Here is a 137,815-nt window from a genome sequence, read left to right on the forward strand (position 1 = left end):
ACCACTGGAAAACACAGAAAACTCCAAGAACCACCCCCCCACACACACACACACACTTATCACATCGCCATTCCCATTTCCAGGGAGACCGCTAGTGTGCCAGCCCTTCTCGTGGTCACCACCTCTCTGCCAGGGTCGAGTGGCAGACTCCTCCACCCCTGGGACCACTCGCTGCGATTCCTCGGGGGACCCTGTTACTGCAAAAGTCCTTGTTACACACTCCTGGGGTTTAATCGGCCCCTGAAACCGTCCCTCACTGATTCTTCAGCAGGCCTGGTCCCCGTCAACCCCCTTTGTTTTACTGCTCCCCAGTCACTTACTGCAAGTGCCATTCACGGGGTGCAGTAGATCCAGCCGCTACCACCAGTTGTCGCAGTGTGGGGAGAGACTAGACCCAGCACCCCCGGATTCCTGCCATTCACCATGACTCTCACCCAGCCAGTAAAACAGGTTTATTTAGACGACAGGAACACAGTCCAAGACAGGTCTTGCCAGTACAGACAACAAGACCCCGTTTAGTTAGGCCCATTTGGGGCCCCAGGGAGGCCACAGCCCCGTTGGGAAGCCCAAACCCCATCGGGGCTCCTCTCTCCATTTCCCAGCCAGCTCCAAACTGAAACTCCCTCCAGCCTCTCACTCAGCTTCCCCCCGGCTCCTCCCCCAGCCTTTGTGTCCTTTGTCCAGCTTCCCAAGCAGAGGTGTTACCTGGCCTCCAACCCCCCTCCTGGGTTCTCAGGTTACATGCTCAGGTACGCTCCCTTCCCAATGCCTGCCGTCCCAACTCCCCTGCATCTTTCCCAGGTCAGTACTCCCCACTCGGCATTCAAATAACACATCAAGAACATTCCCACTTCGTCAGTGCCCTAGGGAAGTTCCTGCGGGTCCACAGCAGGCAGAGCCCGCAGCTTCCTCCACCTTGAAATCATTTGTGGGGGGCCGGTTTGAGCCCATCTTTAAGGAGATTGTGATCAGGTGCCAGGCAGCAACTGGTGCTGAGCTGGGGGAGGGGAGGCTGTGGCAGCTCCCTGGGGGCTCACACACTGTGAGTCACCTAGGACCACTAGTGCAATGTTCACAACCATCTCAACTGCAGCTGCTCTGGAGCCCACGGTGGAAGGTGCAGGACCCAGCCTGGGGCACCTGCCCCCTCTGTCCCTACAGCAGCTGGTGGGGGATGTATTTCTTTTACTGAGGGCCCCACTGCCAGGCCCTGGCAGCTGGGTGCTCCATGCAGCTTCCTGCAGCGAGCTGATGCCTGTTCCCTGGGACAAGGCCGGGCAGGAATACACAGCTGCAATCACGGGGTATCTTCTAGGCACCCGACTTTTCTCGAGGCAAGCGCAGCGTCAGCGACTTTTCCACCTTCAGCATCAGACAGCTGCATGGCTACAGCCCACTCAGTTTCCTGCCATTGCAGGGGCCTCAGGCACTGATGCCACCTCAGTCCCACTGGTGCCACACGAGTTTCACCTGCTGAGGACAGAGTTTGGGCTGATTCCAGGTGCTGGCTGGCTGCACCTTTGGGACCTGTGCGAGACAGCAGGTGAGACTAGCTGAGGAGACAAACTTGACCGCTTAACAATCTGCAGCTGGAGTGACAGACGGGCGGGGCTCATGGAGCTGGGGTAGGGGACACATGGGAGCAGTGATCAAGGTGGTGCACAGAACTATGCCAAACAGGGTGTGAGCAAAACCACTGCAGGCAACCGTGGGGGATGGCCCAAGGAGCCAATCAGCATCTGTCTAAAGCGGCTGATCCTTTGCACGGCTGCCTCCCATCCTCAACACAGGCACAGCCCAGAACATCAGCTACCAGACTGCTGGGCCCGTGCTCAGCCTCTCTAGGCCACCAGCAGCACAGCAGGAGCCATGGACTCCTTCAGCCCAGGCTCTGCTCGTGGCCTGAGAGACTTCGCAAACCAGAGGCCAGGCTGGTGCCAGGAGCCTGACAGATCCCAGTCTAAGGCTCTAGATGCAGTTGGTTGAAACTGGGTTCCAGCCGTGTCTGCCAGTCATTTTATTTATGAGCTGGTGTCACGTAACATAGCTCTGCTAGTTTGGAAAAAAACAGCCATTTGCCCTGGTTAAACACTCCTGCCAGTGTTTTGTTGAGCTCTGGCATTGGAGCAGGGATGTTGAAGCCCATGTCAAAATTTGGCCGAGTTATGAGTCTCTAAAAACAACTCAGTTGGCACATGCTCCACAGAGACTTGTCAGTGTTTTACAGCTAAAGTTCTCCCAAGACTGCCCCTGCCCTGAGCATGCTCTCTGCTCTCCCGACTTAGCACCAGCCTGACTGTGTGCCCCAACCCACAGAATGACTGAGCACGTGCCAGTCGTGGAGCCAGAGGCCACAGTGGTGGCTGGGCACCCAAAAGACAGAGCAGGAAACGTGTCTGCTGTGATCTCCACACTCCTGCTGCTGGAGCCCAGGCAGCGTGGAAGAGAAGGAACTGGGACCAGGACACAACCAGGTGAGGAAGATGTGGGGACAGGCGGTGGCAGAAGTCAGAGGGGACAGAGCTAGAACCACCAAAGAACGCTCCCCCCAGCACCTGGAATGGAACCCTGACCGCCCTCGCTCTCCATTTCCCACTGCTGTGAAGCCCCCCTGGTGAAGGGCGAAGTCTCCTTTCTCCCCTCTAGCGAGTGGTCTACATGGAGGACAACAGCCTTTTACTGCTATCAGCTGCTCCGCTGTCTGAAGTGACAGGTCTGTGCAGTTGGTCTAAAGGCTCCAGCCCTGCTGCTGACCTGTGTAGAGGGGCAGTAGGGTTCCAATTAGGGGCTTTTTAAAACAAAAACAAAAATCCAGAAGCTCCACGCACAAAGCCATGTTAAAGCCTTTAGTTGCAGTCAGGTACTTGGGAAACGCCCGATCTAAGGGTGGCTGCGCCACAGTGCTCTCACCCCCAGCTAAGATCCTGCGGCAGCCTCACAAGAGCTCACAGTGCAGGGACACTGTGCTGGTGTCCCCGTCTGGACCTGCCACGAGGCTCGGGGAGAGAACGAAGCCAAGTCGTTTCAGTGAAGAGACACCAAAACAGAGCCCAAGAACATCCCTCCCGCCCTGCCCTCAACTCCACACTGATGCCTCTGCCCAGAGCAGGAGAAACAGATCTCTGCGCTTCCCCCCACACTTGGCAACAGAGCCTGGGTTCTGGTCTGTCCCAGGCCTACTGACCTCCCCCATCCCAGTAGCTACCACCCCACTGGCCCCCAGAAGCCACAATTCAGGCCTTTCTCTCAAGTCCCCTATTGAGATGGGCAGGGCTGGGACAAAGCCTCAAGGGGAGAGGCCACAGCTTGTCTGGGGAGCTGCCCCATCTGATGCTGGCAGCTGCACCTGCCCCCGTGTCCTGCTGGTACTGCAGCCAGGAGGCCGAAAGAGACACCCAGCCCCAGAGCTAACAAACAGGCTGGGAAAGCCATGGGAAACAGCAAACAGGCCCAGAGAACAGGGTTTAATTTCAGAGCAAGCCAGGAGAGCGGCTGCCCCCAGGGAGCCCAGACAGGGGAGCTGAGAAAGCCCCAGGGACAGGGATGCCTCCCCCTGCCCAGCTTTGGCTCCTGCTTTCCCAGTGAACCCCTGCTCCGCCGACAAGAGCAGGCCCCTGCTCTGGGCCAGGCTCCGGACTGCACAGGGGTTGGCCCAGCATGGGACGCCTGGCTGAAAGCAAGAGTCACCTCCTGGCCCTGCTCTCGCGGGGACTGGGACCCGCACGCAGTGAGGGTGCGGCTGGAAGGTGGATGTACGGAGTGCGGCTGTCTCCCTGGGAAATCTCATCACATCTGTCAATTCTGGACAGGCAACACATGACCAGGGCTAGCCAATTATCTGCCACACAGCAACCCTTGGAAGGGCAGTGGCCCCATGAAGCTGAGGCTGGCAGAGGCGGTTCCCGCAAGGCTGCAGACAGGAAGTGGCTCCATTGCCAACAGGAAGTGACCTCATGATCCAGAGCGTGACTCTCTTCCTCCTCTGGCTGAGGAGCCGGGGGCTTGGAACAGGGTCAGGGTGTCCAGAGTCACTCGGAGCCGGGCCCAGGCCTGGCACGTGGGCTGTCCAGCCACCCCAGCCTGGCACAGGGTGCCAGGTGCCGGCCGTGCCCAGCCCTCGGGGCAGAGTCCTCACTTGCGGCGCCGTCTCGTCTTCTCTTTGCCTTTCTGAGCCCTCACGTCCTTCTTCATGCGACTGTCCACCACCTTGAAGTGCCCCTTGACCCCTGCGGGGCGCCGCACATGCCGGCCGACCCCCTTCTTGGCTACCAGGTAGGTGACCTGCCGCTTCTCCTTCCCCAGGCCGGCCTTCTTGTAGATGCTGCCAGAGGAGAGGGGAGAGAGGTTAGAGCAGAGACCCGCCCTCCCGGCCAGCCCAGGGGGTGTCAATGCGACAGCTGCTGGGAGCAACTCCCAGCCCTGGACTCCACACGCTTCCTGGGGCACAAACAGCACTGGGTTGAGCCCCCGGCTCCACAGCCCTGGAAGCAGCCCTGCGCTACAGGGCCGCAGCCTCAGAAAAACATGGGGACCCCCTTCCTGTCTGACCCCCGCCTTTGTTCTCAGCTGCCGCCTCAGCCCCCGTCCAGCCAGCCCCCCGCCCTCCCAGGTCACTGGCTGCACGACCCTCTTCTCAGAACCCCCCGGCTCGATGCCACTACCCAGCACTAGGGCCCCAAGCAGCAGTGGCCTGGCCAAGGCAGCGGTGGGGAGCAGAAACGACCCCTCAGGAACCTCCTGATGCGGCTCTGGCAGCCTGCCTAGCCTCTTGGTCGTATGTCGGCCTGGCCCGGCTTGTTCTGAGAGATCCGACCACCCTCTGCCCATGCCGTACATCCCGACCTCGTAACTCACCTGCGTAGCTGGGCCACCTTCTCACGCTCCGAAATATCCACCGTGCTCACCACAGCCTCCGCCTTCTTCTTCATCTGCTCCATCTTCTTCAGCAGCTGGGGGCGATGGGAGAGGTCAGGGGGTGGCTGGAGGCCCCGCCAGGTGGCGAGAGGAGAGGGTGGGGGAAGGGAAACCCCGCCCAGGGACGCCAGCCGTGCGGCTCACTTACCCGCCGCTTCTTCCGGGCCTTGGCCTCTGCCACCTTCTTGATGGGGCGGGCGTTGATCTGGCGCCAGCGCTGCCGGTATTCCTCCACTGTCTGCCGATCCAGAGGCAGCTGCTTCCGGCGGTGCTGCTGCTCCTCCTGCTGGAACCACTCGGGCAGCTCCCCCTCCTCCTCGTTAAAGGCATACCTGGGGGGAGGGGGGGGCCCCAACAGGTGAGGGCAGGCCCCACGGACCGGCAGAGGCCTGGCCCCTCCCCCCGGGGCTAACGGACAGAGAGACCACCCCCACGGGAAGTGACTGCCGGACACAGCTCACACCCACACGGCAGGAGAGAAGGGGTCAAATGAGGGATCCCGCAACACACCCCTCCCGCAACACACCCCGTTCTCTCCCCAAGAGAGAGAAACCAAGGGGGATGGGCCCCTCAAAATCACAGCTGACCCCCCAAGGGCCCGCCCGGGCCAACTGGCCGCCAGCACCCCGCACTGCCTGCTGGCCCCGGTACCTGTTGAAGGAGTCGTCAATCAGGTCTCGCTTGGCTTTCCTGGAGGTGGCAATGACAGACCCCAGCGCAAGCCCCTCCGCATCCAGGACACGGGCCCTCTTCACTGGGGGCAGAAGACGGGCATGTCAGGGCTCAGGCTGCTACAAACCCTCCCAGCCACCCCTGGCGGCTTCATATATGAAACCGGTCGCTCCTGAGCGCGTTGTGCACCAAACCATTGCGGAGGCTCCAGCCTGGCCTTCGGGAGCAGAGGCCCCTGGCTGCAGAGGTGGCAGACCACCCTGCAGCTCCCCCCGGGACATGGACTCAGCAGTGAGGCTGCACCCAACCCTGATGCAGCACGAGGACCAGCCCTGCCCCAGAAACACCCCAGGGCCCTGCCCCTCCATGCCAGGGTGGGCTGGCAGGCTCAGCCCAGCAGAATCCAAGTGTGGAGGGGCTCAGTGTGGGGGTTCCAGGTGTGAGGTGAGAGGGTTCTGTGTGGGGCAATCTGGGTGTGGGCGGCTCAGCGAGGGATCTGGAGGCACAGGGGTTTGTTGGGGGTTCTAGGTGCAATAGGACCCTGCAGGGGGATCTAGGTGAAGGTGGTTGGGGCTCAGCAGAGGGGGGTCTGGGTGGCTCGGTGGGGTGGAGATCCTGGTGCAGAGGGAGTGGTGCTCATCCGGAGGGGGTTCTGGGTGGGGGGTGAGAGACACTCAGTGGGAGGGTCTGGGTATGGAGGGATCTGGTTGCACAGGGGTTGGGCAGATGGGGGAGCAGCTCCCGGTACAGGGATCCATCCCCAGCAGCTGAGGAGCGGCGGGTGCAGGACACGCAGGTGGGGGGGGAGGGGGAGTTTGCAGAGCTTCCTGCAGCCGGGGGAGAAATTTGGGGTGGCTCTGATAGCCCCAGATGCCGTGCACGGGAAGAGGAAATCCCGTCCTACCCAGCCCAGCCGGGACTAGCAGCCAAGCCGAGCGCAGGGTAGGAGCCACAAGATGGGTCTTCCGTAGTCCCACCCCCATCCCACAGTGATTTACCTCTGCCAGCTGCCCTGGGTACCCAAAACATATCGCTGGGGCCACTCTTGGGGCTTCCCTTTGCTTCCCCGTCAGAAAGTCATTTTTCTGCAGGGAAGCAAAGAAATCTGTGGGGCACATAAATTTTGCGCAGAATTTCCCCAGGAGTAGAAACCTCCATGGCCTTATGCCCTCCGCCGCCAGCTGGGCCTGTGCCCCCCACCTAGCCCTGAGCTCCATGCTGGTGCCAGGGGTGCAGACGCCCCAGCAGGGCTGCCTTTCCCTGAACACAGCCCCCACTCAACTCACCTGGGTTCTCAATGGGCACCACCTCAAAGCCACCTGGCTCGGCCAGTGCCCGCTTCCTTCCCTTCTGCGACGTCTCCCTGGGGGGAAGAGAGGAGATGTCACTGCCGCTCAGGCAGTGCCCCCCCAAGGCGACGGGGAAGCCCCCTCCCAGCTCATCCCTCCCACTGCATAGAATCTGGTGACCCGGGCCCCCGGCTACACCCACCCCTCCCCCACACTGGGCAGGCCAGCGCCCCCTGTTGGCTCCTCACCTCTCCTCGTCGCTGCTGCTGTCAGAGTCGTCCTCGCTGCTGCTCCCCCCACCCTGGGCTTTGCTGGGACCAGTCCCCACGGCTGCCCTGGGCCCCTCTTCTACTGCACCTTCCTCCTGGGATGGGAGCAGCTTCTTCTGCCCCTTCCCCTTCACGTTCCCTGGGTGTGACAAGCAAGGCCAGTGGGTGAGGTGGACTGGGGGGCCCCAAGGGTGCTCATGGCCGAGAGGAGCATTGCAGCTGATAAGGGAGAATCCTGCTTCCCGGGGCCCGAGCCACACGGGCTGGACGGACAGCCTGGGGCCGGCCTGCTACCTTCAAGGGAGCCCTGCGCTCTGCCCCCTTTGGCTGGGCCCCTTTCCCTGGGGAGGGTGAGGCAGAGTAGAGCACGTTTCACCAGCCGCTCCCGAGAGCAGGTCAGGGATCCAGGGCTCCAATTGCTTCTGTGACCCCATGGCCAGTTCCTTGCCTGGACAATGGGGGCCCAACTCCCTCTCGGGTTTGGCTGCCAGGGGCACTGTCATAAACATACAGCTACGGGTAGCATAAAATCCCACCTTACTCTGGAAGAGGTTAAGAAGCTCAGATAACCTGGTTAGCACCTGACCAAAGGGGTCAGTAAGGGGAGAAGATACTTTCAAATCTGTGGGGGAAGGTTTTTGTTCCTTTGTTCTCTCCGGGGCAGCGAGGAGCCAGAGCAGGGAAAACCCATCTCCCCGAGCCATATTTGAACTAAGCATCTAATATCACAGAAACAGTAAGTAACAGCGAGGAAATCCTCTTGTGTTTTGAATCTTTTTGTTATCCTGTAAAGTTATCTTCCATCCTGATCTTACAGAGGTGATTCTTTTATCTGTTTTCTAAAATAAACGTCTTTTAAGAACCTGTTTTTCAGTGTCCCAAAGACCCAAAGGGGGGGGGTAGTTGTGCTCACTTTACAACCAATTGGTGAGAATATTATTCTCAAGCCTCCCCAGGAAAGGGGGGTAGGGGCTTGGGGAGATATTTTGGGGGAGGCAGGGCTCCAAGTGGCCCTCCCCGAACGTTTGTTTAAATCACTTGGTGGTGGCAGCGATACCACGGGCAAGGAAGAAATTTGTGCCTTGGGGAAGTTTTAAACCTAAACTGGTAAAAATAAGTTTAGGAGCTTTTTAAGCGGGTCCCCACATCCATACCCCAGAGTTCAGAATGGGGAGGCAACCCTGCCAGGCGCCATCCCCAGCGAAAGCCGGCCCCGCGCACCACGCCACGGCCCCCTTCTCACCTGCCGGTGGCTCCTTCCTCTCGGACAGGACCTGCGCCTGGCTGATCTCCAGGGCCTCGTCCGCGTCGTCCTCAATGCCAGCAAAGACCTCCTAGGGAGGGGGAGGAGTTGGTCACAGAGGGCAGGGCTGAGCAGCGGGAGGTGGGGGGGGGGGCAGCAGGAGATACATGAATGGCAGGAGCTTGGCAGGGATGTGGGGTAGGGGGAGACACGTGGGGAGCTGGGAGTGAGGGGATGTTCGAGGCAAGGACGCAGGCCCTTGTGCGTGGGCTTTCACTGCGCTCCCTCTTCTCCCCCCATCCTTGGGGTCCCTGCAGCCCATGTGGGGAAACTCTGGCCCCTGTAACTCCCCAGCCTCAGCCAGGCCTCCCTGGGGGAGCTCAAGAGTCTCCTGCCAGCCATTAGCACCACGGCTCACACGCGCTGTGCTCCCACCAGAGGGCGACAGGCCAGAGCCAGCGCAGACCTTGCTCCAGCCAGCAGAGGGCAGGTGGGCCCAGGTGAGGCTGGAGCGGCTGCACAGGGGCTGGGACACCCCCCACCTCCGGGCCTGGCACTTCCCGGCCAGTGAGGGCTCTCACCTTCCCGAACCACAGGTTGGTCTGCCTCTCCTCCAGCACCGACTTCTCCTCCAGGGGCACCAGCAGGGGATTCTCTTCCCCCTCCTCCTCCGCCGGCTGCTGGAAGGTCCCTCTGCAACACAGCCAGCCGGGCACCCTCAGCCCTCGGGGCCACGGACCGGGACCCAGTGGGGGCGGCCGGGCACCCTCAGCCCTCGGGGCCACGGACCGGGACCCGGCAGGGGCAGCCGGGCACCCTCAGCCCTCGGGGCCACGGACCGGAACCCGGTGGGGGCGGTCGGCTGCTTCACACAGTGCTCCCTGGGGCAGGGCACTTAGCTGCCCACCTGGCTCCAACCCCTAGGAAAGGGCAGAGCTTCCCACCACAGTGGTGCTGCGAGGGTTAAGGGCCAGGCAGGCCAACTCCGTCCGCCTGGTCATCATCCCAGCCAGTCACAGCACCCCCTAGTGGGAGCCCAGAGTAGAGAGGCTGTCCCCTGCCCAGCACCCCACCAAATTCATGGTTTTTGTAAATTTCACTCATAGCATTTTTAAAAGTTCGACTGTCCCGGTTAGATACATAACTTTCACGGTGTTGTAACAAAGCACGAACGTGTGTTTAAAAATGGCAAAAGATGTAAAGCCCATGCTGCCCCGCCCCCCAAAAGTGACGACCCCCCAATACCGTGCCACCCTCACTTCGGTGCTGCCTTCAGAGCCGGGCAGCCAGCCAGCAGCCGCCGCAGGCAGCACAGAAGTAGGAGTGGCAATGCCACGATCCCCTTCCGCGTCGGGAGGCTGTTTGCAAAGCGCTGCTTAGGGTAAAAGTTCACAATGTTATTACAGGGGAGACCAGATTTCATCTTATGTGACACGTTTTTCACGGCCGTGAATCTGGCAGTGCCCTACTCATGGCCAAGCTGCTCCAAGCGGGAGGAGTTTACTGCAGCTCCCAGGATCCCTCACCCTCCCCCCGCTCCCCCACAGTGGCTCTGACCTCTTTGGGCCCAGCCCCCGCTTGGCTTCCTGCAGCCGCTCCTCGACATCGGCCAGTTCGTCTGAGCCCAGGTCGCTGGCCAGAGACACCTCGTCCGCGTCGTCCTGCTCCGAGAGGGCCACGTCGTCGTCCTCGTGCAGCACCTCCAGGAAGGCGTCCGCAGATGCCATGTCGCCCCTGGCCACCTCGTTCAGCAGCTGAGGACCAGGGAGCGAGGGTCAGGAGCCAGGCTCCACAGAAATCAAATCATCCTGCCTCCTCTTCCGCCCCTGCCGCTCTCCCAGCCCAGTCTCCACCTGACTTCGCCAACACCCCTGGAGTGCCCCCACTCACCACTCTCCTAGCCCCGCTCACCCCCTTGTGGCCTGCCCAATGCCCGAGCCGCACCAATCCCTCGGCTCTGCCTCGAGCAGACATGGGCCGTCACGCCGGTGGGGAGCCAGCTGCCGCCCCCACAGCCTCACCCGGGCCTTGCCGATGGTTCGGAGGGAGAACATGCCAGTCTCGCCCTCGTCCGCGATGGAGACGCCCGGCAGGTCCATCTTCAGCTCGATGCGCTCACGTTGCTTCCGCTGCTCCTTCAGGATCTTCTTCTTCTTCCTGGGGGGAGCCCACCGGGGGAGGGGTGTCACGCTGCAGCCAGCGCCCCACAGCTGCCGTCGCGGGGATGGGAGCCCGGCTGCCCCAGCCTGCCTCGCAGCAGGCCTGTCCGACTGCGTCCCCAGATGGAGACCCTGTGCTGCGGGGTTCGGCCCGTAGCGTTCTCAGCTGCACAGTCGTGGGGGAAGGGGCACCATCCCCCCACCCGGAAGGTGCCTCCCTGGCTGCTGGAGCAGAGCACTGGGCAGCCCGAGGGGCGGCATGGCTGCCACCAGGCAGTGAGCTCCAGCTGCTGCCAGGGACACATGGAGCCGGGTCTCTACGTAAGCGGGGGGTGTCAGAGAAGGCCTGGCTGGCAGGACTCCTGGGTTCTATTCCCAGCTCTGGAGTGACTGGCCCAAGCACTCAGGGTCTCTGCTTCCCTCACAGGCTGGGGTGGGCGAGTGTCTGAGCTGGGCTTGGGTCCCTGGGAAGGGCAGAGGTCCTGAGCCCAAAGGAAATTGCTCCCAGAAACAGGTCTGAGACGAGGGGCTCAGGGAGAGGCGCCATGGGGGTACGCAGGGCAAATGGGTACCGGGGGGGATGCCCGTGTGGGGCAAGGGAGAGCCCCCTGCAGCATTTCTGCTGGCTGGACACCCCAGCCCAGCTGAGGACGGGCCCATCACATGCCTGCAGCATAGCAGGAGCTCCTGGCACTGAGCTTCCCCCACCCCTGGGTGCCCAGATCCCCTGGGGAGGGCAGCACTCACCTCTTCAGCTCAGCCACTTCCTCTGCCTTCAGCTCCGCCAGCCTCAGCGCCATCTCCTGCTCCTCTGTGGCTCCAGCCCCAGCTGCTCCCGACGTCTTCCCAGCCTCCTCCTCGCCGCCCTCCTCCTCCTCGCCGGAGCTCAAGCTGCCAGAAGATGGAGTCACTCAGCCAGGCCCTGCCCCATCCAGCCAACCCTGGGCCAAGCTCCCCAGCGCCAGCAGCTGGCGGGCACCAGCTATGGCGTGCCCAGTGTCACAGCGCCCCCTGGTGTGCGTGGAGGGGGCAGTTGCAGATTTTGGAAGCCACTTTTCTCCTCCTACCTGATGTCCAGCTCCTTGGCCTGCTCCTTCAGCTTCCTGGCCATAAAGCGACGGAGCTTTGTCCTCCAGTTCAGCAGGGCCCTGAGCAGAGAGACCGAGTTAGAACCAGCCCCCAGGCCGTGTCGGACTCCCCAAGCCCAGGCCGCGTGCCCTCACTCCCCGGTACCTGAGTTCCTTGCGACCCAGCACGCGGATGTCCCGGCAGCACTGGCGCAGCTCCTCGGTGGTGGCGCTGTGCCGCTCCAGCTCGCTGTCCCCCAGCATGATCTGCACAGGAGCCAAAGAGGAAAGGCTGCAGCTATCTCCTTCCCAAGGCCCAGCAGCCCCCGCAACCCTTCCCCTGCCCTAAGCCCAAGGTCAGGGCCGTGGGTCCCACCAGCAAGCCCCTGGGTGCTGCTAAGCACACTGCAGGCGTCCAGCAGAGGGGCTGAGCCAAGCCCAGGCTGGGGGCTCTCCCTGCTCCGCTCCAACAGGGGCCGGCCAGGCCCTGGGCACTCACCTCATTGGCCTTGGAGAGGAAATCCACAGGGTTGGGGGCCTTGAGGAAATCCATCAGCGTGAAGCGGTGATAGAGCGTCGTGTCACCTTCTGCGTATCCCTCTGCCTGCAAGACAGGAGGACGGGGTCAGAGCCATAGATTCCCAGTGGGGCCATTAGGTCAGCTTAGCCCAGCCGTTTCACTTCCTCCCTCACGGAGCCCAACGGCTTGTGGTGCCTCCAGCCTGGAGCTGACGACAGCGAGATGGGGCCCTCTCCTTTCCCTGGGCAGTTTGTTCCAATGGCCAATTGCCCGCTCGGGGAACACGTCCTGCCTCATTTCTAACTTGAACATATCTAACGTCAGCTTCCAGCCAGGGGTTCTCGTTCTGCCTGTTGCCCTTAACGAGCCCATTAGTCGCCAGTATTTTCTCCCCATCAAGATCAAATCACTGTCATCAAGTCAGGTCAACTCTCAGTCTGCTCTGTGATCAGCGAAACATACTGAGCTCTGTGTGCCTCACTCTCCGGCCTTTTTGCCAGCCCCCAAATCGCTTTTGTGGCTCTTTTCTGCACCCTAATACGTCAACATCCTTTTTGAATGCAGACCCCAGACCCGGGTGCAGTCTCCAGCATCGGTCCCAGCAGCGCCGTACAGAAATCTGCTCTGACTCCCCTCTTGACACAGCCATGGGTCACATCAGCATCACCCCGGGAGCTCATGGGCATCTGCTCGTCCACAATGACTCCTAGGTCCTGTCCAGGATCCCGGCTTTCCAGGACGCAGGCCCCCATTCTGCAGGGACGGCCCTAGACACATGACCTTGCTTTTGGCTGTATTAAAACACCTGGGGTTTGAACAGATCCAGTTCAGCCAGCGATCCTGATCGCTCCATAGACCACCCTGTCCCAATCGCTATGCCTCACTCCACAAATCTTTGGCTCAGCTGCATGTTTGCTATTTGCTTCCAGGCTGATGAAATATTGAATTAGGTCAGGCCTAGTACCAGGCCCTGCGGAAGCCCACTGGACACTCGCCCATTAGAGAATGATGCCTTTTGAGATCTGTCAGTTAGCCAGGCCTTAATCCACTCACTGCGTGCTTTGCAGGTACCGCACAGTGCTATGTTTTCAGTTAGAACGTTGGGCAGTACTAAGACAAGTACTTTTCAAAGAATGAAATCACGTTTGTTTGACAGTCCCCCGCACCCCCCCCAACACATTAATTGACATTAATTAACACCAGTAGGTTAGAGATCTTCCCAGCCAGCTCTTTTAGGACTTTTTGGTTGCTAATGACTTGCTGATTTAAAAATGTTTGTTCCTAGTAGATGCTTTTTAACATCCACCTTGGTTGCTAACGGACTAGAAAGTACTTCACCACTCATGTAATATGAGACCATAATCCTGCTTCTTGGCAAACACACAAATGTTTAATAAACACTTTTCTGCTTTTTCTATATTAACTTTACCATCTTCACTTAGTGTAATAGGCCTATATCGTTGCTAGCATTTATTTCGTTCCTAATATCCTTAAACTCTTTATTGTCCTTAGCTCTGCAAGCCAGGAAGTTTACCCTGATCTCTTTAGCTTCCCTTATCAACTTTCTACACTCCATAACTTCTAATTTATACCCATTGCTGTGCATTTCCCCTTTTCCATGCGTTATCTATTGCTTTTTTATGTCTAATTGTCACTTCCTCTTCACCACTGAACCAGGATGGGATTTTAGGCCAAGTTCTTTCTTGACTGTAGAATCATAGCTTTTTGGCCTGTAACGCACCTTTTTAAAAGGGTTCCCAATTTTCATTAATTTTCCTGCCAACATTTTTCCTCCCAGGCAATTTCACTCATAGTTTTCCTCGGCTTTGGGAAATTAGCTCATTTGAAGCGTCAAGCATATACATTACTAGCCAGACGGGACGAGTAAGCAGCAGGCTACACTCGACAGGGTCCAAGCGCCACAGCCTCCCCCAGCCCCACTCTAAACTGTGGACCCCTCTCCTCATCCATGGGGGCTGCTCTCCCTGCCCCAAAGGTCCTCCCCTCACAGCCAACTCTCCCCCAGACTGCTCATTTGTACCTTTGGTTTCTTTTTGGTCACCAGCTCGCTCACAGATTTGGCCTGAATCTCAACTTCCTTGAAGGCAAATTTGGGATCAAAGAATTTGCTGTCAATTTTATCTGGGGACAGATACCCTGGGAGAGGGAAAAGAAAAGGATCAGAGGTGTCAGCCAGCAACCCCCCCTCCCTTCCCACTCAGCAACCCCTGGCCCCAGCTCACCCTGGCAGACAACGAAGATCTCGGCCGACTCGTTGCGGGAGGCCTGCGGCTTGGTGGCCTGCACCTTGCGAAACAACTGCTGGAAGATCCACAGGAGGGGCTGGTAGTCACGGGAGCGGAAGACTTTTGTGATGAACCAGCCGCCCTTGGAAAGGAATTCGCAGGCCAGCTTCAGGGCCATGAGCGTCAGGTTGGCTGGAGTGGAGAATGGAGGTGGATCAGTGCCAAAGCCAACCTCGTTGAGCCTTCACTCCCAGTGGCTCCAAGTACAGCAGCCTGGGGCACGGCTAGGGAGCGGGATCCAGCTTGATTCTGGTTCCCATGGTGCCTGTCGTGATACCTATGGGGAAGGATGAGGCAGGGAGCGGGGCTGGGCCGGACACAGGCCTGGGCCTGCTGAGGAGACACTCGCCTGGTGCAATGTGTTCCTTTCCCTCCCCTGGGGCATCTGTCTCACACTTCCACGGAGTCCAGGCCTCCTGCCGCTCTCTGCTCAGGAGCACACGACCGACAGTGCCAGGCTACAGCCGGAGGGTCCCGCTCCCTCGTAGCTGGGCCGGCCCCAGAGGGCCCTTTGCTCCTGCACTGGGGGTGATGGGACACAGGGTTGCTGAGCTGGACCCGGGGGCTACGCTGCAGCTCCAAGGCACTAGGGATGGAGCTGAACCCTCAGCTGTCACAGGGACCCGGGCCGCCAGGCGAGTGGGGAGGTACCTTGGGAGTACGCATCATGCACCCAGCTGGCCCCCACATTGGGGGCCCCGTCGTTCAGCACCACGTCCACCTTCCATGTCTGCAGCTCCTTGCGCACAGCCTGGGGGGCGAGGGCAGGGGGTGAGCCTGGGACACCCTCCCTGCCAGGACAGCCCCCTTCACATTCCCCACAGCAGACTGGGGGTGGCAAGGGCAGAGTGAGCCTGCTGCCCCTCCTCCCACGCCAGGCCTCTCCTCCGACACCCCAAGACCAACGCTCCCACCTGCATACAGAACCTGCATCCCAGGGCTAAGCCAAACCCAAGGGTCCTACCCACTCCCCCAAGGGAAACCGGAGTGGGTGGCTCGGGGATCCCACCGCAGAGAGGGTTCTGGAGGGTGGGTGGACATGATGCCCTCCATCCCCCCAAAAACAGGGCCGGGGGAGATGTGCTAAAGTGTCCGACTGGCGGCGTTCAAGAGGCGTTGTGGGGTGGGAATTACCTGGCGACACTTCTCCGTGGTGATGTCCTCCTGCAGCGTCACCACGTTGGGGATTGGCTTAATGGGGACCAAATCCACCCCTAGGAGAGAGACACTCAGCATCTGCCGGACCCCTGCCCCGAACAGGGGGGCTGCCCCGTTCTCAACAGCCTCCAACTCCCATGAGGAGTGACGCCCGCCCCAGCCATCAGGAGGGACAGGGTCTCCCTCCCAACCAGCCCCTCGGCAACTGCCCCTTCTCTCCTGGGCCCAGCCCCCCGGGCATCCTGTCCTGCCTCTCTCGCCGGCTCCCCTCACTCACCAATGATGAGGCTGGAAACCGGCATGAACTTGGAGGCCACCTGCAGCCTGTGGAGAGGAGAGAAGGCCAGACATGGCGTAAGGCCTCGCCCCCCCATAATGACCCACAGGGGCCCCCCCGCTTCGCCCCAGCACCATCACAGGAAAGGAGACGAGCCCCACAGGACTGACTCTGACAGAGGAGAAACCCAGGAAGGGCGGGGCTCCGCGCCCACCCCCTGGGGCCTGGCACGCCAAGTCTCTACGCAGCCCATGGATACGGCTGTTTGGAGTCACCCCTGTACCGGGCTGGTCTGAAACTGGCAGAGTGTGGGGGGGGTCCAGCTTGAAGGGCCTGGTAGCGTTGGGAGCTGCTCCCCGGACTCGCTGCAGCCTCTGCTCAGTCCACGCTGCCTCGGCTGTATTATCCTGAAGGGCTCTGCCCTCATCTTCCATGGGGAGACACCTGTAATACCTCACCTGGCAGAGGCAGAGTGGGGAGCCTTCCTGGGGCTTCAGCCCACACAGGGCCAGGGGGGCAGATGGGTCCCCTGCTTCCCGAGGGGCCAGCAAAGCACCAGCAGCAGCTCCAGGCCTGGGTGCTGAGCTCTCACCAGCCACTGCCTGCTTGGGGTAGTCCCCCGGGGCTTGGGGCAGGGTAGTGATGGTGCCCCCTGGAGTCCGACAGGCGCAGGGTTCCTCTCCCAGCTGCAGCCTGCGATGGCCACAAGGCTGCTTGCCAGCCCGGGGGGTGGCGATGTTGGACAGTGTCTGGTCCTGCCCCTAAGCCGTGGGACCGCCACACAATTCCACTTCTGCCCCAAGACTCAGTTCGCTGGCCACCGACAGAGCCCAGGAAGCAGGCAGGGCAGCACATGGGCTCTGGGTCTCCCCAAGGTGTAAGCGAGCAGGATGGAGCTCTGCCAAGCCAGCCAGGACATTCCTGCCTCCTGTCACCCAGGGCCCCGCCAGCCCCCGCGTCCCCTGGGTTCTGACGGGGCAGCCGTGGCCCCGGTCACTCACCAGCCGCCAGGGGCCGCGCACAGATCCAGCAGCGCGCGGGATTTCGGCAGGAACTGGAACTTTCGGTTGAGCTGAATCAGCTTGAAGGAGGATCGCGAGCGAAAGCCTAAAGGGAGGGAGAGTCAGAGCTTTCCGGGGGTCTGGGTGAGTCCCAGCTCGGCACTCTACAGGCGCCAGGGGGGCCGTCGCCAGTGCCCCAGCAGCTGCTGCAGGGCAGGAGGTGGGGAAACCAACAGAACGAGGTGTGGCGGAGATCACAGCCCAGGCCAGGCCACGTGTGGGAGGTTGCAGCCAGGCAGAGTAAGATGTGGGTGCTGAGGGGCAGAGACACCCCCAGAACTCAGCAGACACTGCTCCTCGCCCCCGCTCACCCGTCTCCTTGGCCAGGCGGTAGAACTTGTCCCGGCGACTCTTCCCCACTTTGCCCTTCTTGCCCATGCTGGGGGGTGAAGGAGCCCGCAGGCTCGCTCAGGCCCACGGGCTCGGCTCGCTCTCCGGCAGGAGGGGCAGCCCCACGATCAGTCGCAGGCAGCAGCACACGTCTTCTGCAGAGAAACGGGAAGCGGCAGCAGGTTGAACTCATTCGCCCCTCATCAGCTCTGAGCACCCCGGGGAGCACGTCACTCACCCCAACACTGGGCTGGGGGAAGGGAGGCCCCCCTCCCATCCCATTCTCTACAGCAGCCCTCCAAGGCAGACTGCTACGGATCAAGGAGCGAGTGACCACACGACTCCGTCCGAGGCCCCCACAGGGACCCCAGTACCAGCCCCACTCCTGTCTACAGCAGGACAAGACTCTAAACTCATTTAGTTCCGCCCATCCATAGGATAGCAGAATGCCACCTATTACATGGCTAGCTACGGCCCCCTCGCATCGTGACCCCAAGCCCCAGTGCAACCCGCACCCACGGCCTCCCCGAGCAGCAGCTGAGCTGGGCTAGGATCTGTCAGACTCCCAGCCAGTGGGGAGACCAGATCCGCACCCGCTGGCTCCAGCCCAGCACTCCCGACACCGAGTCAAAGGAGCGCAGCTCCTGGCACCGCAGGGGTCCCCGGGGGCAGCACCAGGGAGGCGAACAGTGAGGGGAGGGGCACCTGGCGAGGCCCCCAGGGACCCAGCTGGAAAAGCGCTGGGCTGGGTTGGCGGCTTCCAGCTGGGAGCAGCTATGGAAAAAATAAATTTCCCCAATTCCCCCCGGTCTCCCAGCAATCCACACGCAAATTCCTCCGAACCCTCCCCCACTCGTCGCACTCCCTCCCACCAATCCCCACGTAAGTCCCTCCCTAACCCCCACGCGAGTCCCCCCACTCCCACCAATCACCAAGCGAGTTCCCCCAACCCTCCCCCACTCCTGCACCCCCTCCCACCAATCCCCATGAGTCCCTACCCACCCCCACGCGAGTCCCTCCACTCCCACCAATCCCCCACGCGAGTTCCCCTCATCCCTCCCCCACTCCTGCACCCCCTCCCACCAATCCCCATGAGTCCCTACCCACCCCCACGCGAGTCCCTCCACTCCCACCAATCCCCGTGAGTCCCTACCCACCCCCAACGCGAGTCCCCCCACTCCCACCAATCCCCAAGCGAGTTCCCCCAACCCTCCCCCACCCCCTCCCACCAATCCCCGTGAGTCCCTACCCACCCCCCACGCGAGTCCCCCCACTCCCACCAATCCCCCACGCGAGTTCCCCTCATCCCTCCCCCACTCTCCGCACCCCCTCCCATCAATCCCCACGCGAGTTATCCCCACTCCCCACGCGAGTCCCCCCTCAAATCGCCCCACTCCCCCCGAGTCCCCGACTCACCCCGGCCCCGGCCCGGCTACTGGTGCGTGCACCTTGCCCACCACATGCACGCGCCAAGCTACTTCCCACACTGCCCCGCGCGCGCCTCCACTTCCGTTTCCGTCACGACGCTGCCCTGCCGCCATCTTGGGAGTGGCGTCCAGGCGCTGAGGCGGAGCGGGGCCGGCGGGGAACGCGGCGCCTGGGCGGACTTAGGGGAACATTCTCATCAGGGTGTTTCTCCCTTTCTCCCTGCGAGCCCGAAGGTTACTGGAAAGACCCTACCAAGATGGCGGCTAAGGACCGGCGCCGGCGGCCATCTTAGGTGTGGTCATTGGAGCCCGGAAGCGTGATGGGTGTTTTGAGCGTTCACAGTCAGAGAAAGGAAATGACGGTTACGCGCTGCTTGCGCTTGCGCACGGGGGAAAGGGTCGAGGCGGCGGCCATCTTGGATGTGGGCAGATAGCTCCGCCCGTCTATCTACGCCTGCGCAGTGCGCGTCAGTTCCCTGACTGCTCCCAGTGCCCAGATGCCGGCGGAGAAGATGGCGGTGGACGGGCCGGAGCAGGTGAGAGACCCGGGGGGGGGGCGCGGCCGGGCCGAGGGGACCGCGCGGGTCGCGGGGGCTCGTGCTGCCCGCGGGGCGGCTCCGCGGAGCCGGGGCCCCTTCTGCTGAGTCAGGCCGGGGGGGGGAGGGATCGGGGGCGGGGCATGGGGGGGAGGGGAGGGAGAGGGATGGGGGGTCCCGGGCAGGGAGGGGGTGACGGGGGGAGGGGGAAGGGAATCGGGGGCAGGGGATGGGGGGAGGGGGGAGGGAGAGGAGGGATGGGGGCGGGGGGAGGTGGGATGGGGGGCGGGGGAGGGTATCCTGGGCGAGGGAGGGAGGGAGAGGAGGGATGGGGGCGGGGGGATGGGGGGTGGGGGAGGGTATCCTGGGTGAGGGAGGAAGAGGAGGGATCGGGGGTGGGGGGCTGGGGGATGGGTGGTGGGGGAGGGTATCCTGGGCGAGGGAGGAAGAGGAGGGATCGGGGGTGGGTTTGTTGCAGACGCTTGTGCAGAACCAAGGGGGAAATGGCTCCTCCCTCGCCAGTGGGGCCCAGCCCCCTTGGGTGGGCTGCCCTGGGACAGTGCCTGCTCCCTGGGTGAGCGGTGGGGCTGGGTCCCCTCCCCAGGGCTGGCCACAGGGGGCCGCCTCCTACCCTTTCTGTGCCAGGGGCCTGTGGCCCAGGCTGACCCTGCCTGTGCGGAAGCTGGCTCTGCAGGCCGTTGGGATGTGAGTGGCCCTGCGCCCCACTCAGTCAGGGGTCTCTGGGGCGCCCTGGGGCTGCCGTCACCCCCGATCAAGCCTTTGTGGGGCCCTGAGCTGCAGCCGGGCTGTGGCTCTGAGTGGAGAGGGCAGAGGCTCTCGATTCGCTTGGCAGCTGGCAGCCAGCACAGGGGCTGTTCTGCCAAACCCATGGACAGTGCCCAGCCTCTGCTCCTCTGGAGAACGAGCAGCACCTCCCCTCCCGCGTGTAGGAGCCCCCCGGTCTCGCGCCGAGGGGCTCCCCTGGGCCAGTGGACGGGACGGGTCCTGACGTGTGCTCTCTGCAGATGGAGATGGATGAAGGCAAAGGCGGGACAGGGCTCCGCCAGTACTACCTGTCCAAGATCGAGGAGCTGCAGGTGAGCTGGTTGTGGGGGCTCGCTGGCCACAGGGAGTGGGGTCGGGGTGGGGCACCGTTTCTAGCAGGTGGGTGGCCGGAGCGGCTGGTCTGACGGTGCTGAGGATGCGCAGTTTGGTTTGCGGCAGGGGAGCTGCCATCTCTGCTGGGCAGCTCTTCTCATGGGGCTTCCGAGGGAACCAGCCGCCTCTTCCAAGCCATTGCAGCCTGTGCTCAGTGCCAGCATCTCTGTCAGCGGGGCTGGGGCCCCAGAGAGCTCCCAGCGGGAGGTGCAGGTTGGGAGCCAGGAACTAGCAGGCAGGTGCGGGGGCCTTCCTAGGGCAGCGTTTCTTGCCGTCAGTGGCAGGCGTCCCCAAGCCAGCAGGCCTGACTCTGCGGAAGGCAGGGCTGGCAGGGGCCGTTTTGACTGTTGTTCCACAGAGCGGTGCACGCCCAATAACAGATTGGGGGAGGGGGGTATCACAGAAGCAGTTTGCCTAGGCAGAGGCCCCTTGCCCAGGTTTCAGGGTGTCAGGGTGGGTGGTGGTACCCCTACTCCTGTGGCAGGGACAAAGTGACCAGGAGGCTGTTAGCCTGGGTTTGGGTGCAGACTATGTGGTAAGAGACACTCATAGCTGGGTCCCCTCCCCTCCCAGTGCAGGCTGCTTTCCCGAGCGGTTCACGCTGGAGGCGCTGGGGAGGACCCGGTGCAAGGGCTGCTGTAGTGACGGGCGTGAGGTGGGGATGGTGGCCTAGCGCTCCCCAGGGAGGAGCCTGCACATTGCCCACCGGAAATGCACGGGCACTTCCTAGCTGCTAGACTGGCGGGTAGGCCGTGTTCAGGAGCCGACCCTGAGCTGAGGGGCCGTGCTGGGGCTGGTTGTGCAAGGGGGACCCCTGGGCTCCTGTGGGCTTATCCCTTCCCCCTCTCCCCAAAGCTCATTGTGAACGAGAAGAGCCAGAATCTCCGCCGCCTGCAAGCGCAGAGGAATGAGCTGAACGCCAAAGGTAGGGCTCCCACTGGCCTCAGGGCTCCCGCTGGCCTCCCCTGCCTACCCTGCACTCAGCTCCTGCTGGCCTCCCCTGCGTACCCTGCACTCGGCTCCCGCTGGCCTCAGGGCTCCCGCTGGCCTCCCCCGCGTACCCCGCACTCGGCTCCCGCTGGCCTCCCCTTCCGCATCCCTGTGCTCAGCTCCTCCTGGCCTCCCCCTCCTCGTCTGCGTTCCCCACGCTCAGCTCCCGCTGGCTCCTTCTCCTCCTCTGTGTTCCCTGCTCTCGGCTCCCGCTGACCTCAGGGCTCCCGCTGGCCTCCCCCTGCTCCTCCCTGCGCTCGGCTCCCGCTGGCCTCCCTTGCCTCATTCCCATTCCACGTGCTCATTTCCCCCTGAATTGGTGCTTTGAAAACAAGAAAGTGTCGCCCCCTGCCTGGGGGAGCGGCCTGATGGGTGGGATGCGAAGGGTGTCCAGAGCATACCATGAGAGTAGCCTCCCGCGGTTAGGGTTGGATTGTTCCCCGTTCTGTCTGCCTCCCCCACGTTCCCTGCGATCAGCTCCCGCCGGCCTCCCCCGCCTCGTCCCCACACTCGGCTCCCGCCGGCCTCCCCCGCCTCGTCCCCACACTCGGCTCCCGCCGGCCTCCCCCGGCTCGTCCCCACGCTCGGCTCCCGCCGGCCTCCCCTGCCTCGTCTGCGTTCCCTGGCTGGATGGTCTCTTGGGTTCTCGGTGGTCGCAGTGGGACAGCCGGGCGCCCTGCTCCCCAGGCGTGCTCTCCCGGGGATACAAAGGCTCTGACCCCTGGCTGAGAAGGAAGCCGGCGCTGACTCCAGAGCGTGGCTGCTGAGTCCCCAGGGGCTGGGCTGGCACATGTAGGGAGTGAGCAGAGCCTGCCCTCTCTGGGTTAATGGCAGTGGCTGGCTAATCCTGCCTTGGAAATGCCCTCTCTGCTTGGGCCCGGAGTGGGGGCTGGCTGGGCTCGGTCCCCGCTGGCCTCCCCCGCGGTTCCCGCTGGCCGTCCCCGCTGGCCTCCCCCGCCTCGTCCCCGCGCTCGGTCCCCGCTGGCCTCCCCCGCCTCGTCCCCGCGCTCGGTCCCCGCTGGCCTCCCCCGCCTCGTCACCGCGCTCGGTCCCCGCTGGCCTCCCCCGCCTCGTCCCTGCTGGCCTCCCCCGGCCTGGTCCCCGCGCTCGGTCCCCGTGCTCGGTCCCCGCCGGCCTCCCCCGTGCTCGGTCCCTGCTGGCCTCCCCCGCGGTGGGGCCAGGCTGGGGCTCACGGCTCCCTGTTGCACTGCAGTGCGCCTGTTGCGGGAGGAGCTGCAGCTGCTGCAGGAGCAGGGCTCCTACGTGGGCGAGGTGGTGCGGGCCATGGATAAGAAGAAGGTGCTTGTCAAGGTATGGAGCAGGGCCTGGGGCCCGGGGTTCGTGGGGGGGTGGCCAGCCAGGCTCATGAGCTCAGGGCTCTGCGGATCTGCTCCCTGACCAGGGACCGTCGCTCTCCTGGCTGCTGTTGGGCTCGCTCCCCAAATGAGCCCGGGGACAGAAACCCTGGGAGCCCCAGCCAGGCGCCCCAGGGGCCTGCCCAGGAGCAGGGGGAGGGTGTCTCAGGGCCTTGGCTCTCCTGTGCTGCCTGGGGGGTTTGTGGGGGCTGTGCCCACCGGCTGGGGATGAGGGGGGGCTGTGCCCACCAGCTGGGGATCAGTTGGGGGGGGGGCTGTGCCCACCGGCTGGGGATGAGTTGAGGGGGGGCTGTGCCCACCGGCTGGGGATGAGTTGGGGGGGTTCACACTGGCTGGGGATGAGTGGGGGGGGGTTGTGTGGACGTACTGGAGCGGGGCAGGGGGAGAGCTGCGTATGCACCCCCACCCCAGAGGTCTCTGCTCTGTGTTCCAGGTTCACCCAGAAGGGAAGTTTGTGGTGGATGTTGATAAAAACATTGACATCAATGATGTGAGTACCAGGCCCCTCGGTGAACCCACCCCTCGGAGCAGCACGCCCCAGCTGGGGGCAGAGGGGGGCAGCTTGGCCACAGCTGCCTTCCCTTGTGCCCGTCACCAGCCTGCCAGGGGCAGCAGAGGGTGTTGCTCCCTTCCCACCAGCTGCTGCTGCCCAGCCCGGGGGGTTCCGTGGGCCACGCTCCTGCCCAGCTCTTGCTGGGGAGGTGCCCAGGCTGGGTGCCTAGGCTGGGGTGCTGCGAGTGCGGCAGATGCCCGGCAGGCAGCTCCCGCCAGCTGGCGTTGAAGGGGGGGTAGCGCGGTGGTGAGTTCCTGCCCGTCTGTCTCCAGGTGACCCCGAACTGCCGCGTGGCGCTGAGGAACGACAGCTACACGCTCCACAAAATCCTGCCCAACAAAGTGGACCCGCTGGTGTCCCTGATGATGGTGGAGAAGGTCCCGGACTCCACCTACGAGATGATTGGCGGCTTGGACAAGCAGATCAAGGAGATCAAGGAAGTGATCGAGCTGCCCGTCAAACACCCGGAGCTCTTTGAGGCCCTGGGGATCGCCCAGCCCAAGGCAAGCACTCTCCGGGGCAGGATTCCTAGCTGTGCCCTGCCGCGGGGAGGGGCTCTGCCAGCCCTGGGCAGCTCAGATCTGCACTGCTGGGGGCTGGTGCCCCAAACACGTCCCCTGCCGAGTTTCTGGGCGAGGCTGGCAGGGAGACAGGAGCCCTCTCCTGTCCATGGATGGTTCCCGCCACCCCATGCGGGAGGGGGAGGAGCTTCGTTACTAGCTCCCAGTAATGGGGATGATGGAGCAGCTCCCGCTCTCCCCTGCGACTTGCTCCGGTTCTCTGGCCGTGCTGGGAGAGGGAGCAGGGAACCAGTCACTGAGTGGGTGGGACCCCAGTGCCTGCCAGAGGAGGGGCCTGGCCCTTGTGCACCCACAAGCTGGCGCTGCCAGCACCCCACTGCAGTGCTAGCTGGGGGGAGGGACGGCTGCTCGAAGGGCCTAGATGCTCCCCACGGGAAGCAGCTGTAACAACCCTTTTCCTTGCCAGAGCCCAGCACGGCTCCCTGCTGGCAGCTGCAGCAGGGCCAGGGCCAAAGGTGGGTGCGAGTCTCCTGCCTCAGCCCTTCCCAGGGGATGGCAGCTCCTCGCCCATGTGGAGGGGGGGGTGAGCCTCGTACCACCCAGGGGTTAGCACAGTGCCCCCTGCTGCCCTTGCTGGAGGAGGCAGTGCTTGAGCAGTCCCCCAGTGAACTGCGTCCCCATGGTGCCAATCCGCTGCAGACCTGGTCCGTCCCCTCCTGTCCAAAGCCAGGCACCTGCCCGCCCGCGGCACTGGGCATGGCTCTGGCAGCTCGCCCATTAGGTGGCACCAGTGCCCGTCTGTGCCAGGCCGTGCAGTGCCGCTCCTGCACCCAGCGCCCTCAGCTGATGCCGCTGGCCTGGCCGTTTCAGGGTGTGCTGCTGTATGGCCCTCCTGGCACCGGGAAGACCCTCCTCGCCAGGGCTGTGGCTCATCACACGGACTGCACCTTCATCCGCGTCTCGGGCTCAGAGCTGGTGCAGAAGTTCATTGGCGAGGGTAAGTGTGGATGTGGGAAATGGGGCGGGGAGGGGCGGATATGTGAGTTTAACCCTCCCATGCCCTGGTGGCTGGTCACAGGGGCAGGGGGTGGTGTGATCCCCTCACAGCTGCGGCCGTGGGGCCCGTGTTCCTGTTCTGAAGAGCTGGGGCCAGAGGGATGAAATACAATGGTTACAAAACCTCCTACAAATGGGATTAGGTGCTGTAATGAAAGACATTTTTCTCTTTAAAAATAACATGAAATTATGAAATTTGAGTTGAAATTATTCCGGCCGGTGTTCAGGCCTGAGAGTGTCATTATCAATGTTGAAAGAACCAGTATGGTGCGTCCCAGGAGCTTTCAGAAGGTCCCAGTGTCACGTTGTCCATGTTACAATAGTCAGTCCTCACAGTGGAGCGAAGGCTGGTTAGTTGCGTCTTTCCAAGTGTCGATATTTCCAGTGTCTGGGGGAGCAGAGACGCTTTGGGGGTCAGATTAACCAGCAGGTGCAGAGAATCCTTCGTCTGGACTAGCTCATTCCAGGCTGAGAAAGCAGCTGGGAGTTGGAAGCTTGTTTCCCTCTTCCCATCTGTGAACAGCAGGCAGGTGAGGGAGGATGAGCTCTGCTAACTAAAAACTTGAAGGATGTGGGGCCAGATTTCCAAAGGGGTTCGGGCACCTAAGGATGCAGGGAGATGCCGACTGGGATTTCACAAAGGAAGCATTACCCATTCAGTGGATGCTTCCTTTGTGTAGTAAATCGAGCTGCTTTAAATGCAAAACACATGTGACAACCTGAATGTTTTTCCAGCGCATCTGAGTTATTTATTGAACTGAAGCCGTTTTAAAATGCTGGTTTTGTGCACTTAATCGAAATCCAGTTTCCAGCCAAAGGCAGCTTGACTCCAATCCCAAGTCAAGGAATTAACAAGTAAATAACTGAATCCTTTGCTGTTTTCGAACATCATGAAGTGACAGTCAAGAATCTGAAAACGGAATGGGCAGTGAGCTCGTGTCTTGGCCTGGCAGCCCTGCGCGCTGAGGAAAGGCGGGATTGTTGGCCAGGCGACACGTGTAATGATCATACCAGCCCATGAGCATGAACCTGGGTGCAGGAAAATAGCTACAGGACAAACGCAAAACAAGATAGCAATCGGGGATTTAAATCAGTCCCTCCTGTGTGCGTGGCCCTGTGCTGAACGCCTCTTGCCCATGCCCGCAGGAACCAAGTCCCGAGGGCCAGGGCCTGGTGTCCCTGTTCCCAGTGCTGCAGAGGAGCACTCCTCAGGCCAGGCCCGGGCCCTTGGGGATGCCGTGGTCCCAGCCCCAGGGCTGCGCAGCTGGGGGGCGGGCGGTGCACTATCCTACAGCAGGGCATTCAGGGCCCCTCTGCTTTGCCCTCAGGCGCACGCATGGTACGGGAGCTCTTTGTCATGGCCAGGGAACACGCGCCCTCCATTATCTTCATGGACGAGATCGACTCCATCGGCTCCTCGCGCCTGGAGGGCGGCTCCGGGGGGGACAGCGAGGTGCAGCGCACCATGCTGGAGCTCCTCAACCAGCTCGATGGCTTCGAGGCCACTAAGAACATTAAGGTGCGTAGAGCCTGGCGTGACCCAGGCCTCCGGGGCAGGAGGGGAGTCAGCTGCCTCTTTTCCCAGATGGGAGCTGAAGCCAGGTGGCTTGGTACGCCCCCCCCCCCCAATCTTGAGCCTCGGGGGTGGGGAAGGGGGCACTTGCTCCTCCCTGCAGGATAAAGCCCCAGCTCCTTTGTAGTGACAACCTCCTCCCTTGCAGGTGATCATGGCCACTAACCGGATAGACATCCTGGACTCGGCTCTGCTGCGCCCGGGCCGCATTGACAGGAAGATCGAGTTCCCGCCCCCAAATGAAGAGGTAATGGGGGCACTCCCCTGTGGCAGGCCCCTTGCAGGCTTCCAGGGCTACTGGTCAGCCAGGCATCCCCCTATCCTCTGTGGGCCTGGCCCAAGGGCTGAACTCTGCGTCTGTAGTGTCATGGCACTGAAAGGGTCTGGTTCCTAGCCTGGCCCCACAGCCGTTCTCCCTCCCTGTGCTGGCTGACCTCTCGGGTGCTGGCCCCCTCACCCCCCTTGCTGGGGCTCTCCCCACAGGCTCGCCTGGACATTCTCAAGATCCACTCTCGGAAAATGAACCTGACGCGGGGGATAAATCTGCGTAAAATTGCGGAGCTGATGCCAGGAGCGTCGGGGGCTGAGGTGAAGGTGAGTAGCTGGGTCGGGAGCAGCTGCTCCTGATGAGCTGGGGAGGGGGCTTTGAGCCAGGACTAGCTGCCAGGGGCCTGCTCCTTGCATGTTCCTGGGGCAGGCGGGGCCCTTTCGGGCCATGCTGAGCGCACTGCGTTCCCCTGGAGGGATGGAGTGGGTGCAGTGGGCAGGTCCCCAGGAGCCGTACAGGACTCCAGGCACACGCTGCCCCTCTACCGGGGAACTGCTACCTCAGCGTGTTGAGGGGGCTGTGCAGGAAGGGGGGTGTGACTGTTCTTCCTTGCTCTTGTGCCCTTGCAGGGGGTGTGCACGGAAGCGGGCATGTACGCCCTGCGGGAGAGGAGGGTGCATGTTACACAGGAAGATTTTGAAATGGCCGTAGCCAAGGTAAAATCCGCTGCGCGCTGCCCCCGCAGTGGGTGGGGGCAGTGGCGGTGGCTTCAGTGCACCAGGCGCCTCCGTTCCTTGGGGGCTGCTGGCCATGCCCCCAGTCCAGCTGCCCTGCCACCCCGCAGCCCCCTGCTGGATAAGTAGGACAGCCCCTCCCAGGGACTGATGGCTGGGGCTATTCAGAGCTGGAGGGGCTGCCAGAGATCAGCCCTGGTCTCCCCAAAAGGGGGGTGGGGGGAGAGACAGGCTGAAGGAATGCAAAGAAATGAGGGGCCCCCAGAAGGTAGATGGGGGAGGCTGCTCGTGCGCCCGTCCCCATGCTGCCTAAACACGGGCCCCCAATAAAACCCCCTTTGGCTGGGAGTTCCACATGTCCCAGCACCACTCAAGTGGTAAAATCAGAAATTCCCCTGCCCTGGCTCTGCCTCGCCCACCTTCCCCTGCAGCTGCTCCCTCGGGCAGATCCTGGGCTTCCAGTCCCTTGCTGGCCACTCAGGAAGGGAGGAGCCTGTGGCTGAGTCGCAGTGGGAAGTCAGAGCAGCGGAGAGGGGAGTTAAACTGGCTTTAGAGGCAACTCCTGGGGCCTCCCATCTGCACAGAGATGCTGCTGCTCTAGGGGGCCGGCCTGCCCTGGCCTTTGCAACTGTGCTGGGAAATCTGCTCCCCAGCAGCTGTTTTCTTCCCCGAGTCTCAGCTTCTGCCCATTGCCCTGCCTGTGGTCAATGCCAAGGGGACTGCGGCCATCAACAGGACAGTGCCCTGAGCTCGAGTGCGAGGTCCTGCCCGGAGAGGGCTCCAGGGGCCCAGCCTGGTTCCTGCCTCGGGCCGGGGATCAGGAAAATGCAGGTGACCTCACTCTGGGGCTGAGTGCCATAAGCAGGGCCTAACTCTTCCCTTCTCCCCCCATGCAGGTGATGCAGAAGGACAGCGAGAAGAACATGTCCATCAAGAAACTCTGGAAGTAACTAGGGGGGGTCCTGGCCCCTCACTTTTCATTAATAAAGCTCTGTGCTGGCCAGTTACTCCCCAGACTCTGGCTGTGGGGGGGAGGGATATTAAACAGGGGAAAGCTGCCTCTGCTCCTGCCACCCCCCTTAGGTCACAGCTCAAGGAGCTAGGCTGGGTGACGGGGACTGAGCAGCCAGCGGCTGAACACGAAGGGAACACAGTGCCAAGCCCTGGCTTGGGGCAGGCTGGTCTCACCCTGCCTTTAGCAGCTGAAGCCCAGGCAGTGAGATGCAGCTCCTGCCCCTTGGGGCTGGGGGATATATTGACATGGTTACTCCCTGGGCCTTTGAGCTCCTGTTTCCTGGCTGCAGGGGGGGCTCTGCTCAGCTGGTGGTGAGGAAGGAGACACTGGTGTAAGCTGCTGCTAAATGTTTTTATTAGAAAATATCCAACCCGGTTACAAGAAGAGGTGGCCCAAGCCTCACTCCCAGCCCCACCGGCTCCTACCTGCCTAATTCTACCATGCAGGGCTGCCCTGCCCCCTCCTGCCAGGGCAGCATTGGGGAGCCTGGGGCTGGGTTAAGGCACGTGGGAGAGCCCAGCTCACAGTGTCACCTTTGCTGTAACAGACACTGGTTTCTCCACTTGGCTCTAGTCCTGGGTGCACTGCCCTGAGTAACGGTGGCTGCAGCCAGGCAGCACAGCATCCCCCCACCTGCTGCATGTGAAGAGAGAGGCTGGAACATTCAGCTGATTGTCAGACGACGCTTGGTTGCCCAGGAGCACAGTGAATCCCTTGCATAGGTTTAGGGGTGAAGGCAGGACTAGAGGGAAACCTTGTCTATTCATCAAATACAAACCCACTGTACAAAAGGCTTTTTATAAAACCTGCTCCCAAAACCATAGTGCAAAACACACCGCCAGCTCGGCCGGCCTTTGGAATGGACAAAGCTTTGGTTTCAAAAGCGCCAGCAGCTGCCTGCCCTCCACACGCAGGGGAGAGGCTTCAGCAGGCGAAGGCCTTGGCCTCCCAGTGCTGAAGCCCAGGAGGCTGCTGTGACGCTCTGGCCACATCGCTCAGTATGAAGAAGTGCCTAGGTGGCCCCTTGGCTTCGGTTCAGGGAGAGCTCTTACCCTCTGGGCAGCGACTCCAGCAAGGCTCCGGTTCCCAGACAGGCAGGGAGGGAGAGGGAAGCTCTGGTTCGCAGGGGAGGAGCTCCGAGCCTGCACTGAATGCTATGGGAGAAGGGCGAAGGCAGCAAGCGAGGCCAGTAATGCACTAAAGGGGCTGGGATGAAGAGTGGCAGGGAAAGGGCAGAGGCTGCACAGGTGACCCTGTGACCCCCACGTGCCCCATGCCTTTGGCTAGAGCTCTGACCCCGAGAAGCCCCAGAGCTGGGAGCCCCCGGGGACACCTGTGGCTCAGAGCTTTGCAAGTGCTGTTTCGTTCCAGTAAGATGTACCGTAAGGCTCAGGCACTCAAGAGGGCAGAGCCCCTGAGCCGTGCCCAGCCCACTAGGTGAGGCGAATCCCAAGCACCTGTTCCAGTTCCTGTCTGCGCTGCTGAACCTGAAAGGCACAAGAGGTGTGAGGTCGGAGGGGGCCTGGGAGAAAGGCAGGGCTGGCTGGGGGGCGCGTACCAAAGGGCACAGGCTCTCTTGCCCCTCTGGGGCATTCTCCACTGCTGAGGGTCTCACTGGCCTGGAAGCAGGAACCTCAGCACCAATCTGAGGCCGCAGTGCAGGGAAGGGGGAGGTACGTTCCCTGACACTGCTCAGGATTCAGACAGCAGGCCTGATGCCCGAAGCGCCCCCCTCGCTGCTCCGGCCCCAGCTTCGGGCCATGCCCACAGCATGCTGTGGGGCAGATCTGACCTAATCCAGGCCTCGCAGGGCTCTCCGCCCTCAGGGGAGGACTCCAGTACCTGCTGCCTCCCTAGGCAGCTGAGAGTGAAACCCACAGGGCTGGGTCAGTTTCATGCTCGCCCTGTGAAACTGACCAGGGTCTTGTCAGGTTCCCTGCTGGAGAGAAGCAGCCTGCTCCTGGCTGGCCTGCAGAAGGGCACAGACAGAGCTCTGAAGCAGGCGTGGGAAGGACCAAATCTGGTCAGGAAAGGGGAGGGGCTGAGCACTGATCCTTCAGAAACCGCCCAGTTCGCAGCTGGAGGTCCCAGACCTGGCTCAGCTCCAGGGTGGGCAGGTTCAAACCCTGGGCTCACAGGAAAAGGTGCAGAGTGACCGGGCCACGAACCATGGGCTCTGCCCACCCTCTGGGGCAGAGATGCTGGGAAGGGCTAAGGGGCCGAGCCCAGGGAGCCTGGCCTACACGCCAGGAATTCCCACCTTGGCAAAGATGTGCCTCCCCGCAGCCTCCTGTGCCCAGGGCTGATGGTAGAAGTCAGCTCGTCTCTCCTCCTCGGGGTTCCCAGTCACGTCTGTTATGATCTGCAGCACCGCATGGGGAGGAGGAAATCGTCAGTGGGACACAGACTGCTGGGCTCATGGCAGCTGCTCCCATCCCAGGACCCTCAGCAGACTTCCCGGACACCCCGCCCCTACCAGCACAATCACAGTCCCGCAGGGCAGGCACGCGCCCAGGCAGAGCCTGCTCCGGAGGGGAGACGCCCCATGCTGCAGGGGGCTGTTACTGCATTACCCTGCAAGGTAATGCCAGACCCCAGGCCCTGCTCAGCAGCAGCTCGGCTCTCCAGTGGGGCCCCAGCTGTACCTTGAGGTCCCTCCCTCTGGGATTTGATCCATTCCTGAATAAGTCCTGCGGGTTGTTGCTGAAGCTCAGCATGAAATCTCGCTGCGTCTTCAGCTGGTTGATGGACTCAATGGTCTCGTGGATCTAGCAGGAGAAAGCGGGTGAGACGGACCCAGCCGGGGCATGCCTGGCTTGGCCATTTTGCTTGCGATTGTCTGTCAAATGCTCCAAGCATGGGGGAGAGGCTAGGCGGGGCCCAAGGGAAGGCTCAGTGAGAAATGAGCGGATCCCTCTCCCTCCGGGTGCCAAAGCTCAGGAACACACGGGCTAGCAGCGCAGCGTAAAGCCAGGCCCAGTCCCTGGAGCTGAGGTGCAGGGGGGTAACCCATCCCCCAGCCCAGCGCCGGACACAGAGGGAGCCCCCTCCCCCATCTTCTAGGTGTTAGGCTCTTCCCTGGCACGCTAGCACCAGGGATTCCAGTTCCAGCCCCAAACTGCTTCCTTAACCCTGCCCTGCATGGCCAGGCCCTGGGCAGGCAGTTCTGGACTCCCAGGGCAGGCATGGCCAGGCAGCGTGCCAACGGGGCAAGAGAGCACTCTGCAGGAGGGGAGCCCGCACCAGGACTGAATCTCGCTCGCTCGGCGGGAGGCTGCTGGCCTGCGGCCCAGGTGCCCTGCTCCCTGTCTGCTGGCCTGGCACGCAGCTCAGATGGGGCAGTAAATCCAACCAGGGGCCCGTTTCCCGCTCCCCTCGGTGGCCAGCTGCAGCCCAATGGCTTGGTGCACCAAGGGGCCCAGTGCAGTGCACAGCTCCAAGCTAGAAGCGGCAGATTCCCACCCCAGGCTTGGGTGCTGTGCAGGCCTCACCCAGAGCCGGGATCTCAGCTGTTACTTAAACATGGGGGAGGGGGAAGCTTGAAAACATGAAACAGGGTGACTGGTGCAGCAACGTCTGCCTGAAGTCTGCTGACAGCCTGATACCAGTTCTCCCCTGCGCAGCCTGCCTGCCCTCCAGGAGGGTAGCCCCAGATCTGCCCCAGGGACTCTAACTGCTGCAGACACCCCCAGCTGATGGGCTCACCCCACGATGCAGACATGACCCAGCTGCCCCAGCCCCCACTGGCAACAGACAGCTCAGGCCTGTCGAACTGGAAGCATGGGGAGAGCAGACAAGAAAATTTCTAATGGCTCCCTCTGGCTGCCTGGTCTCTGCTTCCAAGAAGCCCCCCAGCCCCAATCCATTGGGTACCCCATTATCTCCCTGCCCAGACTGGGGGCGAGCTGCCAGGGAAGTCTCTGGATCGCGTAGGCTGCATGCTGCGTTGCGCTCTGGGACATGGAGCCTTCTGCATTGACTGGCGACCCTGCAGTAAGCCAGGACCCCAGCCGTTCACAGCCTCAGGCTCCTGCTCTCTACAGACAGGGCGAGGACTGGGCCCAAGGGTGGCGCACACAGGCCCCAAACCTTGGTATCCAGGGAGGCAATTTCCTGCTGGTTGGTGGTGGAGGCCAGGAAGTTGCTCATCTGAGCTTTCAAGGGGTCATCCACCTCGACATCGATGTCGTAGCAGGCCGTCTTCTTCTGGTCGTTGGGATCCACGCTGGGGGGTGAGGGGAGGCTGGCAGTTAGGGCCCACACCTGGCACTTTGCAAGCAGCAACCAGCCCCGCAGCTGGAGACATGGTCACATGCAGCCCCGCCCCCCAAGGAGACCAGCCTCCACCCCGCACAAAACCAGCCTGGCAGGAAACAGAATGAGCTGCACACAGCTCAGCACATCTTGAGGCCAGGCTGGAACCAGTGCTGGCCCCATCCCCTGACCTCCTCCAGCCAGATGCCATCCGTTCCCATTTCCTGCTCCAGAGCCAGCTGCTCCTGCCCATCCAGCCTGAGCACGCTGAAGAAAAGAATCCCAAAAGCAACCCAAACCCAGTCCGGCCCAGGTAAGTCCCAGCCCCAGAGCAGACGGCAGGGGCCATGCCGTGCCCTACCTGATCATGTGGTTGATGATGATGGGATCTGGATGCTGCAGCAGGCCTGCCAGCTTCATGGGAATCTCGGAGAATCGCATGCGAATGCAGCTAAAGATCTGGGGGGGAGGAGTCAGAGGATTAGCAGCCCCCATGAGGAGGCTCCTTCAGCCAGTGGGGAGCACAGGGGAATGGGACCCAGATTCCAATATGGGCAGGGACCAGATCACCATCTGCTGGTGTAAGGTGAGTAAACGCTTCAGTGACACTCACAGGGAGTGGGGCACGCTACAGAGCAACGGGCCTGAGGGCAGCCAGATCCTCAGCACTCCTCCCCCAGAGACCCCCTGCATGGGCACGGCCCAGAGAGCCCTTCCCCTCGCCCACCCTGGGCCCTGCGGCAAGATGCTGAGCCCGTTTCTGCACGGCAGGGAAAGGGTTGAGCTGAGGCTGGCGAAGGGTGGGGACAAGGGGCGGGTCTCTGCGGAGGGAGGGCAGGGCAGGGCCAGGCCGGGCTGGCTGCAGCCCAGGGGGCGGGGAGGGAGTGGGGAGCCCCAGCCCCACCTGGCGGAAGTAGCGGTTGCAGTTGATGTACTCTTTCTCGTGACTGTCCTGCAGCTTGTTGTGTTTGATGTAGAGCCACAGGGCCTGCATGATGCTGGCCCGGGTCTGGGTGTGGACACCCAGCAGGCGAGCCAGGCGAGGGTCCAGTTTGTACTGTGGAGGCTGCAACGAGACACAGATATGGAGACAGTGCCCCCAGGAGGAGCCCAGGCGTCTTGGCTCCACCGAGGTACCCGGGCGCTCCCTCCCAGCACCACCCGCCAACACCAAGTCTGCAGCCACCCCTCCTCCCTGGGTGGGCACACTGGGTCCGGGGGGGGGGGTGGCCTGCTATTGCCATTTGAAATTCAAGCTACGGCACAGCCCAGCTGGGAGCTGTCTGCCCTTCTCCCAGAGCTGGTGCAGCTCCAACAACACTATCCCAGCATGCAGTGCGGCTGGGCTGATAGGATCGGGGTGCAGCACAGCCTGCTGGGATCTGTAGTCTTCTTGGGCCGCCAGGGTGCTCTGATCTGATCTTCTCCCTACAAGGACAGAGCCTCTCATGGACCCACCTGGGCACTGCCTTCCCCACTGTCCCTGGTGACCTGGGTACCACTGGCCAAGGGCTCCACAGTGGCCCCCCATCCCTCTTGCATGGCGGCCAGCTAACCCCCAGGCAGAGGCCAAAACTGTCCAGTGCACAGGCTGATTATCTGCTGGGGGTGTGGGCGGGGGGGAGAACAGGCCACTGGGAGGAGCGGGGGGGGAGGGGGGGGAAGAGAAGTCGGTCCCATGGGGGCCAGACCCTGTCTGGGGAAAGGACCCTCACGGGGGGGTGGAGAGAGAGGCCTGGCTCCTTCACTGTTCAGGGCCATACATGCTTATGAAACCTGGGGCTGGGCCACACCAGCCTCTCCAGCTGTGGGACCCAGCACGTGCCCTCCCCATCCAGGTACAGTCAGCAGGTGGCCTCAGAGACCCACCAGGGACGAGAGAGGGAAAGAGCAGGCTCTGGCAGGGTGCAGCCACCCTCAGCTGACAGGGCAGCCCCAGGACCCTCAGGGGGTGGTGCACATGGGCAGGAGGTAGTGGGGCAGGATGGCGAGAATGAATCCCCCCACCCAGCAGACGCTGCCGAACCTGCCCTCCCTGGGGGGAGCTTTATGCCCGCTCAAGACGAGTAAATGTTTTGCCTTTGGGATGCCCCAGCATGCACCACATGGCAGGCATTTTTACATACATTTGCTGGGGGCCTCCCCTCCCTGGCTCCTTAAGGTCACTTGATGGGCTGCTCAGGAGATCTGTCCCAGGGACAGTCCCTGCCAGTCAGCCCCTCCCTGTGCTCCCGGCACAGCCACGCCATTACCTGCTGCTAAGGGGAGGGAGGCTGGGCAGTGGAGGAGACGGGGGGCGCCAGGCTGCACTGCTGACCCCAAAGGGGCTCACCTGGTGATCCAGCATGAGCAGCAGGGTGCATTTCACATTGACGTCGCCAGGGCGCTTGACCTGGAAGCCGTCGGTCTCCTGGGTCGTGGGCATCCTGTGCCACTAGGGAAAAGGCCACCGAGATTTAGTTCCAAGACCACGAGGGGGCACTCTACACACGTTATTCGCTAGTTACACCAACGTCAGCAGTTTGGAGCCTGACCCAGCGCCAGGGAGCTTGGGGCTGGCACCCTGGCCGATTACTGACCGCATTGCTGTGCAGGGTCTGTGAAAACCCAGCTGCTCCGAGTGGACTTGAAACATCCCAGGGCAGCTGAGTTTGAGCCCGTCCTCGGTTGAAACCCCCCCTGCAAGCTTGTGCAGCTCAATGTGTCCCACTTCCCTGCCGCCCTCTACCCTGGGGGGTTTGCGGATGGTTTCTGAAGAGCTCCCGGCTTTGGCGGGCCGAGGGAGGATACAGAAACTCCGGATATCACTGTTAGGGGTTCACACAAACCGCTCGTTAGCAGAGCTGTAGTCGGACACACAAGTCAAGAGCCCTGGAGCCATGCAGCTATCACACTAGAGCGGGCAGGAGAGTCAAAGTCCTATAAGCACCTCCGAGTACACCGCTGGGTATTCCAGGTAGGGTGACCAGAGGTCCCAATTTTATAGGCACAGTCCTGATTCCGGGGGCTTTTTCTTATATAGGTTCCTGTTACTGCCCACCCCTTGTCCTGATGTTTTTACACTTGCTGTCTGGTCACCCTAATTCCAGGGCCCCAGGACTGGTCACAGAACCGTGGCCCAGAACCTGAACTTTCCTAACAAAAGCCAGTACGGTGCAGACAGGCTCAGAAACACAAACCAGGCATAACTGGAGCCTGCAGCCAGCCTGGAACAACAGCTCTGAGACTGGGCCCTGCCATCCTTCTCTCAGGAGCTGAGCCCCCCGGCGAGCACAGTGGAGATCCCTGTCGAACACGCTCTCAGCGAGGACTCACCGGGGGGGCGCGGGGGAGAGTGTGTGTGCTGAGGGGTACTGCAGAGCTTGAATACATTAGTGTCACTACAGAATTGGGTCCCACTGTGCCATGGAGCACATGGCACCTCTGACCCATTATTCCCAGGGCCCAATCCCCCCCTCAAAAATCGTCGATGGGCAGATCTTGGCAATCAGAGACCTGTTATAGCAGCTTCAAAAACAGTTCAAATCAACGATAATAGGGGTGGGGAACATTTTCTCTTTCAGGGGCCACTCACCCACAGGAAAAAAAAAAATCAGTGTGGGCCACACAGAGCTTCACAGGGGTGTGAGGAGGCTCAGGGTTCCCCTAGGCTTTGGGGTGAGACCAAAAATGAGGGGTTCAGGGTGTGGGAGAGGGCTCTGCGCCAGGGTGAAGGAGGGGGTCAGGGCTCTGGCTGGGGGTGCGGGCTCTGGGGTGGGGCTGCAGGTTTGGGCTGCAGAAGGGGGCTCCAGGCTGGGGCCAAGGGGGTTGGCGTGTGGGAGGAGATTCAGGGTGCAGACTCCGAGGCGGAGTTTGGGTCTAGGAGGGGGCTCGGGGTGCAGGTGGGGGGTCTGGGAGGGAGTTAAGGTGTGTGAGGTGGTTCTGACCAGGGGGTGGGGGTGCAGAGTCTGGGAGGGAGTTTGGATGCAGGATGGGGCTCAGGGCTAGGGAAGGGGGTTGGGGTGTGGGGTCTGGGAAGGAGTCAGGATGCAGGAGGGGGGTCTGACATGGGGTTCCAACATGGGGTTCCGGGTGCGGGCTCTGGCCGGACAGCGCTTACCTCTGGCAGCTCCCAGTCGGCAGCGCAGCAAGGCTGAGGTAGGCTCTCTGCCTGCCCTGGCTCCATGCTGCTCCCAGAAGTGGCGCCATGTCCAGCCCCTAGGCAGAGGGGCCAGGAGGCTCTGTGCGGTGCCTGCACCTGCGGTCCCTGTAGCTCCCATTTGCAGTTCTCAGCCAATGGGAGCTGCAGAGCCAGCGCTGGGGCAGCACGCGGAGCTTCCCTGCACCCCTGCGCCTAGGAGTCACAGGGACATGCCGGTCACTTCTGGTCACTTCGCAGAGCCAACCAGACTTTTAACAGCCTGGCAACCTGCCCCCTGCATGGAGCAAGCCAGCGCTCCTGGCTCCAGTCCAGCGGGGGGGAGGAGGGGGCGCTAAGGCTCGGGGCTTCTGGCCTGCAGTGTGGAGACTTGCTGCAGGCCGGATGAAATGAAGCAGACGCTGGATCCAGCCTGCAAGTTCCCCACGCTGAACTATAAGTTAACACAGAAACTGCCTGGCTGGATCAGGGCCGAGGTCCATCTAGCCCAGTAGCCCACACTACATGCTGGAGGCCATTCTGGAACGATCTGCTTTGAGGGGGGGTGGGTCTCTGACCCCGTGAGAGGCTGGCTGACGCCTGGGACTGGGACGGTTTCCACAGTGTTCACTGTCCAGCTCAGGATCTGCCACCTGCCCAGTGACAGCTCTGGCAGTAAGTTTCACCGGCCAGTTGCACATCACGTTCCCAGAGGTTTCCTGCTTCCCCCAGGGCTGCCTGGGTAAAAAGCAGATTTATGACGACCTTCGTTTGTGGGCTGGGACAGGCAACATTAGCCCCGGACCAGCAACCATGCGAAGTTTGGGATTCTCACGCCTCACCAAGGCTGGAAGTGTCTAGTGCGCACCCCACTGCAGCCAGGAATCCTCCCCTCACATGGTGGGGCCAGAGAGCACCCCTGTACAGCCCCTTACAGCGCCCCATAGAGCCCTAGGAAGCTCACCAGACCCAGCTCTCCTGCCTGCTCTATCCCAGAAGCGGGGACGCTGTGGGCCCACTCTGACCCCTAGACTCCCATCTTGCCTCACAGAGCTCCACTTAGTGGATTTCAGGGCAGGGATCTCTCAGGAGAAGGCACTGGGCAGGGTAGTGCCTGCACCCGTCCAGGCCTGCCCAGCGCTGCCCTGCCCAGACGCCGAGGGCCATTTATACAGTACTGGGACAGCCCAACTCCGGCACCAGGCCCCTCCGACTGGTCCTGCTGGGTCTGCAGCTCGGGCTGGGGCTGCTTCCTTCACCCTGCACCTCACCTGTCCTCGGGCTCCTCTCTCACCTCCTGCTCCCCACAGCTCAGGCTGTCAAGTTCCCCAAGCCCCTGGTCTGACTGCCCCCTGCCCCACCTGAACCTCACCCAGCCTCCAGTGACAACTGCACCCAGCCCACCTCAAGGGCCCCCCAGGCTCCTCCTCCTCACCAACACCACTTCTCAAAACCGCCCCACACCCCACTCCCAGTTCTCCTCTCCCCAAACAGCTCCCTCTGCCAACCTGCACTGGGCCCCAAGAGGTTAACGGAAGAGGGCTGCTGGGCGGGGGCAGCAAGCGGCAGGCAGTTGCTGCTGGGAGTCGTCCAGGTGGGGGCGGGGGGAGAGGCAGGCCAGGCCAGGCAGTTGCCACTTCATTCTGGGCCACGCGCCAACACCGCCACAAACAAAACAAAGCCACAAGCTGGAAGCCAGAGGAAGCACCAGCCACTCCCTGCAGGGAGGGCCCAGTGCAGCCACGCAGATGCCAGCCCCAGCACTACTGCCATTCTGCCAGCTCCCCCCCAGAGCGGCTCTCTGCTCCAGGCACTAGCCCTGGGGTACCAAGTGCTCAAGGGGTGACTAGCTGCCTAATGGTCTCCCTTGGGCCATTTGGGTCTTGGCCAAAAGGATCCTTCCACCGAGCGTGCAACAGAGCCAGCCCCAGGCCTCCAAGGAACCGCAGAGCTGGCAGGCCAGAGACCTGCTGTGGGTGCTGCTAGGAGACAGCTGCTCCACCCCGCGCTGCGCCTCACCTCCACCAGATGGTTGTCTGGTCCATAGAGCTCCTTGTCCAGTTCAATGACGAGACTCTTGAAAAAGGAGGAGAACTTCCTCTTCTGCTTACTCGGCTGAAAGAGAGGAAACCAGTGCAGTGCTCGGCATGCCCTTCCCCAGCCCGGGGCCCTGCAGCTTGCAGTGCCGGGGGGCAGGAGTGCAGCAGGCCATTGCCAGAGCCCAGTCCCCAGACAGACAGGGCGAGGGGATTACAGAGGTACAGGCAGCTCCTCAACTGGCTGCTCGGAGACGGTTGTGGGCACATCAGAGTGGCCACTGGTGCTGCGGGGCCCAGGGAGCACAAAGCTGTGCCCGATCCTGATCAGGCTCCAGTGACACATGGGGCACAGGGAAGAGGGACGGGGAGTTTGCAATGCCAGGCTATGGAAGGGGTGCGATGGAGAGGCCCTACACAGCTAGAAGTGAAGGGCCACTCTGGGGCAGGGCCTGGAAACCTGTTGGCACATGGGGCGAGGGGGGGAAGGGGGTACTGCCAGTGCTGTGGGGCTCTGCACAGAGTACCAGGTGCAGTGTGGACATTCACAGCCTCCCTCACAGCCAGGTCAGACAGCAAAGTCCAGAACCCATGCTATTCCCTGTCCCACAGCTATCAAAGGGAAGATCTGGGCTGAGAGAGGCCCCGAACATGGGGAGGGATAGATGGGGGCTGAACAGCTGCATGGAGCTCCCCCAGCAAGAACAGTTCTCAGCTCCCCTCTGCAGCACCAGGCGGCGTGGAGGCTGCCAGGACGGCAGCAGTGTCCTTACGTCCTCCAGGAGCTTGCCTTCCACGCGCAGCTCCCACGAGGCCACGCGCTCGCTGCCATCCCCCTCCTCCTTGCCCGGGGTGAAGGTGTTGGAGATATAAATCCGCAGCTTTCGCTTTTGCTGCAGTGTGGAGAGAAACAGAGGAACACTCTGGATTCAGCGAGCACCCACCCCAGAGCCCCTCCCCACAGATACCCGCTGCTGGGAGGGGGAGTGCCATCTCCCACAGCGGTCGGGGAGGGGGCAGGAGAGAAGCATGCACACAGGAACCGACAAGGCCAGATTGTGGCTGCAGTCTGCCCGTGCTCCCCCAAGCCACACAAAGGGCTATGAAACTGCTGCTCGGCTGCACGCTCCTCTTGGTCCCAGCTGGCTGGAGAGCCACCTCTTCCATGCGTATCTCAGGAAGGCCCGGGAGTGAGGTGGGCCCCACTCAGACGGGGCAGCTCCAGCCCCTATTTTGGCATGTGGCTCTGGCTATATGCCCTTCCAACAAGAGCTGGATCACAAGCAGGGACTGCCCAAGCAGGATCTGACTTTCCAGGGCTGTCACGTACCGTGAGGGGTTTCTTGATGGCCTCCTGGATTTCCATTCTCTTCCGGGCAATGGTCTGATCCAGCTTGCGCTCAAAGGCAAGAAGGTCCATGTAGGCCTGAGACTCTGGGACCAGCTCCCGGATCTACCAAACAGAGAGCCCATCACAGAACCGCCGTGGGCCCGCACTGCACGCCTGCCCCTTCCCTGCAGGGACGGCTTGCTGGTCTCCGCCCTCACTGGGCCATGCACACATTACGGCTCGCTCCCCCCATGCCCTACAGCAGCAGCTCCCAAGTCACAGTGCCGAGCCTCTGAGCCAGGAGTCACTAGAACCACAGAGCCCAGCAAGATGGGAGCCCAGCTCGGCCTTGATGCCATTTGGAAAAGCTGCCCAGTAGCCCAGACAACCCCCGGGACACCCTGAAATCCCCACCCCAGCTGAATGGGCCGGACCACCGTGACCTGACCACCCCAGCTCACATCCCCACCCACAATGCCTGGACAACCCAACTCTCACGCCTGGGGCGTCTGAAGCTAGGTATCCCAGCTGTTCAGGCCCCAACTAACACTCTACAGCTGTGCGGCTCACCCCGGCAGGCAGGCGGGTGCAAAGCCAAACCTTCCCCACAGTCCATCTCGGAGGATGTAGCTTCGTTCCAGACCAGTGTCACTGCAAGCGTGCCCAGCATGGGCCCGCAAGGCACCTGCCAAGCACTCCAAGCAGGGCGCTCACCAACCAGGGCTGGCCGCACGTTCCTGCCCCCGTGGGCACTGCCACCCAGCTCAGAGCCCGCCTCTCCACTCTGCAGCCAGCCTAGGGTTCCAGCCCAGCAGGTGATCTCGCACCAGCAAGGGCAGGGCAGACCAAACCCCCAGTGGCAATGGCCTTTGTCAACAAGCCCAGAGGCTCAGAAAGGGAACAACTAACTGCTCAGGAGCTCCACCAGGGTTCTCAAAATCAAGGCACTGTTGGTCTCCCACAGTCCCACCCGGGGTAGCCCCTAACCCATGGGCATCATCTTCCCCTGCTGCTACAGAGGGTGCATCACCTCCCCTCATCTCCACCCCACTGAGGGTGCCACAAGACCTTGGGCACCTTCTTACCCTCCAAGGGCAGGAAGGTAACAAAGAAACCATTCCCCCGGCAGGAGTACGCCCCACTCCAGGGCTGGAGCCCAGCACCCTCGCTCAGCAGCACTTACCCTCTGTGGTAGGACCTTGTCCGCCATCTTCCTTCTTTTCAGCCTGCAAGCAACACACAGAACGGCAGCATTAGGTGAGTGCAGGCTGAACTCCTGAGCAGCTTCTAATACCCACGTCAGACCAGAGCCCCATGCACTGGGGCTCTGCAGACAAACACACCACCCTGCCCCCCAGCACCGCCTCATTTGTACCACAGCTTGTTATTGGTTAGTGGTCTACAGCTCCAGTAACTCCAGCCTAGAACTCAGAGGATCACAGCAACTCTCAGATCATGGAGAGTCAGCCACCAAGCCAGCCCTGAACCCCCTGGAGACTCCGCTCCTTGCTGAGGGCCTGAGAATCAGCCAAACAGGTCTGGAGTTTCTAGGCCGCACCGTCTCCCCTGGCTCAGGCGTGCACAAGACACATCACAGATTGGTCAGTCAAGGGGTGGATGGGGGCTGTCCCGAGTCACCCCAAGCTTGGGTCTAGCAGCAGCGCTCTGGCTAACAGCAAGGGGCAGGATGGGGAGAGCGGGGAGTATCCCAGCACCTCCCAACACCCTCCAAGAGCGGGACGTTTCTGCTGAGGCAAGCAGCAAAGCAGTTGTTGTGGACACTTGAACGGTCCTCATTAGGTTTCAGAGTTTGGATCATACTGCCCTGAAGCATCTCGGACCCTATGCTGATGCCCTCTCTGCTGACCGTCAGCTGGTTGCTGAGAGGGGAGTTCAGCACAGGAAGCCAGAAGGTCCAGTGCTTGGAGCTGTAGCTCCTACAAATGTACCTGCTACCAGGAAGGAGGCAGAGCGAGGGCGAGGGGAGGGCCACACCCCGGAGCGTCTGGAACATTTGCTCCTCCCATTACCTCAGGCTGCTGGGGAGCCCTGGCCCATTAGATCTGCAGCTCATAAGGGAGCCGAGCGATGCACTGTACGCCATGGGTCAGAGCGCAATGTCACGCTGGCGAGGGCAAAGCTGCACATCCTTCAGAGGCCGAGCTCACGCCACGGGAAGGGGTCCCTCACTCTACCTTTCCTCCCCCAGCCAGGTGTGGCTCATGCTGTGGAGATCACAGGAGGCAAACAAAAGACTCTCAGGGGGGTTTCCCCCAGAAACAGGGGACACTGCAGTAATCGGCTGCTTTCACGTCCCTTATTCAGCCAGCTGCATTTCCCCATTTATCTAAATTCCACCTCTGCTCAGGAACATCACCCAGACGCACAGAGCCAGCGATTCCCTGAGTGAGTCTCTTTCCCCCAGATGCCTGCAGCCAGCTCCGTGACAGCTTGGAAATCTGCATCGATTCCCAGAGCACGGGAGCTCGGACCTCATACAATACAGCTGGGCTCTGCTAAGGGATACGACCCAGCGATCTGCAAAGCTGGAGTAATGCATCTTCCTTCAGGTTTTGAAATAACCGGGGCCTAGGGTGCAGCAGCACATTAGACCCATGAGAACCTGCCCTGGGGCCCCTGAGAAACAATCAACAAACCCTCATGAAAACAAACAGAGCAAAGCCATTAACAGCACTGTAAACCAACTCAGGATGTGCTGGCAGGGCTGCTCAGCTCGAAAGGGGGAAGAGGCCAAGAGAACGAGCGTGCCAGAAAGCTGGCTGCCACCGGCCATTGACTTCGGCTGCAGTGATGCTCCAAGCAGCCTCCAGCCCCACAGCAGTTCCCACGGGGCTTCCCTCTGTTCAGCCAGCAGCGTGGCAGGAGCGTGGGGGAGCCATTCCCGGCATGAAGCACACCATGCAGCCCCTTTCGGGAGAGGTCCAGAGCTCCCATTGTGTCTGGGCGCCTGCCAGAGCAGTGTGAGAGCCCCATGACACCAACACTGCTTCTGTTGTGTTTGTTTGTGTGGGTGGGTGGGTGGGGCACAGTTCTCAGAGCCCTGTGCCGCTCAGGGAGCGATTAGCAAGTGACAGGCCCTGGATCCCCACAGCTCCCGTGCAAGGACACTAGTCGGGGAAATGGAGGCAGAGGTAGATCAGGGACATGCTCCCAGCCTGGAGCCCTGGGCAGAACTGGGGTTGGTTGGGATGCAGCGGTGAAGGCTGGAGCCAGCGCACTAACCCCCCCCGGCAATGGGGACTTGGGCTGGCCCCATCCCGAGGTTAGATACATTGTCAGCAGCACATACACCCTTACCCTCGCCTTTGGCTTGCCAGAGGGGGCTGCGCCTGCGGAGTAAGCAGGCGCTTTCTAAAGGGATCCATGATCGACTGTGGCATTCCTGGTCGCATCGGAGAGGCTGCTCCATAGGGGGGTCCTGAAGGGGATCCCACCTGCAATCCTGCCATGGGCATCCGGCTCCCTGGCGGCATCCCAGGACGCTAGCAGGAGAGAAGGAGACAGTTACTCTGGAAAGCCGCCTCCTGGGCTCTAACAGGCTCCCTAGAAGGGCTTTTGACCCACACGACCCAGGAGTCTGTGCACCTAGCTGTTTGCGGCACAGACTGGAACGTGCAGACACTGGGAGCAGGTCCTGAAGAGCCCACAACACCCCACCCCGTGCACTCATGGGAGAGGGCAGCGGCGCAGAGCAGCGGCACAGCCAGAAAGTGATGGTGGAGGGGCAGCTGCACAAGGTGAGGGCCCACGGACACTCGGGTTTGACATGGAGATACTTGGCTGCCAATCCACGCCTAAGGCTAGACTGGAACCACTGTGAACATCTGGGGTTTCCCCTAGGCTGAGCACAGAGCACTGTCCCCTGCCGAGTGTGGCAGGGCAGAGGTGTGGGGGACAGGGCTGGGAGTACACAGCACAGGCAATCCCGGAGCTGCAGCATGGGAGGGCGGCACAGAGCAGAGTCAGGCAGGGAGTGGCAGTGTGGGGGGCACGGCTTGGGGGCACAGAGCCCTCACCGAGTTGCAGCATGGGGGGCCCAGAGAGATGCCGCTGTGCTCCCTCATCTCAGCACCTGACATCACCTGCTGAGCTGCAGTGTGGAGGGAGGGGCCACGCTGGCTGAGCTGGGGGGGAAGGTGCCACAAAGTGCCATCATGGGTTGAGCTGCAGCTTTTGCTACTCCAGAAAATACAGGCAGGGAAGTGGAACAGAAAATGCAGAAGTGCAAGCCGCAGGGAGCACCCCCCTCGCTAACGGACTCATTGGTACACGGGAAACCCCCCCTTGGGGGTCTAGGCAGGTCCATCACAGGCCTGGCCGCTTTCACTTCCCTCTGGCTCAGCCCAGAACGAGGCTCCTGCTCTGGGGCAGGCCCTCCCTGCAGTAACTATGGCACCACGCTGATTCCCTACCACCAGGGGATGTGCACCCCGAGACCCACATCGCACTCGGCAGCTACTGGTGGGAGGTTCTGGCTCCGGACTGGCCTGGTGCCTGCCCGAGTGCTGCAGTGCCTTGACCCAGGGCACACATTGGCCTCAAAGCATGACAGTGGCCTTCACACAGCTCTGTTTATTAGCATCACGTGCCCAGAGGTGGTGTGCGTGGCTCAGGGTGGGTCCTCTCTCCTGACAGCCCCAGTACCATCATGATGGGGTTGTGCCAGGGAAAATCCAGCTCCCTAATGGCCCATTGGCACACTTACATGTACCTTTAGACAGACGGTATCTCATTGGGTGACAAAGGCTGCATGGGGGCCAGGGGGGTTGTGTGACACTAAATGAGCCCTGACGACACCTCAGGAGGTACGAGCTTGACCCTGTGACCTCTGGCCTCATCTCGCGATCCCCCCGGGGATCCAGCAGTGCATTCCTTGGAAGCTGTAAGCCCCACAACTTCACGCCTCAACCCTCCTCTCCAAGATCCACTTCCACACAGAGCCAGGCCCAGACAGGTACGATCCAGGGCACCCAGAGCAAAACGGAGCAATGCATGCTGGGACCCGCAGTCTCTGCCACAGCACTGCTGTGCTGAACACAAGGCTGCAATTGACCTCATGTTACCTACATTAAGTGCAGCCCTTGGGTGCTTGACAAACTGCCAGCGTAGCTGCTGGCTCGCCAACCGCCTCAGGGCTTCCTAGTCTGCTTGGTCTGCTTTCTGAGATATCAAGAATGGGCTCCCTAATGCCAAGGAGGTTGTGTGGTTGGGAAAGTCACCAAGCCAGCAGGACAACATTTCATTGCTACTGGTAGCTCCAGTACATGCCGAGACAGCCCCCGCTGTTCCCCAGCTGCTTTCGCTTGGGCCCTGCATGTGACGGAGGGCGTTGGAGAGCACTGAAGAAAAATAGACTAAGCCATTGTGTGGCGAGCGCTCCCTCTGAGAGAGAAGAGCTCGGGGAACTGACTCAACGTACGAGCCGCGTAAGGGCGAAGCAGCAGTGCTGCCCAGGGGCTCAACAGGAGCAGCTGCCAGCCCTGATGCGCAAGGCACCTGGCACACTCTGCCCACAACACAAAACCTTCTGAATAGGGATTTCTGCTCAACCTGCTGCAAACACAATGAAACGCTGCAATAAAACAGAGAGGGACCCGTTTGGCTGGGCTGCGTGTACTCTGGAGTGACCATGGGGGTGCACATCACGGCCAGGTTTTGCACAGCTCTACGTGACATTTTAGGTGAAGTTAATGAGCATGTCTGCATATAGCCATAACTTCAGCTTGAAGTTGGGTGGTGTAGCGAGCATTGGAGAGCCCTAGTTACTAACGCCCTCTCCAGAACAAGCCTCCTACACACACTGCCCGAGGGGGCGAGATACTAATTCTAGGCATACCAGGAGCAGTTCAGTCTCCAGGGCTCACACAGGTGTTGACCACTCGGCTGAGTTCACCAATTAGCATAAAGCCTGGGTTTGGACTAGGGGAACTGGAAATGATTCCCACCAAACTCATCTTCTAGAAAAGCCAAAGAGCCATTAAACAGGTACAATTTCTATTGCCTGCTCAGCTGGGCTGGATGCAAACTGGTGAGCTGCAAGTGAAAGGTTCTGACAGCTGCTGGATATGCTCTGAGGCCTCCAATTTCTCAACAAGTGCCAACTTCACAGGATGTCCTATAAAAGTATTTTAAAAGTCCACATTTAAACACATTAAGGTTGCAAAGTCAGGCACCCAAAGTTAACAAGTGCTACGTTTCAGGCTGCCCAGGCAATCTTAATTCAACCCACATGTAATTACAGACTTGTCACAATGCACAGTGCCCTACATGGGCTGTCAGCACATTAGAACCCAGGACCTTCAGATCCACAGTACAGGCCTGCTCCACTAGAGCTACAGGAGCAACTAGTAGCAGAAGTAGGCTGTTACCCAACACGCCATTACTGTTTCACAAATAGTTGTATAATCTACCGGCAAACTGTCATGTTGCCCTCTTGGGGCTGGTCCACAGAAGAGTATCAGAATTCCTAGGTTATATTAATGGCTCTAGAGTAGAGCAGGGCACACGGTTACAGACAGGCTAGACAAGCACATAAATGTGGCACATTCGTTCTGAAAAGCACTGTGGGAAATGGATAAGCTTTAGTTCTATCTTACTAGAGATCTGGGCTCTATTCCTAGCTCTTCTTGAAGTCACCTTGGGCAATCTTTCCGTTACCCCCACTGTGAAGTATGAGGAATGCCAGCTGCCTAGATTCTAACATTTAATCTCAACAATTCCACCTGTCACTGAAAACACAGAACAGAATGAATTCTAAGGGGCAATGCTCGTGTAGAACTCGTGCAAAACTAATTCATTTTGCTTCCAATTTCCTTTGTGGGCACCACCCAGCAAGCTGAACAATATTCTCAAATGGAGAGCAATCACTGCTAGACACCAGCTAGTTCCCTCCACCCACAGCTGCCCATGTGGCTGCCCCTACACAGGAGACAGCGTCATATGGCACCTACTCAACAAGACATGGGGATGGAGTAGACCAATTGGCTAATGAGAATTTCAAACAGCAACTAGATTGTTAAATGAACTGCTTATCATTTAACCTGGTAAATAAAATGAAGCTGTTCTGGGGACATTTATGGGCCTTGTTTGGTGGGCCCACTCCTCGCACATTCCCTCCCAGTATTGTTGCCACTTTCTCTCTCTGCTCCCGCCCCATATTTCTTATTTTCTCTTCCCCCATTTTTCCTCTCTTGCCCTGCTAGCTTCCTCTCTTTCCTCCAACTTGCTTAAAGGATAGATGCTGCACAGGATGAAGAGCAGCTAGCCGTTGATGGCTCTGCAGAGCTGGCCACATGTACGCTTGTGACTGAGGTGGTGCTGTGGGAGGGGGGTGGGAAAGGCAAGAGAAGCTTGAGTCAGTGGCCCCATCTTAAAGCACACCTCTGCTCTGATAAGCAACACCGTAAAGATGGCATCGTCAACAGAGCCACACACAAGCCCCCCACCGCGTGTGCTGAAATCAGATCTGCTGGCTTTAGTGACACAAATCAGTTTTACTGCTTTTTACTCCGGATGGCCCTACACAGTCAGCACAGGCAGGAATCTATTCCTTCGTGGACCTCACCACCACAAAATGTTTCCCTCGTTCCCATCAGTTCCACTTGCACAAGCCTAGCCACCCCCAAGCTCTCTCAGTTCCTTCTTGCCGGCCAGCAAGGATGCAGAGGGGTAGGAAGGCGGGCCATGGAATGGACATGTGCAACACATCTTGAAGAACAACAGTTACAAAAGGTTAGTAACTGTTTTTTCTTTCCGAGTGATTGCACATGTGCATTCCTCTTTCGGTGACTCACAAGCCGTAAAGTGGGAGAAGGGATCGGAGTTCATGTACGCACAGACTGGAGTACAACTCGTCCAAATTTAGCATTGTCTCTGGAATACTGAGTAATGGCATAAGGGGATGCGAAGGTGTGAACTGAAGACCAGCCGCTGCTCTACGAATGTCCTGGTTAGGGACTTGCACAAGGAATGTCGTCGTGCCTGTGATCTTGTGGGACGTGCTATCGGTCTCCCTGGCAGTGAAAAGCCTGCCAGGTCATAAACATGAGTGCAGGAAGTTCCAAGATGAAATTCTTTGCAAAGGGAGCAGGACACTCTTCATTCTGTTTGCTGTGGCCACAAGTAGTTGGGCTGACAAACAAAAGTGTTTAGTCTTGTCTACGTAGAAAGACAACACTCTTCTGATGCCAGAGCTGGGCCAACATTGCTCCTCTCTGTTGGCCTGTGGTTCTGGGTAAAACGTAGGTAAGTAAACTGACAGGTTAATATGAAAATTAGATACCATTTTAGAGCGACATCTCGGAAGAGGGTGCAGGTACACCTTATCCTTCAAAAAGATCATATAAGGCAGTTCAGCCCCCTCCTGGCTGCAGAGGTAGCTACCCAGAAAGCCTTCTGGCGAGGGCTGCAGGGTACAATCCCAAAGACTTCAGTGTGGTCCTAGAGCCCCTCAAACCATGGAGCTTAGTCTCAGTTTGCTGCAAAAACGGCAATGCCCCTTCCAAGGGCAGGTGCCGTAAAGTCTGTTGAACCTCTTGAGGAAGCCCCGTGGCCAAGAGCTCCCACATGAGGCCACCGCAGATGCCATGGACCTAGCCACCAAGTCTGCTGCATCCAGCACAGCCTGCAGAAAAGATCTCACTACAGATTTCCCCTCATCAACTGAGGAGAACTCCCACCTAGCGGCCTCCGCATGCGTCTCTGAACTTTAAAAAGAAATCCCACCCGTTAAAATCATACTGGCCCAAAAGCATTTGCTGGTTGGCAATCCTGAGCTGCAAACCCCCCCACACTAAAATAAACTTTTCTGCAGAATAGATCTAGTTTGTGTGTGTTTTTTGATTTATGGGTCTCCCCTTGCTGCTCCCTTTAATTAGCTGCTGACACCACTAGACAGCCCAGGGGGTGGATGAGGTATTCAAATCCCTGCGAAGGCATGTAGTATTTACATCTGACCCTTCTTGAGGTAGGGGGAAGGGACAAAGGGGTCTGTCAGAGAGCCTTAACAGGGTCCCTAATTGCCTCGTTAATAGGTAAAGCCACACAACGGCCCAGCTGGGACCAAAATGTCAACAAGGTGATGAGGATACTGGCACTGGGCTCAAGAACAGGTGGTGCCTGTTGAGCAGGTGTCCCCCACCTCACTGAGGACACAGAACAGGAAGTCTCACGTACGACCTACAAACTGGTGGGAAACTGCAGAGGTTCCAAAAAGGCCATTGGTCTGGTGGTGGGCGCCAGAGACCTCCTGGCCACGCCCTCAGTGGTCCTCCTGCTGAAGGTAATGCCTCAATGGAGAGTAACGAGAACAGCTCTGAGGCTGGGAGACACAGGAGCCAACCTCTGATTCAGAGGACAATGACTCTCCCTCTGCTGACCAAGCAGGGGTTGCTCCCAAAAGGTGCCAAAGACCAACACCCAGTACAGCCAATATTGCAGGATTCCCCTTGGATGGTACTGACGGACGTGCAAGGCTGACAGTACTAAGTAATGGCACCGATGTCGCTGGTACCAAGAGCATGGTCTCCTGCACCACTGGAAATAGCAGCACCGAAAGATTCAGCAGATCTCTTGCTGCTGCAGATGCACCCGGCATGGTCAATACTGAGATGGTCTTGGGACAGCACGGTGACGCAGATGTAGCAGGCACTCCCTCAGCTCTAGACTCAACAGCACCTGCATTGGTGCCAGAGTCAATGCTTGCCAGCTTTGGCAGTGCCAGAGAAGAGGACTGCTTAGCTTTAGGCTGCACTCTACTCTTATCCCCACGCCTAGATGACACTGGTGCCAACAACCTTCCCCTCTCCGCGGCCTGCTTAGAGGTTTTATGCCTCTTCCTAGGCACTGGGGAGCATGAGCAGTGCTGGGACTCAGGCAACTGGGAGGCATCTGACTGAGGCCAAGGCACTCGGTGCACAGTCTGACTTACTGGGCTCTGACAGAGGTCTTAGCATGAGCAAAAACTTTAGCCTGGCTTGTCTGTCTTTCCTTGTCTGAGGCTTAAAGTCTTCGCATATCTGGCAATGATCCTGAATATGAGCTTCTCCTAAACACTTCAGGCAGCCTGAGCATGGGTCACTTACGGGCACCGGCCTATCCCGAGAGACGCAGGGCCTGAAGCCGGTGACCAAGGCATCCCTGGTGCAGGTGTAATGGAAAAAACCTAAGTCCGGCCAATAACGAAAACGTACACTATTAACTAAGTACTAACATCTAAATCTAGAAAACTCTCTACAATTAATTTACAACGAACATGTAGAGCACTCGCTAAGGCAAGCCAAGCAATTCCAAGAATCGGCACCGGCGGTAAGAAGGAACTGAGGGAGCTCGGGGGCGGCTGAGCCCATTATGCAGACATGCAGCAGCTGAGGGAAGTAAACCCGAGAAAAAGTTTCCAGCGACTGTGCGCAAGGCCCATGCTCACCAAGAATGGAATGGACGGACATGTGCAATCACTTGAAAGAACCTTCACTGTGGTGAAACAAAAGGGGAAAACCCAGTCTGACTTTCAGGCTTATCAACAGCAAGGAAATTCACACAGGGCAACTATTTCGACGCAGCCCTAAAGCTGACTGGTGTAGTTTAGGCTGATAATTTTTCTGGAACAAGCCTATGACAAGCTTGCCCAAGTGAGAGCATGTCACCAACGGCCACAGACTGGCCAAGTCTGCCAGCCAGGGTGCAGTGGCTCTTCAGTCGGGGGGGGCTCCAGGAACCAGTGCTCCAAGTGCGTGCCTGGGGTGGCAAGCAGTGGGGGGCGCTCTGCCGGTCGCCACTAGGGCAGCAGGCAGGGTGCCTTCGGCAGCTTGCCTGCGGAGGGTCCACTGGTCCCACAGCTTCAGCGCATCCTCTGTGCTTGGGGCAGCAAAATGTCTCGAGCCGCCCGTGTCTTCAGTATCCCCAGCTCCTAATCTCATCACTTGCTATGCCTCTCACATACACACACTACAGCAGTGGTTCTCAAACAGGGATCTGGGGCCACCTGGGGGTCTGGAAAGCATGGCTGGTATTATACTTGCTAGGGCCCAGAGCAGAAAGCCAAAGACCCATCACACAGGACTGCAGCCCAGGGCCCCGACCCTGCCACATGGGTCTGAAGCCTGAACAACTTAGCTTTGCAATTGCCCTGCTTGCTACCCCCTAACAATGGTCCTGGCTTTTGGATACAGAAAAAACATCGTTGTGGCACAGCTGGGCCTGGAGTTTTTAAATAGCATTTTGGCAGGGGCCTCAGAAAGAAAAAACTTGAGAACTCTGCTCTAAAGTAACCAACCCCTGACTGTCATTCTTGGGACGTGTCCACCTCATTCACTGTGCTATTTTATTTGGTCAGATTTCTGAAGCTTGGGCAGGAAAAGGAGCTCTCTTCGGGGAGTCAGCTCAGAGGGTGTGTCCGAAAGCTTGCCATGAGTGATAACATGCTATATGAAGATTTCTTGAAGCTGACCTGGCACGAGGAAGCCTGCAGAGACCAGGCGGCTCCAGTGGGGAGAAGAGAGGCCTCATGTTTGTAAGTGAAGTGTCAGCACCATGACAAATGGATCTTTGATGCTTGACTTCGGCATCACCTCCACTAATGCTTGAGCAGTCTTCACCCACAGCTCAGATTTAGCCCTCTGGCCAGGCAGCACATCACAAACCTGGGTTCAATCCCTTGCATGAGAGGAACTGGAAAGGTGGAATCACACAAGTAGAGTCCCCATCTCCTGGTTTATCCCAGCTGTTTAGAGAGTCCTCTCAAGGACAGAGCAAAGCCCCTACTGGTTTGAGTTCTACCAGCAGTATCCATGGTGGTGGCTTGCATGTGTTACAGCCAGTGAGTCCCAGCTCTTAGCACATAATTCCCATCCTGACTGGGGTCTGCAAGGGTCTCTAGTCTCTACAGGCCTCAGTGACCCTGCCACCTAGAACTCCTCACATTACTCCAGCTGAAGGGCTAAGCTAAGCACAAAGCTCGGATGTTACATTTCAAGGAAGATGTTGGACAATGTCCAGAATTCCCAACAGAGAATGAGTGGAGCCATTTGGAAGTGGGATAGAAAATTTTTGCTTCTATTCCCTCCCAAAGCTGAAAGCATGGACGGAGCAGTCTACAGTGGAGTCGTTCATTCCAGATCAATGCATAGGCCTCTTGCACTTTGGGAGCCCGGCTTGGCGTCAGCTTTCCTCAGAAGTAACATGAGTTTGGAATGCTTCCTGAAGAAGATTTGCCTGCATGACAGAAACCTACATGCCTGCCAAGGGCTCCTCACGAGAAGGGGGCAGGCCAGGAATTGGAGATGCTGCACGTAGGGAACCGAAGGCGAGAACTAACTTCAGTGCTCGGTCAGCAGAGAGACGCCAAGCCAGACAGTCTGAGGCCCTGTCTACACTACACTGTTTTGTCGACACACTGCAATGCTCTCCCGCCAATGTAACTCCCCTGCTATGCGGAGGCTCAGGGTTTATGTCGATGCTGTTGGCTAACATTCCTGTCAATTTCACAGCTCTGCTGTGAAAGCCGGGCAGCTAGACCCCAGCTGGGAACAGGGAGGTGAGGGCGGGCAGCCTGCCAGGAGCCTGTGGTGCAGCCAGGCTCCTGGCAGGGAGCTGCCAGTGGAGCTGAGAGACCAGGTTCTCTGCTGCCCATGCTGGCCTTCTCAGCTCAGTCAAAGTGCTCCTGGTGAGGACGTGCACCACTGACCCAAGGTGGGTAGTGTGGACATGCACCACTGCAGTAATTCATGCGATGGCTGTAAGTTGACCTAACACAGGTGGACTTATCTTTGTGGTGCAGATATAGCCTGAGTCACACGCTGTTTAAAGAAAGAAACAGAGTGATTCAGAAAGTAACCGGAAGAGACAGTCTCTAATTCTCTGTTCCTCTTTGTCCCAATGTAATGGCTCTTCTCTACAACTTAACACCAAGGAGCAACACCCCTCTCAGTGCCCAGGACTAAGGAAAGGATGATCCAAAAGACTTCATCTGTCTAATGAAAACCAGGAGTGGTCCCACTAGGATGCAGTATCAAGTTCCCCGCAAAGAGCACGTGCACAGGCAGGCAGTGGGCAGGGGATATGCTTGAAAGCTGTAGGAAATCAACTGTGACTGAAATAGACCGGTTGCTGCCACAGGGGCAGGTCCATGGTATGCCTGGTGCAGACCAGAATATGGTCCTTGCTTTGATTTGTATTTCAGGGTCCTACAGGCCGTAGTTACTGTCACTGTCCGTCTGTTCCCAAACCTGAATCCAGTGTAGCCTTTAAGAACAAAGAGCAAAGGGGGCTTTCCTGACATGCCAGAAGTGTGTGATCCAACTTAGTACACACTGACATTTATGGAGAGAGCCACATGTATTCTTGCTCAGGGCTTTGGAAGCAAGGCCTGGATGGATGCCAAGCGAAGGCAATTCCTGCATGTTCCTCTAGAATCCCCATAAGCCAAACAGCAATGTTTACCATTCTGACATGCAAAACAAACCCTGTTCAAACAGGATTTCAGCTCAGCTTTCAGGCTGATGCGAGAGATCTCTTGGATTTTGAAGCTACATTATCCATTCTGCAGAAGGGCTCAACTCCCACGTGGCATTTTGAGTCTATGGCTGTTTCACTTCCCCTCGACTGAGTTTGCCAGTCTGTAGAACAGGGATAATACCTGCCCCACAGGGACATCAGGAAGCTCAGTTTGTTCAAGGGCATTGAAATTTTCAAACAGAAGGGATCAGAGGAAGGCAATATTAAGATGTTGCCTGGTTTCCTGGAAATCCCAGTACAGACTTCTTACACAGCTGTAGTCCTGCTAGGGGAGGATACTGCTGGGGGGTCAGCACTTGCATGACTGGAGATTAGTCGTATTTTATTACAACAGGTACTCCAGAAGTCAGGCTATTCCTATGCTAAAATCTGAAGACAGGAGGGTAGTGAATAAAGAGGACTGGGAACAAAGCAATGGCCAGAAACATGCAGCAGAAAATTTAGTCACATGCTGGCAATGCTGCAAGCACCAGCAGATATATTTGGGTTCAGATAGATTTGCTTGCGAAGCCACAGATGTTACAGGTCGGAGGATTCTGCCTTCAACTCAACTCGGGCATGAAGCAACATTTGTGCCAGAACCCACAACAGCAGTTTACTGCTTGCTGCTACTGCAAGGTCTCAGGGCTTGTCTACATCACAAAGTTGCAGCGCTGGTGAGGGGGTTACAGCGCTGCAACTTAGGAGGTGTACACATCTGCAGGGCATCACCAGCACTGCAACTCCCTGTTTGCAGCGCTGGCCGTACTCCCGTTTTGTCTCGGGTGTAGAGGATCCAGCGCTGGTGATCCAGCGCTGGTAATCAAGTGTAGACACTTACCAGCACTTTTCTTGACCTCCGTGGAATAAGCAGGTATCCCAGCATACCTGAGGAAGCCTCTCTGGTAATCAAGCAGGTCTCCTTCCCCGCGGTTTGCTCCAGTGTTCTCCGAATCCCCCCCGAAGCGGGTCTCCTTCCCCGCGGTTTGCAGGGGGGTTCAGGGAACGTGAGAGCAAACCGCGGGGAAGCAGGTCTCCTTCCCCGGTTTGCTCTCGCGTTCCCCGAACCCCCATGCAAGCAGGTCTCCTTCCCCGGTTTGCTCTTGCGTTCCCCGAACAAGCAGGTCTCCTTCCCCGGTTTGCTCTCGCGTTCCCCGAACCCCCCTGCAAACCGCGGGGAAGGAGATCTGCTTGCTCGGGGGTTCGGGGAACACGAGAGCAAACCGGGGAAGGAGACCTGCTTCCCCGCGGTTTGCTCTCGCGTTCCCCGAACCCCCGTGCAAGCAGGTCTCCTTCCCCGGTTTGCTCTTGCGTTCCCCGAACCCCCGAGCAAGCAAGTCTCCTTCCCCGCGGTTTGCAGGGGGGTTCGGGGAACGCGAGAGCAAACCGCGGGGAAGGAGACCTGCTTGCTCGGGGGTTCGGGGAACGCGAGAGCAAACCGCGGGGAAGCAGGTCTCCTTCCCCGGTTTGCTCTCGCGTTCCCCGAACCCCCCTTGAAGCCGCCCAACAGCGCTGCAGTGTGGCCACATCTAACACCACTTGCAGCGCTGGTTGCTGTAAGTGTGGCCACTCTGCAGCGCTGGCCCTATACAGCTGTACTAATACAGCTGTAACAACCAGCGCTGCAAAATTGTAGATGTAGACATGGCCTCAGGTTGAGAATGCGAGAGATCGAGGGAAGGGAGAGAAACAAGTCAGTTTATGCTGCACATCAGAGTCCATTTAATATGAGTAAAAAAATCATTTCTGACATTCCGTCTCCCCAGCGCACTGTACAAACGGTGCGCAAGTTATAACCTGAGACTTCTGCAGCTGCCATTGAAACACAGCAGGCTAGAACCATGCCATCCTTCATGCAAAACATCACAGAAGACGACAGACTCGCATACTTTATGGTCTCAGACAGGCAGAGGGAAGAGACAAACAGACGGCACAGCAAAAAGTAAATGCAAGAGTGAAAATATCACAAGCAAATCTGAGAAAGGGGACAGGAAGGAGACAGCAAAGGGGCAGAGAAAAAAGTTACTGGAATTTAATCTACCAGAGAGGTCGCTGCGTTAGTCTGTATCCACAAAAACAAGGCAGAATCTGGTGGCACCTTAAAGACTAACAGATTTATTTGAGCATAAGCTTTCTTGGGTAAAACACCCACTTCTTCAGATTTTTGTGGAATTTAATCTGTAGCCCAAGCATTACGGCAAAATGAAATAAGGAGAAAGGAGTACAATTCTCATCAAAAAGAGTGCTGAGAAGACTAGCTTTCTACTCTACAGGCCACAGTTAGCAGCAGCCTGAGAAGCAGCATTACGTTCCCACCGGAAGCTCAGAAGGGAAACAGATCGCTGAACTGGCCCCCCAAAAGGCTGCCCTGGTAAGGACTGCCCTCTACAGACCCTGGCTAAGGAAAAGAAGGCTACAGAAAAGAGAGGAGTTGAGGGAGTATCTGCAGAAAGGGTGGGGGCACTTCTCAAGAGAGGCAGCAGAAAAAGAACTGATGATGGGTGGAGTGGAAGCCTCAGACAGTAGGTTTCACAGAGATTTTACATCTAGATTAACTCCAGTCTCACCACCTCCGGTGCTTTCCTCTTGGGGGCAAAGGGTGGGTATGACTCAACTGTTGCCTCTCCCTCCCCAAAAGAGAAAGCAGATGATTTAAGCGACGATACAGAATTTAACTCAGATGTATAATCTCTCGGATGAAACCTGTCCTCTAAAACCACCGCCGTTCGAGCAAGGAAGGGTTACACGCCAGCGTAACAGCACACCCATGTAGCTGTTTTTAAAGGACAGATAGTCCCTTGCTCGGCTAGAACCCTAGTCCAGGTCATTCGCTCTCATCTTGACTCCTAGCAACCCTGATCCCTTCTCAGATTCATTCAAAATGCTGCTGTTGCTGAAATCTTCTTGGCCTGGCACTTTGTCCATGACACCCCACTTCGAGTCCCTCCACTGGATCCGACTTCTACACCACAGACAAGTGGCCTGGTGCAGATTCATATAAAAAACTCCTGTGAAATATATAGATAGCTGGCTTAGATAACTATGTATTCCTATAACCTATACTCCCTTCACTGTGTGTTACACCCATTAAATCGCATACCAGCGAGACTGCAAGTGTTCTGGGGCAGGGACCGCCACACTGAGTGTATAGCAAAATGGGGCCTCTGTGTGCTACTGCAATACAAACAAACTCCTCTTATTTCAAACAGCCTCTAAACATCTTGCAAGGAAGATCTTTCTCATTCAGCAAATACTGATCAAACCATTTCTAATGGAACATGTAGTTTTCTGGTCTATTATTTCTATTCTGGCATAACATCAGTACCCCAGATAGTTAATTTATAGGGCAGAGCCACTAGGGGCAGCAAAGAGCACAACAGTTTTGTAGAGGTCCTACATAAACGAACTGAATGCAGCTCTTTCTTCACCAGAATGTAACCATTTCAGCATGGTCAGACAGCTTAGGCCCAACATTAGATCTGTGCCCTTGCACATAAAGGATAATTTTGACTGAATTAAACCATCACCTAATTTGCATTAAAGAGTACAAATGGCACTTAGGTCCCTATGTGATCAAGATGGAGCATTTCAGCCTGGGACTCAGCCTCTAATGGCGGCACTTCCACCGTCGAGGTGAAAAGCACAGCAGAAATACTGCAATTAAATTCCTCCCTGGTTCCTCAGACCACACCACTCCCTTATTCAAATCCCTTTGAGAGCTTCCCTTGCCAGCTGCAACAAGCTCAGGCCTCACCTCCTCACTATCAAGACCGCCCATCTCCAGGCTTGGCTTTTTTTCTGCTCACCAGTTGTCTTCACTCTAGCCAAGTGTCCCCTTTTGTAGCCAGTTTCCTGTCTGACTCCTTCCAGGCTTCGGACAGAGTTCTCATGATCAAACTGTCCCCAGCACCACTGCTCAAACCCTTCCCTCAAAACCCCTTCTGCTAAGCCCTTCAGCAGTGACCTCTGCCAGGGCCCTGCCCTACCTCAAACTCCTCTGCACACCCATGTGTCAGAATTAGCTGGCAGGCTCGTGGGAGGCATCGACCGGGTCTCCTCATTCTGCACTGTGCCAAACACCTTGGCAAAGCTTGAATAATCGGCCATTTTCTGATCCTCTTACTCAACCCCCCTTTGTTGTCTAAACTCGACTGCTGGGCGCCACGCAGAGGACCAGCGTCTGGCTATTCTGGGAATACCAGTAACTAACCACCAGGTTAGAAGACTCTGGTGCTACTAATGCATGGGGGATTAACAGCGACAAAACCCCTTGACACCAAGACAAGCCACTTGCTTAAACTCCCTACTCGAGCTGTTAACGAAACAGCCAAATGATATACAAGGATGTAGAAGGATTAACCTATCATGTTAATAATCCACCAATTAAAGAGCCCTTGAATATTCCCTGGCATAGACCCGTTACTATGTCCCTCAGAGCCTGAACTGTGGAGTAAGTCCCCAACTAAATCAAAGCACCCCAGGTCTGACTCTGTCTCCATAGGGCTACACCAGCATTCTCCAGATGCACAGGACAGACAGCAGCAGCTCTGCAAGGCACGCACCCCCCTCTGATCCAGTGCTGTGAGGCTCCAGTGAGGAGCAGTCATGAAAGCCAAGGGCTGAGAGTATTGGCTACAGTCAGACAGCGTGCAGATAAGTATGTAGTCACTATTAATGCATCCCAACCATGACCCACAGTACCCCTTATTACCCCAGCCCTAAATCTCAACAAACCCTTGTCAACATACCTCTGTCTTGCCCTATGGCACCTTCCACAAATTTAAGATGTGGGTCTTCATTGACTAGTTTAATGACACAATCTTAGCATCTCCACATACTCTACACCAGACAGACAGAACACAGAAGTTGTACAGTATGCGAAGATGCTAGGATTGGAGTACTGTGGATGATACTGTTGAATGGAAAGCGCATGATCCAGCATATTAGTGTGGTCAAGAGTTGGGACCCTAGTGGGTTAATGCTCAGAGTTTTGTATATTATCTTGATTTGAGATTTCCTCGCTTTTTGGTGTTTGAGGGAATAACGTGAATAGCCTTAACTCTATGTTAATGATGTTTTGAACAGGGAAATTTCCTAGGCTGGGGGATAAGTTGTTTTTTAATTCGTGGATATAAATGGGGGTGGGCTGGTGACCTGGAGGTGGAGACTAGCAGAGGAGTGGAAGATGAGCTAGTTGGAGACTGTAGAACCAATCAGGTCTCCTCCATTTAAACACTGGCAGAGAGCTTTACCCAACCTTTCAGCCTGCTCAGAGCGAATCACACCAGCATGCAAGAGCCTAGCAGCATGACCAGCTTTGCACGCTGAGGGCAGAGAGTCTGAGTGTCAGTTATAATATTACACTCCTCACAAAGAACACTAGACAGCACACAGAATTGTTTCACTGACTCTCAAACTTCCCTAGCTCTGCTCGCTGGCCAGCTCCACTCCAGAGACCAGTGTCCATTCCCTGCTTCAGATACTAAGCAGGAAACTTCTTCTTCCCCTTCCATTATTTTCCACTATCTGTCCAACTTCCTTCAGGTAAACTATATGCAGGAAATCTAAAATTTGGGCATAGCTGTTATACCTGCAAAGCATGCGCAAAAATATTGACTTACATGAGACCTCTGCAAAAGGGGAAACGGAAAACAGGGGAACTGGAGAAGCTTCAGTAGAAAACACCATCGTCGCCTGAGGTTGTTCACACTTAGCTGTCTTCAGAATGGTTTGGCTTTCACACAAACAGAATGACCGTCGCACAAATCCCAAGTGAATCTCAGGGCTGCTCCTGACAATCACGTGCAGCAGTTCCTGTTGGCTGTTTACAGCCGACCCAGACCATCATCCTATGCTGCTGACACAGACAGCGTTTGCACAGCAACCCCACAAGTGAGTCAGCGTTCGTCTGCTAACACCATTTTTCATGGACTTCAAAAGCCACGGAGAACCAGGGAAAAGAAGGCATAAACAGAGGCTGCATAGGGGGCAAATCTGAAACAGCACCTGGACAAAGTTTCTTTAACACACTGATCACACGCTAGAAAATTTCAATGGAATAAAATCCTCAGTTGACAATACAGAGCCTGTGATATCACCCTGCACTGTGATCGCTGCCGTCCTAAGCAGGAGATGTTAATCCGAGAGCCAAGTCTGGTATGTGTTAGAGATCCCATAGCACTTTTTGGAAACTGTATGGGGAAGAAGAGTCTTGTACTAAAACATAGGGAAGGGAGTCCGGATCCTGTTCCCAGCTCTCCCACTGACTCGCCATCCAACTTTAGCCAAGCAATTCAGGCCAACATTTTCTAAAGCAGGTTCTAACATCCAAAGCTGCGCGCAGAGGGGCTGCTTGCTGGCCTACTGCACGTCCATGATCCAACTCACCACCTCAGAAGAAGTGAAGCAGCAAGTGGGCTGCCAAGTAGCCAAATCAAGCCCACAAGTGTTACCTCCTCAGCACCTGGGAAAGCAGGAAGGGCTGTTTGATGCAATTGGGTTTATTTTTGGGGGGGGGGGGGAGGGTTGGGGGAGAGAAGAGGAGAGATGGCTGAATTCTAGCACATTCCTATTGAGTACTACAGCTACCCACAGATATTATGCATACATTCCCCTACAAGACCCAGGAAAAGCAACCCCATTCTCCACCCCAACCCTCCGCCAAGAGACTTTATCACCTCCACAGAACAGCCTCAGTGCACACATCTACACTGCAGCTGGAAGTGTGCCTCCCAGCCCAGGTACATAGATATGGGCTAGAAGTATCAGTGTGGATGCTGCACTAGAGGCTAGCCACCCGAGTACAAGCTTGTCCAACTCCCTGGGGCAGTACTGGAGTGGCTAGCTCACCTCTATTTCATCCTCTCCAAAACAAAACAACCCCCCAAGTGACAGCTTCTACCAGGAGACACCCCACCCCGAGCCATCTGAAAATGGTCTCGGCTGAATTCAGAAACAGGAAGTGAAGAATGAGCTCAATACCATGAGTGGCGGGGGTGGGGGGAAGCCACATACCTCTCCCAAGTTCCCCACTGCTTCAGAGAACAGGGTGTCCATAAGTTGGACAGCTACAGCCATTTCTTTTTAAACTAGTAAATGGAATGATCACATCCAGCCCCATGGTAAATCCATCCATAGGGCAAGATCCAAGCCTCAGGACCCAATTAGCAAAGTTACAGATTCTTCATCAGTTGACATCTTGGACTCTTTCCCTATTTCTTCCAAATTACGTTGTGGAATAAGAACCAGAGCGGAGGAGCTGGAATTAACGTAGTGTAACCATTGCCCACTTGATCCCGGGTTACTGCTGCACACTGTCTTTTAATTAGACCCTGGCTGCTGCTGGATGCACAGGCAGAAGCTGAGCCCATGAGCAGGTTTTTCCATCTGTGCCTGGCATGACAAGCGGGACACATTTTTTTGAATGCAGACTTTGCTGCCATGACCCAGTGTAACCTAGCTCACCCATGGCAAGGGAAAATGGGGGCTTTCTGGGGCTGCCACCTTCCTCCTCCTCCTCCTGTCCAGCACCACATGGCACCTTCCAGCGGTCCCTCCCCAGGACTCTCCCCAACACAAAAGTCCCCCCTCGCAGTACTCTTCCCACAACCTCTAGTTCCCCCAGTGCCCTCCCCCCAACACACACAGTCACTCCCCTCCCCCACAGCCACCCAGTGCCCTCCTACCCACACACAGTCCCGGGCTACACACAGCTCCTCCCCCCACACCCGGGCTCCCACAGTGCCCTCCACCAGCCCCCCTCCAACACACGGGTCCTTCAGTGCCCTCTCCCAGCCCCCCGCCCACCTCCAGCCCAACTTCCCCCAGTGCCCTCTCTCAGCCCCCCACATGCCCCCCACACTGCCCTCTCTCAAACCCCAGCCCCCTAAACCACACATCCCAGTGCCCTCCATCAGCCCCCCACGCCCCGAGTGCTTCCCCACAGTTCCCCCACAGTGCCCTCTCTCAAACCCCAGCCCTTCAAACCACACATCCCAGTGCCCTCCCTCAGCCCCCCAGTGCCCCACATACACAGTCCCCCCACACTGCCCTCCCCAAACACACCCCAGTGCCCTCCCTCAGCCCCCCGCCCCCTCACAGTCCCCCCACACTGCCCTCCCCAAACCACACACCCCAGTGCCCAGCCCCCTAGTGCCCCCCCCACACTGCCCTCCCCAAACCCCAGCCCAGCGCGCTCCTCCGGCCGCCCCTCACCTGGTACTGGACGACGGCGGGCCCCATGGGCCGGTACCCGACGGCCCCCGCTCCGGCCGGGCTGGCGCCCCGCATGAGGCCGGGTCCCGGGGCGGCGGGGGGCGGCGCGGCCCCGGGGGCGGGGGTCAGGGGGCTGAGCGGGAACGCGCCGCGGCCGGACATCAGCTCCCGCGGCCCCGCGGCCCGGCTGTTTACTACGAAGCGGCGGCGGCTCCCAGGGCGAGTCACCGCGCGGCACCCAGCAGCGCCAGCCCCGCCCCCTGCCCTAGCCCCGCCTCCAGACCCTGGCCCCGCCCCCACACCGAGCCCTGCCTCCGCCCGGCCCTGAGCCCCGCCCCCGGCCCGACTCCCGCCTCCCGACCCCGAGCCCCGCCTCCCGGGCCCCGCTACTCTGTCCTAGCCCCGCCCCCACACCTAGCCCTGCCTCCTCCTGGGCCCGGAGCCCCGCCCCCAGCCTGAGCCCCGCCTCCTGGCCCCCGCCCCCTGCCCGAGCCCCGCCTTCCGGGCCCCACTACCCAGTCCTAGCCCCGTCTCCACACCGAGCCCTTCCTCCTCTCGGGCCCTGAGCCCCGCCCCCGGCCTGAGCCCCGCCTCCCTAGCCCTGGGCCCCGCCCCCTGCCCTAGCCCCGCCTCCAGGCCCTGGCCCCGCCCCCACACCTAGCCCTGCCTCCTCCCGGGCCCTGAGCCCCGCCCCCGGCCCGAGTCCCGCCTCCCGACCCCGAGCCCCGCCTCCCGGGCCCCGCTACTCTGTCCTAGCCCCGCCCCCACACCGAACCCTGCCTCCTCTCGGGCCATAAGCCCCGCCCCCTGCCCTAGCCCCGCCTCCACACCGAGCCCTGCCTCCTCCCGGGCCCTGAGCCCCGCCCCCGACCCGAGTCCCGCCTCCCGACCCCGAGCCCCGCCTCCCGGGCCCCGCTACTCTGTCCTAGCCCCGCCCCCACACCGAACCCTGCCTCCTCTCGGGCCATAAGCCCCGCCCCCTGCCCGAGCCCCGCCTTCCGGGCCCCACTACCCAGTCCTAGCCCCGTCTCCACACCGAGCTCTTCCGCCTCTCGGGCCCTGAGCCCCGCCCCCGGCCTGAGCCCCGCCTCCTGTCCCCGCCCCAGGCCCGAGCCCCGCCTCTCGACCCCGAGCTCCGCCTCCTGGCCCCGCCCCCGGCCTGAGCCCCGCCTCCCTATCCCTGGGCCCCGCCCCCTGCCCTAGCCCCGCCTCCAGGCCCTGGCCCCGCCCCCACACCGAGCTCTGCCTCCTCTGGGGCCCTGGGTTCCGCCCCAGCCCTTGAGCCCTGGGAGCGGGAGTCGCCTGCCCCCCCGGGGGGAGTGCTGGGCGCTGTAGCAGCCACTGAGAGGGCAGGGGCCGGCCTGGGCTGGGTGCAGGACCTGGCCTGGAGCAGGCGGGCGGGGCTCAGACTGTGGGACCCAGGGCCAGGCTTCGCTGGGATGAACGGCTGCTTTACCTGGAATTAAAGCAAGGGGTGTGGGTGTCTGTACCTACGCACAGCCCGACACCCGTGTGTTCGCCTGTACCCCACCCACCTCAGTGTGCACTCGTCTATGTACCCCCACATCCACGTGTGTACGCCTGTACCCCACCCACCTCAGTGTGCACTCGTCTATGTACCTCCACATCCACGTGTGTACGCCTGTACCCCACCCACCTCAGTGTGCACTCGTCTATGTACCCCCACATCCACGTGTGTACGCCTGTACCCCACCCACCTCAGTGTGCACTCGTCTATGTACCTCCACATCCACGTGTGTACGCCTGTACCCCACCCACCTCAGTGTGCACTCGTCTATGTACCCCCACATCCACGTGTGTACGCCTGTACCCCACCCACCTCAGTGTGCACTCGTCTATGTACCCCCACATCCACGTGTGTACGCCTGCACCTAGGTACAGCCGACAGGCGTGCATGTGCGCCTGTACCTACGCACACCCCGACACCTGTGTGTTCGCCTGTACCCCACCCACCTCAGTGTGCACTCGTCTATGTACCTCCACATCCACGTGTGTACGCCTGTATCCCACCCACCTCAGTGTGCACTCGTCTATGTACCCCCACATCCACGTGTGTACGCCTGTACCCCACCCACCTCAGTGTGCACTCGTCTATGTACCTCCACAGCCACGTGTGTACGCCTGTACCCCACCCACCTCAGTGTGCACTCTTCTATGTACCCCCACATCCACGTGTGTACGCCTGCACCTAGGTACAGCCGACAGGCGTGCATGTGCGCCTGTACCTACGCACAGCCCGACACCCGTGTGTTCACCTATACCCCACCCACCTCAGTGTGCACTCGTCTATGTCTGTACCCCTACAGCCACGTGTGTGCGCCTGCACTTAGGTACAGCTGACAGGCAGGCATGTGCGCCTGTACCTAGGCGCACATCCTGACATCTGCATGTCTATGCCTGTACCTACACACACGTGTGCACCTGTACTTACACACCCTCTGATATCTGTGCATGTACACCCATACTTACGCACCCCTCAACATGTAGGCATGTGTGCCTGTACCTACACACCCTGACATGCACACACATATGCCTATAACCCCATACCCTCCAACACCCAAACATGTATGCCTGTACCTACGCATACCGCAACAACCCTATGTGCACACCAATACCTACGCACACCTGACACCTGTGCATCTGCACCTGCACCCATACACACACCATGACACGCACATATCTACATCTGTACCTCCATACATAGTAAGGCTTTTGATACTGTCTCACATGACTTTCTCATCAACAAATTAGGGAAATACAACCTAGAGGGAACTACTATAAGGTGGATGAACAACTGGTTGGAAAACCGCTCCCGGAGAGTAGTTATCAGTGGTTCATAGTCATGCTGGGAGGTCATAACCAGTGAGGTCCCACAGGGATCTGTTCTGGGTTCTGTTCTGTTCAACATCTTCATCAATTATTTAGATAATGGCATAGAGAGTACACTTATAAAGTTTCCGGACCATACCAAGATGAGAGGGGTTGCAAGTGCTTTGGAGGATAGAATTATAATTCAAAATGATCTGGACAAACTGGAGAAATGGTCTGAAGTAAATGGGATGCAATTCACTAAGGACAAATGCAAAGTACTCCACTTAGGAAGGAACAATCAGCTGCACACGCACAAAATTGGAAATGCCTGCCTAGGAAGGAGTAGTGCAGAAAGAGATCTGGGGGTCATAGTGGACCACAAGCTACATATGAGTCAATAGTGTAACACTGTTCCAAAAAAAGTGAACAGCATTCTGGGATGCACCAGCAGGAGAGTTGTAAGTAAGACACAAGGAGTAATTCTTCCACTCTATGCTGCGCTGATTAGGCCTCAGCTGGAGTATTGTGTCCAGTTCTGGGCGCCACATTTCAGGAAAGATGTGGACAAATTGGAGAAAGTCCAAAGAAGAGACGCAAAAATGATTAAAGGTCTAGAAAACATGAGCTATGAGGGAAGGTTGAAAAAATTGGGTTTGTTTAGTCTGGAGAAGAGAAGACTGAGAGGGGACATGATAACAGTTTTCAAGTACATAAAAGGTTGTTACAAGGAGGAGGGAGAAAAATTGTTCTTAACCTCTGAGGACAGAACAAGAAGCAATGGGCTTAAATTGCAGCAAGGGCAGTTTAGGTTGGACATTAGGAAAACCTTCCTAACTGTCAGGGTGGTTAAGCACTGGAATAAATTGCCTACGGAGGTTGTGGAATCTCCATCACTGGGGATTTTTAAGAGCAGGCTGGACAAACACCTGTCAGGGATGGTCTAGATAATCCTTAGTCCTGCCATGAGTGCAGGGGACTGGACTAGAGACCTTTCAAGGTCCCTTCCAGTTCTGTGATTCTATGTATGCATGTACATGTACCTACGCCCATCCTGAAATCCATGGGTGTATGCCTGTACCGACAAGCGTCCCAACACCGAGCTGCATCCCACTGCACCCCCACATGCCCCAACATCAGCACGTGTGCCTGTACCAACACACATGCCCCAACATGCAGACATGTACACCTGTACGCCCCACATATCCTGTCATGCATCTATGCTTGTACCCCCCACACGTGGACACCCACCCATGTACACCTCTACACTGGCACCAACAAACATACATGTTCACCTGTATCCCCCACACCACAACGCATACCCACACCCACGTGTAACCCCTCACACCCCAACATCCCCACATGCATACACTCGACACCCGAGCTTGCACACCAGTACTCTCCCACATATCCTGACACCCATGTGCACACACCTGTACATACACACCCCGACACTCACGTACACACACACCCATATCCATGCACACACTCCTACCCATCCATACACACCCTGACACCCACACGCACACACTTGTAGCCATGTGCACACCCCAACACTGACACATGCACCCGGCCACATACTCCCACCCCGACATCCCCACATGCGCAACTGTCCCCATGCACACACCCCATGCACACCTGCACCCATACACACCCCAACACCCACATGCATGCACGTATACACAGTAACAGTCCTTATAGCAGTGCCGTTTATTCTGCTTCAGGAAGCTAAATAAGTTACATCAATATAAGTCGCCTTTCTGCGGGCACAACTGCATCCAACTAAGGCTTGGATACGTATAACTATACCGGTTAAAAAAGTCACACTTCTCCCTGCCTTAGTTACACCAGAGTAACTGTTCTGGTGCAGGCCTCAGGGACTCCTGGTGCTACGCCATTAACTTCAGAGACATTACGCCGGCGATGAAGATTGGGGTCTTGTATCCTGTTTCTCTTGTGAGCTAGGTGAATGGGTAAAGCTGCAACCTCAGGGAAGTGTAACTATTATGGAGTGATAGATGCTGGTCTCTACAATGCAGCAACCATCAGCTCTCCTCTACCCTGTTCTGCCACCATGCGGCCATTCTACTTCCTTTCATTCATTTTAAGCTCACTGTCCCCTACCCCACCTCCGTTATTACACTCTGCTTCCCTCAGTCCGATCAGACTCTGTTGCTCTTTGGGTGCTGGGCTTGTTTGACTAAATCCAGGGAGCCGGACAAACTTTGGAGTGAAGGTTGAGGCAGGTCACACAGAGCTTCACCCTAGTGACAGAGGAAAGCAGGAAGTGGCATATCAGATCAAACCAACCGTCCCACTAGTTCAGTTTCTGGCCAGTGCCACATACTTCAGAGCAAGGTGTAATGTTCAGGAAAACCTTGATTGTTTGCTTGTTTGTTTGAACAGTGTGAATTGGGAGAGCTTTGTTCCAGGTTGCCTTGAGTGGGCCTGACTGCTATAAAAAGGCAGTCAGCAGCGAACCAGCTGAGCGGCGAACAGCAGAGACTAACAGAGGGACTTTGCCTGGGATCTGTCCGTGAGGAGGTACGCTAAGTGCTGCATTAGGGGGGCTGTGTTGGTGAGTATCTGAGTGTCTGTTGCAGGGGACAGTTTGTCAGTTTGACTGTGTGCTTGATTGTTTGCTTGTTTGTTTTAAAAGTGTGAATTGGGAGAGCTTTGTTCCAGGTGGGCCCTGAGTGGGCCTGACTGCTATAGAAAGGCAGTGAGCAGCGAACAGCAGAGGCTAACAGAGGGCTTTTGCCTGGGAGTTCGCCTGGGGAGAGCTCACTGAGGCTTTCATCTCGCAGGCTTCTGTGATTTGCTGCAACAGCTGAGGAAGCTCTTAGAAGCAAGAAATTATGGAAGGTGAGCATTCAGCTGTTGTAACCTGCACAGGTTGTGCCATGTTTGTCTTTCTTCCACAGGACAGAAGCGACTCTGTACAAATTGCAAGCTGGTCTCCATATTGGAAGATAAAGTTCAAGGTCTGGAGCAACAAGTATCGACCCTGCGTTGCATACGAGAAAATGAAGATTTCCTGGACAGACGTCAGGATATGCTTCTATGGGCACAACGTCCTAAAGAATCGGAGCAGGCTGTGCAGAGAGGAGAGAGGGACGGTGAAGAAATTTGGCAGCATGTGACCTCCAGAAGAAGAAAGAGGAGCGTCCATGTACCAGCAATGGAGATACAGATGAGCAACCGTTTTCATGTTCTTTCCACAGATACTAATGCGGAGAGTGAAGTAGATGGTACATCTGAGAGAAAGGAGCCGAAGGAGACTCCACCAATTGGAAGGCACGAGATGCACTGTCCAGGGGATGGAGGTTCCACGACCACCGCTCCCAAGAGAAGGAGGAGGGGGGTGGTGGTTGGGGACTCCCTCTCAGGGGGACTGAGTCATCTATCTGCCGCCCTGACTGAGAAAACCGAGAGGTCTGCTGCTTGCCAGGAGCTAGGATTCACAATGTGACAGAGAGACTGAGAGACTCATCAAGCCCTCGGATCGCTACCCCTTCCTGCTTCTCCATGTGGGCACCAATGATACTGCCAAGAATGACCTTGAGTGGGTCATTGCAGACTACGTGGCTCTGGGAAGAAGGATAAAGGAGTTTGAGGCACAAGTGGTGTTCTCGTCCATCCTCCCTGTGCAGGGAAAAGGCCTAGGTAGGGATCCTCAAATTGTGGAAGTCAATGAATGGCTACGCAGGTGGTGTCGGAGAGAAGGCTTTGGATTCTTCGACCATGGGATGATGTTCCAAGAAGGAGGCGTGCTAGGCAGAGACGGGCTCCACCTAACGAAGAGAGGGAAGACCATCTTCGCAAGCAGGCTGGCTAATCTAGTGAGGAGGGCTTTAAATTAGGTTCACCGGGGGAAGGAGACCAAAGCCCTGAGGTAAATGAGGAAATGGAATACCGGGAGGAAGCACGAGAAGGAGAGTGCAAGAGGGGAGGACTCCTGTCTCAGACCGAGAAAGCGGGACAATCTTAAAGTGGGACTTATCTTAAGTGCCTATACACAAATGCAGGAAGCATGGGAAACAAGCAGGGAGAACTGGAAGTCCTGGCACAGTCAAGGATGTATGATGTGATTGGAATAACAGAGACTTGGTGGGATAACTCACATGACTGGAGTACTGTAAAGGATGGATATAAACTGTTCAGGAAGGACAGGCAGGGTAGAAAAGGTGGGGGAGTTGCACTGTATGTAAGAGAGCAGTATGACTGCTCAGAGTGCTGGTATGAAACTGCAGAAAAACCTGAGTCTCTGGATTAAGTTTAAGTGTGAGCAACAAGGGTGATGTCGTGGTGGGAGTCTGCTATAGACCACCAGACCAGGGGGATAAGGTGGATGAGGCTTTCTTCAGGCAACTAACAGAAGTTACTAGATCGCAGGCCCTGGTTCTCATGGGAGACTTTAGTCACCCTGATATCAGCTGGGAGAGCAATACAGCGGTGCACAGACAATCCAGGAAGTTTTTGGAAAGTGTAGGGGACAATTACCTGGTGCAAGTGCTGGAGGAACCAACTAGGAGAAGAGCTCTTCTTGACCTGCTGCTCACAAACTGAGAAGAAATAGCAGAGGAAGCAAAAGTGGATGGGAACCTGGGAGGCAGTGACCATGACATGGTCGAGTTCAGGATCCTGACACAAGGAAGAAAGGAGAGCAGCAGAATATGCCCCTGGACTTCAGAAAAGCAGACTCTGACTCCCTCAGGAAGTTGATGGGCAGGATCCCCTGGGAAAATAACATGGGGAAAGGAGTCCAGGAGAGCTGCCTGTATTTTAAAGAATCCTTATTGAGGTTGCAGGGAAAAACCATCCTGATGTGTAGGAAGAATAGTAAATATGGCAGGCGACCAGCTTGGCTTAACAGTGAAATCCTTGCTGATCTTAAACGCAAAAAAGAAGCTTACAAGAAGTGGAAGATTGGACAAATGACCAGGGAGGCGTATAAAAATATTGCTCAGGCATGCAGGAGTGAAATCAGGAAGGCCAAATCCCACTTGGAGTTGCAGCTAGCAAGAGATGTTAAGAGTAACAAGAAGGGTTTCTTCAGGTATGTTAGCAACAAGAAGAAAGTCAAGGAAAGCGTGGGCCCCTTACTGAATGAGGGAGGCAACCCAGTGACAGAGGATGTGGAAAAAGCTAATGTAATCAATGATTTTTTTGCCTCTGTCTTCATAAACAAGGTCATCTCCCAGACTGCTGCACTGGGCAGCACAGCACGGGGAGGAGGTGACCAGCCCTCTGTAGAGAAAGAAGTGGTTTGGGACTAGTTAGAAAAACAGGACAAGCACAAGTCCATGGGGCCATATGCGCTGCATCCGAGGGTGCTAAAGGAGTTGGTAGATGTGATTGCAGAGCCATTGGCCATTATCTTTGAAAACTTATGGTCATCAGGGGAGGTCCCGGATGCCTGGAAAAAGGCTAATGTAGCACCCATCTTTAAACAAGGGAAGAAGGAGGATCCAGAGAACTACAAGCCAGTCAGCCTCACCTCAGTCCCTGGAAAAATCATGGAGCAGGTCCTCAAGAAATCAATTCTGAAGCACTTAGAGGAGAGGAAAGTGATCAGGAACAGTCAGCATGGATTCACCAAGGGCAAGTCATGCCTGACTAACCTAACTGCCTTCTATGAGGAGATAACTGGGTCTTTGGATGAGGGGAAAGCAGTGGATGTGTTATTCCTTGACTTTAGCAAAGCTTTTGATACGATCTCCCACAGTATTCTTGCCAGCAAGTTAAAGAAGTATGGGCTGGATGATTGGACTATAAGGTGGATAGAAAGCTGGCTAGATCGTTGGGCTTGTGATCAACGGCTCCATGTCTAGTTGGCAGCCAGTATCAAGCGGAGTGCCCCAAGCGTCAGTCCTGGGGCCGGTTTTATTCAATATCTTCATTAATGATCTGGAGGATGGCGTGGACGGTACCCTCAGCAAGTTTGCAGATGACACTAAACTGGGAGGAGTGGTAGATATGCTGGAGGGTAGGGACAGGATACAGAGGGACCTAGACAAATTAGAGGACTGGACCAAAAGAAACCTGATGAGGTTCAACAAGGACAAGTGCAGAGTCCTGCACATAGAATGGAAGAATCCCATGCACTGCTACAGACTAGGAAGCAGTTCTGCAGAAAAGGACCCAGGGGTTACAGTGGACGAGAAGCTGGATATGAGTCAACAGTGTGCCCTTGTTGCCAAGAAGGCTAATGGCATTTTGGGCTGTATAAGTAGGGGCATTGCCAGCAGATCGAGGGATGTGATCATTCCCCTCTATTCGACATTGGTGAGGCCTCATCTGGAGTACTGTGTCCAGTTTTGGGCCCCACACTACAAGAAGGATGTGGAAAAATTGGAAAGAGTCCAGTGGAGGGCAACAAAAATGATTAGGAGGCTGGAGCACATGATGGGGACTTATGAGGAGAGGCTGAGGGAACTGGGATTGTTTAGTCTTCGGAAAAGAAGAATGAGGAGGGATTTGATAGCTGCTTTCAACTACCTGAAAGCGGGTTCCAAAGAGGATGGATCTAGACTGTTCTCAGTGGTAGCAGATGGTAGAACAAGGAGTAATGGTCTCAAGTTGCAGTGGGAGAGGTTTAGGTTGGATATTAGGAAAAACTTCTGCACTCAGAGAGTGGTGAAGCACTGGAATGGATTACCAAGGGAGGTGGTGGAATCTCCTTCTTTAGAGGTTTTTAAGGTCAGGCTTGACAAAGCCCTGACTGGGATGATTTAGTTGGGAATTGGTCCTGCTTTGAGAAGGGGGTTGGACTAGATGACCTCCTGAGGTCCCTTCCAGCCCTGATATTCTATGATATTCTATGATTCTATGATTTCCCCTCAGTGGTCCAGCAAGGGATCCCCCACCCCCTCACAGGCTTCTGGCTTCCCTGGCTGTCACCTCCCTCGGGTGAAGACACGTGTCTCTCTCCCTTCTGACCAGTGTATCTCCAGGCTGAACAAGTCCCTGCCTTCACTGTGTTATTCCCAGCAAAAGACAGACTGTCCTGTGGCCTCTCTCTCCCAAAGGCAGCCAATTAACTCCCAGGAAATGGAAGCAACCTTCCCTCGCTCAAGTACAATAGCTCGGCATTTAACCCTTCCATTTTATTCTGACTGCTGAGCTGCAAACACAGGGAATCTTCTGCACATGGATGGTGGCGCAGCCCCGGCCACTGGTTGCAGGTTGGGTGGGGGACGTTTTTGCTTATTATGCCTCATGCAGGTTCCAGGGTGGCCAAGGGAGGTGCTATCTGCTATTCAGCTTCCTGGGTTCACCAGTAATCACCCTGATTCTATGATATCAAACACTCAGATTCTTCTTTTGTAAGAGAGAGACGAAACAAGAGCTTTTCCCACAGGGCAGCTTGGGGTCTGGGCAGGTGCAACTGTGGGGGAAGGGGCTCCAGCTGGCCCAAGGCTCCTCCAGGCAGAGGGGCTCATGGCTCTGGCCACCACGGAGGGGCAGGGGGTCTCAGGGCTTTGGCTGCGTGAGTGGTAGGGGGCTTGGGGCTCTAGACACAGCAGGGGAGGTGGGAGGAAGGGGCGGATCTGGGGACTAGCCTCCCCGAACAGGGGCCCCACACACCACCAATGGTTCTGCATTTGCAATGGCCACTGACCAAGTGCCCTGCTTCCTGGGTGCAGGGGGGACACAGCCAGATTTTGGTGAATCTCTGGGGCGAGGCGCAGCAAACTGTTCAACTTGAACAAGAATTCCAGGAATGACCCGGCATACCAGCTAACCGCGAAGGAGCTGGCAGCGTTGGGGATGCACCAGACAGGTGACCAGTGCAGAGAGAGGATTAGGTGGCTCAGGCATGACTCCCGGAAAGCCAAGGATGACAACTGCACCTCTGGGAACTCACCGTCATCCTGCTCTGAGGAGTTTGACTGGGGGCGGCAACAGTGCTGAAAACAGGGGAGGCTGAGTGGAGCCATGTGGGAGGAGAACGCAGGCAAGCCCCTGGTGCTAAGGGGCAATGAGTGAACTCTTGAGAATGTTTGCAAACTGACAACAAACCAGCGAGCAAGCAAAGTCTGGCAGGGCGCAGTGTGTTGTGAGAGACGCACACCTGAACCTTGACTGGACGCAGGCCTATAAAGGCAGCCAACATAGGCGGCACGTAAACCGCCCATTTGGGGAGGCTAGTTCCTGGCTCTGCTCCTTCCTCCTGAGTCCACGACCCTCCCCTGCCAGAGCCCTAAGCCCCCCACTGTGGTCAGAGGAGCCCTGTCTCAGCTGCCCTGAGTCTCAGTCTGCCGAGCTGCCCAGGCCACCAGCCACCCCGCCCCAGCCCCAGGCCGCCCCGCCTGAGTGCTCCCAATATCAGGCCAGCCCACCTGATTGCAGCCAGTCCCAAAGCACCAGGTGGCCTGAGCACTGGAGGCCAAGCAGATCTAGCCCCAGAGCACGAGGTAGCCCCAGCCCTGGCTGGCCCAAGCACCAGCCGCAGCCACTCTGAGTCCTGGGCCACCAGCAGGCCTGCCCTAGCCCCAGCCCCCGCATGCTTCTGGGAAGAGGAGCAGCCTGGGCTGGGGCCATGGGGGAAGAGCTGGAGGCAGAGAATGGGTGGGACCATGGCTGGCTGTTTGGGGAGGCTTAGCCTTCCCTGGCCTAACATGGGCGAGCCAGCCAGCCAGCGGCACAGGGCTGAAATGGCCTGAAAACTGGGTGGGAATTTGTAAGGGGAGGGTGTGTTTGGTGGTTTGTTTGTTTGCTTGTTTGCTTCTTGACGGGAAGGCTATGACGTTGTGAGAGTGACCCAGAGAATGGACTAGACAAGATGAATGGATGTGCATGCTGTGGGGTGTACATTAGCCTGGAGCAGGTATGAGGTGCCGCCTGTTAGAGCTGATGGAAGAAAAGAGACACAGCTAGACACTATGGTTGAGTTTTGAAGGGGATTTGAGCAGACGGTGGAGGAAAGGAGAGAGCAGGCTGAAGGGAAACCTCAAGACTGGCAGATGCAAGCTGGACCAGAGACCTGTGAGGGGAGACTGCTGGGTGAAGAAAGTGGCCAGGGGAAGCACGTGACTATGAGAACAAGGCAGAGGAAAGACCGGCTGGAGAAGGAGAAATAGACTGAGGAACAGGTTGACTGTGCTGGAAGATGAGGGCACATGGTGTCACAGAGTGTGGGGGAGTCCGGCCCTGCACCCCTCTTCCTGGGACCCACAGTGACCCTCGGCCAGCCAGTAAAACAGAAGGTTTATTGGACAACAGGAACACAGGTTACAGGCAGTCAGGACCCCTCCATCGAGTCCTTCTGGGCTTTCAGGGTGCTTGGATCCTAGCTAGGATACCCTGAATTCCACCCACACAGCCCCAAGCCCAAACTCCAACTGCTTCCCTCCTGCCACTCCCTTCCTTTGTCCCCTTCCCGGGTAAAGGTGTTGACCTTTTCCCTCCCTTACCTAGCTCAGGTTACAGGCTCTAGCATCGTCCATCCCCTAAAGTCTTCCCCTGCTCTCCCACTCCCCACACAGACAGTCCCTACTGCATCACATCTCTCCCCGCTTCGAGACTGAACTGAGCAGGGTCACTCTGCCCAGTGACCTGGGGAAGTTCAGGGTCCCCTCTCCGGGACAACGCATCCGCTGTCAGGTTAGCACTTCTCTTCACATGGACCATGTCCATGTCATAGTCCTGCAGGAGCAGGCTCCACCTCAGGAGCTTGGCGTTGGCTCCTTTCATCTGGTGCAGCCAGGTCAGAGGAGAGTGGTCGGTGTACACGGTGAAGTGTCGCCCAAAGAGATATGGCTCTAGCTTCTTAAGGGCCCACACCATGGCCAGGCATTCCTTCTCGATGGCCGCGTAGCTTTGTTCCCGGGGTAGCAGCTTCTTACTCAGGTACACGATGGGGTGTCTCTCCCCCTTTTCATCCTCTTGCATTAACACTGCCCCCAGTCCCGTGTCTGAGGCATCGGTGAACACCATAAAGGGTTTGTCAAAATCTGGGTTTGCCAGAACTGGGCCACTAACCAGAGCCTCCTTCAGCGCCCGGAAAGCCTCCTGGCACTGCTCAGTCCAGATCACCTTGTCTGGCTTCCCCTTTTTGCACAGTTCAGTGATGGGGCCGGCTCTGGCACTAAAGTGGGGCACGAACCTTCGATAGTACCCCACCATCCCAATAAAGGCCTGGACCTGCTTTTTGGTTTGGGGGGCAGGCCAGTCTCTGATTACCTCCACCTTGGCTGGTTCCGGCTTCAGGCAGCCGCTCCCCACTCAATGGCCCAGGTAAGATACTTCAACCATCCCCACCTTGCACTTCTCAGCCTTTACTGTTAACCCAGCCTTTCGGAGTCGGTCCAGGACTTGTTTAACCTGGGACATGTGGTCCTCCCAGGTCTGGCTGAAGACGCAGATATCGTCAATATACGCCACGGCAAAACTCTCCATCCCCCTCAGTAGCTGATCCACCAGGCGCTGGAAGGTGGCCGGTGCTCCCTTGAGGCCGAAGGGCAGGGTCAGAAACTCATAGAGCCAAAGAGGGGTGATAAAGGCCGATTTCAGCCTGGCATCTGCGTCCAGCGGCACTTGCCAGTAGCCTTTGGTAAGATCCATAGTGGTGAGGTACCGAGCACCTCCTAGCTTGTCCAGGAGCTCGTCAGGCCTGGGCATAGGGTAGGCATCAGATACGGTGATGGCATTGAGCTTTCGATAGTCCACACCGAACCGGATTGACCCATCCTTCTTGGGAACCAGCACCACTGGCGAGGCCCAAGGGCTGGAAGACTGCTGGATCACCCCCAAAGCCAGCATGTCCCTGACCTCTCTTTCTAGGTCCTGGACAGTTTTACCAGTGACCCGAAAAGGGGAGCATCTTATAGGGGGATGTGACCCAGTCTCCACCCTGTGGACAGTCAAATTAGTGCATCCAGGCTGGTTGGAAAACAGCTGTCGGTATAGATGCAGCATCCCTCTGATCTCAGCGTGCTGGGAAAGGGTCAGCTAATCAGAGAGGGGAATCGCCTCCAGGGTGGAACCAGCTTTTATCCCAGGGAATAGATCCGCTAAGGGGTCATCTCCCTGCCCCTCCCAATGTCCACACACGGCCAACACCACATTCTCCCTGTCATAGTATGGTTTCATCATGTTCACATGGTACACCCAACGGTGATGTGCCCGGTTTGACAGCTCCATCACACAGTTTACCTCATTCAGTTGCTTGATAACCTTGAAGGGCCCTTCCCAGGTGGCCTGGAGTTTGTTTCTCCTCACGGGGATGAGAACCATCACCTGATCCCCAGTGGTGAAGGCACAGGCCCGTGCTGTGCGGTAATACCAGACCTTCTGCTTCCTCTGGGCTCAGGCCAGATTCTCCCTGGCCAGGCCCATGAGCTCGGCCAGTCTTTCCCGGAAGGTCAGGACATACTCCACCACTGACTCTCCCTTGGGAGTGGCTTTTCCCTCCCATTCGTCCCTCATCAGGTCTAGGGGCCCCTTACCTGCCTTCCATACAACAGTTCGAAAGGTGAAAACCTGGTAGATTCCTGGGGTACCTCCCTGTACGCAAACAGCAAGTGAGGTAAGTACTTGTCCCAATCCTGCAGGTGCTGATTCATAAATGTTTTCAGCATCATCTTCAGCGTCCCGTTGAACCTTTCCACCAGCCCGTTGGACTGGGGGTGATACGCTGAGGCCCAGTTGTGCTGGACCCCACATTTCTGCCATAAGGACCGGAGCAGGGCCGACACGAAGTTGGACCCCTGATCCATTAAGACCTCCTTGGGGAACCCCACTCTGCTGAAAATTGTCAGCAGTGCATCTGCCACTGTGTCTGCTTCGATAGAGGACAAGGCCACCACCTCGGGGTAGCGAGTGGCAAAATCCACCACCACCAGGATGTATTTCTTCCCTGACTGGGTCGTCTTGCTGAGGGGTCCCACTATGTCCATGGCCACCTTCTGGAAAGGTTCTTCTATGATGGGTAAAGGCCTCAAAGCCGCTTTCCCCTTGTCCCGGGCCTTCCCCGCCCTCTGGCAGGGGTCACAGGATTGGCAGTACTGTCGGACATGGGTAAAGACCCCAGGCCAGTAAAAGTTCTGTAGCAGTCTCTTCCTGGTGCGCCGGATTCCCTGGTGCCCTGCGAGAGGGATGTCATGGGCCAGGTACAGCAGCTTGTGATGAAACTTCTGGGGAACCACCAGCTGCCTCCTGATCCCCCATGACTCTACTTCCTCTGGGGGAGCCCATTCTCGGTACATGAACCCCTTCTCCCACAGGAACCTCTCCTTGCAACCTCTCCTCATGGTCTGTACCGCACTAAGGTCAGCCCGGTCCCTGTGCTTCCGCAAGGAGGGATCTTTCTGCAACTCAGCCTGGAACTCAGCAGCTGGGACAGGGATGGGGACCGGCTCTCTCTTGCTGGCTGGGTCTGAGGCCGCAGCCTCTTTGAACCGTGCCCCTGGGCGTTCCCCGCTCCCTGGGTTAGGGTCCTGCACCTCGGGTCGAGTACCTTCCCCGTTGTCGGAGTGCAGTGCCCTTTGCCGACTCTGACTATGAGTCACAACCAGGGCACTCTGGGTGTTACTAGGCCAGTCCTCGAGGTCCCCTCCCATTAACACATCCGTGGGCAAATGTGGGTGTACCTCCACATCCTTAGGGCCCTCCTTGGCCCCCCATTTCAGGTGTACCCTTGTCACGGGTACCTTGAATGGGGTCCCGCCCACGGCCATCAGGGTCAGGTAGGTGTCGGGCACCATCCGATCTGAGGCCACCACCTCGGGCCGGGCCAGCGTCACCTCTGCGCCCATGTCCCAGTACCCAATGACCTCCCTCCCATCTACCTCCAGGGAAACAATGCACTCTTTCCGGAGGGGCAGCCCCGTGCCCACCTGGTAAACCAAAAACCCGGAGCCTGGAGCATCCAGCCCCCCAGAGGAGCTGACCTGGGGACCTCCTCCCTCCTTCACAGGTGGTATGTTGCCAGCCCCCCTTTTCTGGGAATGTAGCCCCTCCTCCAATTGGGTTTTTACCCAGTCCACCTTCTGCGGGTTGGGTCTGCTTGGTCTGTCCCTGAGCTTGGGGCACTGGGCCCGTATGTGGCCTCATTGGCCACAGTGATAGCAGCCCATGTCTCGTGGGTACCCTTGAGTGGGTCGAAGGGACCTGACGCTGGATGTTCCCCTTTTGGGGGCGTTCTCCATAGGCTCCCTTTGGGAGGTCCCATGATGACTCTCTCTCTGCGTTGAGGCAGGCCTGCTCCTTCGAGACTCCTCCCTGCCATCCCCTGCCTGACTGTCCACAAATTGGTCGGCCAGCTGGCCTGCGTGCTGTGGGTTCTCCGGCTTCTGGTCCATCAACCACAGCCTCAAGTCGGACGGGCACTGCTCGTACAGGTGCTCTAGTATGAATAGGTCAAGCAGGTCCTCTTTAGTTTGGGCCCCAGCTGTCCACTTGCGGGCATACCCCTGCACCCAGTTGACCAGTTGTAGATATGTGACCTCATAGGTTTTATGCTGGCTCCGGAACTTTTTCCGGTACATCTCAGGAGTCAGCCCAAACTCGCGGAGCAGGGCCTGTTTGAACAGTTCGTAGTCCCCTGCCTCTGCCCCTTTCAGTCAGCTGTACACCTCCACGGCGGTGGAGTCCAGTAAGGGGGTGAGAACTGCGATCCTGTCTGCAGGGTCAACCCTTTGCAGCTCGCAGGCATTCTCAAAGGCCGTCAGGAAGGTATCTATGTCCTCCCCCTCCTTACGCCGGGGCAGCAAGTGCTTATCAAAGCTCTTTGTAGGCTTGGGTCCCCCCTCACTCACCGCAGCCGGGGCCTCACTGCTCCTCAGCCGGGCCAGGTCCAGCTCATGTTTACGCTGTTTCTCCTTCTCCTCCCGCTCATGTTTATGCTGGTTCTCCTTCTCCTCCCGCTCACTCTGGCGCTGGTTCTCCTCATGTTTACGCTGGTTCTCCTCATGTTTACGCTGTTTCACCTTCTCCTCCAGCTCTTGCCTCTTTAACTCGCGCTCCTTCCGTTTCAGCTCCCTTTCATATTCCAGCCGCATCCACTCCACGGATGCCGAGCGTCGCCGGGAGGATCCCCTTCTGGGGGGTGAGCTTCGCTGGCAGGATCCCCGCCTGGCTGGGGGGGGTCACAGTGCCCTCGGTATTCACTGGGTTCCTCCTCACCCTTCCCCTACGCCTAGGAAGGGGGGGTCTCGGGAAGCCCTCGTCCGCCGGCTGACCACTCCCAGCGGGGACAGACACTGGTGCCTGCGCTGCATCTGCCAGGCTGCTTCCCTCAGAGACAGGGCTCCGTTCATTCATGAGGTCTCCCTGCTCCAGCTGGGCAATCATCTGGTCCTTGGTGAGTCTCCCCGGGCGCAGCCCCCTCTGCTTGCACAGCTCCAGCAGGTCACACTTGCGCCGCTTGGCATACATCCTCCTGCTGGCCACTCACAGGTCGGGGTGCTCGCCGTTCCAGTCACTTACTACAGGAAGCGTCGTTCACGGGCTGCAGTATATCCCATAGCTGCCACCAGTTGTCACGGAGTGTGGGGGAGTCCGGCCCTGCACCCCTCTTCCTGGCACCCACAGTGACTTTTAGCCTGCCAGTAAAACAGAAGGTTTATTGGACAACAGGAACACAGGTTACAGCAGAGCTTGCAGGCACAGTCAGGACCCCTCCATCGAGTCCTTCTGGGCTTTCAGGGTGCTTGGATCCTAGCTAGGATACCCTGAATTCCGCCCACACAGCCCCAAACCCAAACTCAAAACTGCCTCCCTCCTGCCACTCCCTTCCTTTGTCCTCCTTCCCGGGGAAAGGTGTTGACCTTTCCCCTCCCTTACCTAGCTCAGGTTACAGGCTCCGGTATCGTCCATCCCCTAAAGTCCTCCCCTGCTCTCCCACTCCCCACACAGACAGTCCCTACTCCATCACAGTGGTCCCCAACTGTAGATTGCCACGTACTTTTAGGGGCGAAAGAAAAATGCAGAGCTGTTATTTACCAGGCTGCACGTGGCAATAGACTGTATAGGTAAGGGATGCAAGGAGGGTCTGGGTCACGATGCAAACTGCAGGCACGCACACAACTAAAATTAACTAATTAAAAGTTTTATTGGGGATAGTTATAAGGGGTAGGGGAGCAGCGTATGATTAGCTAATAGGGTTAATGGAACTTAAAACATACAATGGCTAAAGTATTTACTATCAAACAATATTTATAAACAAAGATGCAGTAAACAATATTTATAAACACGGATGCAGCATTTAGTAATAACCAATACTTACGAATACAAACCAACTCATAACGACCGGCAAACGTAGAAACTCTGCTTAAAACACGTGAGCTGAGAGAGGCTTCGAGGTGATCAGGCTCGGTTACGGGTGTGTACAAGGTACACAGGATTCGTTTTTCTTTCTCCTCTTCTGCCTGCACATGGCAGACCAGCCTAAAATACCCACTATGATATCATAGAAGTGCATTGGGGACGGGGCCCAAAAACTGTGTGTGTTCGTTTCTGATTGGTACAAGCAAAGTTTACACCAAGTAGGGGAGCAGGTGCCTGAAAGTCTGGCTTCGCCCCCAAAAGGTGAGGAAATGCATATAGTTCAGAATGCCTTTAACACTGACTGACAAAGGAAGAAGCCAGGGCAATACCGGTATGGGCAAGTCTTTTAGGATGCAGACAGGAACTTATCTTAACGCCAACCTTTTTCGTCTAGTGGTCATCAGACGAAGGACCGTGGCAGTGGATGAGCATCTGCTGAAATGCCACTGAAATGGCGATGCCTCTGGATGATGATGCTTATCGGCGGCAAGGGTGCCATCCAGAGGAGTCGCCGCTGAAATGCCACCGAATTTTGGTGGCATTTCAGCAGATGCTCGTCCGCCAGTCTGTACGCAGGTGCACTGAGAGGCCCCTGTGGGCTCTGGGGCACCCTTGGGCACCGCATTGGGGACCCCTGACCTAGACAGCCTCCTGAAGCACGGCTATCATTTTGATTTAAATGGACTTGAACTGTACGAAGAATTGAGTACACTGTCATCAATGTTGCCACATGCAAAATCGATGATGGACATTATACAGTTTACTCATACCAGCAAACTTGTTGACATATATCCTAATGTGTACATTGCCACTCGTATTCTACTGACAATTCCTGTAACCGTAGCATCAGGAGAACGGAGTTTCTCAAAACTAAAGCTCATTAAAAACTATTTCCGCTCTACACGGAGTCAGGAACACTTGACTGGTCTTGCTATTCTTGCAATCAAACAGGACTTCACTTTGTCTTTGTCATACAATGACATTATTATTGATTTTGCAGCCAAAAAAGCCAGAAAGATTGCTTTTAATTAAAAACAAATCCTTGTTTCAATACCTCTTCATAGAAATTTCCAATAAAACATTGACAAATTTAAAAAATTATATTATTTGCATCATTCTGTCAAATCAGATTTTTTTCTATAGTGCCACTTCTTTAGTGCTAGTCCATCAGCACTACAGTGTGCTTCATTAAGTCAAACTGGTTTTAATAACATGCATGTGGCAAGTTTTCCAATAGTGTAAGCTTATGTTTGTGTTGCTAAGAGCAAGATAGGCACAGGGGCACCAGTTTAATAATTCCGCTGAGTGCACCATAAATCCTAAGGATGGCCCTGTAGGTAGGGGTAACTTACGTCGCTCAGGGGGGTGTTTTATTCACCCCCCTGAGTGACATCAGTTGTACCAACATACGGTGTAGTGTAGACAAGGCCTAAGAGATGGCAAAGCTTTGCAGGGTCGTGTCCAGGCCATGCCACAGGCGAGTGCGGGATCATTCCCCGTGCAGGCTTTCTAGTGCTTTGCATCTCCTTGTTCTAAATCCCTAGCTATGGGGCTCTCATGTCTCCTCTTCCCCTGGCAGTCTGTGCACTGGCCCCTGCACTTCAGTCTCAGCACGGTTCTCCTGATGTTCCACCTAGACATTTCCTTTGCTAATCTCCTCCCACAGTCCCTGTTGTTAATGTTTATTTGTTTTGTCATGAATCAGGACCCCCCGGGTGCTAGGTGTGGTACAAACACCGAGCAAAGAGAGAGTCCCTGCTCCAGCCTCTGTTTACTTTAAAGTGGATATCACACGCCCTCCCAAGTGTCCAAGGATAACATCAGCTCCTTGGCTGTTACCAGAGCTCAAAGGGGGCCTCCCCACCTGGGTCAGTGATTCTTCGGGGGGGACGCGTGGGGCATGGCGATTACCAGCCTTCTCCACACTCCGTCTAGGCAGCAGCCCGCCAACTGCTCCTCTCCAATGGGCAGTCTAGAGAGGACAGGTGTGTTACCACTTGCTGCTCCCTTCCTCGAGGCGAGAAGATGCCAAGAGCCTGAGAAATTTTAGAGGGGGGCCAGGATTGTTGCAGGGCTTCCCATACCAAGTGGTGAAAACATAGGCCAAGCTCCTCAAAGGTATGGAGGTGCCTAACCCCTATTGAAATCCCAAAGTGTTTCCTTCTGTGGTTCTAAGCAGCAAGGGTAATACCAGTTTCCGACAATCCTTTGCCTCTTGCTGCCTGGCTTCTCATTTTCCTTCAAACCCTCTTGTGAGGGACGTTATCCACCCCCACCCCCAAATCTGTTTCAGAGTCTCTGCTTCCCAGGATGGAGTCCCCCATCCTGTAAGCATGGCCAACAGTATTTGTTCCTAGATGTGTATATTTACATTTAGCCGTATTAAAACGCATATTGTTCATTTGCACCCTGTTTACCAAGCGATTCAGTGACCTGTCCTCTGCATTATTTACCTCTCCCAATTTTTGTGTCATCTATAAGTGATGTTTTTATGTTACATAGCGAAGGGCCCAGAACCAATTCCTGTGGGACCCCACTGGAAACACACTTGCTGCATTTACAGTTACATTTCGAGATCTATCAGTTAGCCAGTTTTTAATCCATTGAATGTGGGCCAGGTTAATTTTATATCGTTCTAGTTATTAATCAAAATGTGCAGTACAGAGTCAAATGCCTTACAGAAGTCTAAGTATATTACGTCAGCACTACTACCTTTATCTACCGAACTTTTAATCTCATTAGAAAAGATAAATTAGTTTGGCAAGATCTAGTTTCCATAAACCTACATTGATTTGCATTAATTACATTGCTCTTCTTTAATTCCTTATTAATCAAGTCCCACCCCATTTTCTTGACCAGGAATGATGTCAAGCTTACAAGCCTATAATTACCCAGGTCATCCTGTTCACCCTTTATAAATATTGACACAATATTAGGTTTCTTCCAGTTTTCTGGAACTTCCCCAGTGCTCCAAGACTTATTGAAAATCAACATTAATGGTCCAGCCAACTCCTCAACTTGCATGCAATAGTTTTAAAGAGCTAGTTATCTGGACATGCTGATTTTAAAATGTCTGACTTCAGCAACTTCTGCTTTACATCCTCCAGCGACATTAGTGGAACAGAAAAAGTGTTAGTATCACCCTACGATGAGACTATATCATGTTTTCCCCCAAATACAGAACAGAAGTGTTTATTGAACTCTTCTGCCTTTTCTGCATTATTATTGATAATTCTACCATTTCCAGCTAGTAAAAGACCAATACCATTGTCAGGATTCTTTTTGTTCCTGATATACTTACAAAACTCCTTCTTATTGTCATGAATTCTGCTGTCCATAGAGTTCTCCTTATGTCAGTTTGCTTCCCTTATCAATTTTCTACAGTTCCTAGCTTCCAATTTATATTTATTACTATAAACTTCCCCTTTCTTCCATTTATTTTATTTTTATAGCTGCCTTCACTTCCCCTCTAAATCAGATTTTTTTTCACCATTAAGGCCGTCTTCCTTGAGTGTGGGATTGTGGCTTTATGGGCAAACAGTAAAATGCACTTAAATTATTCCCAATTAGCATCCAAATTTGTCCAATTTATTTCCATCATCTCCTTCTGAGATGCCCTCATGCCTGCCCCCTGCGCTTATACAGGGCTCTGGTGCAGACAGATCTCCTGCCTAGAGCTGGAGAGGCCAAGTCTTCAGCAGACATCAATGGCATCCCAGTGGTGGTGATCATCTCTGTGCCAAGGGCTCACTCCCCCAGATCCATGCACCCTTGAGTGCAATCCAGGACCACACTAAACAGGGTAGCAAATGTGGGCTTCCCTGCCTCTCTATGAAGCTGGGATGAAATATGCACGAAGATAACCACTCTGACCATCAGACTACAGAGTCATTTTGACCTGAGACAGAAAACCCTGGGGAGGGGCCTCAGGCAGGTCCCTGTGGAAGCAACTCCGCACACCACTCAGCCCCCAGAGGAGGTTTTGGGAACAAACTGATAAACTAAACAGTAATAAATCACTAGGCTCAGATGGAATTCACCCAAGAGTTCTGAAGGAACACAGATATGAAATTGGTGAACTATAACTGTAGTTTGTAACCTATCATTTAAACCAGCTTCTGCACCAGATGACTGGAGGGGAACTAATACAATACCTTTTTGTTTGTTTGTTTCAAAGGCTCCAGAGATGATCTCGGCAATTACAGGCCGGTAAGCCCAACTTCAGTACCAGGCAAATTGGTAAAAAAAAAATCTATAGCAAAGAATAGAATTATCAGACATATAGATGAACACGATTTGTTAGGGAAGAGTCAACTTGGTTTTTGTAAAGGGAAATTATGCCTCATTAATCTATTAGAATTCGTTGACAGGGGTCAAACAACATGTGGACAAGCGTGTTCCTGTGGATATAGTGTACTTAGACTTTCAGAAAGCCTTTGACAAGGTCCCTCAACAAAGGCTCTTAAGCAAAATAAGCAATCGTGGGACAAGAGGGAAGGTGCGCTCATGGATCAGTAACTGGTTACCAGATAGGAAATAAAAGGTAGGAATAAATGGTCAGTTTTCAGAATTGAGAGAGGTAAATAGTGGTGTCTCCCCGAAGTCTGAACTGGGACCAGTGCATAAATGATCTGGAAAAAGGGCTAAACAGTGAAGTGGTAAAATTTGCAGATGATACAAAACTACTCAAGATAGTTAAATCCAAAGCAGACTGCGAAGAGCTACAAAAGGATCTCACCAAACTGGGTGACTGGGCAACAAAATGGCAGATGAAATTCAGTATTGATAAATGCAGAGTGATGCACTTTGGAAAACATAATCCCAACTATACATACAAAATGGTGGGGACTAAATTATCTGCTCCCACTCAATAAACAGATCTTGGAGTCATCATGGATAGTTCTCATAAAACATCCACTCTCAGAAAACATCAATGTACAGCAGCAGTCAAAAAAGCTAACAATGTTAGGAACCATTAGGAAAGACATAGAAAATAAGACAAATATCATCATTCCTCTATATAAATTCATGGTATGCCCACATCTTGTTTACTGCACGCAGATGTGGTCACCCCATTTCAAAAAGGTATAATACTGTAACCCTTCTGTCGGACAGAGTTAACAGCAGCAAGGGCTGGGTTCAGTAAATAGGGGTTCCCTATCAACAGTACAATGCAAAACCAGCTCAAGCCTCGACCCCGTGACCTGGGAAAATTACACCCACACCCCGGGTGCCTCAAAACACAATACTTCCCCTCTCGCAAGCACAGAGTCTCAGTGTAGCAAAAATCTTTAATAACATGAAGTAAGCAACATCAGCATTAACTTTGGAAAACACCACAACTAGGATTCATAAACACAAACCATGAACCAGAAGACCCACCCCCAGCAGAGTTTACCTCCCAGCCTGGGTGGAAGGGTGGAGGTATGGAGGCACCTTATTGTCATAGAGTGTGGAGGGAGACTAGGCCTGGTACCCCCAGCTTCCTGCCATTCACCATGACTCTCAGCCAGCCAGTAAAACAGAAGGTTTATTTAGACGACAGGAACATAGTCCAAGACAGGCCTTGCTGGCACGGACAACAGGACCCTCCTTTAGTTAAGTCCATCTGGGGGCCCCAGGGAGGCCACAGCCCCATTGGGAAGCCCAAGCCCCATCAGGGTGCCCCTCTCCATTTCCCTGCCAGCTCCAAACTGAAACTCCCTCCAGCCTCTCACTCAGCCTCCCCCCGGCTCCTTCCCCAGCCTTTGTGTCCTTTGCCCAGTTTCCTGGGCAGAGGTGTTACCTGGTCTCCAACCCCCCTCCTGGGTTCTCAGGTTACATGCTCAGGTATGTTCCCTTCCCCAATGCCTGCCGTCCCAACTCCCCTGCAACCGTCCCAGGTTAATACTCCCCACTCAGCATTCACATACATCAAGAACATTCCCACTTCATCACACCTGCATGCTCCACTGCTGGGGTCAACAGCTGCTTGCCACACCTCTCCATGGGGTTCTGCTGCAGACTTCACCACCAGCCTCTCCTCTCCACCAGCTGTCCTGCTTGCCTCCCCCCCCCCCCCAATGATTTCAGCTCTTAGTAACTTCAGCTGTTGGTACGGGAACTTCAGTGCTAGTGCACTCAGAACCACTAGGCCACAGTAGGTCTAAGACTCTAATGCTTAGATGTAGGTATTCTGATTTTAGCTCAACAGCATAGAACAAGACTCCTAATGGAGTCAAAATTAGCTCTGTTATTACACTGTGGAGAGAGGAGGGATCAAGGGGGTGCTCACAAACCCCAGAAGGGGCCCATACTACCCCAAACACATACCTATCCCCTCTCTCTTTTAGTTTACTGGCCTTATTCATAGGCAGGTCACCCATGTCCCTTGCCTAGGGAGTGCTGCTCAGTTGAGGGCAAGTTCTACTGTCCTTGATTCACATAACCAGATAACAACCCTTTATTACTCCTGCCCCAATAACAAAGAGACTGGGGATCCCACCACAGCCAAAGTGACCATTTGGGCAGGCAGTCCCATCATGCTAGGCAGGGTGGGTGTGCCCATGCAAACAGCTCACCACCAGATGTCAAGGTAGAGCGCATTCTGACTCTACTTACATTAGAATTGGGAAAGGTATAGAGAAAGACAACAAAAATGATTAGCTTCTATATCAGGAGAGATTAAAAAGACTGGGACTTTTCAGCTTGGAAAATCGATGACTGAGGAGATATGCTAGAGGGCTATCAAATCTTGACTGGTGTGGAGAAAGTGAATAAGGAAGCATTATTTACTCCTTCACATCATACAAGAAATAGGGGTCACCCAATGAAGTTAATAGGCATCAGGTTTAAAACAAACAAAAGGAAGTATTTTTTCACACAACACAGTCAACCTGCAGAACTCTTTGCCAGAGGATGTTGTGAAGACCAAGACTATAACAGAGTTCAAAAAATAACTAGATAAGTTCATGGAAGATAGGTCATCAATGGCTATTAGCCAGGATGGGCAGGGCTGCAACCCCATGCTCTGAGTGTCCCTAGCCTCTGTTTGCCAGAAGCTGGGAATGGGCGATGGATCACTTGGTGTTTGCCTGTTCTGTTCATTCTCTCTGGGGCACCTGGCATTGGCCACTGTCGGCAGACAGGATACTGGGCTGGATGGACCACTGATCTGACCCAGTGTGGTCATTCTTATATTCCCCCCTGTTGTCCTGGAGGGCAACCAAGCACAGAGGGACCATGTGCATTGGTGACCAGCTGCCTGCATGTGCCCCGTTGCTGTGACTGCATGTACAAATCAGGTATGCAAATGCACATGCAAGTCTATGGAGAGCTGACCCAGGCGCTGGAGAATCCCAGAGCACGAGGGAATGGCACAGGGCCCCCGCCGATCAGGTGACCTTTCCATAGCGGGCAACCTAAGGCTGAGGTGACCTGTGGAGCTGTAGGGAAGGGATGTGGCGGGCTCAGGAGAAGGAGCACGCTCACGGCATGCAATGGAGATCCCCTGGCAGCTAGAGACAGGGAGGAACTTTCAGGCTAGACAAGGTGTGGGAGGTGAAAGCCTCATTTGTTTGCCACCTTGTGACCTCCAGACTGTCCCAGTTAAGATGATAACTTGCCAGTCCTGGGAGCCCTTCCTCCAGATGGGCTGTCACAAGGGTCAGTGGGCTGGGGATTATTTGGGGGTCTGTTTGGGTTCCTCACATGCTAAGCTCCGTGTTCTTCACTTTAAAGAAACCCAGCTCTCCTGCTCCAAGTCTGCCAGGTGGGAGCTAGGGGCTTAGCACAGAGTTTAGTCGCTGTTGTGGCCCATCCTTTGATCCATCGCGGAGGGCCTGGATGGATTAACTCTCCAGCTGAGGCCATCACTTTGCTCCCCACTCCCTGCCCCCCAGTTGGGGGTGGTGGGGATGTGATCATCCCAAACCCTCTCTCTGATGGCCATTCCCAACCCCATGCCCCAGCCTCTGGGAGCAGAGCTGGCTGTCAGGTGCAGGAGGAAAGGCTCCTTCCCCTTTCCAGGGCCCCCCTCTCAGGGCGATCTCGGTCAGCAGCCCAGTTCCTACAGTGGCTAGGCTGTTTGGAGAGGCCCCAGTGAGCGGCGGGACAGGACAGGGTCAGTAGTGACCCTGCTTCTCTCCTTTGGCTGAGACTTTTACCACATAAGAGTTTCCTGCTGTGGTGGCCAGCAGGGTCCCTGCAAGAGACGTGCCCAGGACAGAATGATATGGGCAGCCCGGCCCTCAGCCGCCCTGCATGGACCATGCAGCCTGGCAGACCTCTGGCCTGGGCTGCCCCACGTGCCTCACCTACCGTCCCCCAGCCCTCACCCTGCTGCCGTGTCCCATTTTGTGCCTGGCACTACCACACAACACCCCAGGGCAAAGAGCAGCCTGGCACTGCACGGACCCACAGGCCAGCCCTCTGCATGGTTCAGACCATGGGCCAGCTGCCATAAAGCCATGGCTCACCACGAAGGCGGAGCCACCCCTCGGGCTGGCAGAACGGGGGTGTAACTAGCCCAGGAGAGGGGAATTCCTCCCCAAGGCCCTAGGGATGGTTCGATAGGAAGGTTCCTGGTTATCCTTGTCCCTCATGCCCATCCTCTCTTAGGTGTGTCTTAGACCTGGGCTCAGCTCTGCTGCCAGTGTCTAGGCTGGCATGGCCCCAGGGTGGATCTCTTGCCCCATAGCACCCAGGCAGGGATCCCATGTCCCCTCCCTGCAGACAGATCTCCCCACATGGCCCCTTGGGCCTAGAGGGCTGGACCAGCCCTCTCTCCACTGGGGACCCCCCACCAGCTGGCCTCAGAGCCCCTGCCCTTCAAGGGCCAGTTAGCCCTGGCCTCTGCTCAGACCACTCCCCCAGGCCCGTCTCTTAGGCCCCTCTGTCTCCCCCAGTGCTGTGGGTCGTTGTGCCTGCTCCCCTAGGACTCTCCCAGCAGCACCGCCCCATCCTCAGCAGGCTGCTCAGCCTCCTCTGCTTCTGCCCCCAACCCCACAGGGCTGCTCCTCCTGGCCACCGCTCTGCTGGGCTCAGCCAGACACTGCCTCTACCCTGCCCAATCCTTCCTGCCTCCTGCTGCTCGCTCTGGGTCACAGCCTGCTGTGACGAAGCAGGGGATTTCTTGTTGTTTTCAATGGTTTGCATGCAGAGGAGGGGAGACTCAGTTTCCCTGTGCGTTACTGGTTTAACGAGGTGATGCGAGAGGGAGTTTGTTGTTACAGAGGGCCAGCGAATGGCCTGGAGAATGGATACCCCAGCAACTGGTGACCTGGTGACTGGGAGGCCCAGCTCAGAAGTCACAGCTGGTCCTTGCCAGTGGGAGGACAATGGGCTGCGGAGGGAGGACCCTGGTGACCTGACCAGCCGGTTCCAGCCAGAGGGGAAACAAAGGACTGATGAGAGGAGAGGCTGGGAAGAGAGGAGGCCCAGGCAGCCTGCTTACCTGGGACAGAACACAAAGGATGCAGGCGGGACTTGGGAGACGGTGATAGGATGCCCAGCTGGAAGGAGGGGGTCTCTAGGCTCGGAGGGGAGAGCAGCCAGAGCCCACCTGGAAGCTGGACAGACCTAGATGTCCTGTGCTAAGAGAGGCCAGGCCTGAGGCCCTGAGAGTTTCCTGTGCTGTGTTCAGACACTCAATAAACCCTCCTGTTTTACGCTGGCTGAGAGTTCCTCCAGTCAAGAGAACAGGGTTGTATAATTCCCTCTGGGTGTGGAGGTCCCGGGGGTCCAGAGCGAGTGGACTCCCTGAGGGGGCCCACGGCAAGAGACAGGCGCGCTAAGGTTCAGAGAGGTGCGGTTCCAGGAGGCGGAGGGGGCTGTGGCTTGACCTCGACAGAGCAGACCCTCTAGAAGGGTTGTCACACCGAAGTGGGTTTCTCTCAGGGACCATACAGAGCTGGGAGAGAGCACGAATCCTGAGAGTCCATGACACCTGCCCGTCTGCTCGCCAGATGCTGCCCTGCATCCTCCTGCTCATCTCAATGCGATGAAGAGGGCAGGCAGCTGGCTTGTTCCCTCATACCCTGGAGACACCAGTGGCGCACATGTAACCCACTGGTGGATGGGTCTGTCAGCTCCCCATCAGGCCCATCCACAGCTGTCACAGCCCCCAGCTCCAGGTGCTCACGGCTAGCTCAGGAGGGCGCCGATTCAATCCCCGGTGTGTGAGCCAAGAGTGTAGCTGTCACATAAGGACGGTGCAGGCCGAGGTGGCGCCCAGACATGGCTGACAACCAGGCACCAGCCCTGCCTGTCCTGGGAGACCTGGGCCCAGGACATCAGCACTGTCCTCCGTGCTGGAGATGCCTAGGGTCTTCCACTTCCCCGGGAACCTCGAGGTCCCTTCCATGGCAGCAGCAGAAGGGAGCTCCGGCTGACGTGTCACCAGAGTAGAGGTGCAAACACATGAAATAAGGGGTGGTGAAGACATGCATTAGTCCTGAGGCTACGGCGAGGGGATGCCAGCAGACAGAAAAAGGGGGGCGGGAATGTGGTGGAGGAAAGACACACCCTTCCCCCTGCCCGTAGCTGCACCTAATAGCACCTCTTCCTGCCTGGGGCAGGAGAAGCTGCCACGTCAGGGGACAGCCACGTCATGGAAACAGCTAGACCATGAAGCACCTTCTTAATATCTGACAGAGGAGTCCAGGCAAGCTGAGAGGCGAGTCCAGGCAAGCTTCCCTTCCGGCTCCATGGGGTGAGGCAGGGCGAGGCGCGGGGTGGGAGAGGACGCAGCAGGAGGTTGCCCGTCGCTTCCACAGCTAGTCCAGTTAACAAGCGCGGACGAAGGACAGAGCGGTCTGTCAGGGCCCGATGCACCAGCTTCGCTGGGCCAGGGGGGGACGCCTGCTGCAGCAGGGATCCCCGAGCCAGGCAGGGACAGGGGGTGCAGGAGAAGAAGAGCTCCCAGGACGCACAGAGCCAGGCTCACAGCTTGCCCTGGGTGTAGTCATAATACTCTGCGGAGAGAAAGGGGAGGTAGTGGCAGTGCAGCGAGGGGGCGGCCCGTGGCTCTGCCCTGCCCGATGTCAGAGGGATGCGAGGCCAGAGGAACCCCAACGCCAGGCCCGGAGCCGCCCAGCGAGGGCTGGGAGGGATTTGGCCTGGCCGTGTGAGCCGTGGGAACAGGGCCCAAGGGGAGCAGGCAGGGACAGCAGCAGGAAGGCTCTTGCTCTACAACGCTGTGCTGCAGGCTGGAGCTAATATGCATTTACTGACCCCGTGCCTGGGCCTTGGGGCTGTCACTGTCCGGATCCCTGACCCGAGGCCTGGGCCTTGGGGCTGTTGCTGTCTGGATCCCTCACTTCGGGCTTGGGCCTTTGACAGGGGAAGGCGAGCGCTGTGTACATGGGCAGGGCCCATGGGACGTGGGAGGTTTAAGGCCTGTGCTAGCAGCCGGGGAGGTGGCACTGACACTGCTGCAGAGGCTGAAGGAGTAGCGGGGCTGGGCCCCTCACAGTCCCCGTCAGGCAGGGGGGAACCACAAGGAGAAGGGGTCTGTCTGCAGCTGGAGGGGAGAAACGGCCACCTCTGCAGGCAGGAGCTGTGCCAAGGGTAGGCTTGGGCAGAGAAGGGTGTCCTTACCTGCAGCCGGCGGGACGTCGGCTCCCACTGTCCCCGTGGCGCTGGGCGGCGGGGGCGGAGGGACCACTTTGCTGGGGAAAGAAAGCGAGGGCAGGGGGTCAGCAGCGATGGGGGGAGGGAGGGAGCTCCCCATCCCCCAAACAAGCCAAATCAACACAGCCTGCAAGGGCTAGTGGAGGGAACAGATTCAGGAGTCCTGGAGGCACAGACCCCAGGAAGAGAAGACCCTCGGGCTCAGACAGTAGGAAGGCTGAATCCGGCACTCCCACCCGCTCCTAAATCTCCTCCCTCCACACACGGCATAGCCCATCTCTCAGTGATGCTTCACCTGTCACCCAGAGTGCTAGTTACTGCAGTAGTACCCAGGGGCCTCAGCCAGGCGAGGAGCCTTGTTGTACCTGGTGCTGCACACACACACACACACACCGTTGCGCCAGGTGCTGCGCGCGCACACACGCACAGAGTTGTGCCAAGTGCTGCACACACACATACACACACACCGTTGTGCGCACGCACACGTGCACACACAGAGTGAGAGCCACTCCCCACCCCCAGGAGCTCAGAGTGTGAACAGAGAAGGCAAAGGGCAGGAGAGAGGAATGTTCCATCTCTACATTACAGCTGGGGAACTGAGGCACAAAGATGAAGTGACTATCCCCGCGTCTCCCAGGGAGTCTGTGTCATGGCCAGAACCTGGATCTCCTGAGTCCCAGCCCAGTGCCTAGCCACAAGGACATGAATGTAGAAGGTGCGGGTCTGATTAGTTACGTCTTATTAAATTAGCTGCCCCCTAAGGCCCCAGGTCCCACTGTTCGGTTTCCCCGGCTGCTTTTCGTCACTGTTCATATAAACAGGATGCCCAAAACCTGGGTTTCTGCCCCAGTGACAGTATTCACGGTGCTCCCTGGGAAACTTCACGTTTTTGTTTAAAAACCTAAATGTCCCCCAAACCAAACGTTTCTCCTTGTCAGTCCCACTGCAATGCCTCATGGGAGATGCAGTTCAGTTTCCACATGCCCCCAATTCGCTTCTATGGGCCAGGCTACATCTCCCACAATGGATGGGGGGCCTCACACACCCCTCTCTCTAGACAGGCCCCCACTAGTGCCCAGACTGAGATTTTACTATGTACCTTGGAATGCCCCCCCCACCCCACTGGCAGCAGCCTGCCCCCTACCTGTATCCCTCCCTGTCTCCACGGAAGGGACTGGCCTGTGGTCTGAGTGGGTGGAGGCAGGGCCCAGGAGCTGGAGGAGCTGGTGAGTGCGGTGATGGGATTCTAACCCGATAGCAGGGGATGAAGTTAATTAAATGGGAGAATTTACTGGAATTCTTGGATCCTGCAGCCGGCTCTGCCCATCTCCCACTCTGATGCAGTGGACGTTTCCCACCTTCCCTGCCCATGGCACCAGCCTCTCCTCCCTCTGCTGGCCTGGGCCCACCTCCCCAGCACTCAGCTTCTGGCTCCGTACGCCTTCTATGGCTGGCTCCCCACTGACGGTGCATTCTCATTACTCACTCATCCTGAGTCCTCCTTGCTGGGGCTGGGTGTGGGTCCAGGCTGACGTGGCGTATGCTAGGGGGCTCCTGTGCCCAAGCTGGAGGCTGCGCCAGGGGCTGCCATGGGGGGGCGGGAGTGGCAGTGGGGTATGGTGCGTAGTGATGGTGGAATACCAAATCTGCTTCTTCATCTTCAGTGTGCAGAGGGACCAGGTTCACCTACAGGGAAGGAATAAAAGGCATCTTGGGGTGTCTCCTTGCCCTTGGCCACGATCGCTACCCCTGGAGCTTTACCTGACTCTCGGTAACTGTGTTTAGCGAATTGATTCCTAAGCCCAGCAAGACGCCCCCACACTCACAGGCTCTGCAGCTCCCAGCTGGGCTTGCCGGCCACTCTTACAGCTTACGCCTGGTGACCTGATCATAGAATCATAGAAGATTAGGGTTGGAAAAGACCTTAGGAGGTTCTAGCCCAATCCCCTGCTCAGAGCAGGACCAACACCAACTAAATCATCCCAGCCAGGGCTTTGTCAAGCCGGGCCTTAAAAACCTCTAAGGAAGGAGATTCCACCGCCTCCCTAGGGAACTCATTCCAGTGCTTCACCACTCTCCTAGTGAAATAGTGTTTCCTAATATCCAATCTAGACCTCCCCCGCTGCAACCTGAAACCATTGCTCCTTGTTCTGTCATCTGTCACCACCTAGAACAGCCAAGCTCCATCCTCTTTGGAACTTCCCTTTAAGTAGTTGAAGGCTGCTATCAAATCCTCCCTCACTCTTCTCTTCTGCAGACTAAATAAGCCCAGTTCCCTCAGCCTCTTCTCAGAAGTCATGTGCTCTCGTGCTGTAGCATGAGACTGTCATGGGGCCAGCAGTACCTTCCAGGAGCCCATGCCAGGCCTTAAGGACACCCTGTGCGGTGACACTGGGCAGCATGGGCTAGAAGCTGGAGAGCCAGAGGGAACCGCAGGGTCTGTCTGAGTCCAGCAGCATCGGTAGAAAATCCCCTTTTTATTTCAGAGAATGTCAGGCCGGCAGATATCCCAGTGATCACCCAGTCTGACCTGTACACTGTGAGCCCTAGGGATGAATTCATCCCTACTTGAACTAGAGCAGAGCTTTCAGAAAAACATCCCATCTTGATTTTAAAATGGCCAGGGATGGAGAATCCACCCCAGCCCCGGTAAGTCGTTCCGATGGCGTTCAGCACAGCTGAGTCCATCCCTGGTCTGCCATGAGGGTCACGTTTCAGCCCGCTAGGCCCTGGGCATCCCCTTGGCTCCCCTGGTGAGGGGCTGAGCTCCGCAGGCCTTTGGAGATGGAGGGTCTGAGCTGACCGGGGAGCTCAGCCGTACAGCAGGCTCCTGTATTGGGGCTGGGGTCCATGGCTGGCTAGCAGCGGTATTCCATGCAAAGCGCTATGGTGCGTGAACGCTCACGCTGCAGAGGGAAGCCCTTAAACATCATGAAATGCCACGTGCCAATGGCCCATCTTGTGCACTGCGCAGTGCCGGAGGCGGGGTATGTGGTAGGGATGGGGCCAGGCTCCACTCACCACACAGCTCGGGCAGTGGAAGAGGCAGCTGCCTTTACCTGGGCGTTTCCTGACTTTTGATAGCTCTGCTCTGCAGCCAGCGGTGGTTTCAGGTGTTCGGGGTGGGCCAGGGGAGCAGGTGCCTTCAGCCAAGCAGTGGGCCTGGGGGGTAGCTCCATGCGGAGAGCAGCTTTCCTTGCAGCCCCTGGGGCTAGGATGTGGGGCTGGCGTTTGCCCCTTCCCAGCCATGCAGGTGGGGGAGGGAGCGGAGAATATCTCGCATGTTCCCAGTTGAGTTCTGTGTTGCTGGGGGAAGGGGAGAAGATTGCGATTTGATTGATTGATTGGTTTTAAATTGAGCAATTCAGTGTTTATAAGCTAGGCATCCTGCCAGCTGGCACATCCTGAGTGTCACAAGGCAGGCCTGCCTTCTAGCACCCTCTGCTGGCCAAGCACGGCACTGTAGGTGCTCTCTGCCTCAATTTCCCTCACCAGGGCTTTGTCTCTCCTGGGGATTCCCATAGGTTAGCTGGCTGGCTGAGTCACCCCACTGGTCAATCCCCTTCTGGGGTAACAAAAGTCCAAACAAGAGGTTCTCCCTGCCTCACTTGGGCTCCTCCTCAGCCCATCCTTGGGGCTCTCTTTCCATCTTCCCTGCTCTGGGATACAGCCCTGGCCACCCGGCTGCTTCCCTGGAGTCCTTCCCAACCCTCCTTCAGGGCCTCTCCCAAGAGCCCGGCCTGCTCCTCATGAGCCCCCCTGCAAACTGAGCTCTGTCTCATAGTCCTGAGGGCCAGATGTTTCCAGCTGTCACCTGACCCCAAGTAATCCTGCCCCTTAAGCTGGGAGGCAACTGATTATGGCACAGGTCGGGGCTGACCAAACACGGTTGACCACAGGGAGTCACTAGGTCTCCCTGGCCTAGGGCTACCCAGGGTGGGGGTATCCAGGGCATGGTTGGGCCTGTATGGATCCTCAGGCTAGAGTTAGGGTGACTAAGGATAGGGGTCCCCAGGCTCAGGTTAAGTTTCCTAAGGGGAGGCTTCTCTGGGTTAAGTTTAGGCCTAGGGCCAGTAGGACTCCCCGGCGTAGTGATGGTTCCTAAAGGGAGGCCACTCCACGCTAGGACTAGGCCTGTGGTAGGCAGGGTTCCTGGGGCTGGGCTCAGGGTTACCAACACCACCTTGTTACAGTGAGCCTCCCCTTGCAGTTCTGCCCATGCTCCAGTCACGCCACGCAGTATTTCAGCCTGTGGTTCCCCTTACCAGGCCCATCTCAGAGTTAGCATTGTGATGGGGACTTGTGGAACTATTTCTCCACCCGCAACCCTCAGCGTAACTGAGTCTTGCCCAAATGGGTCGCCCCACCATGCAAAACACAATGCTGGTGAAATCTGCAGATGACACCAGCCTAGGTGGGGAGGTAAACAGCCATCAGGCCAGGGCAATTCTCCAGAGCAGGCTGCATCGCCTGGTGAGCTGGGCTCACTTGAATGACGTGTGCTTTAATGCAGCCAAGTGTCAGGTCAAACATCTAGGGACAAGGAATGTAGGTCCCACTTACTGGGTAGGGGGCTACATTGGAAAGCAGTGACTCTGAATGGGACTTTGGGGCCAGGGCACAATACAGCTTAAAGCTAATGCGATCCTGGGCTATGTGAACAGGATCATACAGAGTGGGAGCAGGGCGGTGGTGTTACCTCTGTAGACAACGCTTGGGAGACCATTACTGGCTCCTGGGCCCGGTTCTGGCGTCCACATTTTAAAAAGGATGTTGACAAACTGGGAAAGAGGCACAAGAAGGATTTGGGCTCTGGCAAACCTGCCTCATGCTGAGAGCTACAGAAGTTCAGTCTAGGGTACCTAAGCGAAGGTTAACAGATGACTTGAACAGTCTATAAATACCTTCCCGGAGAGCAGACAGCTGCATTATGTTCTTTTGGTTCTAGGCATGTCCGCAGAACCTTATTGGTTTTTTCTACCAACTCCATTGGATGTACCCAGTCAGAGCCCTGGCTTTCCTATACTGTAATTTCTAAATTCAGCTGAGTCTGGTCTCTCAGGTCCCCTGGAAGTTTTCTAGGTGGAGCGATTAGTGGGGTTACCTCAAGTTTTAATCAAGAGCAATGTATGTTTTCTATGCAGGCGAGTTCACCAAAGACATCTGTCAAGGTTCCTTCCCCACTCTGAACTTTAGGGTAGAAATGTGGGGAGCCACATTGACACTTCTAAGCTTAATTACTAGCTTAGATCTGGTACACTGCCAGCATCCAGAATTTCAGTGTCTGGAGCACTTTGTCCCCCCAAAACTCTCCCCTCCCTGGGTAGCCTTGAGGGACTTCACCAATTCCCTGGTGAACACAGACCCAAATCCCTTGGATCTTAAAACAAGGAGAAATTAACCACCCTCCCTCCTTTCCCCCCACCAATCCCTGGCGAGTCCAGATCTAATCCCCTTAGATCTTAAAACAAGGAAAAATCAATCAGGTTCTTAAAAAGAAAGCTTTTAATTAAGGAAAGAAAAAGTAAAAATCATCTTTGTAAAAATCAGGATGGAAAATACTTTACAGGGTAATCAGATTCATATAGCCCAAAGGAACCCCCTCTAGCCTTAGGTTCAAAGTTACAGCAAACAGAAGTAAAATCCTCTCAGCAAAAAAAGGAACATTTATACGTTGAGAAAACAAAAATAAAACTAATCCGCCTTGCCTAGCTGTTCCTTACAATTTTGAAACATGAGAGACTGGTTTAGAAAGATTTGGAGAGCCTGGATTGACGTCTGGTCCCTCTTAGTCCCAAGAACAAACAGCCCCCAAAATAAAGAGCACAAACAAAGACTTCCCTCCACCAAGATTTGAAAGTATCTTGTCCCCCCATTGGTCCTCTGGTCAGGTGTCAGCCAGGTTTACTGAGCTTAACCCTTTACAGGTAAAAGAGACATTAACCCTTAACTATCTGTTTATGACAACATCCCAGCATCCTTTGCAAGTACGGGCCCTTCAAACTCAGCTGCTCCTGTAGCACAAAGTCAGATCTACAGGGACAAAACCCAGGTCTTCCCTCCCATCCGCCAACGGAGGCTAAGGGAAAGGGAGCTGGAGTCTGCTCCTTCTGGTGCATCACCCACAGAAATGGTAGCTAAGTTCCAGCCTCTTCCATCACAGCAAGATCCACTGAAAACAATGGGGCTGTACAGGTGCCCTAGAGGGCCTGATTTGTCATTAAAACTGGTGATGGAAAGGACCCAGCTTGACTCTTGGAGACCAAAGGAGTTTGCAGGTGGGAATCCTGCATCTTGCAGCCCCTTCTAGCCCTATGGGTCTATCAGTCTATAAGCTAGTGAAACATCTGTTTGTTTGATCATGTTTGATCTACTCGCTCACATCAGATCTGGAATCAGAAACTACCCTCCTGGAGCCATTTGGTCACTTTTCAGAACACAGCAGCCCTCTAATCTGGCCCCCTGGCACGTATGCCTCCCGAGTCAGCCTTCAACTCAGTGATCACACACTCACACCAGACCCTGCCTCGTCCAGGCCACAGAGGGGTGGGAAGGAATCAGGGATATGACAGTTATTTAGCAACAAACACTGGCCACAACTGCTGCATCCACCAAAACGGAAACAGCATTTGTTTGTTGTCCCTGTGGGAATGAAATATTTAATCAATGTGTTTTGAATCAACTATTAAATTAAATCCTTTTCAGGGCTGTTATGTTCAACAAATTGCTTCTATCCCCGCTGTTCAGTGAACACACAGCCCTGTGCACAGCCAGCCTATGCACCAAGGGCCGCGCTTACGCCTACGTCGACTGGCATTATGGAGCTGGCTCAGCCAAAGCTCCAGTCTGCAGTCAAACTGCCTGCGTGTCCCAGCCGCCACCTTGGCTGGCACAGCAGGGGTTGAATCCAAGACTTCAGAGCTAAAACATGAGCCTGTATGGCTGGGGCTAAGGAGCAAGGCTGGGTCGGTGGGATGCAGCAGACTCACAAGCACTGTGGATTGGGGCAGAGGGGTGTGATGTGGCACCTGCCCGCCACTGAGTTCTATGGGGCTAATAGAGCCCTAGGGAGACTATGCAGGAGGCAGCCAATCAGAGAAGGGCTGAGAGGAGCAGCCAATCAGGGCCTGGTAGGCCCATATAAGAAGAGCTGCAGAGCACAGCAGGGTCAGTTACACCCTGGAACTCAAGGAGGGAGAACTGGGAGCCTGGAGGCAGCCGGCATCCTGGACAGAGCGGTGCTGCCAGCAGGGACCAGGGGAGCTAGAGGGGGCTGCTGGGATTTTCAGGCTGAGGCAAGGGCAAAAAGGGTGCTGGAGCTGCAGGGAAGTGACCCAGGGAAAGGTACTGAGGAGCTGGAGAGGATGCAACCACGTGGCTGCCATCTACAGGGTCCCTGGGCTGGGAGCTGGAGTAGTGGGTGGGCCCGGGTCCCCAACACCACTGAGGAAATGGCCAGACATTTGGCTGCTGTTGCCACTGAGGGAAGTGGCTGGACAGCAGACTACAGTTCCCCCGGAAGAATGTAAGAGCAGCCAGACTGGGTCAGACCAAAGGTCCATCTAGCCCAGTGTCCTGTCTTCCAACAGCAGCCAATGGCAGGTGCCTCAGAGGGAATGAACAGAACAGGGAATCATCAAGTGATCCGTCCCCTGTTGCCTACTCCAAGCTTCTAACAAACAGAGGCTAAGGACACCATCCCTGCCCATCCTGGCTAATAGCCATTGATGGACTGATCCTCCATGAATTTATCTAGTTCTTTTTTGAACCCTGTTAGAGTCAAGGGGAGGGAATGGGGGAGAAAAGAGCAGGACATGGACAGAGGACTGTATGGTCCTGGGAGTGAAGTGGGTCCTGAAGCAGGGGTTATGGTGGCAGCCTCAAAACAGCTGTTTCGCAGTGGCAAGCGCTGGGAGCTAGGGGGAGAAGCGGAGCCACGGTGCACTCAGGGGAAAGGCGGAGGTAAGCTGGGGTGGGCAGCTGCCGATGAGTGCAGCGCACCCATCAATTTTTCCCCGTGGGCGCTCCAGCCTCAAAGCACTCTCGGAGTCGGCACCTATGAGTGAGACACCCCCAGAAAAGAGTGCACTGGCTAGTAAAGCTAATCCCCGGGACAGCTGCAGCGGCGAGTGAACCCCGTCCTAGGGGCAGGCCCGGCTCTAGCCATTTCGCCGCCCTAAGCATGGCGGCACGCCACGGGGGGCGCTCTGCCGCTTGCCGGTCCCGCAGCTCCGGTGGACCTCCCGCAGGCGTCCCTGCGGATGCTCCACAGGAGCTGCAGGACCAGCGGACCCTCCGCAGGGACGTCCACCGGAGCCGCCTGCTGCTCTCCCAGCAACCGACACAGCGCCCCCTGCATCATGCCGCCCCAAGCATGTGCTTGGCGCGCTGGGGCCTGGAGCCGGCCCTGCCTAGGGGGACACGCAGCACCCGCTGATCAATGGGTGCACAGAGCTCTACGCACCTGACTGCAGCTCTGCGTGGGCCATTCACAGGAACGGGGATAACATTGTTATAACTGGGACCAGAACGTGGCCCAGAGCAACACTGAGATGGAAACTCAGGAGCCCAGCCTCATCCCCTGCACGCCCAGCCAGCCAGGGGGCCACCGGAGGGACGGGGCCTGGGATCACAGACTGCTCCACAGTGCAGTGAGACAGACACAGCGAGGGAGGAGTTCAGGTGATTCCCCCATCACACACTCTGGGCCCCCTCAGTCGGAGGGCAGACAGCCTTTTTCTGAAGGGCCAAGGGGCCCCAATCCAAACATTCAGACAGAGTCCCTGTGTTGTCCTGCTCCCAGCGCAAAGGAAACCACCCGCTAGCAGCACGGCTCCAGCAGAGCCAGGTCTGACACTCGGTGCCCCATGACCCTGGCACAGGGGAGCAGCTGGAGCACACAGTGCCCCCAGCTGGGCACCACACTCACCACCCACTGGGGCTAGGGCAGAGAACCAGGAGCCATGACTAGTTGTTGGGGCTCAGCTTCTTAGAATCATAGAATATCAGGGGTGGAAAGGACCTCAGGAGGTCATCTAGTTCAACCCCCTGCTCAAAGCAGGACCAAACCCCAGATTTTTACCCCAGTTCCCCAAATAGCCCTCTTAAGGATTGAACTCACAACCCTGGGTTTAGCAGGCCAATGCTCTAACCACTGAGATATCCCTTCCCCCTTCTTCCCCTTTCCCAGTCGGCCCCACAGGGCTGTGTGAGGAGGGAGCGACCCTGTGCTAGGCATCCCCCCAACAGGCAACGTCTCAGTCAGACAGAGCTGCTCCCCCTCCATCCCCTGCCATGCACAGGTGGGCAGCGGGGAAGCTGCTGAGGAGCAGCTCGCAGCACTCCTGGCTCAGCCAGCGCTGCCCCGGGGGCTGCAGGGGAGGCTGTGGGGAAGGCACCCACGGGGCCCGGCTCAGGGGGACACATTTTCACACACGCCACTGCCCTCAAGGGCCACAATCTAGAGCCACGAGGATCCAGAGCCAAGGTGGGCTCCCCTGGTCGATGGCATCCCACTGCCTGCAGATCAGAGGGGATAAGCCCTGGAAAGCATCCTCCAGCCTCACTCATGACAACTAGTGCTGGGCTCATAGCCACAGCTCCTTGGCTCAATGAGGAGGAGGTCCGGCAGGCCCCTGGAAAGGAAGCTGCCGCTGCCTGCCCTGGACTACCTGCAACATCTCTGTAACGACCAAGGCCTGCAGAGAGCAGGGATTGCCCAACCCGCTCGGGTTTGTGGGCTGTAAAGGGAACAATCATCTCCCCAGCACGGAGGGCGTCAGACATCTTTCCCTACCCAGTGCCACAAAATAGTTGATCCAAGGCAGGCGGTAGGAGGGAGGGGGAGGTGCTGATAGGCGGGACCCGCCAGTGGGCAGGAGTCACTGGGGGAAGGGAGAGGTATTGATTGGGGGGCTTACCAGTGGGTGCTAAGCACCCACCATTTTTTTTCCATGGGTGCTCCAGCCCCAGAGTACCCACGGAGTCGGCACCTATGGTAGTGAGAGTAGAATAAACTTGTTAATTTTATATAAATAAAATGTAAATATGTATGTAGATCCTAGCTCATTACATGGGCAGCTGCCATGGTGTCGCTGCTCCAGTTGCCCAGCGCGTGAATTAAAGCAAGCTCAGGAATGTCTACACAAGCTGCCATCAGCCCTCGTGATGGCCGTGTAGACACAACCCTTCAGGCTTGTCGGCTTGTGTGCTCGCCCACACCAGAGGGGTGTCAATTCTAGTCTGCACTAGTGTGTGGTGCACCCTCTGACCTGTGCAGAGTCTGCTAGCGTGCACTAAAAGGTCCTTAGTGCATGCTGATGGCCTGTTTCAAATGATATTGCACTAGTGACCTTTCAATGTGCACCAGCAGCACTCACAAGGGCCCATTAGTGTGCAATACACTAGTGTGCACTAGATTCAGCCCCTCTAGTGCGGACTAACCCACCATGGCCAAGCCCTTCATGACAGCTCCACTGACCTCAGGGCTGTTGCAGGGGGTGTAACATGAGATTAGAATTTGACTCCACAGGGCCTGATTCTCCATATCCCTGTGCCATGCGTCACCATTAATACCAAGGCAAAGAGGGTGTCAAATGCTCCTGTCTCAGAATGGCAGCATCTCATCCCCACTTTGCACTCAATAAATGAACACACAGAGTGCAGAAAAACAGAGAACCAGGCCTTGTCCACACGAGAAAGTTGTTCTCCTTTAACTAACCTGGCAGAGTTGAAGGGACACAATCCCGCCAGTGCAGACGCAGTTCTGCCTGTATACAGGTGATTATCTGGGGCCAGGACTGCACTACAAACGTGCATTGGTGTAACTGCATTGCTCAGGGTGTGAAACATCCACACCTGTGAGCGACGTAGTGACACTGACCAAACCCCGGGGGTAGACAGCGCTGTGTCGGCGGGAGAGCATCTCCTGTCGACTGAGCTACCGCCTCTCAGGGAGGTCAATTCACTATGCCGATAGGAGAAGCTCGTAGCAGTGTCTTCACTAACGCACTACAGCTGCACCACTGCAGCTTTTTAAGCATAGCCCTGCCCGCAATATAGCTATAGCTGGATCCATGCTATGGGGGGAGAGGATTGCACAGCTTTAACTCCACTGGTATAATTAGAGCAGTACAACCTCTGTGTGTAGACAAGGCTTAGATCAGGGGTTCCCAACGCGGTGCCCATGGGTGCCTTGGTGCCTGCCAGGGCATCTAAGTGTGCCCGTTTACTGGCCGGCGGACGAGCATCTGCCGAAATGCCGCCGACAAGCTGTGTCATCCAGAGGTGTTGTCGCTGAAATACCGCCGATTTTTGGTGGTATTTGACACCTCTGGATGACGCTACTTGGCAGCATTTCAGCGGCGACGCCTATTGACATTGCCACTTGTCAGTGGAATTTCGGTGGATGCTCGTCCGCTGCCACGGTCCTCTGTGGCTCATCGTCTGGCGCCCACCAGACAAAAAAGGTTGGGGACCATTGGTGTAGATTATTCCAGGGAAAGAATTTTAAAACCTTAGTTACGTTCCCCTGCTAGGACAGGGGCTTACTCACCGTCTGCATCCAGCTCAGTGGCTCAGGCAGTGAACTCAGGTCAAGCTCTAGTCAATGTTTCTGTGACGCTGACAGACTAGGGGCCAGCTCTTGCCAGAGCCCCAGGCCTCATTGAATGCTCACAAATGTGTGGCTGGAAGCCAGACCAATTCCCTTGTGTATTAGTACAGATCAAAGAGATTGTTAAATGTATAAGAGCGTTTAAACTTCATGACAAGTAATGGGAAGTTACATGCATGGTTTTTACTACTCTGTAGCCTGTTATAATGTAGCAAACATTCACATTGTGTTAGCTCTGCAACTAAATAACCCACCAAACGAGAAAGAAGCCTCGTGGCAAATGATGACCTTTAACAGGAAAGTGCTAATTTCAAAGCAAGTGGTCATTGCGTGTGTGATGACTGGAGGTGAAAGACTCTAAATGCATTCCTCACGCTCCGTCCTCAACGGAAGAACCCACCTGGGTAGTGACCCTGGCAGCCTGCTTTCTGTGAGAAGAAGCTATAAGTGTAGATTCAGAGGAATCCTTCATCTCTGGACTTTTTGGATCCTAACAGGGCGGAATAACTGAACGAGAAGATGGCTATCCCCAGAGTTATTCTGGGTAGCCTTGAGAGAGTTTTGGGAAACTAGCCAACTACTACATCTCTGCTACCATTTGGAATTACAGACTGTGACACACCGGTACATATATTGTACCTGCTTTACATAAGAACAGCCAGACTAGGTAAGACCAAAGGTCCATCCAGCCCAGTATCCTGTCTACCGACAGTGGCCAACACCAGGTGCCCCAGAGGGAGCGAAGCTAACAGGTAATGATCAAGTGATCTCTCTCCTGCCATCCATCTCCATCCTCTGACAAAGAGAGGCTAGGGACACCATTCCTTATCCATCCTGGCTAACAGCCATTAATGGACTTAACCTCCATGAATTTATCCAGTTCTCTTTTAAACCTTGTTATAGTCCCAGCCTTCACAACCTCCTCAGGCAAGGAGTTCCACAGGTTGACTGTGCGCTGCGTGAAAAAGAACTTCCTTTTATTTGTTTTAAACCTGTTGCCTATTAATTTCATTTGGTGGCCCCTAGTTCTTGTAATATGGGAACAAGAAAACAACTTTTCCTTATTCGCTTTCTCCACACCACTTATGATTTTATATACCTCTATCATACCTCCCTTAGTCCCCTTTTCCAAGCTGAAAAGTCCTAGCCTCTTTAATCTCTCCTCATATGGGACCCGTTCGAAACCCCTAATCATTTTAGTTGCCCTTCTCTGAACCTTTTCTAATTCCAGTATATTTTTTCTGAGATATTTTTTCTGAGATGAGGATACCGCAGTATTCAAGATGTGGGCATACCATGGATTTATATAAGGGCAATAAGATATTCTGTCTTATTCTCTATCCCTTTTTCAGCCATTCCTAACATCCTGTTTGCTTTTTTGACTGCTGCTGCACATTGCGTGGACGTCTTCAGAGAACTATCCATGATGACTCCAAGATCTCTTTCCTGATTAGCTGTAGGTAAATTAGCCCCCATCATATTACTTTACATTTATCCATATTAAATTTCATTTGCCATTTAGTTGCCCAATCACTTAGTTTTGTGAGATTTTTGAAGTTCTTCACAGTCTGCTTCGAACCTTTCAATAACTCTCATTCCTTTTTCTTAGCTAATAAACCTTTACTTAGTTTTACTATAGAATTGGCTACAGGGGTTGTCTTTGGTGTAAGATCTAGAGTACCAACTGATCTGGGGTAAGTGACTGCGCTCTAGACACTAGAAGCAACCTGAACATGGTGTGATTTTTGGTGTAAGTGACCATTTATCCCAAAGTCCAGTTTGCCGGGTGGCAAGATAGATTAGAGAGCCCAAGGAGACTGTCTGTGACTCCATGGTGAGACTGGGATAGTGACCCAGGAGTTCACATTTGTTGCTAGCTTGATGAAATCTAATTAGAGACCACACCACCAGCTGGAGGCATCTGCCCTGGTTTGTCACAGTCTGCCCCGAGGCAGGCGCTCACGGTGGTGGACTACTCCGGACAGCGTGACAATCTCATCCCAGTCGGACACACCTACCTGGGCAGCAGCGGGAGCTGGGCTGAATCCAAAGGATGCCAGTGCGGCCATGGTCATGTTGTTCATGATCACCTGATGCATCTGGGCGTTTTGTATCATCATTAACTCTATCAGATCTGCCAAGGAGAAGAGAACAACCCCTCACTATAGAGCTGGGTGAGAATGAGAGAGCAAAGCCATTCAGTTTGAAGCAACAGTCAGTTAGATTGACTAACGCCAAGCTATTTGCTGACTATTGTGCACGGAGCGCCTGGAACATCGATAAGAGGCTGTTAATCGTATCTTAGGGGACACGGCCATTGCTTTGCTGTGTCAGGAATTCCTGTCACTGGTTTCAGGAATTGCAGCAGTCTGAGCTGGTGTCAGCTGTGATCTGGTAAGAGCATGAAGCAAGATGCTTGGAAACAGTTAACCCACCTGTGTTATGCTTCCCAGGGATGCCCAAGGTTGGGAGGCACCTTGCTACCACCTGCTCCTAGTGTGAGGCTTGTCTGTGCCTGCCAGGGGTCAGCTCCCCACCTCCACTGGCAACTGGCAACACAAGCCGTTGTCTGTCAGCAAGGCCACCCAGTGGGGGGAGGGGGAGGTAAGTGGGGCAATTTGCCCCAGGCCCCGCAGGGGCCCCCATGAGAATATAGTATTCTAGAGTATTGCAACTTCTTTTTATGGAAAGGGCCCCCAAAATGGCTTTGCCCCAGGCCCACTGAATCCTCTGGGCAGCCCTATCTCTCGGCCTGCCCATTCTGCTGGTTAGCGACATGCAGAAACAGTTCTGCTTTCTCTCCTTTTCTCTCCTCATTGACCACTTGCACAATTCCCAGATCCACTGTTCCCAAAGGACCAGCACCCCAGATTACCAGAGACACCACGGGACCACCACTCCACTCAGCTCACAGCACTGGTTCAGGGGAAAGCCAAATGTAAGCTTATTTAACAGAGATTCAAGTAATAGCACATGGGTAAAAGTGTTGGAAACAACTGGTTCCATCTTTAAAAAGAAGTCATACCACGCCTTCTAGAGCTTAGACTTACCTAACAAGCCATTCCAATGTCTCGTACAGGTTAGCTCAACCAAATTCCTCCTCCCAGAGTAACAGACAGGCTGGCCCGGGCCTTCCATTCTGAAGACAAGCATGCTGGATGCTTGTCTGCTAGGTAGGTACCGGGTGTCTCTCTTCATTCTCCTGAGATACCAGACTAAGGGCTTGTCTACACTTTAAATGCTACAGTGGCGCAGCTGCGCCTCTAGTGCTCCGGTATAGACACGACCTGCAGCAATGGGAGGGGTCCTCCTGTTGGCGTAGGGGAGCCGCCTCCCCCAGAAATGGTCGCTAGGGCCTTGTCTACACTACACAGTTTCATCGACGCAAGTTACGCCGACAATCAAAAACTGGTATAATGACATGGCTTGTGCATGTTCCCATGATGCTCCTTCTGTCAGCAGAGCATGTCCACAGTTGGTGCTCTGGCATCAACAGTGAGAGCAGTGCATTGTGGGTAGCTATCCCACTGTGCTACTCGCCACCTACTCGCTGGGAAGATGCGAGGTGAGCTGTGTCCACGCCAAGCAAACAGGAGGCGGAATTTCAAAAATTCCTGGGTCTTTAAATGGGGAGAGGTGAATGCCTGCTATTTGAGTGCAGGGCAGTGGAGTTTGAACTGCTGACCAGAGCGGTCAGGATGGGCATTGTGGGACACCTCCTGGAGGCCATGTACAGTGACATAACCAAGAGTGGTGTCTACACTAACACTTTGTGCTGCAAAAACCTCCATGCTTCTCGTCTAGGTGGTTTTATTTTGTCGGCAAAGCAGGAGAGTTTTGTCAGAAGGAGCATTGCAGTGTGTACACCTCCACTGTTTTGTCAATGAAACGGCTTTTGTTGACAAAACAGTGTAGTTTAGACAAGGCCTACATATAAGAATCATAGAATATCAGGGTTGGAAGGGACCTCAGGAGGTCATCTAGTCCAGCTCCCTGCTCAAAGCAGGACCAATCCCCAACTAAATCATCCCAGCCAGGGCTTTGTCAAGCCTGACCTTAAAAGCCTCTAAGGAAGGAGATTCCACCACCTCCCCAGGTAACCCATTCCAGTGCTTCACCACCTGCCTAGTGAAATAGTGTTTCCTAATATCCAACCTAGACCTACCCAACTGTAACTTGAGACCACTGTTCCTTGTTCTGAGTAGAACTGCCTACACTGGGGAGTTAGGTTGGCTTACCTACACTGCTCAGGGGTGTGGAGTTTTCACACCCCTGAGTGACAGAGCTAAAGCAACTTAATTGTCTAGTGTAGATCAGGCTGAATTCTTTGATCCCAGTCATAAACAGGACAATCCCCTCCTGTGTGTTCCTTCCTGCAGATTTCATGAACTCTCCTTGACAAGACAATCTTGATCAGCTCATGGCGCCATATGCAGATTGACTTATGCAGAAGACACCCAACGGTCAGCCAGGGAGTGAGAAGCCTCTCCTACCTGCTGCCTGAATTGAATCTGTTTGTCACCTTCAAAAGACCTATCTGAACTTACACACCTTCAAGCATAGTTTTCAGTATGGCTATATAACTCCTTAAATATCACCCGTACATACATCTCCCAGTGACTAGGACGACCAGTGCTTTACTGGCTGTTGGTAGAGACGTCAGTGCCATGCTTTGTAGCACTGTTGTGTAAGCATTAGACCCAAGGATAAACCCCTGGGCACCCTCTATGCCAGCTACAAGTTGGCACCAAGCAGGCTTTGGGTCACGAGTACCTGCTTAGAAGGGGATGATGTGCACTGTTTGGTTTCTTTCGGATGGATAAAGATGTCTGTTTAAACCATTGTTCTGGTGGGTTTTTAGCATGAGAATTTCTGCCTGAGTATTTGTTAGTGTTGCTGAACTTGCAGGGAAGCTTTTATGTTTTAGTCTCCTACCTTCTCGGACGTGTCCTGGCCTTACAGGCTGAGCGAACGGAGACAGGATCCCAGGGATCTGCTGAAATATTGTCATCGGCTGTTGGGGAATCTAGAAAACAATGCAGAGAGCAACTAATGTGAGAGGGCTGCAGGGTGGAGGAAACGATTGGAGAGAGGAAGGGCTGGAAGCAGGGGAAACATTGGGGGGAGGCAGAGCTGGGATGCGAGGGTGGAATTGAGGTGAGCCAGGACTGGGTCTGGGCGGGCTGCACCCCACCCCACTGAGCATGGAGCTGGCCTGCTGCAGCCCGCCAGCACATGCATGTCTGCAAGGTCTCAGTACAGGGCAATCTCGATGACCCTCTGCCTCTGGACAGGGCCTTGCATCCTGCAGAGCCAGGAGCTGTCATGGGGGAAATCTCACAAGGAGGCCTAGTCCCAGCCCAAACCTCCCCCCTAACTGCTCCTCATCCCACCTCACCCCAATCCCCCTTTACCTCAATCCCACCCAACTCCCAACCTCATCTCACCCCAACCCGTCACTTCCACCTCACCCCACTCCCAACTGCCCCTCATCCTCCCTCACCCCAATCCCAACCACCCCTTATCCCACCTCACCCAACCCCTCACCCCAATCGCACCCGCCCCTTGTCTTCCCTCACCCCAATCCCACTAGCCCCTCATCCTCCCTCACCCCAACTCCCCCCTCACCCCAATCTCACCTGACTCCCAGCCTCACCTCACCCCAATCCAACCCACTCCTCATCCAACTCACCCCAAACCCAGCCTGACCTCATCCCAACCCCCCCACTTCAACCTATGGTTACCACCTGGCTGATATTTGACCGGCCTGGCCGTTTTTTTATGGATTTGCTGTTGCCAGAAAAGTAATTTAATCTCTTGAGGTTTTTTCACGTGTGTCTAAAGATTTGCGTTTGTCACACTGCACTGGGCTAGCTAATGTTCAAAGTGTCTGTGTCCTGTCAGAGACACTGCAGCGTTCCCACTGCCGCAGTTTACGTGGTAACAGATCAAAACTACCGAAAACACAGCCCATCTGCCCACCAACACACAAGAGCGAGGGGACCTGGGATGTCGTCTGTCTTCTCTACATGTGTTCTCTCTCTAGACACTATGAAGTGGCCGCTGCGGGGAGGCTGCGGAGTTGCCTTGAGGCTGGGTTGGGGTTGTGGCGGGTTTGCCTTGTGTGGGTGGGTGCCGGTGTTTTTGCATTTCAAAGGTGGTACCCTACTCCCACCCTCACCTCATTCCACTGCCCCCCACTCCTGGCCTGGTCTCCCCCAGCCCGCTCACTCCCACCCCAAGTCACCAACCCCCCCCACCTCATCCCAGTCCCTCCCCTGATTACCCCACACTCGGCCCCCCTTGGCTCACCCTAGTCTCCTCCCCAGCCCTGGCCCCATCAGAGAGCCCAGGACACAAAGTCTTCTGAGGACGGACACCGTCATGAGCAGTCCTGGCAGAGGAGTGGAGGAACAGCTAGAAACACAGTGTCCTGAATGTCTCACTGGGGGAAAGGGAAGCCCAGCCTGAGCAATCAGGACCTGGCTGCCCCATAGCTGCCCACGCATGAGCAACTCAGCAAGACCTTAATCTGCAGATTGGTCTCCAGGATTTACCTACCGGCTGTTGGATGATCTGCATCCATGGGGGAGTCTCCCCCCTGGCCTCAGCTGCCCCCAAATTCATGGTGAAGGCACAGCCACCCGTCCGGAAGGAGCTTGCCAGGGAGGCCTTGGATGGGAGCAACCCCTCCAGGGAGCAGGAAAGCAGTAGCAGCCAAGCACAGCTCGTTGCTATAGATGCCGTGTGTAAACAAAACCCGCTCCAGAGGCAGAGAAGGCATCTCAGCAGGGCTCTCCCAGTGATTGTGTCTCCAGAGACACAGGCTCTGGCTCTGTAGAACCCATGCACTGAAATGAAACAGGCACACATGGGGGGCAGAGTTAAGGGTGTGCATGCAGCCTTCACTCTGCATTCTTAGCCTTAGAGGGCACAAGCATGTAACCCCAGCATCCTGCTAGGGGCCGGAGATGATCCTAATGCAAGGAAACACTCACCAGTATGAGGCAGTGGTTCCATTGTGGCTCCGGGTGCAACATCCCTCGGCGCCCACAGGGTTAGCCACGCACCAGCAATGGTGCCTGTCACCCTGAGCTTTGGTGGAGAACAACTCAAAAAGCCAGGCCACGTATCAGCAAACTCGAAAAGTGACCGAAAAGAAAGATTTCAAGCAGCTGACTCAGATTAAAGCAAGAACAATTGCTCACCTCCCGCTGTGTTCCAGGGACCACAACCTCCTAGCAGCAAAGGAGGGTCAGATTTGTAAAAGTACCAGGCACTGAAGATGCACTTGGTGGAATTTTCCAAAGCTCCTGGCCTACTAGACAGAAAGGCAGCTTGTCCAGTGGTTAGTGCACTAGGCCTTGTGAGACCAGGGTTCGGTGCCAGATGTGCTACCACACTTCCCGTGGGACCTTGGGCATCTCTGGGTCCTCTGCTCCCAGGGGCTCCTAGCCCTGCCCTGATTAACTGAAGTAACCTGCTGCCAGTGTCCTCACCTGGGACAGAGCCATATCCTCCTCCCGCAGCGGTGTGAGAGCAGTCCTCTAGCTGGATAGCTTCCTCAGCCTTGGCTGTCTCTATACGAATACTCCAGTCTCGGGAATTCCTCGTGGGCTCGGCTGCTCCTCACCCGAGCCACCTCCTGTAGCGCTCCCAGCTGCTCTCTGTGCTAATCGAGGGCTGTCTACCCCGGGCTGCAGACAGCTCATAAACCCCAGTGCTGTTACCCCACAGGCTGAGTCACTCCCCTGCTGAAGGTGGGTTGTGTCCAAGGCAGGGGGCTCACGGTGCCAGGCAGGGGTGCTGGCGGCTCCAGGGTTTGGCTGAAGGAGGGCGGTGAGGGCCAAGGGGGCCGGGGCTCGCCCTGGGGACCGAGCGAGCCCCTAAGGGAGCCGGGCTCACGGAAGGGGCCTCCCAGGGATTGGGCCAGAGCACGAGCGTGTGGCTGCTCCGTGGTCCCGGAGTGGGCCGCTCTGAGCAGCTCCCCCCATTGCTACCCGACTCCCGGGTTCTGCCCCCGGAGCAGGTCCTGGCCGCAGCGGGAGCGCGGGGCTGATCGCGGGGTTAATCCGCTGCCCGGGGCGGGGAAGCAGGTGTCCGGGGACAGCGGCACTTTGCTGCCCGCCCGGACCCAACGCTTTCCTGGAGCCCCCGCAACCCGCTGCCTCCTGTAGCCGCTCCTCGGGCTCTGCTCCGCGTTCCCCCCGCACAGCCCGGGCACCCCCCGCGGAGCCTGGGCTCCGGCTCCTCTCTCGGGAGCTGGAGGCACCGAGCGTCACGAACCCCCCTGCGCGGGCCCCACCCGCCGCCCGGCCAATCCGGGGCGGCCCCGCCCCGCCCGCAGCCCTTTGTCCGGCCGAGGAGCCATGGCCGGGGCAGGGGGCTCAGCGCGGCGGCTGCTCCGGCCCCGCCGGCAGCGGGGCGGTGAGGTGGGCGGGGCCGCGCGCCGGGGGGGCCCGTGGGGGGGTGCGGGGCGGGCGCGGCGGGAGGGGCCGGGGACAGGCCGGGGGTCACTGGGCGCGGGGTGAGCGGGCAGCGCGTGTGACATCGGGACGGGGCTGGGGGGTCGTAGGCGCCTGGACAAGACAAAGCCCCAAATATCGGGACTGTCCCTATAAAACCGGGAGCTCTGGTCACCCCACCTGGGGGGCTCCGGGGACACCCGCAGCCGGCAACGCGCAGGGGTGTCGGGGGCCCTGGGGAAGGGCCGGGGAATGAGCCACAAATCCCCCCTGCCGGGATGGAAACCCGCCTGCATCCGCACCGGGAGGACCAGGGGCCGGCACCGCCCTGTTGCCTGACGGGCACTTGACACAATCAGCTGCTGGGTGCCGGACCTGGGGGGGGGTCGTGTCATTCGGGTCATTCAGCGTTTCTTGGAAAATGACCACGGACCTCAACATGTGTACCCCGGGTCCTTGTGTCCGTGTCCGGCCGCGTGGCTGGCCCTGGCGAACGCTGCGCGCAGATCAGGTCACCCCGTCTCCAAAACGGTGCTGGGGAATTGGAAAAGGTACCGAGAAGGGCAGCGCCAAGGAGAAGGGGCATGGAACAGCTTCCCCCCGAGGAGAGATTGAAATATCCCTGGGACTTTCAGCTTGGAAAAGAGACCACTGGCAGGGGGCGGGTACGATCGAGGTCTATCAAATCATGGATGGTTTGGGGAAAGTGACGAGGGAAGTGCTATTTACCTCTCCAGGTAACACAAGAACCAGGAGTCGCCCGATGAAATTAACAGGCAGCAGGTTTAAAAAGAACACAAGGAAGTACTTCTTCACACAAGGCACAATCAGCCTGGGGTCCTTGCCATGGGATGTTGCGAAGGCCAAAAGTACAACTGGGTTCCAAAAGAAATTAGATAAATTCAGGGAGGACAGGCTGGTAGCCAAGATATTCAGGGACATGCTCCCCCCGCCACCCAAAAGTGCCAGATGTCCCTAAACTCTGCCAGAAGCTGGGACTGAATAACAGGGAGCAGATCTCATGCTAATCACTCTGTTCTGTTCGTTCCCTCCAAAGCATCTGACACCGGCCACTGGGCTAGGTGACCATTGGTGTGATCCAATATGGCCCTTCTAATGCTCTTATGTGGGTGGAATGGCTGGAGCTAGGGATCGTGGGGCTGCTTGAGTTTGGGGGGTTGTTTGGAGTTGGGCTCGGGGACGTGGACGTGGGGGAGTCAGAGCCAGACTTTGGCATGTGTTGGTGTGAGGGGTCTGTAGATGTGGAGGATATTTAAAGCTGGGCCTTGGGGGCGTGCCAGTGTGTGTGCAAGGGTCAGAGCTAGGGTATTGGGTGTGTGTGGTTTGGGGGGATATTTGGTTTGAGGGGTCCATGTTCAGATCTGGCATTTTGCATACATTGTGGTTGGAACTGAGGAAGTTGGTGAGGAAAATAGGAGCATAAACTCTGGCCAATGAAGTGTGAAAATATAACTAGGAAAGCCAAAAAAGAATTTGAAGAACAACTAGCCAAAGACTCAAAAAGAAATAGCAATTCTAAAAATATATACATATGTGAAGCAGGAAGCCTGCTAAACAACCAGTGAGGCCACTGGACTATCGAGATGCTAAAGGAGCACTCAAGCGATGAGGCCATTGCAGAGAACTAAATGATTCTTTGCATCAGTCTTCACAGCTGTGGATGTGAGAGAGATTCCCAAACCCATCATTAGAGGAGGTTTCGGAACAAACTGATAACTAAACAGTTAATAATCACCAGGACCAGATGGTATTTACCCAGGAATTCTGAAGGAACTAGGTATTTACCCAGGAGTTCTGAAGGAATTACTAACTATAGTCTGTACCCTATCATTTACCTCAGCTTCCGAACAAATGACTGGAGGATAGTTAATGTGATGCCAAATTTTAAAAAGGGCTCCAAGGTGATCCCGGCAATTACAGGCTGATAAGCCTGATTTCAGTACTGGGCGTACTGGTTGAAATTATAGTAAAGAACAGAATTGTCAGACACATAGATGAACAGAATTTGTTGAGGAAAAGTCAGCCTGGTTTTTGTAAAGGGAAATCATGCCTCACCAATCTACTAGAATTTTTTGAGGGGGTCAACAAGCATGTGGACAAGGATGACCCAGTGGATATAGTGTACTTATATTTTCAGAAAGCCTTTGACAAGGTCCCTCACCAAAGGCTCTTAAGCAAAGTAACCTGTCCTGGGATAAGAGGGAAAGTCCTCTCATGGATTAGTAACTGGTTAAAAGATGGGAAACAAAGGGTAGGAATAAATGGTCAGTTTTCAGAATGGAGAAAGGTAAATAATGGTGTCCCCCAGGGGTCTGTAATTGGACCAGATCTATTCAACATATTCATAAATGATCTGGAAAAAGGGATAAACAGTGAGGTGGCAAAATTTGCAGATGATACAAAACTAAGCTGCAAAAGGATCTTTCACAAAACTGGATGACTGGACAACAAAATGGCAGATGAAATTTAATGTTGATAAATGCAAAGTAATGCACATTGGAAAACATAATCCTAACTATATGTATAAAATAATGGAGGATAATGATGTAGATAGTTTTCTGAAAACATCCACTCAATGTGCAGCAGCAGTTAAAAAAAGTGAACAGAATGTTGGGAATCATTAAGAGAGGGATAGATAAGACAAAAAATATCATATTGCCTCTCTAGAAATCCATGGTATGGCCACATCTTGAATACTGCGTGCAGATGTGGTCGGCCCGTCTCAAAAAAGATATATTGGAAAAGGTTCAGAAAAGGGCAAAGCAATGATTAGGAATATGGAAATGCTTTCGTATGAGGAGAGATTAATAGAACTGGGACTTTTAATCTTGAAAAAGTATATGACAGAGGTCTATAAACTCATGACAGGTGTGAAGAAAGTAAATAAGGAAGTGTTATTTACTCCTTCTCGTAACACAAGAACTAGGGGTCACCAAATGAAATTAATAGATGGCAGGTTTTTGTTTTTTTTCACATAACACACAGTCAACCTGTGGAACTCTTTGCCAGAGGATGTTGTGAAGGCCAAGATTATAACAGGGTTCAAAAAAGAACTAGATACATTCATGGAGGACAGGTCCATCAATGGCTATTAGCCAGGATGGGCAGGGATGGTGTCCCTAGCCTCTGTTTGCCAGAAGCTGAGAATGGGCGACAGAGGATGATTTAGTTGGCAATTGGGCCTGCTTTGAGCAGGGGGTTGGACTAGATACCTCCTGGGGTCCCTTCCAACCCTGATATTCTATGAGTCTATGATAAATCGATGATTACCTGTTCTGTTGATTCCCTCTGGGGCACCTGGCATTGGCCACTGTTGGAAGAAAGGATACTGGGCTAGATGGGCCCTTGGTGTGTCCTAGTATGGCCGTTCTTATGGTTGTTTGGGATGTGGATGGGGCTGGGTAATGTTTGGGGCTGAGTTTGGGCTGCAGCCCTGTCATTTCACCAGGGTGTCCTGTGTCTTCCTTGGAAAACCTAGTCCTGCTTTCACTGCCCCCGTGAGATCTTCCTCACTGAGGCTGAACTGTATCTGGAAAGAAAGTCAGTCCTGGGGGCTCTGCACAGGCATGTGCAGGGCAGGATTGGGCCCTGATATCTGGAAGCTGTGAGGCTCTTTCGAGTAACATTTCTCCCCCCACTTCTTCCAGGAGGTACCGGGAGAGCATCTGGCCTGTCAGCGAAAAGCCGAGGAGGAGCAGCAAAGTGCAGAGCTGCTGGTAGGTGCCCAGAGCCCCCTGCCCCTCGGGTTTGCCTGGGATCAGAGTGCCCTGAGTGACACCAAACACAGGGCCCGTGCTGCCAGCCTCAGCCAGGAAAGCCTCCCCACTGGAGCCCAGGGAGAGGGCAAGATCAGACGTCGGAGCAACATGATGTGTTTAGGGTCCAAGAGGCTGCTGCGCAGGAGAGTGTCAGTCTGTGGCCTGGAGAGGCCCTGCCCAAGGGCTGCTCAGATGTTATAGTGACCAGGTTCCTTTCTCGCCCCTAAGGGAGATGGGGAGAAGGAGAGGAAATGTGGGTGGGCAGATGAAGAGTTTGGTTCAGTGCAATTTGATGAGGTTTAGGGAAAAAAGCCCCCCCTGTTAGCCATGTGCAGCTCATCCCACCCTCCTTCCTCCGCCCTTCCTGGCCTAACTGAGCTCCCATCACCAGCCGCATCAACCCTGTGTTCTGGTAAATAACTCCCCCATCTGCTGGGGGCACAGGTCTGATTCTCCCGTTACCGAGCTGCCCTCTCCCTGGGTTGCAGAAACAGACTGAAGCCGAGAGGCAGAAGATCGTTGCGGAGTGGAAGGAGCTGCGAGAGTTTCTGGAGGAGCAGGAGCAGCTCCTGCTGTCCCAGCTGGAGGAGCTAGCCAGAGCCATTGTCAGGAGAAGGGACAAGGGCGTCTTCAGACCGTCCGGGGAGATTTCCCTGATCGGAGAGGAGGGGCAGCAGCAGTCGAGGAGCCAATCCCTGCAGGTCAGACTGGCTTATGGCAGCGCTAATACGCTGCTTCTCAGCCCTAGCCCCTGACGTACCTCACAAGGTGGGGTCAGGGACATTATCCCTATTGTGCAAAGGGGAAAGTGAGGCACAGGACAGGGCAGAGTCCAGCCCACAGTCACACAGTGAGTCTGTGGCAGAGCCAGAGCTGCGACCTGGGGGTCCTGGGTGCTGTAACCCGAAGACCGTCTCTCCTGCCCTGTAAATGTCTCTCTGCACTTTGAGGGTGAAATTCCCAGCCCACCCTCCCCCCCCGCGCCAGGCCCAAGGTCCCATGTCATCCCAGGCTAATGGGTTCAGTGGTGTGAGGGGGCTTAGGGGGGCTCTCAGCATTAGGGGGAATGTTCTGTTCCTGTAAAGTGCCTGAGAAGAGACTTTTCCCTGATGGCGACCTCCTAGCAGGGACCCCTGGGGTTGCTGAGGGAGATGTCCCAGCTGGGCGTAGCAGTGAGGGAGGGAGATGGCAGCTGTTCTCTGAATGTGAACCCAAGTGTCTGAAATTCCCCAAATACCCGTGGCTCCAGTGCTGACTCCCCTGCAGAGCAGGAGGCCACCCCAGCCTGGGCTAGGCCCACTGACTGCCTCTTCTTTCTCCCCCTGTGCAGGGTGCTGGACACACTGAGAGCAGGTACGTCCTGGGCTCCATTTCAGCGTTCACGTGGAAAGCAATGGTTTAGAATTGTAATTCCACTGACTGTGGCATTTCCCACGCTATGACACGCTGGCTGAATGCCTGAGATCACGTCTTTCCTTAGTGGCTGCTTCAGGAAGGAAAGAGCCTCTTACTACCTGACAGCTAATGGGGGCTGTCAAACACAGAGCCTGTGGGTCAGACCCAGCCTGGCTGATGGGTTTACGTGGCCACATCACGTGTTCACAGTGTGCAGAATCTCAGCTTTTGTCTTTTAAAAATAGGTTTCTAGCCTTCACGCTGGCAAAGAAACCTTCTGAAATGCAAAGGGAGGCGATGGTGCCTTCCTGAGGGCCTGTCTACAGCGTTTCAATGTAGACGCTCCCTATGGCGACGGGAAGGGTTGTCTCACTGGTGTAGGTGATCTGCCTCCCCAGAGACAGGAGCTAGGTTGATGGAAGACCCTCGTTTGGCCCAGCACTGTCTGCTGGGGCACTCAAGTTGGCTTATCTACGCTGCTCAGAGGTGTGGATCTTTCGCACCCCTGAGCAATGTAGTTAAGACAACCTAATATTCTAGTGCAGACCAGACCTGAGTCTGTGAAACGGCCTGAAACCCGGCTCAGAGATGTGTGAACTCCCCTGAGAATCTCATTGGTGTGTCAGCTGAAATGATGTCGCTTGAATGTCCATTGCTGATCTCTGTAGCAGGTGGGATTGGGAGGGGATGGGAGTGAAGCCTGTCACGGAGTATGGGGGAGTCCAGGCCTGCACCCCTCTTCCTGGGACTCACAGTGACTCTCAGCTAGCCAGTAAAACAGAAGGTTTATTGGACAACAGGAACGCAGGCTATAGCAGAGCTTATAGGCACAACCAGGACCCCTCAATCAAGTCCTTCTGGGGTTCAGGAAGCTTAGTCCCCAGCTTGGGGTTCCCTGAATTCCAACCACCCAGCCCAAAACCGAAACTGAACTAACCCCCTCCAGCCGGCCCCTTCCTTTGTCCGGCTTCCCGGGCAAAGGTGTTGACCTCCTCTCCCCCATGCCTCGCTCAGGTTACAGGCCCAGGTACTGTCCATCACCTAAAGTCATCCCCTGCCCTCCCATTCACTGTGCAGACAGTTGCTACTCCATCACAAAGTCCTTGAGAGGTAGGAATAGGGAGTTGCTGTAGGGAGGGAAGAACAGAGGAGAGATATGGGCTATGTCTACACTGGCAAGTGGTGTTTTGCCTTTCAGGGTTTTTGTTTTTTTTTTTTTTTAAAAAAGTTTTGCTGCAGCAAGTGCCAGTGTGAACAGCATGTTCTTGGCAGGAGCACTCTCCTGCCGACAACGCAAACACCGCTCATTGGGGGGGGGGGGGCAATTTTTGTCGGGAGGAGAGCTGACAACTGCTACACTGCGTGACATTCAGTGGCACGGCTGTGTCTCCAAAAGCTATATAGTGTAGACAAGGACAGGGGGAGGGGGGAAGAAGGCAGGGAAACGGGGTAGAAATAGCAAAAGTGGCTGTTTTCCCTTTGAGTGAAAAAAGTTGTGACAATGAAGTACTTTATAAATAACAGTAATTAAAAGCTTTCTATGTAAAGGGCAGATTCCCTCCCTGGATCCTTGTGCCTAGGTGTCCCCAGTTTATTCCCTTGCCTAAGGACAATGATAAGTGGGATACAGACATCTCCACCAATGGGGCTGACACCCTGGGGGTCACTGCTTTAGCTGAAGTTCTCTGGGCTTTGGGCATTAAATGGTCCAGGTTCAATCCCTGAGGAAGACCTGAGCTCTATCTGTGGCCCCTGTGAGCACATGGGACACGCCCACTTTCTGGTCTCAGTCTCCTCCCTTTCCACATATCCCAATGCTGGTCCCAGCGAGGTCACCAGAACCTGTCTCCATTCCGGGCCCCAGTGGCTCCCCACATCCCATCTCTCTGGGCCCATGGAGCGCACCGGGCTGTGGGCAGGTGACATCTCAGATGATAAAGCTCAGATGCAGGTTTTCTGGAGTTTGGGGGTTTCTGGGATTGGGAATTGGACCCATGTCTCACCCTTCCTGCTTTCCCCAGCAGGGAGGATGGGCCGTTTCAGAAGCCAGAGCCGGGGTTTGCGGAGCTGGAGAAGAGACTCAGCGATTTCTCTCTGAAAAGTGCCATCCTGCAGGAGGTGCTGCTGGGATTCAAAGGTGAATTGGAGTTTGGCAGCAGCTCCCTTCTGGTTAGAGGGACCCTCACCCTGGGGAGGAGTCAGGGGCTATAGTGTGTCGCTGACCCTGGGCTCCGTCTCAGCCCCCGCTCAGGGAGTTCTCCTTCCCCATGGGAGTAGCCCTGTGGGGCCGGCTCTGCCTGAGTTACCAGCCTCACTCTGGGTCCCCATCTCATCATGAAAAGCAAATACGTTAGTAACCAATAGGAATACGCCCATGAGCGCGAGGGCCTGAATTCTCACCTCTGCCTTCCTCTCCTTCCCCAGAGACTCTGCGGCTGGAGCTGGAGCACCACACAGGTACGTTTCTGTCTCTCCTGGGGGGGTTCAGACCGAGAACCATGTTAGCGGCTGGGGATTGCTGCCCCCAGCCCGAGATAAACCTGAAAGCGGTGGAGCAGTGACTGCCCAGGTCACTCCTGCAGTGAGGTCTGGGGGGGTCAGAGTGAATCCTGAGCTGACGGGTGCATTTCCCTTTGAGAAAGGAACAAGAACCTGAGTGGTGTGAAATGGTGAGACGAGGCTGAAACAGCCACACAGGATGCAGTCTGCAGCTGTAATGAGCGGCTGAAAAAGGCCACAGGGCGGCAGCAGAGTTTCAGGAGTGAGGGGTTGGAACCCTTGTCTAGACTGATCCTGAATGCAAAATAGGGCTGCTATAGTGTATACAGACTGGCTGTGAAGGGAAGAGGGCAATGAGCTGTGTGGGGCTCGTTCTGAAGGAGGAGGGGGCTTTGCTAGTGGAGACCAGTGTTTCTCTCACTTCACACTGGGGAGCCTTTAGGTGATGTAAAGAATTTTTGCAACTTTCTTACATTAACTCTAAAAGTAAGACCAGACCAATGGAAGGGTGTTAAGCCTTCGCAGTGTGTGTTTTAAGAGGCCGACAGAGAATTCCTGGCCTTGAGGGATAAAGGTGTGCAGGGCCTGGGGCAATGAGGTTTTCCTTATTTAGGTCCTAATAAAGCTTCCAGTATTTCCTGCCCCCCACGACTGCCTCTCCTGAGCCCCCTGGGCACCATGACTAAGGCTATGATTTAGTCACAGGGTATTTTTAGTCCAAGTCATGGACGAGTCATGGGCAATAAACAAAAATTCATGGCTTGTGACCTGTCTGTGACCTTTACTATAAACGCCCGATTAAATCTTAGCTGGGAGCCCTCGGGGAGCCAGCAGCTGGGCACCGCTGAGCAGCGGCTGCTCTGTCTGCCCCCAGGCCACAGCTCCATTGGCCCCCATACAAGTGCTCGGGCAAGTCCCAGGGCCAGCCACACTGGCAGCAGCAGCAACTGGCTCCAGGGTCACTCCAGCAGCAGCCATAAACAGACTCTGTGTACACACCCTACTGACCATAACATTCAGAGCATTACGGGCTTTCATAAGATACATCACTTGACGTATATTTATAGACAATAACATTGTATACAGCCTGCCTCAGAATGGTAATGAGGCGGATGAACTGGAAGGGTGGAACCAGCGTTAACGGAGAGCAGTTAAACAATCTCAGATTCATGGATGATATTGTGCTGATTGCCAAAAACATTATCAAACAACAGAAAATGCTGTGAGAACTCGACACAAAAAACAGCCAAGTGGGACTGAAAATGAACCGCTCTAAAATGAATTTTATGCGGTTTGAGGCCTTGCCAAAAGCCCAAATAATAGTCAAGGGGGAACAAATAGAAGTTGTTGAGCAATACATCTGTTTGGGTCAAGAAATCAACACGCGCCACGGTCAGGAAGGCGAACTATCGCAAAGAAAGGAAGCTGGCTGGCGTGCATTCAGTTCTACCAGGGGTGTCCTCCAAGGAAAAATCAGCAAGGCAACACACGCCAACCTCTACTGCCGGCAGTGTTATACAGCAGTGAAACATGGGCGCTTACGAAGATAGAGGAGCAACAGCTTGTCTGTCATGGAGAGGGCGGCGGAAAGAAGAATTCTGGGGATTTCAGTCAGCGATCGAGTCCCCAATGACATGATCAGACAGCAGAGTTGAGTGCAGGACGTCATTGTTGAAAGCAGGTACAGTAAAATGCGATGGGCCGGGCATATAGCTAGGTTCACTGACAATCGATGGCTGCAGCTGTCGCTGAGTGATATCCACAGGAACTGAAACAACTACTCTGCTGACCTCCAAAGAGATGGGAAGATTTTATCATGCAAAGGCACGGCTGCACCTGGAGAAGGAAGGCCAGGATAAGAGAAGAATGGAAGACTTACTGTGATCAGCGCAATCTATATGAGGGCTGAAGTCACCAATTGATCATCTGTAGTCAGTTCCAGCTACCCCAGGTTTTCAGGCCAAAAAGATCCACTTTGCACGAGCTCAAAGGGCGCTTCTCCCCCTTAGTCCCCTAGGTAATGGATGCCAGAATGGGTCATATACCCAAAGGCAGACAGCCAGAGTCTGTCTCTGTGCCAAGAGCCAGGAAGGCTTCCTTGGTGTGCAGGCTGCATTCCATCATGAGTGCTAAATGGTCTCTCCTCCCACCCCCACCCCACACTTGGTTTAGCTTGAGGGTTTGGTTTATGTTATATGTAGATGGCTTTTCTTTGTCCTCTCACGAACTGCCTGGTTCAATTTCCATTGGAGACACAGGAAAACAGCATTTCTTTGTCTGGGGCAGGCTGGGCATATGCACTGCTTATAAAACACATTTAGAAACCTTTTCAGCACATGCCTATAATTCCTTGCACATGAGCAGTACACGTAGCACACAGTACTATTAATGCCAGGCATGGTACCTGTTTGCATAGGATACTTTACATAACAACGTTTAGTACTGATAATGACAGCAGTGTGTTGGGACAAAGGGTGTCAGCCTGAGGAGAGTCGTGGTATGGTGTGTCCTCTGCCAGGTGACACTGTGGGCTACACAGGGAAGGGGAGATTTGGGGGATCTGGAGCTGCAGGGGATCCCAGCCCGTTAACACAGAATCTCTGCCCAGGCTCCATTGCTTTGGAGACTGCCTTCATTTACTTTCATAGGCACCAACTGTCCCCAGCATGTGATGCTTCCTTATGAAGGACGTCAGTTTCCCACCCACCTTCACTGACATCTGGCATAGCTTCCTCCCTTGCGCCCCTTCCCCCGGAGTGGAAGCAGACCCATCCTATCCTTGCTTTCCTCTGGGAAAAGTTTTGGGAGGAGTCAGCTCCTGGTTTTCTCCATCTCTCCAGCAATTATTTTGGTATGTTTCCCCCTTTCCCCAGAGCAGGGAATGACTCATGACTGGATTCTCTCTCTTGCAGCAGGTGATGGGGCAGTGAGTGAGAACGAAGAGGAGATTCCACAGCAGGGAGATACTCAGCACATGGAACCACCCGGGATGTTATCAGAAAGATCTGAAAAGACTATTCACTGGAGTCGTGAGCAGAGAAAAGGTTACGAGAGTCATCACTGGCCAGAGAAGCAGCAGAGGAAACAGCCAGGGGATCGTTGGGGAAGTGGCAAGGGTCTCCAGGAAACCACAACCCAGCAGAGAATCCCCCCAGGAGAGAGAAAAAACACCTGCAGTGAGTGTGGGAAAACCTTCAGTAGCTGCTCAGCTCTTATTACACATCAGAGAATCCACATTGGCAAGACACCCTATAGATGCTGCGAGTGCGGGAAAAGCTTCAATCGGAACTCGCACCTTAGTAGACATCGGAGGCTCCACACGGGACTGAGACCCTTTAAATGCTCCGAGTGCGGGAAAAGTTTCAGTGTGAGCTCAAACCTCATTGCACATCAGACAATCCACACAGGAAACAGGCCCTTTACGTGCTCTGAGTGCGGGAAAAGCTTCAATCGGAACTCAAACCTCATTACACATTTTAGAATCCACACGGGAAGCAGACCGTTCACATGTGCTGACTGTGGGAAAAGCTTCACTGACAGCTCAAACCTTACTCAGCATCAGAGAACCCACGTGGGGGAGAGACCCTATAGATGCTCAGAGTGCGGGAAAAGCTTCACTCGGAGCTCAGACCTTATCAGACACGAGACAATCCACACAGGAGACAGACCTTTTAAATGCTCCAAGTGCGGGAAAAGTTTCAATCAGAACTCACACCTTGTTACCCATCAAAGAATCCACAAGGGAGAGTAACCCCGTAAATAGCTTGACTAGGGCTGGCCGGAGTTTGGGTTTTTTTTATAATACATTTGCTATTTCCCACATAGTGACCTTCAAAGCTGTTTGCACCATTTGCTTCACTCTGGTCCCTCAGCTCCCCCAGCTGAGTTGCCTGCTTTTGCCGCTCACCCTTCTTTGGGGTGAAGCCCATCGTCTGTTCTCTCAGTTCCTTGATATCCTCCTGTAAGTCATGGGAGCGTGTGCCCCTCCTGACAGGAATGTCTGTCAGTCCCAGATAGGGAGATGGGGTGACCTCAGCTAGCTACACTGAGGTAAAATCTACCTGGACCTTGTCTCCACTCGGGTTTTCCATGGAGTTAGCAAGCTTGAGTTACGATCTTGATTTAAATGCTAAGCTATTTTTGCAGTAAAGACATAGCCCTGGGAAAGTGGTTGGCGTTAGCTAGCATTTTTCTCCTTAAGCTGACCGAACTTGCATCACTCTTCCTAGTTCAAACAACCCTAAGGATCGCATTTATATTTACTCCTGCGGGAATTCTGCGCAGAAAAAATAAAAATTCTGCACATATTTTAACATTCTGCCAATGTTATTTGTCAAAATAACACTACATAATCATGCCCGTTTCAGTTATTTTGGTAATTTATTTCAAATTATTTGTCAGCAAATATGACTGTAACAATACCGACACACACAAAATTTCCCCCAGGAGCAGAGAGCTAAAGAAACCCCTTTGACAGCCCAGTTCCTGTTTCTCTGCCCCGCGCCCCCCCCCCCCCGCCGCCGATCCCAGCCCTGCGCCCAGACACCAGCTCCCCTCCCCCAATCAAGCCCAGCTGTGACCCAACCCCAGGCCCCTCCCAAGACCAGCTGTGCCCCCTTGGGCCAGACAGCAACTCCCCTCTTGTGCAGAGCCCAGCCATAGCCCCCCAGCCCAGGCACCCATCCCACTACCACCCAGAGCCCAGCAGTGGCCCTCCCAGCCCAGACACCAGCCCCCTACTGGCCAGGGATCCAGAGGGAGAAACAGCCTGTTGCTGGGTCCCAGGCTTGTGTGGAGTTTCCTGCATGCCGCCTTCTTCCCTCGGGGCATGCAGGGAACTGCAATTGCCAGGAACTCTCGACTCTTCCCTGGTTCTCCTCACTGCTGCAGTGTCTTCTGTGTGCAAGCAGGGCTCAGCTGGGTCCAGCGGCCCTTGCTGGTGGCCAGCAGGATTGCAGTCCATTTCTGTGAGGGAAAGGAAATTATGCAAAAAAACTACTAATTTCTGCAAAATTCTGCATTGCGTAGTGGCACAGAATTCCCCCAGGAGTATTATTGTTCCCCCACTAGCAGAGTGATTGTCAGAGTAACTGAGTTCACCTTTTGTGGACAGATTGTCTCACTCCTTGTTATTCTCACTTTCTCCAGGTAGTGCTCAAAAGTTATTTTTGTACCTTGGGGTGAACTGGAGGGAATTCTTCTCTGCCCCATCACCACTACGGCTTTAGAATTTATCCCTCCGCCTCTCAAAGTGTCATGTGAGACACTGTTCTCAGCTCTCTCTGTTTCAAAATCAAAGACTTGTTAGCACTGGAAAGTCTCACAGACCTGGAGGGGAAATTTGAATGGATCCCAAAGCCAGTGTGATCATTCTGATCTTAAATCCCAGTTTCTATCGATTGAAAAAGTGACTTTGGGGCTTTTTACTGCTGAGCAGATGGAAAGGCTGCTGTTTTCCCCCGTTTTAATGATGCTAAAACTTCTGAAAAATAATAATGAGGTGGTGTTGAGTGAAGCACGTTTGAATGGATCATAGAACACAGTGGGAGAATTTGTCCTCCTGCCTTTTGAATCATTAAATATAACCTCCTCTGGAATTTCATAGTGTATTACATGGTAATTATCAAATTTCTCTGCATTAGGGATTTTTCTCTCTTTCCTGAATGCCGTTTGGTCACGTAACTGGGTATTTTGTTGGACAGAACGTGGATCAGATTCATTAGGGACTTTGAAACAGATTACCATTTGCTAAAATAGTCTTGTGATTTTTTTCACCTCTCTCCATGGTAACAGAGGAAGTTATTTCAGTCACCAGGAGGGAATACTTAAGTATTTTAAATCTCCATACTGAAATGGTGGACAATAGTACCCCACAAATGGTGCAGCTAGCTGAAGTAATTGGATATGTTCACACTGTTGTTCAGTTGGTTGGGTCAATATCGTGTCAGATTGGGAGAGAATTTCACAGGAAGTGAGTTGGAACTAGGCAAAATATTTGGTTCCCAAAACAGCTGTGGCCCAGGCAGGTCCAGATTAAAGAATCTTGGGGGGCCCCTCCCCACCTTTCTTAAACTAGACAGAGCATGTGATACACCATATGTAAATATGAGAACGTCTTCATTTATGATGATGATCGTTAGTTAGAGCTTTCTCAGCAGAAAATACAGACGCACCACTGCAAATGAAATGATTGTGTCTTATGCTAACTTATACAGTAGCATTGTGTATTTTGAGTATTAGAAAGAACAAACAGAATTTGAATACAAGAATAAAAATTAGCTCCACTGAGTGTAAAAAAGCATTATACCGTGTGCTGTGCTGCCTGTTTCATGTACTGGAAGAAAACATGTATGTTTAATATATTTTATCATGTTTTGTTTGTTTAGGTTTTTTTGTTAACCACAATTCTCCGTTTTTACCTAGCCGTTTGATCACTTGGTTACTTTTTTTTAAACAAACCTAATGTTCTTTTTTATAGAATGCTTCAGAACACAACATGCACCTGGTGTATTAAACTAAATTGGTTTGTTCAATTCTCAAATAAATTGTTACAGCCAAACAATTTTTCAATCATATTTTTATGGCCTGGGTGGAGAAGGCATTACTGCTGGGCCCGATCCTTCTGACTTTACTCTTTGAAATCAGTGTGTGCAAGGACTATGTGAACCAGACCAACTCTTATTTTGCAAAAGATTTAACGGGTTTTTTTTGGTTTGTTTTTTGCTTTTTAAGTGTAATCAGTTAGCTGGGCATTGTGCCAAGATTCCAGTGATTATAAATGCAAATTTGTGTGTGTGAGAGAGACTCTCTCTCTCTTCACACACAGACATCTGAGAATTGAAGATAGAGCACTAGTCAGTAGTTTAGGGACACCCAAACATGGGGTTGCATCCCTGACCATCTTGGCTAATAGCCTTTGATGGACTGATCCCCCATGAACTTACTTAGTTTTTTTAATGCACTTAGGGTTAGTCTACGCTACCACACTACATCGGTGCAGCTGCATTGCTGCAGCGTGTCTGGTGAAGACATGCTATGCAGATAGGAGAGCGCTCTCCCATCAGCATAAGTACCCACCACAACGAGAGGCGGAAACTGTATTGTCAGGAGAGTGCCTCCCACCAACACAAGGATCAGAGGTCATGCCAGTGCCCAGCTCTGACCCAGCCCCTGCGTGCAGAGGAAACCCACTCCAATGCAACTCAGGAGGGAGGGGTTCACACAAGCTGCCTATGCCCCCCTCCAGAAAGGTGAGGAGGGGTCTCTGCAGCTCAACTAATCAATATACAATAATCAAAACTGCATTTTACAACCCATTTGTCCATGGGCCATGTCTCAGGTGGGCTGAGATCAGGAGGGCAGAGGCAGCTGCCACAGCGAACCCTTGGGTGCTGGATCAGGCTCAGCCTGGGCAGAGGCACAGGTCCCCTACTTTGCAGGTCTGCTGGTTCACAAGGATCATGGGGCAGACCACCTGGGGGTGAAGTGGATAAGGCTCACCAGGTCCTCCTCCGTGCCCCCTGGCTGGCCCCACCAGGGGTGCTCACATCTTCGAACAGGCCCCCCACAGCTGCCTCCTCAGCTGCTGCCTCAGTATACTGGGTGCTCCAGGCCCTGGGATCCTTATTTTGGATCTGATGAAAAGAGGCAGGAAGGGGGGATTGAGACAGCTGGGCTGTGATCTCCCCCAGGGCCTGCCTGGGCAGCAGCAGCCCTTAAGGCACATGGGTCTACTCCCCCTGTGGAGGACCCCCTTGCCCAGGCACCCTGGGATATCCCCAAACCTCAGTCCCCTTGGTTGCCCAGGGACTGTCCCCCCATTTCCCCAAGACCTGCCCTGTAGGGTTTTAGTCTTCATTTCCCCACAGCCCCCGCTTAGTGACTCCCATCTCCAGGCACCCAAGCTTAGGCCCCCTTGGGGGCTCAGGCTCTGCTCCCCCTAAATCAGAGCGCTCCCGTCCCTTGAGTCCCCCCCAGCAGGCAGGTACCTTGGCGATGAAGCGCAGGACCTGCATCTTGGAGGTCTCCTTGACAGCCCGTGCCCCCCACAGGAACTCAAACTCAGGTGGATCTGTGTGGGGCACGCGGTTGTATTCGAGGTACCTGAGGGGGCAAGAGCACAGCAATCAGCAACCATACCCACTTCTCCAACCCATCAAATCCCTGCCCCCCCTCCACTGTCACTGAGGCCACATCAATCCCTGCCCCCCTGAGCCCCACTTCCTCCCAAAGAGCAGCCAGATGACCCCAGTAACCTGCTCCCAGCAGGACCGAGTAGGTAGAGCAGTGGGCTCAGGACACCTGTGTTCTAGCTTGCCTGTTACTCCTGTCCTCACAGCCCGTTGGGGTGTGGACTCCATGCCCCTCCCCTTTGTGCTCTCCATTCTCCAGAGCCCCTGGGACCAGCCCTCCTTCCTGTTGCCAGAGAGAAAATGGGTTGGTGGCTCTTCCCAGCCCACAGAGAAGGTAAAAAGGCCAGCTCAGGCTGTGTGCGTGTCCGATGCCCTCCGGCACAGGGAACTGGCCTCCAGGTTGACTGCGTGAAGGGGCAACGAGATAATCTGTGGCATGGTATAAACAGCAAGGCTGTAGGCTCCGCCATGGCTGCTCTGAACACGCCGGCCACATGGGATTTGAACTGCCTGCCCCCAGGCTTGCAGAGAGAGCAGCCACCCAACCTGCTGGGCCATTGCAGCACCTCAGACAGGGCCCAAATCTACTAATGCGTAAGGAGGGTGAGTGACAGAATGACTCCTGGGTTCTGTGCCTGGCTCTGGGAGGGGAGTGGTGCCTACTGGTTAGAGCAGGGGGGCTGGGAGCTAACTCTTCACCTCCCCATCCTACTAGACACTGTGACATTCTATACATACGTATTCCTCATTTCAAGATACAACTGTGATATTGCATATCAAACAGGTCATGTGAGGTATCAGGGAAAGGTTATGATCAACTGAATGTCACTTTTGTAGCTAAATATTGTGACAGGGCACGGCCAGATGGCTATAGAAAAGTAATGAGAGATTGATATATTAGTCCCAGGTTAAACAAATCCCTGGTACTAAGATAAGTAAATGGCAGCTGCTCCAGGTCAATTGACACACCTGGGGCCAATTAAGAACTTTCCAGAAGGCAGGAGGATGCTAGATTGATTGGGACACCTGAAGCCAATCAGGAGCTGGCTGAAACTAGTTGTATGGTTGTCACTAAAATATGCTTTGGGAAGCACTCAGATACTAGCTCTTCAGAGACAATGCCAAGGAAAGTAACCAACATCCAGGCAGGTGTCAAGCCACTATTAACTGCTATTGTCCAGCAACCCAGTTACAATTCAATGACTTACTCACAAGAGACACTGGGGTATTACTTCACCTTGTGACTCAGCAATGCCCACCAGACATGTCTGGACTTGTGTTCTCCAAGCACATGGACTAAGGGTATAAGACAGAACACAGGGCCACATGCTGGGCCTTTCTCCTGCTGCAAGCAACAAGGACATTCAGAAGACTTCAACATAGGGAACTGGCCCAGGTTGAAGGGACAAACCTGTATATTAAGGACTGCAATATCCAGTGGGGTGAGAAAAACTGCTTTACCTAGATGTTGCCCAGTCTAATAGGGTTGAGTGTTTAGACTGGGTGCTTATATTATTTTTTGATAACTATCACTTATAATCACTTACAATCTATCTTTTGTAGTCAATAAACTTATTTTACTGCTTATCTTTACCAGTGAGTTTGCTTGAAATGTGTGCTAAATCTGCTCAGGTTTGCAAAGGCTGGTGTAGATCCACTTTCCATTGATGAAGTGGTGAACCAATTAATAAATTTGCACTACTTGTCTTGAGCAGTGCACAATGGTATATTCCTGAGGTACAAGACCGGGAGTGCGAGGGTGGGAGAGGAGGAGAGAATTTGGCTCTGGTGCTTTTTTCTGTGCGCTTCATGATTGGCTCTGGGAGCAGTCAGTCAATCTAGCTGGGTGTGGGTATCCACATGTGGTTGTGCTGAGTGATCAAAGCACCTGGAGGGGGCTGCTGCTTGTCACTAGCAAAACAGAGACAGCCCAGGATGGAGGGTTAAAGGGGCACAGTGGTCCCACAGTCCAAGGCTGCACCCCAGGGATCCAGTCAGACCTCACTCCCCTCCCACAGCCAGGCACAGAACCCAGGAGTCCTGGCTCCCAACCCACCCTGCTCTAACCATTAGACCCCACTCCCCTCCCAGACATAGAATCCAGGCATCCCAACAAGCCCAAACTTACTTTTGGCGGACAAACTCCTCAGTCACCAACTTCTTGACATCCCCAAAGACCTCGTGTCTTACTCTGGAGGGGTTGTGGATAGGAATGTGTTAAAGATCATGGCCTCAGGGCACAGGCCCCTGCTGCTCCACCCCAACTCTGCAAGCCCCTTCATTGATTAGCTAGTGCCCAGAGAGGGAGAAGCCTGCAACTGGCAGGGGACAGCATTAACCCCTGGCACCCCAGACCCCGCACATACCCTGGGTCAACTCGCAGTCTCCTCAACATCTCCCACACAGCAGCTGAAAGGGCAAAGTGACAATGTCAGTCAGGAGGTGGAGCCTGCAGGGAAAGGGCAAAGCCCGCAGGGAAAGGGCGGGGCTTACATTCTTTTGCAGCATTGCCCTTCATGAACAGGAAGCTGAGGATAACAGTGAGGAGGCCCAGCTTTGCTGTGCAATCATCCCTGCAACACACAAGAGGGGGTGTCACTCACCCAGGGAACTCTGCAGAGGACTGGGGATCTGGACAAGGAAGTAGAAGGCTTAATGGCAGAGCAAAGACTCCTCTCAAACCTTCCAGACCTGGAAAAAGAACCCTGGCATCCTGGCTCCCTGCCTCCCCCACTCTAACTACTAGAGCCAAGGACAGCCTATAGACCTCTCAGCAGACCTCAGCCACATGGACACTGCAAGGCAGCCTTGTGGTCACTAAGGGGCAGAGGAACACAATGCCAGGATGGGGGCATGCAGGGATCAGCCATGGCAGTTTTATGTGGGATGGGGTTTGGTGGGTGGGTGGAGCCTAATGACAAAGATTAACTCTTAAAGGCTTGGAAGCCTCTTGATGGGGGGAAGTGGGTGAGGGTGAAGGAATCTGTCATGCTGCCTCCCACCCCGGCCAGCCAGCCCCCTCCGTCCCTTACTGCTTCAGGTTCTCCACTGCTAGGCGTGGCAGGTTGCTGACCAGGATGTAGACGTGATTCCTGGGGTCTATCTCCACCAGCTGCAGCCCAAAAACCTGGGAGGGGAAGGGAGGAGGTGAGGTTAATTTCAGAGAGGCATGGGATGGGGAGTGGGGTCCTGTGGTTAGAGCAGGGCATGATGGGAGGAGCCCAGACTCCTGAGTTCTATCCCTGACACTGGGAGGCGAGTGGTAAGAGGCAAGAGCTGCAAGAAGCCAAGATAATACCGACCAAGAACATCAAGGCTATGTCTACACTACAGACATAATGCAGCCGCTCTATGCTGGCAGGTAGTGTGTATCCTGTGTAGTCACTCTACACCGGCTGGAGAACACTCTCCTGCTGACATAAGTTTCCACCATCATCACTTTTGCTGGTGAAACTTATGTCGAGCAGGGGTGTGTTTTTTCATACCCCTGGCCGACAAAAGTCATAGTGCAGACAAAGCCCAAGACAAACACAACAGCTTTAAAAGATTTTTAGAGATCACTCAGCTGAAAGATAGTCCCTTATGCAACATAGTGCCCCCTAGCACCCAGCACTGACTGGCAGGGGAGAGTGCCCTCTGCCAAGCTCCCTGCAGCATAGTACTCCATAGTGCCCCGCACTGATTGGCAAATCTCTGCTGAGCCTGCCCATGGAGTGTGTCCCCAGCCAAGCCCCCCGTTCTACCCCCCCACATCATGGTGACCTGCTGGAGGGTCCTGCCGGCTCGCTTAATGATCTCAGAATAGATGCCTCTGTAGTCTTTGATGACATTTTTCAGGATATCTATAAAGGGGAAGAGAGGGAGACATGTTACAGCTATTCTCATGGCTCCTAACACTCCTGCTGGCAAGACAGTGCCCCTGCAGTGGTAACCCTCTAACTCAGCAGGGCCAGTAGCAGAATCATAGAATATTGGAGTTGGAAGGGACCTCAGGCAGTCATCCAGTGCAATCCCCTGCTCAAAACAAGACCAATCCCCAACTAAATCATGCCAGCCAAGGCTTTGTCAAGCCTGACCTTAAAAACCTCTAAAGAAGGAGATTCTACCACCTCCCTAGGTAACCCATTCCAGTGCTTCACCACCCTCCTAGTGAATAAGTTTTTCCTACTATCCAACCTAAACCTCTCCCACTGCAACTTAAACCAAAAGTAGAATCAAAAGGTCTGCAGTTGTAACTTTTTAATGACTGTTTCAGCTAGATTCCTCTCCTCATCAGATACTCCTCCTGGGGATCCCACAGTCTGCACCATACGGATCTAAGTTGAGTCTCTGAAAGTTTCAAACATTATTGGTGAGCCATATGAAGTGGAGTGGGGAATGAGAACTCCTGGGTTCTGTCCCCACCTGTGAGAGGAGTGGGGTCCAGTGGTTAGAGCAGGGACCACTGGAAGCCAAGACTCCTGGTTTCCATCCCCATCTCTGAGAAGGGAGTGGGGTCTAATGGGTTGGAGCAGAGGAGGCTGAGAGTCAGGACTCCTGGGTCCTATCACCAGCTCTGGGAAGCGGGGGGCAAGGGGGTCCCCTCGCAGGAAAAGGCTAATCAAAACATGCAGACGCAGCACAGAAGGGGGAGACTGAAGTCCCTGTGGCCAGATGGCTGAGTCCTGGCTCTGCTGCCACAGAGATCTGGATTCAGACTGAGTGGGGAAGAGAAGTGGCTGCAGGCAGCCCCTCTGCTCATGCGAAGGGGACTGCAGACCCCCCTGCCCCCAAAGCCCATGACCATCCAGCAGGCCTCTTACCTGCCCGTTTGATGGGGATTTTCTTCTGATCCTTGACCAGCAGGTACTGCACCAATTCGCTCACCTGCGGGTGGAGGGCAAGGGGCATTACCCAAAGGGAGGGGGCTCCCGGGGGAGGAGCAACCCCCCCCTCCCCCACAGCTTTGCCAGTGTCGGTTGGCTGCATGGCTGGGGCTTCAGCCCAGGCCCTGACCGTTAATTCGAGATTAATCTGTAAGTCCTGGAGGCGGCGGGGCAACCCGGAGGGGCTGCCAACCCCCCCCCCACACACACACACATCGCTCCCCCCCGCCCCCCCACACACACCGCGCCCCCCCGCCGCCATCGCTCCCCCCGCCCCCCCACACACACCGCGCCCCCCCGCCGCCATCGCTCCCCCCGCCCCCCCACACACATCGCGCCCCCCCCGCCGCCATCGCTCCCCCCCACACATCGCGCCCCCCCCACACCCACCTTCTGATCCACCTGGGCCGGCGAGAGTCTCTCCAGGCTCCGCGGCGCCTGGCTGGCGCTCTGCGTCGGCGCCAAGTCCTCCTCGGCGGCCAGCAACTCCCCCTGCGCGGGCGGGAGGCGCGTCAGAGCGGCATTGGGGGGGGAGGGGTGGGGCCCGGGGCGGGGGGGGAGGGCCCCCGGGCTCGCTCCCTACCTGGGAGGGGCCGGGCCCCTTGCTGCGCCTCTTCTGCGCCATCGCTGCCGGGCGGCTCCTCAGCGCTGGCTCGCGGCCTCTGCCCAACCCGCCGGACCCCGCTCGCTCGCTCGCGCGCCCCGACACCGCCCTCTGCGCATGCGTCGCGTCCCCCCTTGGCGCGCACTCTCGCCCCCCGCCAGCCCCGCCCCCTTGAGCGTCATGCCTCACCCAGCCCCTTCAAGCGCCCCGCCCCCCCGGGTATGAAATACGGCGCGAAAATGGCCCTTGGTTGCCAGGCTCCGGAGGGGGGAAGGCGCCCCTCCCCCACGCCCCAGCGGCGCGTGCCCCAGCCCGTGGCCTCCCCCATCGCAGCAGCACCCCCTGGCTTGGGGCAGCTTCAGTCTGGGGTCACAGTTTGGTCCCAGGGCTCTCAGTCAGCACCCCCCCAATACACATTGTGCCAGCCCCCCTGAACATGGCCACTGAGCCCCCCCAGCCCACGCCCCCCCCCCAGGCCCCACTTTGGCTGCAAGAGACCTGCTGCCACCAGGCCCTGTCTGAGCTCACCCTGGATCACTTGGGTCCCCCCATCCGCTCATCCAGGGTCTCACCATAGCGGCTCTCCCGTCCCCCCACCTTGCCCCCCCAGTAGCTTCACACAGGGGGAAACTGAGGTATCACAGAAGGGGGTGGGACTTGCTCTGAGGCACAGAACCCAGCAGTCCTGGCTCCCAGCCTCCCTCCCTGCACTAACCACTGGACCCCACTTCCCTCCTAGAGTCAGGGAGAGAACTCAGGAATCCTGGCTCCCAGTCCCCTGCTCTAACCACTGGACATCACTCCTCTCCCAGAGCCAGGGAGAGAACCCAGGAATCCTGACTCCCACCCACCTCTCCCACAGTTGGGCTGATAAATCTTCCTTCTGGTCTGGGCAGCAGGTTGCTGCTTCTGCAGGGAACAATGCCTCTGCTGGCCCCAGCCAGTGGGCAGGCGAATTAAGAGCATTGTGTGAGTGACGGCAACACAAACAGATCAGGACCCACCGAGCTTGGAGCCTTTTTCACCCTAAACCCACAATGGGAAGCATTCTCCAACCCAGGGCAGGTGGCACGTGCTTTTGTGATGCCTTTCTGTTTGATTCCCCAGCACGTGTACCTCCTGTGAGGATCACCTCCCTTGCCATCTTATTTCTGGCATAAGAGGACCTCTCTCAAAACAACCCTTTCCCCTCCCTAGCCCCAGCAGAAGGATTTATAAGAAGACTGATGGGTGTTCTGGAAGGGGACCCAAGAGATGGGGAGAAGTGATGCGTGAGTGTCTCTGGATGCCTCAGTTTACCCACCTGTCAAATGGGTTAAAATAGCCTCTGGCTATTTAGGTAGTCAGATTCAGGGTATGAACCGTCTCTTACTGTGCATATGTTCGATGACTGGTCATGATCAGGTGCGGCTTTCAGTTGGGGTCAGTGCAGTGCCAGGCACAACGGGGCCCTGGTCTTGGTTAGGGTCTGTGGAGTGCCTGGCACAATGGGGTCCAGATCTTGGTCAAGGGGGGTCCCGGGGGAGCAGTCAAGAAGGAGGAGGGATTGGATGGAGTGGTGGGAGGCAGTCAGGGGCAGGCGTTCCAGGGGCGGTCAGGGGACAGGGAGAAGGGGTGGTTGAATGGGGCAGGGGTCCCGGGGGGCCATCGGGAATGAGAGGAAGGGTTGGATGGGGCGGTGAGGGGCAGTCAAGGGATAGGGAAGGAGGGTGGATGAGGCAGGGGCTCCAGGGGGGCATCAAGAAACGTGGAGGGTTGATGGGGCAGGAGTACCAGGGGGCAGGGGTGGGCCACGACCCCCTTATGGGGTGAGGAGGGAATGAGTTAAGATTTTGGCAGCTCATCACTGCTTACACTCCAGAGGGGGGTGCATGCCTGGGAAGCTGGCTAGTGCCTGCTGTTTGCACTCTGGTAGCTCAGTCTGGGTGAGTGGCACCACCTGCTGTAAGGCTGGCTGGGTCTCCAAGCCAACTGTGTGTTGTAGAGGGGGGCAGCGGTTCCCACAGCTCCCAGACTGCACCCTGGGGGTGACAACCCATCACAAGCACCTCCTTGGACACATCCCTAGACTGCCCCCTCTCTCCTCCAAATTGTCCATATCACAACTCTACAAAATGACCTTGATATCAAGAAGATGAAATTCAATAAATGCAAGTGAAAAAGATTTTTAAATATATTAGGAACAAAAAAAGTCTTGACATTGATATTGGTCCATTACTCAATGGAAATGGTAGAATTGTCACTAATAAGGCAGAAGTGATCAATAAATATTTCTCTTCTGTATTTGGGGAAAAAACAGATGATGTAATTTCATCCTCTAGGGGTGATAACACTTTCCATTCCACTAGTACAGTGATCACCAATCTTTTTGTCTGGTGGGTGCCAGACAAAGGACCATGGCGGCGGTCGAGCATCTGCCAAAATGCCGCCAAATTTTGACAGCATTTCAGCGGCGACGCTTCTCAATGATGTCACTTGTCGGTGGCACGTGGCGTCATCCAGAGGTGTCCCCGCCGAATTTTGGCAGCATTTCGGCGGATGCTCAACCGCCGGCCAGGATGCATTAGGCACCATGTTGGGGACTCCTGCACTAGTATCTCTGAAGGGTGTTAAACAGATACTCTAAAGTTGGTAGCATTGGCTCTGTCCACTGTCCAAAGGCAAAATAATGGCTAGATAGACCATTGGTCTGATCTAGTGTGGACATTTTTATGATCTGTCAGCCTGACATTGATCCCAGGCAACATAATGGAATAGCTGATACAGGACACAATTAATAAAGAATTAAAGGAGAGTAAATTAATCCAAATTAACTTGGATTTATGGTAAATAGATCCTGTCAAATCACCTTGATATCTTTATTGATTAGATTACAAGTTGGATTGATAAAGGTCATAGTGTCGATGTACTATCCTTGGAGTGCTCTAAGGTATTTGACTTGGTTCTGCATGACACTTTGATTAAAAAACTAGAATGATATAAAATTAACCGTGTAAGCAATAAATGGATTAAACACTGGCTAACTGCTAGGTATCAAAATGTAATTGTAAATGGACACTCGTCATTAAACGGATGTTGCCAGTGGGGGTTCTACAGGAATCAGTTCTTGGCCCTACACTATTTAACATTTTTATCAATGACCTGGAAGAAAACATAAAGTCATCAGCAATAAAGTTTGCAGATGATACAAAAATCCAAGGAGTGGTAAACAATGAGGAGGACATGTCACAGATTCTGTGATTTGGATCGCTTGGTAAACTGTGTGCAAAAAAACAATTCTTTGTTTCAATACGGCTAAATGTGAATGTCTACATCTAGGAACAAGGAATGTCGGCCATACTTACTGGATGGGGGACTATATCCTGGGAAGCAGCAGCTCTGAAAAACAGTTGGGGGTCATGGTGGACAATCAGCTGAACACAAATTCTCAGTGTGATGCTGTGGCCAAAAGAGCCAATGCGAGTCTGGGATGTATAAATAGGGGAACCTGGCATAGGAGCAGAGAGATTATTTTGTCTCTGTATTTGGCACTGGTGCAACTGCTGCTGGAATCCTGTGTCCAGCTCTGGTGCCCACAATTCAAGAAGGATGCTGATAAATTGGAGAGGGTTCAGAGAAGAGCACAAGAATGATGAAAGGATTAGAAAACCTGCCTCGTAGTGGTAGACTTAAAGAGTTCAATGGTCAGGGGCTATGGATCTTGAGGCCTGGGCCTCAGGGCTCTTTGACACTAGCAGGGTTTAACCTGTCACCCCAGGACCTCCTAGCTACTGTCAGAATAGGATCTGAACTCAACAGGAGGGCCTCAGTCCTGGGAGCTGATTGGCAGAACACTGGGGGCCCTGATCGGTCCACAGCCCCTATTTAAACCGAGCATAGTGTCAGGAAGGAGTTAAAATTCAGCCAGCAGAAAAGACAGAAACTGCTGAGAAGCAAGGACACAGTTTCTTTCAATACCTGACAATTTAGCACAGCTTATATGGTCAATGCCTGCCCGGTAACTTAGTTCCTAGAACAATGACAGGTCTCAGAGTAGCAGCCGTGTTAGTCTGTATCCGCAAAAAGAACAGGAGGACTTGTGGCACCTTAGAGACTAACAAATTTATTTGAGCACAAGCTTTCGTGGGCTAATGTTCTCTCTGTGTATATATATACACATACACACAATATCTTCCTACTGTCTTTTCCATTGCATGCATCTGATGAAGTGGATTTTAACCCACGAAAGCTTATGCTCAGATAAATTTGTTAGTCTCTAAGGTGCCACAAGTACTCCTGTTCTTCTTAGAACAATACTAACCCTCCTTTCACCACTCATCGGATGTCTGTAAGCACTCATCCCTATGCCCTACCCAGTGGTGAGCTGGAGCCGGTTCACGTGAAGCGGTTGTTAAATTCTGAAGCAGTTTTAGAACCGGTTGTTAACCCGCTTCCCTGCGAGAAGGGGGTGCTGCGGCTTTGATGGGCGCCGGCCGGGAAGTGATGTCATTATTCCTCTGGCCACCGGGGGGCGCTGCGGGAGCCATGTGGGTCGCCGCCTGGCCCTGTTGCTGCTGCTGCTCCCCTGACCCCTGGCCCTGGGGCTCCGTCTGCTGCCTGGTGGGTCCCCGGCTGCTCTGCTGGGCCTGGACTGCGTCCTGCTGCTTGGGCTGCTCCAAGCCGCTTTCCCTTTGAGTACCCGCCACCCTGCCGACAGCCAGCCCTGCTGCATCCCCAGCCCTGCCCACAACCAGCCCCCGGCTCCAACCAGCCCCACACCTCCTGCCCGCACCCCCTGATCTGCCCGCAGCCAGCCCATCTCCAGCCAGGCGCGCA

At 55.7% G+C, this 137,815-nt stretch overlaps 6 protein-coding genes across 12 annotated transcripts; 2 read left to right on the forward strand and 4 right to left on the reverse strand.

Annotated features, from left to right (window-relative positions):
* Positions 1-2,831: 2,831 nt before the first annotated feature.
* Positions 2,832-18,780, reverse strand: FTSJ3 (FtsJ RNA 2'-O-methyltransferase 3). Its single transcript, XM_030541248.1, has 22 exons — positions 18,682-18,780; positions 17,247-17,420; positions 16,876-16,981; positions 15,875-15,921; positions 15,574-15,653; positions 15,091-15,190; positions 14,377-14,571; positions 14,175-14,290; positions 12,113-12,217; positions 11,780-11,880; positions 11,614-11,694; positions 11,294-11,437; positions 10,409-10,544; positions 9,945-10,141; positions 8,969-9,080; positions 8,388-8,478; positions 7,124-7,283; positions 6,873-6,949; positions 5,566-5,668; positions 5,063-5,246; positions 4,855-4,949; positions 2,832-4,321 (listed from the first exon to the last, which is right to left on the reverse strand). Exons 2-22 carry the CDS (start codon positions 17,311-17,313, stop codon positions 4,132-4,134), a joined length of 2,487 nt encoding a protein of 828 aa, XP_030397108.1. The 5' UTR covers positions 17,314-17,420; positions 18,682-18,780; the 3' UTR covers positions 2,832-4,131.
* A 344-nt stretch (positions 18,781-19,124) lies between these two features.
* PSMC5 (proteasome 26S subunit, ATPase 5) lies at positions 19,125-28,460 on the forward strand. Of its 2 annotated transcripts, none has more exons than XM_030541253.1 (12): positions 19,125-19,228; positions 20,254-20,325; positions 21,242-21,311; positions 22,590-22,687; positions 23,186-23,242; positions 23,578-23,808; positions 24,697-24,823; positions 26,211-26,401; positions 26,604-26,702; positions 26,939-27,049; positions 27,353-27,439; positions 28,354-28,460. In XM_030541253.1, the coding sequence occupies exons 1-12, from the start codon at positions 19,190-19,192 to the stop codon at positions 28,405-28,407; spliced, it is 1,236 nt and encodes a 411-aa protein (XP_030397113.1). In that variant the 5' UTR covers positions 19,125-19,189; the 3' UTR covers positions 28,408-28,460. The 2 variants fall into 2 exon arrangements, with proteins under 2 accessions (XP_030397113.1, XP_030397114.1); XM_030541254.1 differs by lacking the exon at positions 19,125-19,228 and adding an exon at positions 19,712-19,802.
* Positions 28,461-28,804: 344 nt separating this feature from the next.
* Positions 28,805-62,035, reverse strand: SMARCD2 (SWI/SNF related, matrix associated, actin dependent regulator of chromatin, subfamily d, member 2). Of its 3 annotated transcripts, none has more exons than XM_030541250.1 (13): positions 61,936-62,035; positions 43,528-43,712; positions 41,393-41,435; positions 40,210-40,332; positions 39,653-39,772; positions 38,863-38,958; positions 35,059-35,160; positions 33,631-33,792; positions 33,088-33,185; positions 32,562-32,697; positions 31,118-31,240; positions 30,733-30,834; positions 28,805-29,959 (listed from the first exon to the last, which is right to left on the reverse strand). In XM_030541250.1, exons 1-13 carry the CDS (start codon positions 62,008-62,010, stop codon positions 29,906-29,908), a joined length of 1,419 nt encoding a protein of 472 aa, XP_030397110.1. In that variant the 5' UTR covers positions 62,011-62,035; the 3' UTR covers positions 28,805-29,905. The 3 variants fall into 3 exon arrangements, with proteins under 3 accessions (XP_030397110.1, XP_030397111.1, XP_030397112.1); XM_030541251.1 differs by lacking the exon at positions 61,936-62,035 and adding an exon at positions 60,109-60,194; XM_030541252.1 differs by lacking the exon at positions 61,936-62,035 and adding an exon at positions 59,343-60,084.
* A 25,099-nt stretch (positions 62,036-87,134) lies between these two features.
* On the reverse strand, positions 87,135-111,358 carry PRR29 (proline rich 29). 3 transcript variants are annotated; one of them, XR_003997559.1, is made up of 7 exons: positions 109,823-109,966; positions 108,197-108,287; positions 105,280-105,395; positions 93,134-93,333; positions 91,615-91,685; positions 89,281-90,989; positions 87,135-88,301 (listed from the first exon to the last, which is right to left on the reverse strand). XR_003997559.1 is itself a non-coding variant. In XM_030541226.1 (6 exons), exons 1-6 carry the CDS (start codon positions 110,299-110,301, stop codon positions 90,958-90,960), a joined length of 552 nt encoding a protein of 183 aa, XP_030397086.1. In that variant the 5' UTR covers positions 110,302-111,358; the 3' UTR covers positions 89,228-90,957. The 3 variants fall into 3 exon arrangements, 2 of the variants coding, with proteins under 2 accessions (XP_030397086.1, XP_030397085.1); XM_030541226.1 differs by lacking the exons at positions 87,135-88,301; positions 109,823-109,966 and adding an exon at positions 110,260-111,358 and having other exon boundaries at positions 89,228-90,989; XM_030541225.1 differs by lacking the exon at positions 87,135-88,301 and having other exon boundaries at positions 89,228-90,989.
* A 268-nt stretch (positions 111,359-111,626) lies between these two features.
* Positions 111,627-123,720, forward strand: LOC115638995 (zinc finger protein 436-like). Its single transcript, XM_030541221.1, has 7 exons — positions 111,627-111,693; positions 115,395-115,463; positions 115,994-116,206; positions 116,836-116,858; positions 118,922-119,037; positions 119,325-119,357; positions 122,312-123,720. The coding sequence occupies exons 1-7, from the start codon at positions 111,631-111,633 to the stop codon at positions 123,148-123,150; spliced, it is 1,356 nt and encodes a 451-aa protein (XP_030397081.1). The 5' UTR covers positions 111,627-111,630; the 3' UTR covers positions 123,151-123,720.
* A 40-nt stretch (positions 123,721-123,760) lies between these two features.
* Positions 123,761-133,095, reverse strand: LOC115638996 (non-structural maintenance of chromosomes element 3 homolog). 2 transcript variants are annotated; one of them, XM_030541222.1, is made up of 11 exons: positions 132,980-133,094; positions 132,787-132,888; positions 132,334-132,397; positions 131,294-131,373; positions 130,564-130,658; positions 130,025-130,104; positions 129,898-129,940; positions 129,660-129,722; positions 127,388-127,502; positions 126,900-127,033; positions 124,276-124,364 (listed from the first exon to the last, which is right to left on the reverse strand). In XM_030541222.1, coding segments are annotated over exons 1-11 (819 nt in total). In that variant the 5' UTR covers positions 133,022-133,094; the 3' UTR covers positions 124,276-124,363. The 2 variants fall into 2 exon arrangements, with proteins under 2 accessions (XP_030397083.1, XP_030397082.1); XM_030541223.1 differs by lacking the exon at positions 126,900-127,033 and having other exon boundaries at positions 123,761-124,364; positions 132,980-133,095.
* Positions 133,096-137,815: the final 4,720 nt, after the last annotated feature.

This window comes from Gopherus evgoodei, chromosome 23 (genome assembly GCF_007399415.2).
Source record: "Gopherus evgoodei ecotype Sinaloan lineage chromosome 23, rGopEvg1_v1.p, whole genome shotgun sequence".
Lineage (NCBI taxonomy): Eukaryota > Metazoa > Chordata > Testudines > Testudinidae > Gopherus > Gopherus evgoodei.

Excerpts from the sequence above, each read along its gene's own strand:
- LOC115638995 (XM_030541221.1), top strand. The coding sequence starts at position 111,631 with ATGGCCGGGGCAGGGGGCTCAGCGCGGCGGCTGCTCCGGCCCCGCCGG. Across the intron at positions 115,464-115,993 it reads AGCAAAGTGCAGAGCTGCTG|AAACAGACTGAAGCCGAGAG; the intron begins GTAGGTGCCCAG and ends CCTGGGTTGCAG. Across the intron at positions 119,038-119,324 it reads GGTGCTGCTGGGATTCAAAG|AGACTCTGCGGCTGGAGCTG; the intron begins GTGAATTGGAGT and ends CTCCTTCCCCAG.
- SMARCD2 (XM_030541250.1), bottom strand. The coding sequence starts at position 62,010 with ATGCGGGGCGCCAGCCCGGCCGGAGCGGGGGCCGTCGGGTACCGGCCC. Across the intron at positions 43,713-61,935 it reads CCGCCGTCGTCCAGTACCAG|CGTCCTGGGATGCCGCCAGG; the intron begins GTGAGGGGCGGC and ends CTCTCCTGCTAG. Across the intron at positions 38,959-39,652 it reads AAGGCAAGCTCCTGGAGGAC|CCGAGTAAGCAGAAGAGGAA; the intron begins GTAAGGACACTG and ends CCTCTCTTTCAG.
- LOC115638996 (XM_030541222.1), bottom strand. The coding sequence starts at position 133,021 with ATGGCGCAGAAGAGGCGCAGCAAGGGGCCCGGCCCCTCCCAG. Across the intron at positions 129,941-130,024 it reads GGGCAATGCTGCAAAAGAAT|CTGCTGTGTGGGAGATGTTG; the intron begins GTAAGCCCCGCC and ends TTGCCCTTTCAG. Across the intron at positions 127,034-127,387 it reads TCCTGCGCTTCATCGCCAAG|ATCCAAAATAAGGATCCCAG; the intron begins GTACCTGCCTGC and ends TCTTTTCATCAG.
- PRR29 (XM_030541225.1), bottom strand. The coding sequence starts at position 109,888 with ATGAATTTGGGGGCAGCTGAGGCCAGGGGGGAGACTCCCCCATGGATG. Across the intron at positions 93,334-105,279 it reads CAGCTCCCGCTGCTGCCCAG|GTGAACCTGGTCCCTCTGCA; the intron begins GTAGGTGTGTCC and ends CCTTCCCTGTAG. Across the intron at positions 90,990-91,614 it reads CGACGTCCCGCCGGCTGCAG|AGTATTATGACTACACCCAG; the intron begins GTAAGGACACCC and ends TTCTCTCCGCAG.
- FTSJ3 (XM_030541248.1), bottom strand. The coding sequence starts at position 17,313 with ATGGGCAAGAAGGGCAAAGTGGGGAAGAGTCGCCGGGACAAGTTCTAC. Across the intron at positions 5,669-6,872 it reads GGTGCCCATTGAGAACCCAG|TGAAGAGGGCCCGTGTCCTG; the intron begins GTGAGTTGAGTG and ends TTCTGCCCCCAG. Across the intron at positions 5,247-5,565 it reads ATTGACGACTCCTTCAACAG|GTATGCCTTTAACGAGGAGG; the intron begins GTACCGGGGCCA and ends CCCTCCCCCCAG.
- PSMC5 (XM_030541253.1), top strand. The coding sequence starts at position 19,190 with ATGCCGGCGGAGAAGATGGCGGTGGACGGGCCGGAGCAG. Across the intron at positions 19,229-20,253 it reads CGGTGGACGGGCCGGAGCAG|ATGGAGATGGATGAAGGCAA; the intron begins GTGAGAGACCCG and ends TGCTCTCTGCAG. Across the intron at positions 26,402-26,603 it reads AGGCCACTAAGAACATTAAG|GTGATCATGGCCACTAACCG; the intron begins GTGCGTAGAGCC and ends CCTCCCTTGCAG.